General features: G+C 43.4%; 1 protein-coding gene across 1 annotated transcript; it reads left to right on the top strand.

Moving 5' to 3' along the window:
* Positions 1-93190: 93190 nt before the first annotated feature.
* On the top strand, positions 93191-123076 carry BNC1 (basonuclin zinc finger protein 1). Its single transcript, XM_065872379.1, has 5 exons — positions 93191-93268; positions 112915-113014; positions 114078-114313; positions 116316-118162; positions 122392-123076. Exons 1-5 carry the CDS (start codon positions 93191-93193, stop codon positions 123074-123076), a joined length of 2946 nt encoding a protein of 981 aa, XP_065728451.1.
* Positions 123077-144179: the final 21103 nt, after the last annotated feature.

The following is a 144179-nucleotide window of genomic DNA, read 5'->3' as shown; positions in this document are numbered from 1 at the left end:
TCCTGGGGTTATTAGAGGCCTCAGCAGTCACAGTAGGGGAGGTGTCAAGAAAACTTCTGTAAACTCTGGACTTCCTAAGTCCACACTTGCAAACAGGTACCAGAGTTGGGGAGCTCGGGAGTCTCCAGAAGATTCCTCTGAGATGGGAGTGCTTCTGCGGCAAGCTGAGGAGAGGGGTTGGCAAGCCTTTATCAGGCCGCAGCCAGTGAGCCCCTTGGTTCTGTCTAAGAGGGCACAGCGTAGAGGAGATGCTCAGAACCCCTGGGATGCCGGCTTCAGTAGACGCCTTTCATCGTCCCCCAATCATGCCTCCCTGCCTGACAGTCCCCGGAGGCTTTCCTTCATGCAGCCTCAGACTGGTGGGTGCTGAGACGTTTACAGAGTTATTGACAGGTTGCCCCTGACACCCTAGGTAGAGGCCAGGACCCTTACTCCTGAAAGTGCATTTTCAGCTAAACCTCAGCCTCACCCCTCATCTTCCTCCTTATCTGGAATTTAGTGGCTTAGCACACTTCTAAGGTCTCAGAAGTGCCAGCCATTATTGCTGTTAGGTATCTGCCCTTGCAGTTGTACCAATACAAAGCCTTTAAAGAATCCACTTCCACGTTGATGGTTTTTCCCACACATGTGGCTTTGACACCTGTCAATCATCTTCCACTCTCCTCACTCTCTCCCATAGACAGTAAATCACCAAAATGCAGCCTTGCAAAGGGGCCCAAAGACAATGGTGTGAACCAGCCTCTCTCAAGGTTTCAGAGCTATTCCTACCCCCTGGCCAACCGATACCTCTGTCTCTACCTGGTGACTCTGATGAAGGAGAAGTGCAACGTGTCCCTCTATGGCACCTCAACCTGGAGCTCTGTGCCTGTTCCCTTCTCATAAGGTCTATTCGGAGGCCATGACTTGTTCTCCTCCCCTGGCAGCTGCCATGCCCACAAGACTGCCTGCCTTTCCTGCCAGCCCCCTCTCTGCTACAGGACCAGCTGAGCGATAAGAACTCTGAGGACCAGCTGACAAATGTGGGGAGGCAGGACCCGGTGAAGAGGGAAGGCTCTTTCTACACCTTCAGTTCCCTTGAGTGACCATGTGATGCCTTTGGTTAACGGGCAGGGAGGACACACTGCAGAGCAGAGAGGTTGCATCCCCAGCCAAAATGTAACTGTAACTAATGTGAACTCTGGAACACTGGCCAGATAGCCTCTCCCAACTACCCACATCAATGGAGGCCTACAGAGGCATGGATGATCCAGAATTGTGGATAATGGATAGAATTTCTGTGTGGTGGTAAGGTATGTTGCTGCTATGTTTGAAATTGTGTGTACCCTGGAAATTAGCTTCAGACATCACATTGGAGCTGAGTTTTGAAGTCTCCCTGTTTCCCATTCAGATCCTCCATTACTTCCCAGGCTAGGCAATGGAAGAAGGGAGTGGGCACTGATTCTTGTGTTGGAAGATGTCTCCACCTGTATCTAGTTAGAGAAGTTGATTTAGTACTACAAAGCCTTAAACGGAGAAAATACTCTCCATACATGTCCTACAGGTGGGTTGTGGGGGGGTAGTTGATAAATAATATTCCTTTTTTTTTTCTTTCCTAAATATGGAACCAATTGATAAATATAAGACATGTGAAGCAGATGGATAGAGATTTTAAGCCATCAGTTTTATTGTTAACAAGCTGATGAGAGAATGTGTCTTTACATTCATGGCCAAAAGGGCTTGCCAACACTCGCAGTACATACGCCCCCTCCATATCACCCCTGGACAGACCTTGGGAGCCCAGGCAGGGAAAATTCAGGTCAGTAACGGACACATCCTCCCCGAGGATGGCAGCCTGGTACCTGTCCCAGGTGAGAGGGAAGGAGAGTAACAGGCTGTTGATAGATCAGCTCCTCTAAATGGGGAAATGTAAACCAGGGTATGTCAGCTCCTTTCTAATCAGATAACTCACTGCAGTCCCATGAAGAGAGTCAGGAGACTAGAGGTGAGGAGTGTCCCTCACTGATGTAAGTCCCTGCACCTGAAAACATGTGAAAGCCAGGTTTGCCCTGTAAACTGATATCCCTCCTCCCACAGAGAATCATTATGGCTCTTCCAATAAGAGCTGTTAACATGGTGAAAGTCGGGAGAGTCTGTAGTCGAATGCTATCATCTGGCATCCTATATGGGCACAACAAGCCACAGGCAGAAGAGCTGCAGTTACTCACGGCACTACTGGATGGAGAGCTCGCCTCTTTCCTTTCATACCTTTCAGGTCCAAGGTCTTTACTCAGGGACCATGGTCTGGGGCAGCTATGGGTTGAACCTGGGTGGGGATCCTAGAGAAGGCCTGTGTCTATGAGTGTCTGCCTCGCAACCTCTCACAACATTTCACGAAACATGCAGAGAACCGTTTGACATGCACCGCCTTCTGCCTGGATCCTGCCTGTCCCTGCCCCTTGCATAATTTACTCCTCTGCATCCTATGGTCTGAGCTGATTAGCTCACTGGTCACTTTCTCAGGAAGGCTCTCTCCTAACACCCTCACCCCCACTCCTCAAGTCTTTACTGTCTACTCTCAAAGAACTATGTTCCTTTCCTTTGGAGCATTTATTTGGGACGTGCTTTTGTGTTTGTTGGTGTGATTCTTTGGTCAATTTCTGTCAGCCCCAATAGACTATCAGCTTCGGGAGGATGGAGACTGTGTCTGGTTTTGCCTCCTCCTGTATCCTTAGCACAGTGGCTGGTACATAGAAGGAGTTCAAATATTTGTGGAAGAGTCGAATAAATGAAGAAGTGGATGATTTTACTACCACACCGGAGAACAAAGATTAAAACCAAGGTAATCCACTCTCCCCGTCTGTTAACACATGCCAAGACTGAAAGGAATCACATGGAGAAGCCATTAAGAACTTGAGCTCTCAAGGCGCTACTAGGAGTCTAATCCCACTTTTCAGTCATCACTAGTAGTGTGACCTTAAGCAAATTACATAACTTGGCTTCGGTTTCTTTTCCTGTTATCAGAGGATAATAAGAGGGCCCACGTTATAAAGTTGTTGTGAGGATGAAAGCACATGTAAAGTGGCTAAAACTGTGCCCAGCACTCAGTATATACTGGCGATGATTATTCCTCAAGGAGGGAAGGTTGGTGGGTGGGTTGAAGTTGAGAAAGATCCAATAGAACATATGTTCTCTTCAGATAGAAGGTGAGGTTATCTGCTGGTGATGGGGTAAAGGATGAAGCAGATGCAGGTTTGAAATGGCTATTACAAGACTGGGAAAGGGAGGTGATTGCAAGGCAAAGTTGAGGGCCCAGCTAAGGCAGAAAACTGTGAATTTAGAGCAGCACCAACCAGCGGAATTGAATAATTTCCCAAGCAGCTCTCAGCAGCCAGAGAGGAGGAGCAGGAAGAGGGGAGGGTTGGAATGATCCAGAATTAAAAGCAGGGCAGGGCTTCCCTGGTGGCACAGTGGTTGAGAGTCCGCCTGCCGATGCAGGGGACACGGGTTCGTGCCCCGGTCCGGGAAGATCCCACATGCCGCGGAGCGGCTGGGCCCGTGAGCCATGGCCGCTGAGCCTGCGCGTCCGGAGCCTGCACGTCCGGAGCCTGTGCTCCGCAACGGGAGAGGCCACAACAGTGAGAGGCCCGCGTACCGCAGCAGGGCAGAGGCAGGATATTAGCAAGGAACAGGACCTGCTACATGCAAGAATTTATGATAAAGGTGACATTTCAAATAAGAGAGTGAAAAATTATTCAATAAACAATAGTGGGACTATTGGGTAACTCTTTTGGGAAAAGACAAAATCAGATTGTTGCCTAATATAACATATCAAAATAAACTATAAATAGTTAGAGTTGAAGGTGGAAGGAAGTAAGGAAAGAAGGAAGAAAACAAAGTAAACTATAGGTGACAGTTTATACAACCTTGGCAAGGGGAAGGCTTTTCCAAACCCAACAACCAAATCAGAAGTCATAAATTAAAAGATTAATATGACTAGAGAAAATGTAAAGCCTCTATGCCAGAAAATTAATTCTTAGAGTTCAAACTGGGGAAAATATTTGCAATGTAATGAGCAAAAAAGTATTTGCGATTCAGTCAATATTATGACATAGTGTGAGTGTGTCTTGTGTTTGGTAATTGTAATCATTGTTGCTTTTGTTGTGGTCATCCATTTACAATGCTTGGTGTCAGTTGATTTATCTCTTGTAAAAATAAAATACAGTGTGTGTTTGTGAAAAAAAAAAAGTATTTGCGATTCAATATATAAAAGTATCCTTTCCAATCCATAAGAGATGAAGGCAGTAACAGAAAAACAAAGGACTTGCATAGACATTCACCAAAGGAGAAATGCAAATGGTTAATAAACATATGAAAAATCAAGGAAGTATTCATCAAAGCAATCATATGTTAGATCTTTAGGGACAAGATAGCATGTGCAATCGATCATGTTAATTGGCCAAAATTTTTTGAAAAAAAATAAGTTAGGTTTTTACCTATGTTAGATAGGCTAAATGCAAGAGGAATTAAAGATTTAAATGTAGTGAAAAAATTTAAAAATGAATGGGAAAAGAAAATTATATATTTATACGCTTGATAAGGAGAAAACCTTTCTTGATGTAATACCAAAGCTGACAATTTTGACTTAAGTAAACATTTAAAACTCCTAAAAAGAAAGCTTAAAACTAAAGGACAAACAGGAATGAAGTCTTCATAACATGAGAAGCAAGGGGCTAATAATATTATATCAAGAGCTCTTGAAAATTAATGAGAAAAAGCCGAACATACCAAGTAGAAAACACCAATACCGAATTTGGGTGAGGTTGTGGGGCAACAGGCATTCTCATGCTTTGTAGGTGTGAGTGTAAATTGAAACGACCTTCTGGAAGGCAGTTTGCCAATGTGTATCAAAGCCTTAAAAATGTGCACACTATTTGACCAACCACTACCTTCCTAGGAATTTATCCTAAGAAACTCATTATGTATGTGTACATAGTTTTGTTTATAGTGCCATTCATCACAGCTTTCTTTTATGGCTAACAGTTGTAAGCCACCTTAATGTCCAATAGAAGAACTGATTAAATAATTTTGGGCAGAACCTACAGATGTGAAGAGATGCATGATATACTTTTAAGCGGATAAAGTAAATTACACACAACTATGTATAAAATAGATAACTAATGAGAGCCTACTGTATAACACAAGGAGCTCTACTCAGTGCTCTGTGGTGCCCTAAATGGGCAGGAAATCTAAAAAAGAGGCAATACATGTATCTGTATGGCTGAATCACTTTGCTGTACAGCAGAAACTAACACAACATTGTAAAGCAACTATACTCCAATAAAAATTAATGAAAAAATAAAAATAAATTACAAACAATATGTGTAATATATAGAGTCATCACCTCTGAGGATAAGCTTACAAGTCATTTTTATTTTCCCTTGGTGGCTTCTCTATATTGTCCAAATGTTCTTCTTAACCAAATACTGATTTGTAATCAGAAGACAGTAAATGTTACTTTATTGGGGGACAAGTGAGAAATAAGGGGGATAAAATATCATATTCTTAAATATTCCAGCTCCCTCAGATCTCTCAACCCTGTGGATACAAATGGGGACACATCATCAAAAATCCTCCCAGTTTCAGCGTCTCCTGACCCATCTCGAGCCATCTTCCTGGCTCCCTCAAAGCCTCGGCATGTTATTTCTTAGAGGAGGAGGAGGAAGAGTATCACAGGTGCTCTCCATCTTGAGCTCCATCCCCTCCTTCAGGTGCGCTGCTGTGAAGCCACTTGAGGGCGCCTGGGACTGTGACAGTGTGACCAAAGGGACCTTCCCAGGCAGGATGCATGCCCCAGGACACGATCTCCTGGAATTCCAAATAGCAAGCCAGAGTGCGGCCCAGGGTGCCTGGAATCCTCACACGCCAAGCCCCTGCCAGGGTAAGGAGAAGTCCTCCTCTCCCATTCTGGTCCCATTTTGAACTTGGGCCCCATTATCCCCCAGAATCCCTCCACTACCCCCACCCCTACCCCGCCTCTCGAAAACACTCCCTCTGCTCCTGCCTTCAGCCCTTCCCTTAATGAACCTCGCACAGAGTCCTGATCCAGTCCCATCAGAGCCTGCTGTTTCTGAGACACCTTGTCCTCCCTCCCTCCTCCCTTACCAGAAATGATAGGGCAAATAAACCCTAGGAAAAGTCACACGATTCTCCCAGCTTTAACAGCGGACAGAGGTTTACTGTGTTCCTGCCATGTGCAGAGCGTGTTGAAAATGAGTGTGAGCACACACCCAGGTTCTTCCATCCCCTGGCTTGCATCCTAGCAGGGAGGGGTTTGTGGCACCATCATCTGACTAGGGAGAGATAGATTTTGTGGTGAATACCCACTTTCTTAGCCTAAGATTCACCTGATAATTGCATCTTCGAATGCTGTCGGGCTTTGGCTATGTGCAGTCTCCTCACTTCAAGGAAGCTGTGCACTCCTCCGTGTGGCCCCCAGGGTACCTTGTTGCTAACAGGTCTGAGTTTCCCCAGAGATCCCTGCACCAACTCTGCCAAGCACTGGAAAGGTGAAACCAAGATGGGACCCAGTACTCAGGAAAGCTGCCTTGTCTGCTGCAGAGAACACCTACCACCGAACACGCTCGCCCACACGGCTTCGCTTTCTGCCATGGATGGTGAAACCTGTCCCATGTCTGCGGTGGGGATGAAGCCTGAAGGGCGGGGCCTGGCACTGCCTGGTAATGAATGCCGGAGGTATTTGGTGAGTCTGGGAGCCCATGGATGGGTGGAGGGTGGGGACAGTCTCCGGTCGGTATTTAAGTGACAGGAAATTCCTATTGGTAGGATGACCTCATGCTGACGGTGCTGGGGAGCGCCTGCCCCAGGCACAGTCTGGGAAAGGCAGCGTCCTGTCCCGGGATGCCACTGCCAGAGGGGTCCTCAGAGGAGGGCACAGGGAGCGCCTTCAGAGTCAGAGGCTTAAGCCATTTGCACATTCCAGAGCCTGGATACAGCACAGTCAGGTCCTGCTAGCCCAACTCCTTGCTGTATCCCCTCGTGTTGGGTTTTTTGGGCCCTCCCACGGGTGCCTAGGAAAACCCCGACACCACACCGCAGCAGGGAGAAGATTGCACCTGAGGTGGCTCTAATTAGACCAGCGGGCAGGGCACGCGCCTATCAAGTGACAGCTGGAGGACCCTGGGCACGTGTCCGTAACCAAGACTAACTCAACCCTCGCCCAGGACCGGTCATTTCTTATAACTCTGGAATCAGCGATCAGGACACACCCAGCGTACAAACTTCCCTTTGGAGACAAGATGGGCCAGAGGGAGAAGGAGTGGATAGCGGCTGGGACCAGGGCCGAGGGCAGGGTTGCACACTTTGGGCAAGTGACTCAGCCTGGGATGCACCACCAGTAGCAGAATCCAGGGCTCGGGGCTTTGAAATTGTCCTGGGGAGGCCAGGGGCTGCTGCGAGAGGCAGTAGCATCTCCAGCTTGCCCTCCAGGCCGCAGGTGGCATGGGTAGTGTGTGATCCTCAGTGCTCAAGGGCAGAGGTTCCACTGCAGTGAGCCTCTCCCTCCCCCCACCTCCAGCAGAGCAGACAAGGCCCCCGGGCACCAGGCAGCATGGGTGCGCTGGGTGGTGTGGAGGAGCAAAGAGCCGTCCTTTCTCTCTTTAAGCTTAAGGGGTCATAGGGACTTCCCTGGTGGTCCCGTGATAAAGAATCCATCTTGCAATGCAGGAGACACTGGTTGGATCCCTGGTCGGAGAACTAAGATCCCACAAGCCGCGGGGCAACTAATCCCGGGCGCCTCAAGGAGAGAGCCTGCACACCCTGGAGCCCGCGCTGCAACTAGAGAGCAGCCCATGCGCTGCAACAAAAGATCCCGCATGCCGCCACTAAGACCCGGCACAGCCAGAAAAAGAAAAAAAAAAAGAAATAAATTAAATAAATTTTTTTTTAAAGGTAATGAACTTCAAAAAAAAAAAAGTGGGGGGAGCGGGGGTCATATACGTTGTGTGGGCTTCATTCCTTGTCTGTGATCTCTCCTGATGTGTGGTGTGAATGAACCCGTAGTCAGACTGGAGACCGATGAATAGATTGATGGAATGACTGTAGTAGCTGCCTCTAGACCAGGTCTGGAGGGGTCCAGAAGCAGCCTCCCACCTCATCCAGTCCTTGACCCAGAGGTCAAGAGCAATTTCGCACCCCCCAGCATGGGGTGAGGAGGGGATGGGTGAGCTCCAGAACCTGAGGTGCTCTTCTTCACCCAGAAGAGGGGAAGTGAAGGCCACCTAGCACAGTAGGAAAGGTAGTAAAAGCGCTCTTGCTTGCCCTCCCAAGGAACTCAGCTCAGAACTTAACAGCCACAGAAAAATGGGAAATGGAGCATTACGTGTCCCAGACTATGGAAGGAGCCCTGTGGAGGACGACGTTTCAGCAGAGGCTTTGGCGGGAGGGGACTTTCAAGCCTTCAGACTGTTCAGTACCCGCTCTTATTTATGGTTCTTGAGCTGTTTAGCCTGAGTGATAAGCATAGGAGATATAACTCTTAGAAGATACAAGAACATTTGACAAGGAACACCTATTAAGTGCCCCAGCCTTGAGGAAAAAGAGGGAAAGAAACGGGGACTGGAAACCTGGGCAAAGTGCCTGGAGAAAGCACTTGCCTGCACCCCTAGAATGTCAGCTTCCCAAGGGCGGGGATTATTTTTTGTCTGCTTTGCTCACCACTGTGTCTCCAGCAACTAAAATAGTGCCTGACACATAGAAGACACACAATAGATATCTGTTGAATGAATAATGCAAGGGGGTAAACCCCAAACCTGCCACTGCTCACCTCATAGCAGAGTAACCACTTTGCTAGGAACCAGTCCCTGGTTCAGCCCTGCTCTCTGCTGGGTGTCAATCCTCATTCCCTCAGTCAATAAAACTCTACTGGTGACTTCCATGCAACAGGAATGGCAGGTGTTGGGGAAGACATTGTGAATCAGATAGAATCTCTCCCCTCTGGGCACTCCCAGTCGGGGGTGGGGGGAAACAGACAGGAGACGGATGTCATCAGCAGGTGGCTGTGTGGGGAGAGGACGTGTGTGCATCACAGGGCGGACACAAGTGACAGGGCTGGGTGAGCCCAAGAAGACTGCACCCAGTGCTTGGGAGTAGGACTTTGAGTTCCAGGCAGATCCAGGCTTGAATCCCAGCTCCACCCTGGTCTAACACTGGGCAAGTTACTTAACCTAAGTTTTCATTTCTTATCTACCAAATGGACATGATTTCCGCCTCATAGTTTTGTGTGAGGATGGAAATTGAAATAGTTCCTGTTAACTGCTCAGCCCAGGGCCAGATTCTTCATACATGCTACTGATGGTATTATTATTATTCTTAAGGTATTTAAGAGGAGGTGACATTTGAGCTGGGGCTTAAAGGAGGACAAGAAAAAAAAAAGAGTAGCTCTAGATGAGAATGAGTGAAGTTATGGTAACTGAGTTTGTCTCTAGAGGGTAGGAGAGCCAGGAGAACTGCATTCATGGCCTCTGCCCTAGGAAGGAAACAGAAAATATCTGATGAGAAGAGTAGGATGGGGTTTGAGTGGGAAGTGGGAGACATTTGGAATAGCTGCCTCTGGGATGGGAGAGGAACCTAACAGGGAAAAGTATAAGAGTTGATGGGATCTGTCAAAAAATCCAGTTATAAGGCTGAAAATCTAATATTTTAATGGGTCAATCAACAATGTTCTGGCCAGGAGTGAGAACCAAGGAAGCAAATAATGGGGCTGGACTGAAATTGGAGCTGGTCAGGAGGTGCTGGAGAAGGGGACAGGACTACGAGACAGAGAGAACTCCTGAGTGTGTTGTTTAAAGAGACTGACCAGTGATTCCAGGACAAGGCACAGAGCCTACCATGTAGAATTCATCCCATAAATATCCACTGAATTCATGAAGGAAGGAAGGAATACATGAAACGAACCTATGTTCTAGTTTAGCAAAGAAAACAATTGAAGACAGATGTAGGAGCCTCTGGTCATTGCCTTCTAAACCTATTTAACTACTGATAAAAGGACCTACTATATCCTTGACCTCAGGGCAAGCATCATGGCTGGCCTACACTGTTTAGAGTAATCCTGTTCTCCTTTGTTTTGGCCAATGAGATATACAGGAACTCTGGACCACAGCCCTTCACAGTCAAAAGACATGGCTTTTTGTCTTTGCCCCTTTCTATCCTGGGCCACTGGTGACAAAATATGACATCTGGAGCTGCAGCAGCCCTGCTGCAACCCCAGGGAGATAATCAATGGACAAAAAGCCAACACACTGAGGATGGGAGAGTACAAAAACAGGCAGAGGCCGGGTCTTCGATGGACTGGCTGAGCTGCCGTGCCAGACCTGTGCCAGTCCTGGAACCACTTAACTCCAGACTTCTTGTTAAGTGAACAGTAAATGCCACTGTGGATTAAGCCATTTGTGGTTTACTCTTTCTTTCAGCTGAACACATCCTAACTGACACAATGGGTAGATCTACCATTTGCACAATTCACATTGTGGTCCGTGTGGAAGGAATTCTACAGAGTGGCCTCTTGTCAATTGCAGAGGACTGGTAGCCTGGGAAAGGGGTCTGAAGGTCTTGAGGACTTTGCAAAGTGGGTTTATAGGATGTGAAAAGACAAAAAGGCAACACTTCAAGCTCCTAGATTCCCAGGATGCTCTTCCCAGGGGACTTTTACCACCTCCACTCCTGTGTTTCCATCCCTCACTGACCACCTACAGGTTCTAAACCTCAGCCAGCAGGAATTCAGGAAGCCAATCCTCCCAGCCCCCACCCCTGATCCCTTTGCCTAGAGCCTGGGGTCTTCACTGGTGCTTCTCTTGGAGTATCCATCCCTTGGCTTTGGGGAGGCACCCCTTTGACATCCTCTTCCACATGGAGAAGGGGAGGTATAGCCCCGTGCATAATGAACTCCCCTTAAGGCCAGCAACCTTCTTGTGGATTCTCCTCTTGTGAGGTAGGGGAGTAGGTGGGTCTATGGAAGCAAGATTTGTCCTTGCACCTCCCAGCAAGCTTTGCAGATAGTGGCCACTCCTGCTGGAAGACCCCTGGATTCTCACAAGATTTAGTAGCTTACTGACTTAACTGCAATTCCAAGCCAACAGGAAAATCCCTCTCTCATCCTGTTACTGCCTTGATTATTCATCCTCTATCCCTGTGGGTATATATTCAAATTCACACTGGCTACATGTTCGGCCTTTTCTCCCTGCTAGACTGGAAACCTTGCAAGTTGGAGATGCAACTATACTACAAGTACCTGGAGCCAAATTTATCTTCTATATACATTTGCCTTGGGTCCCTTAATCCTACTTTAGAAAATTGATGCCCTGCTGATTACTTTGGCCCAACTTCTGAACTACTGCTGACTGTGTGTGTGTAGGATGGAAAAGTACTTTTTGATTGTCTTAACTTTATGAAGGACTAAACTCTCCAGAGACCTAGACCAGCCCAGCTGAATAATGTGGTTCCAGTAGAAGCAACTGAAATCCTAACCACAGAGTAATTCTCCTAAGAGCTCCCGGATCTCACTCATTCCTTTCCTGTAGCATGTAGAAAGCTACTTTGTTGGCACAGACTGGCTGACCATTGCATCATCAAGACCCAGCACAGTGACGGGCAGCCACTAGGTCCTCAATAAATACTTAAAGAATGTATGAATATTGATATCAAGCTTATTTATCTGGGTCAGGTTTTGTGGTTAAAATATTAAAATTCCTTGCTTTTCCTAGAGAATATATTAATGACAGTTAATAGTGTTATGGATAGTGCAAGCTTTGACTAAGATAAAAATTAATTATTTAAGTCCATATAAAGAACTACAAGCAAGTCAAGTGGAGCAGGAACTGAAATGCATCTTAAGGACACTTAAGATGGAGGTCAGTGGCGACCTGGGGGAGGGCAGTTTCAACAGATTGGTGAGAGGAAAGGTGAGATCGCTGAGGTCTGAGGGATGAATGAGGAAACAGAAACAGAGAGAATACAGGATAGACATTTCTTTGAAGAAGCTTTGTCGTGAAGAGAGAAAGAGAAGAAGATTTCTTAAAAGTGCATCCAGGGCTTCCCTGGTGGCGCAGTGGTTGAGAATCTGCCTGCCAATGCAGGGGACACGGGTTCGAGCCTTGGTCTGGGAAGATCCCACATGCCGCGGAGCAACTAGGCCTGTGAGCCACAACTACTGAGCCTGCGCATCTGGAGCCTGTGCTCCGCAACAAGAGAGGAAGCGAGAGTGAAAGGCCCGTGCACCGCGATGAAGAGTGGCCCCCGCTTGCCACAACTAGAGAAAGCCCTTGCATAGAAACGAAGACCCAACACAGCAAAAAAAAAAAAAAAAAAAAGTGCATCCAGCATTTTTCTACTACCCACTTTCCCCTCTGCCCCCCTCTCTGGTACCTGAAACAACAGAAATAAAATCAGCTTATCAAAGTACACCCTGAGCCAAGCTCCTCACATGAACCTCATGTCTAGAGCTTCAAGGGCTAGATGTTTGGCTAGGAGTCATGACTCTAGAACTACTGTGAGAAAGAGGGTGTCTTGGGTGCCTGCTTCAGAGGTGTCTTATTACACATTGTCTGGGCTATTCCTGAGAAACCCCTTCATTGCTTGAAAAAAAGCCTATGGAGTTTCTATAAAATTCATAAACTTACTCTGTTTTTCATTTTAAAATCCAGAGGGATTCCATATGGGAAGGAACAGTTTGGGGATTCCTTCCCAATTGGCCACAGGTGTGCCCTAGTTCCTACCACCCGCCCTGCCCCCATCTCCCCAGCAACATGAGTAGAGACATGGGGGAGGATTCTCTCTGGCCTCCCAGCCATCAGTGTGCTGAATATTCTGAGTGTGTCTGCACTTCTGGCTGAAAAGAGGCTGCCAGGTGGGCAGGGATGCCAGGAGTCTGGGCTCTGGTCCTGGGGCAGCAGCATGCCTGCCAGGTGGAAACTTAGCATCTCCTAAGACCAAATACACAGGTACCTCCCAGAAGAAGGGGACGTGAGCACACTTTTGATCCCTCTAAGCCACACCTTCACTGGATTTTTGTATGGCTGTGGGCCGTGCAGTTCTGCTTTAATTCCACAATGAACCAGGCTGAGGGTAGCCCAGATCAGCTGTGTTGACCTGAAGACTTTTTCCCTCCACTTGTTTCACTTCTGTCCTTCAAGCTAAAGTTTCCTGGTCTTTGGATCAATGGCTACCTGTCAGAAGTATGTCTGGCAGTGAAAGCCACTCATAACATCTCCAATTAGAAGTATATATTTTTAAAGTCTTTAGTTGGTTAAACACTAATATGGAAGAGACACAAAGAACACACTGCTAAGTGGACCCTCACTACTGGATATGTGAGATTTAATAGATTCATCATTTAAATCATTAAGTGCTCACCAAAATATGCCAAGTAGTGACAATTATCTTAGCCAGTCACTTTTCCTAATTCTTCCTGTCTGAAACCTTCCTGGAACAGCCCAGCTCTGAGCCTACAGAGTCCTCTGCTGTGACTTCATCCTTGTGCTGAGAGATGGTGTAATAAAGTGGTCTTAAGATGCAAGTAGACCTGGGCTGAATCCAAGCTCTGACACCCCAGAGTAGGTGTCCTTGGAAATCACTCCCCTCTCTGAGGTACAGTTACCTCACAAGGGCAATGGAGATGACAGCATCTAGCTCGAGGCGTCAGCTAGATGAAGTGAGATACCATCCACCAGGCACCTACCACAGTGCCTAGCATTTCAACAAGGGTGTTAAGTGGATGCGATTTCTCTCTAAGATGGAAGGGGCTCAGTCGGAGCTGCTGGACCACACACGAGGCAGGCTCAGGCGCACTTCTGCATTTGTGAGGCAGAGACAGCAGAATGGTACCACATAGGGCAGACGCATGGTTCTTGGAGGTAAGCAGCCAGCAGCTCCTCTCTGCTGGATCTCTGTGTGGTTTGCAAAGGGGTGAGACAGACAGTGAAGCTCTGTAGGGGGAGAGTAGCAAGTGCTGTGCCTTTAGCCACTGAAGAAACTACACCTCAATTAGAAAGAACTGTCTGGAATGTAAAAAGGTCAGGAACTTTGGAGGGAAGGCAGTCATGTCATTTTGGAATTTATGCAATTGAAGCAAGGGCAGAATGGGTGGGGTAACGAGGCTTTGGAGACAGACAGAACTAGGCTGGCATCCCAGCATGACCACTTATCAGCAGAAAGCCATGGCAGGCCAGTTCCCTCATAGGGGAGGGTGGATAGTAAGACCCATCTTACAGAATCACTGTGAGATAGTGCAGATGGACACCTCACTCAGAACACCCATCGTGATCAGACAACATTAGGTCATGAATCTCTTAGGTCAGGAAAGCAAATGCCAAACACTTTGGAGAGAACATGGCTTAAACCATGGTTTTTACCTAAAATGAGCTATTTCTTCAAAAAAGGAAATCTTGAACATTTTGAAAAATCCACATGAATACAAAATGGGGAGCTACACGGGAAGTTCACTCATTAGCTCAGTTGTTGAAAGCCCATGTACCTTAGATGGGAGGAGGTCACCTATCCAGGGAAAAATTGAATAGCCTTCATTTCTGCTTCTTTACCACCACCCCCATCTTCAAGGCAAACTCACCCCCACCCTGCTTCTCCATCCAACTGCCATTCCATCTCTTCTTATCTTGCTCAGTGATGCTTATTCAGCATCTACACTTGCTGTCTACACATCCCACCACTTAGCTCCTCCTCAATCACCTATGATTGGCCACCCCCACTCCAACGAGACCGCCCTTGCCAGCATCACACAGGGACCCTCTAATTGCTTCATTCAGCAACCTCCTCATAATTCTTACCTTCCCTGGCCTGGGTACCATTTCCATTCAGTTTAGAAAACATTTATTTATACCTGCTCTATTTGGGCACAAAAAATCCTATAGCAGCCATGAATGCTAGTCAACCACTTCCTCTTAAAATTCTCTCTCTCGCTTTTTTTTTTTTTTTTTTTTTGGCTTTTATAATACTTTTCTTTCTTCCTCCTGTATTGTTTGCTGGCTCATCTTCTCCAGTCACTGTTTTCTGACCCGTACTTGGAAAGACACTGATGAAAGAAACTGAAGATGACACAATCAGATGGAAAGATTTGGATTGGAAGAATTAATATTGTTAAAATGATCATACTACCCAAGACAATCTACAGAGTCATTGCAATCTCTATCAAAATGCCAATGGCATTTTTCACAGAACTAGAACAAATATTTTTAAATTTATATAGAAACACAAAAGACCCCAAAGAGCCAAAGCAATCTTGAGAAAAACAGAGCTGGAGGAATCATACGTCCTGACTTCAGACTATACTACAAAGCTATAGTAATCTAAACAGTATGGTACTGGCACAAAAACAGACACAAATGTCAATGAAAGAGAATAGAGAGCCCAGAAATAAACCCACGCATTTATGGTCAATTAAGCCACGACAAAGGAGGCAAGAATATACAATGGAGAGAACACAGTATCTTCAATAAGTGGTGTTGGGAAAACTGGACAGTTACATGTAAAAGAATGAAATTAGAACATTCTCTAACACCATATACAAGAATAAACTCAAAATGGATTAAAGACCTAAATGTAGGACTTGAAACCATAAAACTCCTAGAGGAAAACACAGGCAGAACATTCTTTGATATAAATCATAGCAATATTTTTTTATCTGTCTCCTAGAGTAAAGGGAATAAAGGCAAAAATAAACAAATGGGACCTAATTAAATGTAAAAGCTTTTGCACAGCAAAGGAAATCATCAACAAAGCAAAAAGACAACCTACTAAATGGGAGAAAATATTTGCAAGTGATATGACCTATAAAGGGTTAATATCCAACATGTATAAATGGCTCATACAACTCAACACCAAAAAAATAAACAACCCAATTTTTTAAATAGGCAGAAGAACTGAATAGACATTTTTCCAAAGAGGAAATGCACATGGCCAACAGGCACATGAAAAAGTTGCTCAATATTGTTAATCATCAGGGAAATGCAAATCAAAACCACAATGAGCTACCACCTTACACCTGTCAGAATGGCCATCATCAAAAAGAACACAAATAACAAATGTTGGCGAGGATGCAGAGGAAAAGGAACCCTCGTACCCTGTTGGTAGGAAAATGTAAATTGGTGCAGCCACTGTGGAAAACAGTATGAAGGTTTCTCAAAAAACTAAAAATAGAACTACAATATGACCCAGCAATTCCACTCCTCGGTATACATCCAAAAAAACCCAAAAACACTAATTCAAAAAGATACGTGTACCCCAGTGTTCATATCAGCATTATACAATTGCCAATATATGGAAGTAACCTAAGTGTCCATCAACAGATGAATGGATAAAGAAGATGTGGTACATATATACACAATGGAATACTACTCAGCCAAAAAAAGAATGAAATTTTGCCATTTGCAACAATATGGATGGACTTCAAGGGCATTATGTTAAATGAAATAAATCAGACAAAAGACAAATACTGTATGATATCACTTATATGTGGAATCTAAAAAATACAACAAACTAGTGAATATAACAAAAAAAGAAGTAGACTCACAGATATGGAAAACAAACTAGTGGTTACCAGTGGGGAGAAGGAAGTGGGGGAGGGGCAATATAGCGGTGGGAGAGTAAGAGGTACAAACTATTAGGTATAAAATAAGCTACAAGAATATATTGTACAACATAGGGAATATAGCGAATATTTTATAGTAACTATAAATGGAGTATAACCTTTAAAAATTGTGAATCACTATATTGTACTATATTGTAACTTATATAATACTGTACATCAACTATACTCTCATTTTAAATTTTTTTTAAATAATAAATAAATGGGGTTCCTTCTTGACTCCCTTCTCATTGCAATTGACAGGCTCTTTCCCAGAGATCTAATGATCAAATCCAGCTCCAATCTCTCTTCTCAGCTATTAATCCTCTTTTCCTGCTTCCAACTGACATTTTCAATGGAGAGTTACAGGAACCTCAGATCCCACCTGTGCAAAGCAGACCTGTTTCATATGGCCTGGGAGCTCCCCCCGCCCACACTGGACCAGCACCATCAAGCTGCTCCCAGCCTCCCCATCCTTCTTTCTGTCCCTCCTTATCAGCTCCCTCCTGCCCAGGGCTTTCACCTCCTGGCCTCACTGTCTGGAACATGTTTCCTCCCTCTTAATCTGGTCCCTACTGTCCAATCTCTCAGGCCCCCAAATCATCTATTACATTGTTAGAAAGGCAGATTTCTTGCAACCCACCTCGGATATCCCGAATCAGAATCTTGGGGGAAATGTCCTGGAATTGTACATTTTTATGAAGCTCCCAAGTGTTTATGATGCACTCTCAAGTTGAGAGTCAAGTTGAGAAGGGCCAAAAGAAGAGAGGATATATTCTAGACACATTAAAAGCGATAGTTGGCAGGATTTAATGATCGCCTGGATACGGAATGTGAGGGAGAAGGAAGAAAGAAGAACCCTTTGGAATTTGAAACCAGGAGAATGAAGTACCAGTAAGTGAACTATAGGAGCCCTGAACTGATTTTTGTGGGTAAGGTATTTCATTCCACTGTTACAGCTTCAGTTTAACATGCTAAGGAGACCCCAACAGGAAATGAATAAATGCATTGCTGAGGTCTTTTCTGAAATTCATTATTTGCTTAAATTCAAAACTAGCTTTTATTCTTTTCCTCTACCTAATGTTGAAACCCAAGTTGGAAACCCAAATGAAGGGATAATACAAATGATTTTGAAGTAGATGGGTCTGTGTCAGTGTTGACTAATGAAAGGGAAAAGTATTTGGAGTTAAATTAAAGCATGAGCTGAAAAAGAAGCTGCTTAATTAGAGAAGGAGATGTGCTGATACATTTGAGCTCTATTTTCTAAAACAATTATCCTAATTTATGTTTTTGAATTGCAAAGGAAATAGTTACTCCTGAACTCCCACCTTCCACTTGCCAAAAATATTTAAGCCTTCTTGGAGACTCTTTTGAAAATGGTCTCTTTTATTGGCACAGTTGTTTATTTGTATTTTAAAATACAATTACAATGTATTCAGTTCTCTACAGAATCGATGCTGTGATCATTGAAATTCAAGATTAAGTTAATGAGAGAAAAAGTGTTTCCTAATTGTTCAAACTGTAAAGTTAATTCACTGAAATTCATATTAGTTGTCTTAACATGGCCTAGCAATGTAGAAAATTATAACTCAATCCAAGTTTTGCAGTTCCTAAAGAGAATTAAGGATGAACAAATAGTAACTAAACCGCTGACAATTATAGATAATTCTATTGTACATAAGGAGCCAATGTAGAGTGTTTTATATTAACAATTGTATTTCAGGACCCATACTTTTATAGATATGAAAGTATTTAAATTTGCTGTCACATTCCTTTATGGCCTTAAATCAGCAAAGCCCCAGCTTCTGCCATGACTGGAACCAAATGTTATTTTCTAAAGAAAAGAGCTGCGGGATCAGGGAAGTGTCAGGCAATTCATCAGTAGGAAGGAGGACAAGATGCCAAGACAAGCCCTTGATGCGTTAGGGCATATTAGATACTTAACCCATTCCATAAAATAGAAAGGCTTTTTTTTTTTTTTTTTAAATGGAGAAAACATCTCTGAAGTCAGGCTTTCTTCTCAGTATAAAGAGCATTTGGGGTCCTAAATTATAATTTAACAGCTAGAGATAGAATGACCTTTAGAGCTAGTGATCTAATGCAGCACCTTCCTTTGCAGATGACAGTGTGGGATGGGGAGCCCTGAAACCTGGTCAATGGCAGAGCTAGGAGCACTTCCCAGGCTCCCAGGTCCCTCCCTGAGGTGAGGCCACCACCTGGAGCCTTCCACATCTGTGCATACTTTTAAACTAAACAAAGGCACTGTTTCTAATTCACCAGGTTTCTAATGGACACCATCATAATTGACTTTACCATGTGCCCAAATCCTGGAATAAAATATAGATGGGACATTACCCTCAATCTAAAATTAATGTTTTTACTATGGAGAACAGTATGAAGGTTCCTTACAAAAGTAAAAATAGAGCTACCATATAATACATGCACCCCAGTGTTCATTGCAGCACTGTTTACAATAGCCAAGACATGGAAGCAACCTAAATGTCCATTGACAGAGGAATGGATAAGGAAGATGTGGTACATATATACAATGGAATATTACTCAGCCATAAAAAAGAATGAATTAATGCTATTTGCAGCAACATGGATGGACCTAGAGATTGCCATACTGAGTGAAGTAAGTCAGACAGAGAAACAGAAATATCGCTTATATGATATATCACTTATATGTGGACTCTAAAAAGAAATGATACAAGTGAACTTATTTACAAAACAGAAACAGACTCACAGACTTAGAGAATGAACTTATGGTTACCGGGGGGATGAGCGGGGGAGAGGGATAGTTAGGGAGTTTGGGATTGACATGTACACACTGCTATATTTAAAATGGATAACCAACAACGACCTACTGTATAGCACAGGAAACTCTGCTCGATATTCTGTAACAACCTAAATGGGAAAAGAATTTGAAAAACAATAGATACAGGTACATGTATAATTGAATCACTTTGCTATACACCTGAAACTAACACAACACTGTTAATCAACTATACTCCAATATAAAATAAAAAGTTTTTTTAAAATAAAATAAAATTAATGTTTTTAAGTTAAAACAATTATCTCAGTATGCAGCAAGTTTCATCTGGAAAATTTCTGTTGTGTATGTGGGTGTGGGTATATGGTGTCGTCATAACAGAGGTTTTGTTCAATTCAGTAAAGAAATATGAAGGACCTGCTGGGTGTAGGTCCCATTTGAGAGATAATGGAAGAAGGCAGCAGAATGTTATGGAACCAGCCTTCAAGGAGCACAACGTCTAACCAGAAGACAGACAACCAAATACATAACACAGTGGGTTAAGTATAGGATAGAGGGGATGGTGTGCTGGAGCCAGCTGGCAAGAGCCTTCTTGTTAGCAAGTACGCATCTTGTCCCAGCTCAGCTTTCAGCATCTTCACATTGATAGCCTGAAACTGACCAATGCTATAAAATCAGGGTTCTGGAGAGCCCATGGTTAAACACTTATCACTGCGACACTGGATAGAAGGTATCACAGAAAAGATATGTTTTGGAGGATGAATAGGAATTTGAGGGAGATCCTTGGGTAAAAGAGGGTCAGGGGGAAGAAAAAAGTATTCCAGCCAGAAGAAATACATATATAGGGGCATCGCTTGTTTAGGAAATATTGATAAAAGTGGGTCAGTGGCTCTCAAACTTTAATGTGCACCAGTTTCACCTGTAGAGCATGTTCAAACAACTTGTTGCTGGGCTATGACCCCAGAATTTCTGATTTAATAAACCTGAGGTAAGGCCCAAAGATTTGCATTTCTAACCAGTTCTCAGGCAATGTTAATGCTGCTGGTCCAGAACAGAGGCAGATGATGGAACACCCCGCGCACGCAAAAAAAACTTGGATTTTTCTCTAGTTCTTCACCTGTCAAAGTGTGATCTGGGGGCAGCAGCATCAGCATTACCTGCGAGCTTGTTCTAAAAGCAGATTCTCAGGCCACCATTTCAGACCTGTTGAACCACAATCTTCAGTATAACAAAATCATATGTGATTCATATGCATATAAATTCGATAAGCACTGCTCTACATAGCCCACTGCTTCTCAATCCTGGCCCTAAATTGAATCACTTGGGGAGCTTTCCAAAAATACTTATGTCCAGGGCTTCCCTGGTGGCGCAGTGGTTGAGAGTCCGCCTGCCGATGCAGGGGACACGGGTTCGTGTCCCGGTCCGGGAAGATCCCACATGCCGTGGAGCGGCTGGGCCCGTGAGCCATGGCCACTGAGCCTGCACGTCCGGAGCCTGTGCTCCGCAACGGGAGAGGCCACAACAGTGAGAGGCCCGCGTACTGCAAAAAAAAACAAACAAAAAAAACAAACAAAAAAATACTTATGCCCAGGCCCTACCTCCAGAGACTTTGATCTAATTGATTTAGGATCTGGTCTGGGCACGGGTATAAAAGCTCCCTAGGGTATTCTAATGTGCAGCCATGGCTGTGAACCAATGCTCTAGCCATAACCCTCAGGTGGGAGAAGGGTTCCTTGTCAGGGCAGCTGTTGTGAATATTCCATGATGAAAGTTTGAAAGAGCAGCCAAAAGGTGCAAAGTCATCACTAACTGCTGAGAATGTAACTGGGGAAGGGACAGACAGGTTACCCTCTTTCATGCCTCTCCCTACTCGCCCCACAAACCTCAGTCTCTTTTTCACTCCTCTCTTCCTTTTGTTTAGCTTTGACCTATTCTGTCTTCCTTCCTCTTTCTTACTCCCTTAACAATATATAATATTAATTAACATTAAAAAATGAGCATATAATTTCAGTATGCAAAGTGCTTTAACATATATAATCTCATTAGATGATATGAAAAGGAGAGTGTTTTAAAACCGTAGTCTTTATCTAATAAGGTTACCTGGCCTTGATCTGTTGTTTAAATAACAGGTGAATTGAATGGTTTGGATTTTACTCTCTCTAAAATGAATACCAACTATGAATTGAAATGCTTTGTATTTGCATATGGCCCTTGACTGACACACCCCCCCCCCACACACACACACCTTAGAACTTGACCCTAAACAGGGAAGTGAGTTTCTCACCTTATTGCATGGGACACATCTATGCAGCATGTATTCTGAGAGCACACTTAGCATGTACATATTAGATTCTGTAGTCTTCTCGGACAGTTTGGCCATTCCAAACGTCTTTGCCATCTAATAAAAGCCATTAGCTCTGAACTTCAAAAGCATTAGGCTAAGTGAAAGAAGCCAGACATAAAAGACCACCTATTGTAAAATTCTATTTGTATGAAATGCCTAGAAAAGGCAAATCTATAGAGACAGAAGGTAAATTAGCAGTTACCAGGGGGCTGGCAGGGGTGGGCGCAGAAGTAACTGCAAAAGAGCATTGAGGGGTTTTTTTGGGGGGAGGGGGTGGCAATAGAAATGTTCTAAAATTAGATCACGGCTACAGTTGCACAATTCTATAAATATACCCAAAACTACTGAACTGTCCTGGCAAAATGGATGAATGCCACGATATGTAAATTATACTTCAATAAAGCTACTTTAAAAAATAACAACAACAAAACATTAGCATTAAGTATTTCTCCACCTTAAAATAAGTTTTCCCACCCTCATCCTCCTCTAATACTATTCAGTGAAGAGGAGGGAGCAAAACGGTTTTAATGCAGACTAACTGATTTAAGAAAAAATATATATTTACATTGCCCACTGTTTGATAGCATTTTTATTTGCCTCAAAGTACTGTTAGGCTTGGCAGGGCAAGGAAAGGAGGGAAAAGACAAAAAGGAGGATAGTTTTAAAAGAAAAGAAATAAAAGCTATGTTACGTTGTTAAAAATAGCTGTCTGGGAAGCTTCTGGCCGGCAGGGGAAAGCAGAGCTGTGGGAAAGGGTTAACCCCGCGGGCGCCGACATCTGGCAGGAGTGAGGGCGTTGGCAGAGCCTGGTCCGCCCGTACCAGTCTGTACAGGGGAGCTGTCCCGCCCGCTGATTTATCATCCCCTAATGTCACGGGGATGGGATGTTGAAATTGCGGCTAGAATGTGAAATACGAAAAACATGAAGATTATGATTTAGCGTCTGGGGAAGATCAGCGTTAGCCTTTGGAGAACAGCTCGTAAATGGGAGACATCCTTGGCAATCGTCTGTGGTTTTCAAGACTCCAACTCTCAAGGAAAGCAAGCTCAGGAATTGGGCCGCCGGAGTGTGTTTCTGTTAGAGCAGACAGAGGCAGAGATGGAATTAAGAACAAAGCCACTTCTGTGCCGACATGGAGATGGTGCCGGTGCTCACCAGGAGAACCAAAGTAAATTTTAATTAAACAGAGACCTGATGTTGAAGGATAAATAAGACAATGTGGGGTGTAAACAGCTTAAATCGGTGATTTGAATGACACCTGCGGGTGTCTAGACATGAGGTGCATCCTGATAATTTGTAGTCTCAGAAAAGATACAGATGAGTAGGACGATATCCCCAAATTTTGCTCATTAAAAGTAATAATAGCTTGAATTTTTAGGAGGTGCTAAATAAGAGAACTGAGTAGGGAAATGATGTTAACAGCTATCCATGGAGGAAAGGGTAAGTTAGCAAAAGAAATACAAAACCACATGTGTGTAAATCTTGTATCAAAGATATGGAGAAACACTACTTTCTGTGATTTCTTTTTCCCCGACTAGATTTTAGATACTGTGTTGGAGCTTTTTTGCATTTCCACATGTCAGCACGACCCCGTTTACAGGGGAAAATGCAGTTTCCACATTGTTTGTTGTTATAGAAATGAGCGTTGACAAGCGTTCCCTCAATGCTTACCGTGTGTTTTAATTACTTCCTGTCATATCGAATGCATCCACAATATGGATTTTAAGAATTCGCCTCAAGACAATGGGTGTGCTACACTGAAAGTTAAACAGGAGAGTCTGACTACTAAGTCTTGAATATTCATTCATTTGTTCATTCATTTATTCATTCATCCAGAAAAAGCACAGCTACAGGCACTATACAAAATGGCAAGTTGGACCCTGCCTTCATAAAGCACCCAGTCTGCCCAGTGCAATCACATGGAAAACTCTGTGTGTATTGGGGGCGGGGCGGGGGTTGTACTGAATCCATTTTGCAATAATAGATAGAAAAAATAAATAATGATTTAGAGGGGTGGGATAGGGAGGGTGGGAGACAGGGAGACGCAAGAGGGAAGAGATATGGGGATATATATATATATGTATAGCTGATTCACTTTGTTATAAAGCAGAAACTAACACACCATTGTAAAGCAATTATACTCCAATAAAGATGTTTTAAAAAATAAATAAGGATTTAAGGAGTTCTTTTTCTGTCTGGCAATATTGGGACATAGCCCAGAAATCAGTACTTCAGATAAATGAGGATAATCTCTCTTCAGAACCAATTAAAAATTATAAAAGAATTTTTGCTAGGAATCACCCTAAAATATAGAGCTCTCTCCCCTGCCTGCCTTGATCTCATTTGGTCATGCTGACCCTAAATTACAGTTACCTTGGCACAGAGAGGCAGGAGCCTGGGAGTTTCTTCTTTGTTTGTTAATTTCATATCACAGTTTTACTTTTTTATTCCTGTGTGACTTGGGGCAGGCTTGTTAATTGTGCTTCCTCCTCTGTAAAAGGAGGGGTGGATGTCACTAGATGTTCTTTTTTTTTCTTAAGGAATTTATTTATTTAATTGTTGCACCATGCACGGCATGCAGGATCTTAGTTCCCCAACCAGGGATCGAACCCGTGCCCTCTGCAGTAGAACCGCAGAGTCTTAACCACTGGACCACCAGGGAAGTCCTTTTTTTAAAAAAAAAAAAAACATGAGTTTTTGCTTTTTTTTTAAGAATTTATTTAATTGGCTGCACTGTGCATGGCATGTGGGATCTTAGTCTCCCAACCAGGGATCGAACCTACGCCCCCTGCATTGGAAACACGGAGTCTTAACCACTGGACTGCCAGGGAAGTCCTGAGGTTGCTTTAAATCTTACCTCTAGATGAATGGAGTATAACTGTACATTCACACACCTACCAATTGTGCTACTATTTCTAAGGCAGAGTGAAATTTCCTCTAGCATGCCTTCCCAAATTTCTAGAACACTGGCACAAAATACATTGTACTCTGCATCAATACAAGTTCATTTTATTCTTAAAACTGGTATCAAGGCATTCAGCAAACATTTACTGAGAAGGTACCTGTTCTGTTCCAGGCCCTAAGCGGGTTGCTGGAAATAGAGTGGAAAAGCCTGTCCCCACCAGGGTTAGTCCCTCCAGTACAGGAAGCTTGGCCAGGAGAATGTCAGAAGTTCAGGCCCTGAACAGCCTGCCGGCCTCATGACACTCCTCCTGGATCTGTATGTTTTGCCCTAGATAAAGAGCTAAAAACACAGATGAAATCCCACCATTCTTTCTATGAAAAAGAAAGAAAACAGGGTTGATATTGCTCCTGTTCATACCCTCTCGAGATATTTTACAAAGGGTTGCTATTATTTTTCTATTGTAAATGCAATCCATGTTTCTTATAGAAAGCTGGAAAAATACAACAAAGTAGAAAAAAGGAAAACCAATCAGCATTCGTTGCCCCACTTTAGAGTCAACCACTGGCAACGTTTTGGCCTATTTCCTTAAGGTTTACAGTCAACAAATAGTTATTGAGACCCTATGCCAGGCACTGTGCTGAGTGCTAGGAATGGGAAAAGCGTGACCCGTTCACCCTCACAGAACTCACAGCCTAGGGAGAGAGACCCTGGAAGTGTGATGACCCGGAAGTACACACTGGAGGGACTTGACCTCAGGGCACTTCCTCAGACTCTGGGTGTAGGAAAAGGTTTCCAAAGGAAGAGATATTTGAGACCTGAAGAATCAAGAGGCGTCATCCAGGAGAGGGGAGAGGTGGCAATGGGAGGAAGGCATGAGTGAAATGTGGGGTTTAGGATGGTTGGAAGGCAGGGGGCAGGGGCCTCCAGGAGGAGGGGTGATAAGAGATGCTTCTGGGGAGGGAAGCCAGGCCCTGCCAGGCAGGGTGTTTTTATCAACCCAGTTGTTATTTTTCTGTAGCTACAAGATAGGGTCCTGCTTCTCTTTTTGTTCTTATTTTTAGACTTAATGCTATAGCATAATCATGTTTCACATTATTATAAACCATTTTTTAACTCAGTTTTTTTGGGGTTTTGTTTGTTTGTTTGTTTAGTATTCAGAGAGCTGTGCAACCACAATCAATTTTATTTTCTAGTTTTATTTTTCGGCCGTGCTGTGCGGCATGTGGGATCTTAGTTCCCCGACCAGGGACTGAACCCGTGCCCCCTGCAGTGGGAGCATGGAGTCTTAACCACTGGACAGCCAGGGAAGTCCCTATTATAAACTATTTTAATGGATACATAATATTTCCCCAATGGATGAGGCATCATTTACCTAATTATTTTTTTTAAAGAAAGCTTGTTTTTCTTTGCTTCACATTCCACTCCCTTTGTAGCTCTCCAAGGTCTCCAGATAATGACAAATTGGAAAATTCTAAGCAGGATAAATGTGCTAATGTTTTTTTTACTCCAAATCAGAATTTGAACCATCAGCCAGAACCCACCACCTGCATGACTCCTGGCAGCAGCTGTTTAGAGTCCCTTCCAGAAGTGAAATCAACATAGCTTTCATTCCCTCCTCTCAACAGCCCACTCCCACATCCAAAGAAAGATCAACTCACAGAATCCGTTTCTAGGTAGCACCGAGTCCCACCTTCCTCCCACCCCTGGGCTCTGAGCATTCCCACCTCCCTTCCCCTCCTCTGACGAAATCAAAGATTGAAATCAGTTGACAAAACATCCACCTTTTATTACAGCAAAAGCTTTAGAAGAAAAAAAAAATCTCAGTCAAAAATAATGTACGAGGGACTTCCCTGGTGGCTCAGTGGTTGGGAGTCCACCTTCCAATGCAGGGGACGCAGGTTTGATGCCCGGTGGGGGAACTAGATCCCACGTGCATGCCGCAATTAAGAGTTCTCATGCCACAGCTAAGGAGCCCACCTGCCGCAACTAAGACCTGGTGCAACGAAAAATAAATAAATTAAATTTTTTTAAAATGTGTACACCTTAAAAAAAAATAATGTATGAAAAAACTCACTCCTTCATCTCTCTTAACCCTAAAGATGCCACAAGCACTCATTCATACATCTATTCATTCATTTATTCAACAATTGCTTGTTTATTGTTTCGCTGCCCTCTGAGTATAGAGGTTGAAACCTATGTGGCCACTGCCGTGCAGACCTTACAGTTAAAGAAGAGTCTGACGTTCAACAAATAAATATCAAGAAGCATTTTATGACCTACAGTGGTAGGTGCTATGAAGGAAAACATATGTGAAGGAAAAAGCATGGCAAGTTTTAGGAAATGGAAGGAGGCAATGTGGCCAGAGCATGGTGAGAGGGTGGGGGGAGGTGGTTAGATGAACAAAAGAGATTTTCTCCTTTTTTCCTCTTTCTCCCTAACCACAACCATAGAACGTCTTATGCGAGATGGAGCGTTTCTACCCTTTTGGAAACCAGCGGGCTTGTCTTCAGACAGGGTGGGCTTGGCATTGGGGTAGCGAAACAAGACATGTAGCCTTCAATTCATTCCATTTCTTATTTCCTTTGGTTTTTGAGGCCCTGAGGGTCAGTAACCTGGTTATGACAGCAGCCCTCAGGACAGTTAAAATACTAACACCACACATGAATGAAGTTCTGTTTATGTACCTGCCATTTATGTACAGCTCATTGATTTTCCTTCTGTTGATTGTTCTAAAAAGGTATCTTAAGATAGAATATTTTCATGAGCCCAGATGTTAATATTAATGCTATATCCAACAGCCACAGATTCTCAGAGAAGTAAGCTTGCCTTTAGACTGTATTATTGATTTACTCTGCCTAACTGAATCAGTTGGAACACTTTGGGTTACAAGTGATAGAAAACCCAACTCAAGTTGGCTTAAGCAAAAAGGGAATTTATTGGCTTATGTTACTGGAGAGTCCTGGCGTAGGGCTAAGTGTCAGGCACAACTTACAACTTAATGCAGGGGCCAACCGATATTATTAGTACTCAGCACAGCTCTGTTCTTCCAGTGTGTTGATTTTGTTCTCAGACAGTATCTCCCCTCGGGGTCAGAAGGCGGCCACTGCAGCTCATCTTGAAAGCCCACCACGAAAAGGGAGCTGAAGACCATCAGGGCCCACCTTGGGAGCTGGGAGCCGGGAGGGAGGCCCAACCAAAACACAAAGGCTCAGAGTAGGGGAGGCATGGGCCCCACAGAAAGAAGCAAAATACTGGAATTTTTTTAATAGGAGAAAGGTAAATAGATCTAAGAGTCTCACCCCCAAAAAAATCACTATCAAAAACCTAACTTTTGATAGAACCCATTTATGCTATTTGGTAGAAGAAAATCTCACAGAATAGCAGAGCTGGAAAGCAAACAAAGGAGTCATCTGGTTTGATCCTCTTTCTTTTGGCAGGATCAAATCCAGATCTTTCCAGGCGGATGAAAATGTGTAAATGTTTCCAATGAAAGAACCAAGTCTTGAGCCTGGGCATCTCATGATTCTCAACTCTAACACCACCCCCTCTTACCCCTTCTTCTCTCCATGCCTTCAACAGATGAAGAAGTGGATTCTATTCTCATTTTCTCCAGTATAAATTCTGCTCTTTACTGCTTCTAAGGCTTCAAATTCCACCACAACATGTCAGATTCACATCATTTTATCATTATGTCATCCGGCTTCCTTCCTATTTTTTTCTTTCATCTTAATTCAGGTTCTGTATCTGGAAAGCATTCCTGAATTTTATAGAGAGGATAAAGCGGATGCCACGTAAAATGTATTTTTTGCAGTAAATATTTTTCAGAAATGTGATTTTGCTCTCCTACCTTGTATAAGTTCCTAAACCTCTCTGAGCCTCCGTTTCCATATCTATAAAATGGGGATAATAATAACAATAAGCTTCATAGGTTTTTTTTGGTGAGGATTAAAGCACTTAGAAGTCTGTATCTGGCATTTAGTAACTGTTCAGCAAATGTTAGCTGCTGCTACTATCATTATATCATTATCATTATTTTATAGAGTCTTCTCCTCTTTGGGTATTTCATCCTTGTACAACCAGGCTTTTCTTCAGATCTGTTTCCTCATTCCCCACAAAACAAAAATCCAAACTGGACGCTCACTGTGTCTTGACCCTCTCTCCGGCCCAGCTTGACTTTAAGTTGCCATTTGATTTGGTTTTCCGTTCGATCTCAAAACTGGGAAGAGTTCAGTGGGCCAGGGACCTAAGTATATGGAGAAAAAGCGGGGATCCTTGCACCTGGATTCTCCACACAGGGCCCTGGTCTTGGTGCATAAACAGCTCTCCTCTCCTGCCAACACTGTGAGCCTCTCCTTGGACCCCAACCCTGGGCCTCGGCCAGCAGCTCCTACAACACCTCTGTGCCACCAGGGGCCTGAGGCTCAAGGAAGCCGCCCTTGCAGGAAAACTGCCTTACTGCCTTTGCTCCAGATCTGCCTGCTGTGCCTCCAGGGGCTGCTGGCTGGACATTTGCTGTTTCGACAGTATATACTATCCCCCTCATCTCCCCCGACTCTCCCAAGCCTCCAACTTAGTGCTGCTTCTAAGCCTCAGGCCCCAGCCCCGGGTCTCCTCTCCTTCCCTCCAACTTTCACCCCTTCAAACTAGAAGAGGTTCATGACGTCCAGGATCTGCTCTACTCCTCCCATGAGGTTTTGCTACTTTCTCAGGAATCTGAGTTACCGCTTTCTTTCATTCTGTACCACTTACTCTCAATCAGACAGAAATTCCTTAAAGTTTTCTGACATTTGCTTGGCACCCTTACCCAGCTTCTAGCATGAATGCAGACTTCCCCCATTTTTATGGGTCTTCTATAACTTAATTTAGAGTTGTAAAGAAGGGCCCTGTTACCCTAAAGACTGAGTGTCCCATTTTTTTTCTTGTTCAACCTTTCTTCAGTGAAGAATTTCAACTTTGAAACACAACTCCTTTTCCTGTTTGTAGTTGTGAGAGAGGGCAATATTGAACTTTTTTTTTTTTTTTTTTTTGCAAAATGTTCAAATTGGAGCCTCAGTCAAATCCTGTTCTGACCACACCCAGGGGAAATGGAGAAGCTGTAATGAACAGAACTGTCCCAGGGAAAAGAACACAGGAGGATGAAATGGGAATGGTTTCTCCTGGGTGATGCAGGGTCCGAGTAAGTCAGGGCTTCTGAAGGAGGCTGCCTTCAAGGGCTCTGACTTGCCTGCCCTGTGGGCCAAAGCCTACTTTAGCCGCAAGTTTACTATGCAGAGACAGAAAAGGAAATACATCAACAGAGATAATGTCATGTGTATGGCCACTGCCAAGAATGAGAGCCAGAATCTCTCTCTGGTCGGGCTTCTCCTCGGCCTTTCCTTGTCACAAGGGTGGAGCCCAGCCAGGTGAACCAACCTGACCACCGCCCTGTGTGTGAGCCCGTGGCTGGCTTGTGGAAGCATGTCCTTGCAGGGCTCCTATGGTTCCTCCTCAGCCTGAATGAGGACGCCCACTGTCATCAAGCCAGGTTTGCAGGCAAAGTTCCTGTCCCAGGCAGACACACAACTTGTAGCTTCCTTGGGAGGGTGGAGGGTGTGGGAAGTGACTCTTTCCAAACATTTTCATCTTATTTTCTCCTATGTCCATCCAGGCAACCTGCATTGCATATGTTCTTTGAGGTCAAGAGGCTGGCAGGAAAAGGTTCTATGGGGGCTACACGAGTAGGATGGAACCACAGAGCATCACTTAGGGCTCATCACTTTGGCTTAGACTCAAGGCTGACTAGGACTGCTGACTATACCTTGCTTACTGTCAGGTAGGTAATGGAGGGGAGGGATGTTGGCTGAGGACTGTTGTTTTGTTTGGCCGCACCACACAGCATGTGGGATTTTAGTTCCCCGACCAGGGATTGAACCCATGCCCCCTGCAGTGGAAGTGCAGAGTCTTAACCGCCGGACTGCCAGGGAAGTCCCACCTGAGGACTTTTGATGTGCGGGAAACTTCCAAAGGACAAGGTTGAAGCCAACTAGCTGGGTGGCTCCAGGTGATTTTCTTTCACTCTCCCAGTCACAGTCTCAAGAGTAAAATGGGGACTGGACAAGACAATTTCTACAGCCCTTTATGGCTCTGACATTCTGAGACAGTACAGTGAAAATAAACTCTGCCAATTACCTAAAAGTCTCTGTTCTCAGAGGAAATGGGGAAAGCTGGAACCTTTGGAAGTCCTCTTTCTCCTGCTAGGGTCATAGCACAGTGCCTGGAAGTGATATAAATCTCTTCTCGCATCTGTGGGGGCCCTGATGGAGTGAGCACCTTGCTTATGGTGCTAGGCACGGCCGTAAGGCTTGACATCGGCATGGAGTCCTGGGTGCCCATTGCCTTGTACTGACAGGAAAGCCGAGGCTTACTTCAATCCAGGGACCATTCCTCACCTGCCACTATGTGTGAGGTACCATACGGAGGGCACTGAGAAGTAGAAAATACATTCTCCACCCTCAAGGAGATTTCTAGTTAATCTGAGCTTCTTTAGTTACTCAACACTCCTCCTTTTCCTTGTTTACTTCCAGGTATTTGCATGATGTGCCCTCAGCCTAAAACACTCTCTCTTTATCCCTCTGTTGCCAGGCCTGCTGTCTGTAGCAATGCAGGTTGCATACTGCATAGTTCTAGATCTATGTATGCAGATGTAAATGGTGCCTTCAGAAATGTGCAGTGCGTAGCCTGTACAACTGTACCGCATGGCTTTGACTGCCTTCTCCACCCCGTTTCTCCTATCTGGGGGTAGCTCATAGTCATCTCAGTTTTCAGCTTAGTCATTATGTTTCCTTCTTTCTTTCTGTCCTTCCTCCTTTCCTCTTTCCCTCCATCCCCTTCTCCCTGTCTCTCATAATTACTGAGCATCTACTATATGTCAGGACCTGTGCTAGGAGCTGGGTATATAGTTGTAACAAAACAGATAGGGTCCCTATTAAGCTAACATTCTTGTGAAGTAGTTATATTTTTCTTCCTCCAGGAAGTCTTCCCTGACTGCACCCATGATTGCCTCGGGTGCCTACTGACTGATGAATGGCTCTGACTTGGGAACCTTTTGCTCTAGAACACAGTGCCTCTGGTATGGAGAGAATCTGAGAAGGACAAGTGGGGTTGAAGAGACTAACCTGAAGCCCTGAACCCAACTGGGCTGGAGCTCCATCCCTTCCAGATTCCTGTCCTTGGGAGCACCCTGGGGCATCCGTGAAGCTCAATAGTGAAGCAGCAATTAATATGAGGCCAAGAGCATGGCTTTTCCCTGCCAGAGAGGCCACAAAGTTCCAGAACATCTCAGGAAGAAATGAAGCACCACTCAGGCCGGCCTCTCGGGGCTGCAAAACAATCCTTAATGAATCCTCTGCAGGAGAGGGTGAAATCACCTGCAAGGAGGCAGCTCAGCCTCAGGTGTTCTCCAGGAGGCTTAAAATAGCGGAGCTCCCTCCACAAATACCTTCCAACACTGTTTAGGATGGTGAGTGCCAGGAAACTAATGAATCTGAGCTTAGTGAATTAGTTGTTGATGAAATAATGTGAAAAGTGTGCTTACTGTTCATCAGTCTCTACAGAAATTAATTAGCCCTGCTTGGCAGCAAGCAGGATCAAATTTTCAACTTAATTCATGAATTTGGCCAAATTGTCTACGGGAAGCCTTGCATGGAGGACCTTCCATGGCTGCTTCATGTCCAGACAGGCCTTGCCTTTCATAGAAGACATGATTGCTTTAAGAGAGTCCCAACAAGAGGAGAGAGTGGTGGAGGAGGAAAGAGGTTTGATTGTGAAGCTCCAATCAGACCCACGCCTCTCCAGGCTTCCTGTCTCAGCCCTCCCCGGTGAATCCTTCATCTGAGGAAGGTCTGTTAGCTGAATTGAGGGGAGATGATTCAGAGCAACAGGGTTAACCGGCAGGCACGGTCTGACTTCACATTTAATTATTCTGTTCTCTGTGTGCTAACTCAAATTGCAGGATGATATGAAAGAAAAATAAACCTAATGAGAAGTGTATTTTTTTTTGGACTATTTTTAAATAGGGAGCAGAGAACTTCTCGGGCCTGGCGAGACCAATCTGAGGAACTGGCTGGCACGAGGCATGAATGAGCGCCTGGATGCCCAGTACTTGGGCACAGAACTGCTGGCTATTGAGGGTTCGGTCTGCTTTTGTCACCATGGGAGTCAGGCTCTCTCACTGCAGCCACTGCGAACAGGAATCCCTACCAGGCTTTCCCCGCTGAGCAGCAGAATCTGATGTAAACCTCTAAGCAGAGTGACTTGAGTGTCACCAGTCTCTGAAACATTTGAGAGAGAAGCGAGTGATTGAGCATCTATGTGTGTACATGCTTCTTTCTGTTGCTAAAACACCAGTTTTCTCATGGAAAAGCCTGTGAACCACTGAGTTAAAACAGAAGCAGACGGTGCTTTGTGACCACCTAGAGGGGTGGGATAGGGAGGGTGGGAGGGAGGCTCAAGCGGGAGGGGATATGGGGATATATGTATGCATAGAGCTGACTCACTTTGCTATACAGCAGAGACTAACACAACATTGTAAAGCAATTATACTCCAATAAAGATGTTTAAAAAAAAACAGGAGCAGAGGGTAAGAGGATGTGTTCCAATCTAACTGAACACTTCTGGCCAGTCTCAGGAGTCAGGAGAGGACAAGAGCCCCCAGGGTCATTTCTACTACTTATACTTACTCAGTAATTCAAGCGATAACTAAGCAGGACTATTCTAGGCATTGGGGATACAGCAGGGAACCAGGTAGTCAACGCCATGCTCCCATGAAGCTTATTTTCTATTATGAGCACAGACACAAGCTATCAGCATCTGGTTTCTGATTCTGCTAAAACTTAGACTTGTTAACATTTTATGATGGACCACTTTACTGAACTCTGAGTTCTATATTAGTTTCTGTTTTTAAAACAAAATGCACATTGCCTAGTAGACACGTACATTGTCACCTCCCTTGCATGCATGGCTGTTTAAATTCTTACCTGTACTAATGCCCTCAAATTTAGTCCAAAAAGGTTGTGATCTTCTAAAGACAGCCAGAATCAGCAACCGTTTTAGGACACAGTAAGCCAGGGGAGGAAGTCTGTTTGCCCGTGACATTGGCTGTTTGGAGGTGACCTTGGGTCCCTGAGAGGCACACCCTTGTAGGTTTATCAGGCCGCATGGAAGGACTCACTCGTGCACCAGATCCGCCACTATGGTCAGGAAGAGCATCTTAGAGGGAGAATGTTGGAGCCCAAGCAAGCGCCTACCTCCTCCCTGTAGGCATTTGCAGCTGCAACCCTTCCCTTTATGAATTTGTGATGTTCTTACCAGCTCACTCCGCGACCTCAGGTTGTGTCTGCCCTTTGTTTACCTCTGTTCTCAAACTGCCAGATATATAATTCCATGATTCCCTCAGGTTGCTTCTTGGGAGAAGGTAGATTGCATAAACAAAGGTGTGTGTGGGGACAGCTCTAGCCCGAGAGCTAGGCAAAGCAGTCGGATGTGCTGGAAAACCAAGGCATGGTCTTCCTTCAGCCCAGCTCCCCTGCTAAACTGACAGTCACCGTTCCATAACAAATGTCCTTTGCTTTCTTCTCCTCAAGTCACCTGAACCACTATTCCCCCATCTTCTCAGACTGAATGCCTTTCAGGCCCCGCTCACACGCTAGCCCAGCTCTTGAGGGCTGCCCGATGGTGTTCTCTGGAAGTAATTTCTTCCTCTTTTCTGGCCTCTCACTGCTCTTGAAATGCAGCCATTTGTGTATTATCTTGCCTGCACATTTCAAAGTCCTCAAAGGAAGACCCCGTGCATTCTTAACCAAATTGTCCCCTACAGTCTTCACACTGAAGAGGGACTCGGTATGTGTTTGTTTCTGTGTCTATTCCACCCTGGGAACATTTGAGGACAAATTACTGTTTACAGAAAATGGTGAGATTTAATGAAAGAGGTCTTAATGTTAAGTCCAACTGTGCTGAACATCCAAAATTTTTTCTTTGCTGAAAGCAAATAAGGCGAGTGATCCTCCTTGGCGTCCTACCACCCAGAAATGTGACTTAGTAAGATCTCTCAATCTTCCCTCTCTTTCATTCTTTCTGCAGTTTATGTATTACTCTGCCATAGATAACACAGACAAGGGGGTTGGCATTGAGATCCAGAAGACCAGGGTTCAAATCCCAGCTGTGCCTCTTACTGGCTGAGGGATCCTGCACAAGCCATTTAATCCGCCTGAGCTTCATTTTGTTCCGCTGTGAACTGGAAATAATAATATCTGTGTTGCCTACCTCCAGTGTGGATGTGAAAGTTAAATGAGATAGTATAGGTGCCAGTGCTTTAAAATGGTTTACCCCAGTGCGTTCACCGTGTGAAAATCATCAAGCCGCACAGATAGAACATGTGTGTATCTATCATACTCCAGTAAAAGTTCTTTATAAGGTAACACTTTGTACAGACATTTCCAATTGTTTATATACTGTGTACTGAGGAAAAAGATGAAAGGAGGATTTAAAGTTGGCTGTAAGTCACTAACAGTCTTGAATCGATGTTGAGTTTGTAAGGGAACTCGCCATTTGGGTTCACTGAGACAACTTCACATTTTGTTAGTCATTATGTCATAATTCTCAGCGTTTTAGTTTTACCATAGTCAAATACAATAGAACCATCTTTTGGCAGTCTGGAGACTTGCATTTGAAGTAAAATTTAGGAGCTCTCTATGGAAAACTATATGATATAGAGAAGGATGAGTTCTCTCATTCATGTACATTTTATCTTTAAAATAATAACTGGGATATATGAACTATTATAATTGCTTGGTTTTTTGTTTGCTTGTTTGTTTGTTTGCTTACCACTTTATACTCAGTGCCTTGAAGAGTGTCCCCATTTACTTAAGAACTAAGGAGTTCGTGGGACACAGGACTTCTGGTGCTAAAACCAACAACGTCCAGGACAAACTGAGATGGTTGGTCACCCTACTGGCACATGGAAGATGCTCAGATGTTGGTGGAAGGAAAGAAGACAGGCAAGAAATTCAGGAAGAGTGCAGCATTAGTGGTGAGCATCGCTGCCTTCCAGGAAATTCAGGAATAAATTTTGGTACCACAAAACTCTCCTTTCCTTTAAGTTTTCTGAAAAGGTACCTTACGTGTGCATATTGTAAATGTTTTAACATTCATATTTAAAAGCCACTATTCTGCACTTTAAACACCATTATGGGATAAAACGGCCTTCTACAAAATGGTTAATGTTTGGAATTGCATTGCTCAGACCACAGGCAGATGTAAAGATGTGGAAGCTACAACTTTAGACACTATTGTCCTCATTCTTTCCTCCTGACTGCAGGATTTCATTCTAAAAAAGAACCATGGAAATGTTATTGTAGTCTTTATCACTGGACAATTAAATTCAAAATGCAGGATTAAGAGTGGGTGCTGTTTTCCTGGCCAAAGGCTTATAGGGCTGGAAGAGACCTCAGCAATCCCTCCAACCCCTTCTATTACCAATGGGAAAAGTCAGGCCAGAAAAAAGTTGGCAGCAGAGCCAGTCGAGGATGATCCTCCTGATTACCTGTGCATCCCACTTCCCCACGTTGCCTTTTCCTTTTACTTTGCTGCTCTTGGCCTCCTTGTCTTCATCTTATGGCATTTTTAATCAAATTATAAAATCAGATTTGAGGATTTCCTGTGCTTCCAGGACATGTGCACCTACCTCCAGTCTAAACCTGGTTGCTCTTATCTGACTCTGCCTCCCAAAGATTTCCAAAAAATTAGATACTGTATAGGTCTAATGAGGGTGACTAAGAATAATCAATATAAAAGCATTTTAGCCACTAATCTCCAATGAGCAGATATGGCATTATGTATTCTAATTTGGGGGTAAACACTGAAGAATGAGACCCTACAAACTGGCTGTCCTCTGACCCTGTGACTTTGACATGACTGTGGAAAGAGAAGCAAATTGAAGTGAAGTGAATATACAGGACAAGGGATGAGAACAGAGCAGAGAAGCCTGTGCTTTGTATAAGAGACCAGAAAGGTTAACACAGCAAACCTTAACTAGTCTCACCAAGATAAAAAGATAGTAAATGCAAAATAACGACATGAGTGATGAAACAGAGGACACCACTATATGGACTGAATGTTTGTGGCCCTTAAAAGTCCTATGTTGAAGCCCTAAACCCTAGTGTACTGGTATTTGGAGGTAGGACGTTTAGGAGGTAATTAGGTTTAGATGAAGTCATGAGGGTGGGACCCCTCGATGGGATTAGTTTTCTTAATAAGAAGAGGAAGAGATACCCCAGAGCTCACTTTCTCTCTGCCATGTAAGGTCTCAACAAGAAGGTGGCTGTCTGCAAGCCAGAAAGAGGGCCCTCACCAGAAGCCAAATCCTGCCAGACCTTCAACCTCCAGAAGTCCAAATCTCAGTCTTCAGACTCCAGAACTGTGAGAAAATTAATTCCTATTGTTTAAGCCACCCAGTCTATGGTATTTTGTTATGACAGCCCAAGCAGGCTAAAGCAACTACATTCACAAGTCTCCTAACAGCCTGGCCTCTCAGCTCCTTAATCACTTGTTTCCTGTAATGTTGACCTCCATCCTACCTAAACCATGTACTCCCTGGACCAGGGACTCTCAACCTTGACTGCATATCAGACTCACCCAGGAAGCCTGGACTTCACCATAGCCCATTAGAATTAGAATATTTCTCAAGCTGGGACCTGTTATTTAAAAGTTCCCTGGGTGATTCCAATGTGCAGCCACAATCAAAATCCACTAAACTAAACACATTCAAGCACATTCAAATCAATAAAAAGAAAACCTCAGAAAATGGGGAAAGCATAAAAACAAGCAGTTTACAGAAGAAATATAAATAGCTAATAAATATGTGGGGAAATGGTTAACTTGCTAATGATCAGGGAAATGTAAACATTTTTTTAAAAGATTGCTCTTGGGACTTCCCTGGTGGCAAAGTGGTTAAGAATCCACCTGCCAATGCAGGAGACACAGGTTCAATCCCTGGTCCAGGAAGATCCCACATGCCATGGAGCAACTAAGCCTGTGCACCACGACTGCAGAAGCCTGAGTACTCTAGGGCCTGGGTGCCGCAACTACTGAGCCCATGTGCTGCAACTACTGAAGCCTGTGCACCTAGAGCCCATGCTCTGCAACAAGAAAAGCCACCGCAATGAGAAGCCTGTGCACTGCAACAAAGAGTAGCACACGCTCGCCACAACAAGATAAAGCCCACATGCCACAACGAAGACCCAACACAGCCAAAAAAAATTTTTTTAATTAAAAAAAAATTTTTAAGTCTTTTAAAAAATTAAAAGATTGCTCTTTTGGCAAAAATCACAAAGACTGATAATATCCAACGTTAGTAAAAGCAAAGGGCATATTCTCAGAAAATCTTCTAACATATCCTTAGATCCAGAAATTTCATTTCTGGTTATCTCTCCTATGAAAACAACCACATAAGTACATAAGTATCTACACAAGCGTACATAAAGCCAGTCTTTATAGCGCTATTTGTAATAGTGTAGAAATCCAATAATTATAGAATAGTTCGATAATTGGAGTACATCCTTACACGAAAAATTATTCAGCTACCAAAAGAATGGGGTAGAAGTATAAGTATTGACATGGAAGGATATGAATCTATACACACATACATGTTATCAATCATATGGGGGAAATAAAGCAAATTTCAGAATAATATGTTTGGTATAATCTCACACTTGTTAAAAAAATTATCACTACACATAGAGATACATACACATTTATACATACATAGAAGACTGTCTTAAAGATCTTTCAACAGTAACTACCCTTAGGGGATTGGAAAGGAGTAAGGGGACTTTTGCATTTTACTTTATATTTGCGGCTATTTTTACAATAAACACGTATGAACTATTTTTGTAATATAAATAGTCTGATATGAGCTCAAATGGAAGCTTTATAATGAAAAGTTTCCTGTGCCAGAAGGTTAGGGCCATTTCAGGGCCATGTCTTTATCATCATTTACACTTAAAAATCTTTCAGGGAATCCCACAGCTAGGGGAAAGGGGCTGGGTTTTCAAGTTCTTTTTTAGAATCATTCTCCTCAGTTTTAGGAAAGACTGCTATGCCAGTGATTCATTGCTGGTACAGAAATACACAACCTGGCTATTTTGCCATCAATGTTTCAGTTATGTGGATGTGAGGAGAGTCTTCCATTGTTAAAGGATGAGGATGAAAATGAGACTGTAAATGTGGTCAGCAGCTGGAAAAAAAGCATATGAATATCACAGAGCTGGAGATCTGTGGTCAAAGCAAATCCAGTGTCAGAAAAGATAAAGAAAATACAGAGATGATGCTGGGTAGTAAATAGGTTTCATCTCACAAACACACACAATTTATTGATTGTGATGTTTGGGAGTCAGGTCGTGAAGCCCCTGAGGCTATATTGTGGCTCAACTGGAAAGTCCTCAAGATCAGTTGGTGATGTCTGCCATGGACCCAGGAGGGGAGAATGGAGACACAGGTAGTGCAGTAATAACAGGAAAGAAGCACGAATTAAGAAATGCAGTGTTGATTTAACTTTTGCAACCTAGGGTTCATAACTATAATTAACAGAACTGAACGATTTCTACATGATCCGCACCATCTAGCATAATGGTGTAGACATGCAGATATTTGAGCTCTTGAAACAGCCATGTGCATCTTGAAGACACTGATCCGTGTTAAAATTCAATTTCAGTTCTCTCCATAAAGGGTTATTTGGAAGTTCTCATTAACTGGCTGATGAACACATTCATGGCTCTCTGTGCCACCTTAAGCAATAAATATTTATTTTTACTGAGTCCAAACTACAAAAGAAAGTAGATGATAGAAATAGTTTTCTCCAGAGAGGAGGGGATGGCGGTCTGGAATAGGGATGGAAAGTTCCCTTCAAAAACATTCTCCATAAGCTCTGCACCAGTTAGACTGATCTGGATGAAAATTCAGAAGTCCTTAGACACAGTCAAACCTCATTCCAGACAATCCTTTGCTGATGTCAGTATCTAGAGAAGAGGCATTTTGACTGGGCAAAGAGGTAAGAAAGGATTCAGCCTATCACTTGGCAACCTCTGCCACCTCTTTTCTCTATTCCCTGCACTTGAAGCATGCCTTGCTTGCTGTTTCTTGACCCTGATGGATGTTCCTTGGTGCATTCACAGGCTCCCACATCTTGGCATGTGCTTTTCCTTCTGCCTAGAATTCTTTCTGTTCTTTCTCTATTGACAACTTCTACTCACTCAACTTCTCAGCAAAGCCTTCCCTGATTCCCTCAAGTATGAAGGACCCGTTAGGAAGAACATTTATCTTGTTTTCCCCTAACAACTTTTCCCACTGTTTCCCAGATCCTTCCTTTTCCTTTCTTTCCTTTAATCACTGAGACTCTAGCATTTATTTATTTATTCATTCATTCATTCATTTATTTGGCTGCGCCAGGTCCTAGGTGCGGCACGCAGGATCTTTTGTTGCAGCATGCAGGCTTTCTAGTTGCCGCACGCGGGCTTAGTTGCCCCGCGGGATGTGGGATCTTAGTTCCCCAACCAGGGATCAAACCCACGTCCCCTGCACCGGAAGGTGGATTCTTAACCACTGGACCACCAGGGAAGTCCTTCCAGATCCTTTCTTGATGCCTCTGTTTCAACCCTCATCACGGTTGGATTAACACGAGTAGCTATGTGCAAGGAACACTTATCACCCTCTGGAGAGGGCAAGCCTCTCGATGGCAAGAACATGTCTCCATCCTTGTATGCTTCCTGCGCCTGCCTCCTCCTTATTATATACTAAGTGTATGTTAGTGCAATAACCATAGACTTTCCTGATATGTGGGAACTCAAAAATATATCCTCAGCAAATGCAAGGGGCCTGCTACGGTTGGATTTCTCCGTAATCAAAGAAATTACAAGGGAAACATTTGATAGATTTAACTGTGTGAAAAAATAATAATAAAAGCTTAGAAAATAAAACAGCATGGATTTTAAAAGAAAGCCATTTTAAAGTACATATGATACACTCAATTTAAAAAATAAAGACTTCTGTCAAATAAGTAGATATATAGCCAATTTGCATGGGAAATAAACGCTTTGAAAAAGTAAGTAAGGTAACTCAGCATAAGCACGTAGCTATTAAAATCAGGACTGCAATGACTGATAGAATGTCTTTATGAAGTAATGTTGAGTGAAAAAATTACATATACATATATAGTTTATGACATCATAGGTAGAATTTATGCACAAAGAACATATCATAAGGGTACCTCCCCTAGAATAAGCATTTTTAAAATGGTGTGTTGGAAGAATGAGATTGTGGATAATTAATTCCTTTTCTTTATTACTGTTGGTTGTATAATAAATAAAATTGGGGAGGAGGGACACAAAGTGAACAATCTCACTGAACATATTATCAGTTAACCATGCCTGTGGTTTAGGCTCTTAATTGAATGATATTAAGAAGGCACTTCTTTCTGCCTGGGGTCAGTTTCCTCTTAATTTTTTTGAATTTTATGTCCGCATATATATTTTTATGTATTTATTTATTTGGTTGCGCCGGCTCCTTAGTTGTGGCATGAAAACTCTTAGTTGTGGCATGCATGTGGGATCTAGTTCCCTGACCAGGGATGGAACCCGGGCCCCCCGCATTGGGAGCACTCCAGTCTTAACCACTGCGTCACCAGGGAAGTCCCTCGCATATATTTTTAAGAGATAAAAATTCTCTGAAAAAGGATTTCTACTTCCAGCAATGGCAGACTAGCTTGTTGCCAGCTGACCTTCCTGTCAAAATCAAGTAGAAAAACTAGATAAATACGAAGGGAAATAAACTGTATTTGAAGCCATCTGAGATCTATGCAGGCAGCCGACCTGAGGGGGCCAAGATCCTAGAGAGCAGGGAAGCACAGAGAGGTGAGTCTGCTGGAGGCACCACTTTTCTCCTGAGGGCATTTGTCAATTATAAGGCAGCAGCTGAGACAGTGGGATCCCAGCAGAAAGCTGTGGAGGGGCAGCTGAGAAGCCAAACAGAGCTTTCAGCAGTCTCAAAAGGCTATGGTGAAACGAACAGTTGGGGACCACCTGAGGTAAACACCCCAGGCTTTCATTTGGAGCCCCTGTGGCTCTAGGAATTAAGGGAAAACCAGAGAGAGACTAGCACTCACAAGACTAAAGCCCAGCTTTGCCTCATGGTAAGGGATATTAACATGCTTCTCCCAGTAGTAACTGATAGAAAAATTGGACAAAAGATAAGCAATGATGTGGAAAGATCTTAATAAAGTTGATACGATTACAAGCACACACACACTTTACCTAATAAATGCACTACTCTTTTTAAGTGTACATGGGAACATCTACCAAAATTGACCATATGATGCTGGGTCAAAAATTATGTCTCAAAAAATTTCAAAGTTTTGAAATTACACAGCATATGTTCCAAGATCACAGTACAATTACCTACACATCAATAACAAAATATAACTTTTAAAAACCCCAAATGTTTGGAAATTAAGTAATATACCTCTAAATAATCCACGGGTCAAAGAGGAAACCATAATGAAAATTGTAAAATATTTTGAATTAAATGATAATAAATATATGATATGACAATGTGTGGGATACAGCTAACACTAGGCTTAGAAGAAAATTTATGGCTTCAATATATATGTTAGAAAAGCAGAAGGTCAATTACCTGAGTGTTTATCTTGGGAAGTTGGGAAAACCCAAATAAAGGAGAAGAAAGGAAATAATAAAGGTAAGAGCAGAAATTAATGAAGTAACGAGCAAAAGGACAGTTGAATGGATCAACAAAGCCAAAAGCTGAGTCTATATAAAGAACAATAAATTGATAATCCCTTGGCAATACTAATCAAGAAGAAAAGAGAAAAAGCATAAATAACCAATAACAGGAATGAAAAAGGATACATCACTACAGTTCTCACAGGCATGAAACTTCTCAACAAGGGAATCTCTCAATCTAAATATATAAAATAATAATGCTAAATTTCAAAACATTTTATAATAGCAATTTTAAAATGGTAGAATTACTTGCAGATTCTACCAGCTTTCTTTCCTATTTTAAGATGGGACCCTGTATAAATAAATTTTCATGATCTCATTAACCCTGGCTTGATAAAATACTCAGTACAACTCTCACAAGCATAGAATGTCTGGTAAACTTGGAATTTCAGCAGTTCGATATTAGGAAAGATAGAAAATCTCCAGAATTATACAATTTAGAAGCTTGAGATGCTCAAGACAGTCTCTTACCTAGACCTCACCTTTAAGGTGAAATATACATGAAAATATTTGAGAAGAGAAGGTAGAACCCCAAACTTCCTCAATCACCAATTAAACTGTCAGTATAGCCTCATATGTATTTCGGGTGATAGCCTAAATGGCATTAAATCTTTACGCTGCTACATGACTTTGAACACCTCTGCAATTAGAACACAAAAGGAAACACAATGTTTAGATTTATAACCATTTTAAGAGCACTCATCATGGTTATGTTCCCAAGTTTTTATTAACCACCTTGTGATTATGAATTACAACCTATTACCATGCTGTGAATCTAAATGTTTACCTTGCTGCGACAGCAAAGCCCTTTAGATCAGTAACCATCTCTCGAATGTTTTTAAAAACTCGCCTTTTGTGTGAAAATGGCTGGACTAGCTCCCTTCTCACTTTGTGTTTTCCAGACCAGGGGCCTTGTTCTGACGAAAACAATAAACAGATAAAATAGGTGATGGGTATGGCAAGTTCAGGTCAAGAGCACTAGATTGAGAACCCAGGAACCAGGTTGTCATTCTAATATGTAATTAATTTAGTTCTAAATGTAATGAACTGTGTGACTCTGGGTATGTCCCTTCCCCTAATGGGCCTCAGTTTCCCCATCTGAGAACTGATGTTGATGGTCCGGCTGATCTCTGAGGGAGGGGTCTACTTGGGCTAAGCAGTAGAAGCACACCGTCCGTTTACGGAGAAAGCAGCAGAGACTCATCCCCTAGGGCTGCCCCAGGGAAAATGGGCTCCCCTTGTTGGTCCTGGACTTAGGGGGACAGATTGGAGAATATGAAAACAAGGCTCCTCTTCTTTGTGTTTAAACATCCTGCTGTGCAGGAATACCATCAAGTAACTCTAAAGCACCTCTCCCTTCCCCTCTCCTCCCCTCTCCCCCTGCCACCAGCCATTTATCTACTTGAGAATGCTAAGTCCAAGAGGTGAGGAGGGTGCCAGCTTGCCCTATAGTCTAAGAGGCATCTGTGCAAGTCGAGGTACTCCAGAGAAATAGAACCAACAGGATGTGTATGTATACATATAGAGAGAGATTTATTTTAAGGAACTGGCTCACAAAATTATAGAGACTGGCAAATCCAAAATCTTCAGGGTGGGCCAAGCAAGCTAGAGACTCAGGGAAGAGCTGATGGTACAGCTCAAGTCCAAAGTTCTTCTGCTGGCAGAATTCCTTCTTGATCAGTGTAGGTCAGACTTTGTTCTAATAAGGCCTTCAGCTGATTGGATGAGGCCCACACACAGTATGGAGGGCAATCTGATTTACTCAAAGTCCACTGATTTAACTGTGAATCTCATACAAAAGCTCCCTCACAGAAACATCCAGAACAATGTTTGACCAAATACCTGGGCACTGTGGCCCAGCCTAACTGATACATGAAGTTAACCATCACAAGTCGATCCCTTGTCGACTCAGCACCCACACACATCTCCTTAAACGATAGTTAATCTCAGAACAAAGACAATAATAAGACCATACGTCCACCTAACATGATATCACTATCCTGTGAACAGCTGAAAACACACTAACCCTTTTCCCAGAAGAGGATGCAAACTCCTTGAATAATATTTACTCTTCTCCTTAATATCTCGTATCTCAAATACTGTGATGTAAAGTTAACCATACCTAACTTACACCATGTTATATATCATTTATATCTCAACAGATCTGGGGAAAAAATTTTAAAACAGCCCTTAAATACTATGATATAAAGTCAATACATCCATCTTATGTTACATGATACACACACACACATACATATATTCATAATAAAATAAGGGAGAAATACTCATTTCTGTACCTGGTTACCTGCTCATAGCTAGTTTTTATAACTACATTCTCCACTATGCATTCCATATGCCCTTTGCTTTTAGCAAACACCTCAGCTGATCATGATTCTTTACCTGGTGGGTAAAGAACCCTGAAGGGTCTGAGCCATTAGTAGTCCTACTTGGATTAGGTTTTCCATTGATCTTAATCACAGGGCATGGTAACACTAATAGATGCTCTAAGACATCTCCTATATTCCAAACACTCTCTCCCTTACACCCATTGTGGAGTAGTTGTCCAATTTCCGTAGTTGTCCAATTTCCCTTTGATAGTCAGAATCAATCACCCCACCCAACTCAGTAACTCCCTTCTTCGCTTGTTGACTTAAAGCCATAAGGAGCCCAAATTGGATGGGTGGCACTCATAATTTCCAGTCCAATGGAATCATCATGTCTCCTGGTGGAAGAATTCTTCCCTTTTAGAACAAAGACCTCTAGGCCAGCAGAGCACAGTATCGTGGAGACAGGAAGCAAAAATCTTGCTAGTGGGTCACTAGGGGTAATAATGGTTCCTCTCCCATTTCCACCCCTGGATTCCTTGACCCACGAATCCTGGCTATCGAGAAACAGTACCACATATCAGATGTTTATTCAGAGCATATACGGCCTCCTGGAGAACCCTGTCCCAACCCTGCAAGGTATCGCCGTCTAGCTGGTGCTATAACTTAGTTTGCAAAAAGCCGTTCCACCATGCTATCAAGCCAACTGCTTCAGGATGGTGGGGAACATGATAAGATCAGCAAATCCCATGATCAAGAGCCCACTCTTACACCTCATTTGCTATCAAGTGAGTTCCTTGATCAGAAACAATACTGTGTGAGATACCATGACAGTGGATAAGGCATCCTAAAAGTCCATGGATGATAGTTTTGACAGAAGCACTGCATATAGGGAAGGCAAATCCATATCCAGAGTGAGTGTCTGTTCCAGTGAGAACAAAATGCTACTGCCTACAAGACAATATCCAAACACACAAGGCCACCCCAATTCCAGCCCCTGCTTACTTCTCCAGCCTCATCTGTCATCACTGCACCCCCCCAAATTCCCTGATGGAGCCCCCAGAGACACTTCTTCTTTCCCAACTTTGCCATGATCTTTAATAACTCTGCATCTTCACCCACCCATTCATTGACTCATTTGTTCATAGATTCATTGAGTCATTAAGTATCCATTGGTGAGCAGGTCAACAAGGTCTTTGCAGATATGTGTTAAATAAGTTAATGCTCTAATGAGATGGCTGGTATGATAGGGAATGTAGTCAGTGCTAGGACAGGAGAAAAAAGTGCCTAATCCACAGGGTAGATGAAGACACCCTGAGGACGAGACATTTCAATTGAGACCTGAAGAATGCATAGGCATCAGCCTGGTGAAAGAAGTCAGAAGGGTGTTCTGCCAGAGGGGGCAGAATATGTGAAATCCTGGCAGTGAGAGTTGCTGTGACAGAGCAACGGGAGGAGGGGGAGGGGGAGGAGGAGGGGAATGGAACTGGGAGACACCCAGAGGCTGATGCAATATTCTGAGCAAGAGATGATGAAGGCTTGAGATACATGGATGGATTTTAGAGATATCTAGTAGAAGAAACAGAACTTGGTGAATGATTGGCAGTGGAGAGTTGAGAGAATGCAAGAATATTTCCAGGTTTCTGGCATAGGCAACTAGGAAGAGAGTATCACTAGCTACTGAGATGTTCACTATTTATCCCCAGACCCTGGGAAATATTTGTTGACTAAATCAATGAGTCAATGGAAGAATGAGAATAGTTGGGAAGGAAGATGAGATGATGCCTTTGGTTCTGGATATGGTGGTTGTAAGGCACCTGTGGGATATCTGAGTGGAGATGTCCAGGAGGTCATATTGCATATGCAGGTCTGAGCTCTAGAGAGAAGTCTGGGCAGAGGCTTTGCACGTGCTATTCTGTCTGTAAAGTGGGAATAACAGTGTCTCCTCTGCCTCTGATCCCCACAAGAATCAAATGAGGGAAGAGGGCTTCCCTGGTGGCTCAGTGGTTGAGAGTCCACCTGCCGATGCAAGGGACACAGGTTCGTGCCCCGGTCCGGGAAGATCCCACATGCCGCGGAGCGGCTGGGCCCGTGAGCCATGGCTGCTGAGCCTGCACATCCATAACCTGTGCTCCGCAACGGGAGAGGCCACAACAGTGAGAGGCCCGTGTACCGCAAAAAAAAAAAAAAAAATGAGGGAAGAAGTGGTGCTTGGAAGAAATCATATGCTGGAAGAAACGGTTTAGACTTGAAATCAGACAGACCAGGTTTTAATCTGTGCTTGTCTCTTTATAAGCTGTGTGTCCTTGGGTAAGTCACTTAATATCTCTGAGCCTTGAGTTTTCATCCACAAAATGGAGTTGATACCACCCCTCCCTTCAGGTTACCTTGAAGCTTAGCTCGGCTAAGGATATGGAGCTCCCTTTATACCTGGTGCTGTGAAAGGGCTCAGTATGGCAGCCATCCCTGCTATTGTCTTTTACATTGTGTTCGTAATGCCCTTAGTCCTTGTCATTTCTTTTTTTTTTTAATTTAATTTATTTTATTTTATTGGCTGCGCCATGTGGCATGTGGGATCTTAGCTCCCTGACCGGAGATCAAACCCAGGCCCCCTGCAGTGGAAGCGTGCAGTCTTACCCACTGGACCACCAGGGAAGTCCCTAGTCCTTGTCATTTCTAATTACTTTGAGGAGGTGTGACTTTGAGTCCCTCTTTCCTCCACCCACTCAAAAGGTCAGATGTGCACCTCTGTCTCATGGGTCTTCCCACCTTTCTCCCTCACAACATAGTTCTATACCGTGGCTTCTCCATATAACTAGACCAAAAACATAGTAAAAGTCCGTGTCAGTTTCATGTAGAATGTCAGCTTCCTGTGGCCGGCTCCACAGAACCAAAGGCATTCCAAGCTCAGGTTCTAAAGCCAGTAAGAACTACTTTCAAACACCCACCTTGCAGCTGGGTAACCTTGGGCACCTTGTTTAACCTCTCTGAACCTCTGGTTTCCTTATCTGTATAATTAGAATAATATTAGTGCCTGCCTCACAGACTTGCATGAAGGAGCAAAGAAGGCTGTGGGAAAGCAGTTTATCAAGGAATCTCAGTGCACTGGGGTGAATGAATAAGATTGATTTATTTATTGAAAACTTGCCATTATTAGTCATGGTCTGTCAAACTCTCTTTTCCTATTGGATAATAGCACCCTTGATGATATTTCATTCTGGTTCTAATATAACTTCTTGGCTACTTTTTGTTCATCCATTTTTCTGTTATTGTTGCTTTGAAAACAGTCTTGTTTCATTTCTTAAGATTTAGTTTTGTTCAATGAAAGATGACGGATTCTGGATCCAGCTGCCTTGGTTGTAATCCCAACTCTACAATTACTAGCTGGGAACTTTGGGCAAGTTACTAAACCTCTCTGTGCCCCCATTTTCCTCATCTGTAAAATGGGAATAATGATAGTACCTACCTCATAGGATTGTTGCCACGGTTAAATGAAATCAAAGCCCTAGAAGAGTGCCAGGCACACGAAGTGTGTAAGTTTTGCTATTATTATACCCAACTCAAAGACCCTTCCCTTCTCTTCTCCAGGCAAGGCTAGATCTGTGGCTTTGTCTGAGTTCTGTGGTCTCTCTCATCAGCCTTCCCTCTCCATCTTTCCAAAATGAGACCAACATTGGGGCCTGGAGGAATAAGTAAAAGATAGCTATTGTCCCACTTGCCCCAGCCAGGGAGACGTTCTTTCCTACACAGCAGTAATACACTACACATGGGCTTGATGCCAGCAGGTGGTGCATTCAATAGGCCTGCAAAGGAGGGCTCACCCCCGGGCACCTCCCAGAGCCATTGATGATCCCTTTAGACTCTTGGCCTGTATATTCCTGCCCCAGTTCACAGCATCCTGTGACATACTTCTGACGTCCCATTCAGGAGGGGTCACTGGCTCCCAAACTCACCTACCCTCAGCCCCCAACTATTAAACCCACGGACCTGTGCAGAATCGATTTTATGTTCCACCTGGGACTGAAACTCCAAGGCCAGAGGCCAAGGAATGGGGAGGTAAGTCCTTCCCCCTCTCTACCCATAGCCCCCACCATGCAGCTCACCCCACGGGCCCTCTCCCACACCTGGGCACTGCTGTATCAGGCTGTGTCAAGGGCTCATTGGTTCCTGACTGAGCCAGGACTCCATCAAACCCACATCCCACCAATTTGACAAGGGTTTCCCCTGAGGCATCCCTCCCTTGGCTTCAAAGAGAGAAATAGCCCTTTCCAGTCCCCTGACAGGCTAAGTCTGTCCTCCTCCAGGCCTCCTCTTCTAGCCAGTGTTGAGAGGCTGGGGCTGGTAGGGTGATGCCCACACTTTCTGCAGAGGTGGTTTCCCCAGCATCCCTATGCCACAGTTCCCCAACCCCAGAGTGCAGGCTCCTTGATGCCTTTGTTTCCTAGCCATAGGCTTTGGTTACCAATTCAGGCGCATGAGAATCACACCATCCTGTGAATTTTTTTTTTTTTAAAGAGAATTTGCACACTGCTCTCAAAATATATTTGAAAGAGTAAATGAAAAACAGGCATACTACCAACCAATATTAAAAATATAATAATCAAGTTATAAACTAAGTGACAATAACTAATGCAATAATAAAAATATGAAATTATTATAAATAATATTTAAGGGACTTCCCTGGTGGTCCAGTGGTTAAGAATCTGCCTTCCAACGCAGGGGACGCGGGTTTGATCCCTAGTCAGGGAACTAAGATCCCACACGCCGCGGGGCAACTAAGCCCGAGCACTCTGGAGCCCGTGCTCCACAACTAGAGAGAAGCCGGTGCGCCACAACAGAGATCCCGCGTGCCGCAACTGAGACCTGACGCAACCAAATAAATAAATTAATATTTTTAAAAATAATAATAATAATATTTAAATTAAAGCCTTTTTATAATTAAATCTGAATGAGCCATATGAAACTGCTGCTTTTGGTAGGTCAAGAGCAGTCATGTGTTGGTAATTTCACGTGGATCAACCTAATGCTTAACTCTTTCTGTGGGCCAGGTATTGTTTCCAAAGCTTTAACAAATAACCAGTTAATTCTAATGACGATCTTACGAGCAAAGAATTATTATCAAGGCCATGTTACAGCTGAGGAACCTGAGGCACAATTTCTTACTCAAGAAACCTGCCAAGGTCACACAGCTGGTAAGTGCCATAGCCTGAGTTTAAACCCAAGAAGGCTGACTCCGGATAGCATGCCCTTAACCACCACCCTGCTCTTCAGAAGCAGTGATCTGATAAACAATAGCTTCCAATGTAGGCCTTTGCCATTTTTATTCCAAAATCAGGGATGGATTATGGACCCGAACCCTGGCAGGCAGAGACCGTGAGCTCAGCAGGAAACAACACCCTCGCGCAAAAGGAACAAGGCACAGTTCTCCCTGAGCAAACATAGTTAAGCAGACATGGCACCATGTCTTTTCCTCCCAGCACATCTTTTCTACCTATCTCCTCCTGGTCTGTCTTCCCATCAGGAAAATGGGCACATGCAATGTGCACCCATGGCAATAGATGCAAGCACTAATTAGCGCCTGAAATGTGTGTCAAGATCCCCTGCTAGTAGTATAATAAGGGCAAAGTATTCTCACATAAATTCCAGTTTTGCATCCTGTGGCTCGTTCCTCTCTGGGCAGGAGGTGGTGCCCCGTCTTGTTGAGATCTGATTTCTAAATGCAACCATGTGTTTTCTTTCATCCAAATGACTGTGCTCATCTCAGGAGCAGCCTTTAATTTTCTTCTTGGAACCAAGGACCATCCTTACTTACAGCAACAAAAGGTCCCTAGGACGGTGAGGTAAGATTTGAATTAAGATACCTTGGCATATTCCACTCCACAGCAATTAACAGGCAACAGGTTTTTAGCAGCACCCACTCTCTTAAGAGCAGTTACTCTTTGCCTCAAGAATCCCTGTGTATCATGTTATCAACTTGTCCTGATTAAGCAGCCCCCAGAGGCTGGCTTTCTGCAAAGTGGGAAACCAGGTCGACGTCATAGTGAGGACCTCTGTCCTCTGAGGGTCCAGCCTGATGGAGAAGCTATGTGGTAATCAGGTCTTGATCTGCATCACTGACATCAAATATGGCCCAGGCTGCATGATTCAGAAGGGGCTGGCTATCCAGTTGGCCCATTATCCAGTTTATTCCTTACTCTCACCTGCCTTTTGGCCACCATTGTTCATTAGCATCTCTCCCAGGAGAAAAGAGAAAAGGAAAGAAGAGCCAACTTTTGCTTGTCCGTTTGGCTCCTTGTCAACAACTCTGGTAAGTGTGTAATCTGATGGAACCGTGGTCCAAGATGAGAATTTGGATTCTTTCCCTCTCTTTACCCCTTGCCAGGCATGTGAACTCCTGTTAAGGCTTCAAGTCCCAGCCTTCCTGAAGGCCCCCAGGCAAAGTCAGAAGTTAGTCACTCCCTCCCTAGCTCCTGGAGCCCCTCTCCAGGGCTAGAGAACCCTCCTAACATTGTGCGGTAATGATCAGGGCCCTCATCCGGCTGCCATTGGCCAGGGAGTTCCTCGAGGGTGGAGTGCGCTCTTTCATCAGCTTAAGTCCCACAGGTTCCGGGCCCAGCACTTGGCACAGGACAGGGGTGTAAGAAGTGTATGTTGAATGAACAAATAAACCCAAGAAGACCTTCTTTACTCTTTCCTCTCAAAATCGAGAGTTAATGATGGTTTTTTTTTTTGTTTGGGGGTGTTTCTAGATTTTGATTGGGGGGGAGGGGTGCCCGTTTGTTATTTTTAAGAAAACAACATCCCAGCATTTCTAGAGAGGGGAAGGCCTTTTTTTTTTAATACTCTATTTTTTTAAACTAATTTATTTATTTTTGGCTGTGTTGGGTCTTCGTTGCTGGGCGCAGGCTTTCTCTAATTGCGACGAGTGGGGGCTGCTCTTCATTGTGGTGTGCAGGCTTCTCATTGCAGTGGCTTCTCTTGTGGAGCATGCGCTCTAGGCACGTGAGCTTCAGTAGTTGTGGCACATGGGCTCAGCAGTTGTGGCACGTGGGCTCAGTAGTTGTGGCGCACGGGCTCTAGAGCGTAGGTCAGTAGTTTCGGCACACGGGCTTAGTTGCTCTGCAGCATGTGGGATCTTCCCAGACCAGTGCTCGAACCCATGTTCCCTGCATTGGCAGGCAGATTCTTAACCACTGCACCACCAGGGAAGTTCCGAGAAGGCCTTTTTAACAGACTGTTTCACATCACTCATTCAGCAAATATTTGTTGACTATCCCTGATGTACCAAATGCTATTTTATATTTTAGATCCTGGAGAAACAAAACAGACAAAGCCCCTGCCCTTGGGACACTTACATTCTAGTGATGGCATTCTTTCTCGGGTACTATATTGACTCTCTTCTCTAATTTCCTACCTTATATTCACCTCTCTAGTCCTTTTCCCTGAAGACAATGAACCATCTCAACAGTTTTCACCAAGTAGGCAAAACTACGCAAGGTACAATTACAAAATAAACACTTAGGTAAAATGGCAGGCACCCCTTTTTGCCCTCTTAGTGGCCCTCAAAATCCATGCTGCTAAGTAAGAAGCTTTTTAGGAGACCAGGTGTCAGAGGCAGGAGGCAGGAGGCAGGAGGCAATTTCACAGCACAGAGGCAAGTGGCAGGACAGTGTAGCCTTCCCCAAGGCCAGCCACCTCCTTTGACACAATGGCAGCCAAAGACTCCTGGGCCACCCCAGGAAGGACTGTTCCCCAGGAAGGATGCCTGTTCTGAGCAGGGAGGGAGAAGAGGAGAATAAACCACCTCTGGTTCTGCCTGAGTCAGGTATTTAAGGGTAAGAACATTTAGCTTATCTAAAATTCTGTGAATTCCCACAGCCTCAGGCAGACCCATGTTCCAACGTAAGCACAAAAACAAATTCTAAAGCCAAGTAAATGACTGGTGATGGTGGTGATGAGCCACAGGTATGTATTATCAGGACTACTGCTTTTCCCTGAGGAGTCTCTCTGTGAGGGTAGGGGATCCACCCCTCAACTGTAAGGTTCAGACCTTTCTTTTTTTAATAAATTTATTTATTTATTTATTTATTTTTTGCGGTACGCGGGCCTCTCACTGCCGTGGCCTCTCCCGTTGCGGAGCACGGGCTCTGGACGCGCAGGCTCTGCGGCCATGGCTCATGGGCCCAGCCGCTCCGCGGCACGTGGGATCTTCCCGGACCGGGGCACGAACCCGTGTCCCCTGCAGCGGCAGGCAGATTCTCAACCACTGCGCCACCAGGGAAGCCCTATTTTTTTAACTTATTTTTATTTTTGGCTGTGTTGGGTCTTTGTTGCTGCATGGGCTTTCTCTAGTTGTGGCAAGCAGGGGCTACTCTTTGTTGTGGTGCGCGGGCTTCTCATTGCGGTGGCTTCTCTTGTTGCGGAGCACAGGTTCTAGGCGTTCAGGCTTCAGTAGTTGCAGCACGCGGGCTCAGTAGTTGTGGCTCGCAGGCTTAGTTGCTCCACGGCATGTGGGATCTTCCTGGACCAGGGCTAGACCCCGTGTCCCCTGCACTGGCAGAGGGATTCTTAACCACTGTGCCATCAGGGAAGCCCCCAGCCCATGTTTGAGCAACAGCTTTTAGAGCTTGGTACATAAATGGTGACTAGCAGATGGATCTGTTCGCACAGTCCCAGCGTGTACTGCCGACACCTAAAGGGAAAGAGATACGTCGTGGCTGAGGACGTTCCTCTGGTCTTGCCATTCTGACGATCGGCTTTAAAACAACCAGAGCTGTGATTTAAAAATCCCCAGGCAGTCCAGTAAGTTGACTCTGCACTTCCACTGCAGGGGGCGCGGGTTTGACCCCTGTTCGGGGAACTAAAATCCTGCATGCCGCGTGCTGCGGACAAAAAAATAAATACATAAAATTAAAAGGAAGATCTTTGTGTGGACAAAAAGGCAATAGCTTTTCTTTTTTTGGATGAGTTGAAGTGATGATTGAAGTCGTTTTGGCTTTCCTCGTGTCTGGGTGGAAAGAGAACACATGTGTGACTCTGCCCAAAATGACAGCCTGCCTACAGGCTCTATCAACGGCCGGGGAACAGAGTCCTCATGCGGCATCAGTGAGTTCCATAGAGGCTGGGAGGTATGCAGGTAAAAGCGTGGGTCTGGGGTGGGGGGCACAGCTCTCCAAGGCCTGTTTCTGAGCAATTGGTGGGAACCACTGTTGAGAAATATTTCTATTTCTGCCCAACTATATTCGCCCAGGAGAACTACATACCATGACTTCTGTCTCAGAGCAATATTTGCTGCTATTAGCCACGCAAGGGATTGTGTGCACATACGGGCTTCCTGATGAGGTCTTTTGGCTTCGTCTGGGGGGGTCTCTGTCCTTGTCTCGAGTCTGTCTCCGCCTGAATGACACTGTATGTGGGGGCCTGTTTCCTCTCAAACCCATAGACATGTGCGCGTTTGGCTGTGAGTGAGTATGCAGGCACATTTACCCCTCTTTACAGACCAGGAAGGGCTCTTGAAAGTCTGTCTCAGAGACTTTAGAAAATGTGGGCAAATTCCACACTCAGGGCATTCTACAGAGGGGACGGGCAGGTGGCAGCCTTGAAGGCTTGCTGGTGGGGAGGGGCTCCTACAGGCACCCCGGGCCCCAGGAAAGCCAGACCTGGAGAGACAACCCGGGGACTAGACAGTTTTCCCAAAACAGACTGCCTTGCAGTTGCATTCAACATTATTCAAAGTGACTCGGAGCTAAAGCTCTGCACTTGGGCAACAGAGGGCTGCTTGTCCACTGGGCAAGGTCTCTGACACACTGCTAGGTGCAGGAAAGGGCATTTCTGCCACTCTGTGCTGTACAGGTGCAGATGTTCCAGGCAGGCAGCCTCGGAATCAAGCTGACACGCATCCCACAGCATGACAACCACGGCGCGAGGTTCTCAGGAAGGGGTGAGTGTGTGCATTAGGTCACTGAGCTCTGTTACCATTTAACCAGCCTCAGCCTGCGTCGTGGTGACACACATCTGCTGACTGGACGGATCAGTGCATCGCGCTGTAGGCTGACTGGTGGGCCATGCTTGAAAGACTCCTGGCATGTGCCCCTGCCTGCATTTTTCACTCTTGACTGAAAGCATATGCTCCGCACAATCAGGACAGTGTTAGCATGTGGGTCCGGGGCGGCTTCCTACACATCTGGCTGAGGCTGGCTGAATCACTTCCCCCGGGAGGGTGGCTTTCAGCCCTGTGACATCTGGAGAGTGGCAGGAAGTGTCTGGATTCATCCCAGAATGATTTTTATCTCCACATGCTTTTCCAATTTCATCAGGGCCTCTGTGCCACATTACGAATGACATGTGCCATAGGCAAGAATGACAGATAGAGAAAAATCATCTTTGACCCTTAAAAGTTGGTCATGTTTTATGAGGAAAGAGCTTGGGCACAAAAGGTATTACAGTGAGAGCCCAGAGATGGCTTGAAATATATGTCACTTACGTTTTAGGTTTGGAAATGAAAGCATCCTTCCCAAACGACTAGTTTATCAAAGCAATGAAAACAGCATTTAAATTTTTCATTTTTCTTTTTTTATTGAGGCATGACTTACATAGAAAAATGCACAAATATCTTCAAATCTTAAGTGTACACCTTTGATGACTTTTAAATTTTTATACATATACATACTCACGCAGCCACCACCCAGACCAAGGTTTAGAACATTCCCAACTCCCCAGAAGGCTCCCTTGTACCCTTCCCTGTCGATGGCCCACCCATGAATGTCCCCACTGTTCTGGTCTCTATCACTGTAGAGTAGTGAAAAGGGCATTTTTATTTTGGGCTCTTACAGGTTAATAAATATCTCACTATACACAAACAATAGAAATTTTGTAAATTGCCACAAACTTGCATAGAGGACCCAAGGTCAAGGTTTAGATAAAATGCTTTTGTAGCACCCATATGTTACAGCATGTAGGGGTCTTCCTATACCTGATATTTCACAACTGGGGAAGAACATATTCCCAGAGGAAAACTCCTTATCTTTACTGGGGAGAATTCTGGATTTGTTCTTGTTCCTGAAGCCTATCCGTATCTTGCAGCTGAGTTCACGCATTTGCAAATGTACAACCACATGCTTTCCGGTTCTCCCCTGTTTGAAGGACATCCAGGCCCCAGGCCGAGAGCGCGGGCTCTCAGACCTCGCTCTGCCTCTCCCCCGGTCTTACACCCATCCAGGAATGAGGCCCTCGTTGCAGCTTGCTCCTTTCCAGAGAAAACACTTAGTCAGACCCAAAGCTAGTCGCTGCAGGCCCCACACTGTCCTCAGGAAATACCAAGAGAAAAGGCTTCCGGAGAGAAGATTAAACCCTCTGAGTATTCCAATATCCCATTTCTAAATTCTGCAGCCATTGTCCTTGGACTGAGTGGACATACCTGCCCACTTTGCCCGACAAGTTGCCCTCTCTTGGAAATAGCCATGGCTGCAAGCACCTGACCTCAGGTAGACTGGCCTCAGCAACATGGATGCACCTTTTCTGGAGGGTTAGACTCTTTGCCACTCTACTTTTTTTTTTTTTTTTTGCAGTACGTGGGCCTCTCACTGTTGTGGCCTCTCCCGTTGCGGAGCACAGGCTCCGGAAGCGCAGGCTCAGCGGCCATGGCTCACAGGCCCAGCCACTCCGTGGCATGTGGCATCTTCCCAGACCGGGGCACGAACCCGTGTCCCCTGCATCGGCAGGCGGACTCTCAACCACTGCGCCACCAGGGAAGCCCGCCACTCTACTTTTATTTTTAGATTTGAAGACAAGCACTTGGAAGGATTTTCGTTTAAGTTTGGGGCGGGGGGGGGGGCGGTTGCTGTGCTAGCCACAGGAAAGTGGCAGTGCTAATGGAAGAAGCCTAGAAAAGGAGTCCGGAACCAGGGGTACCTTCTGCCCAGGTACAACCCTGACCCGCGATGGGACCTGGACAGGCCACAGCCTCTCTGCCCCCAGCTCCCCATCTGTATGATGCAGGCCATTGTACAAAGAGACTAATCCGAGCTGTCTTGCCTAGGGTACGGATGGGGGAGACCTGCTGGGAACGTGGCGTCTAACGGTGTGGGTTTTTGTCTAAGTCTTAAGCTGTCCTTCAGCTTCTCTAACTGTAAGATGAGGGGTTGAACTCCCTCACACTCCCACAAGGGCCTGTGTGTTCAACCATGCTGATGACAAGGAGGTTTCTCAGTTGCCTGAGAGAACACATTCCTTCCACAGGAGCTCCAAGCAAAGGGTGTGTCTAATGGGTCACCCTTCCTGCACCTACAGGAAGACTTGGGCAAGGTGGGACTCTGTAGGTAGCTTCGAAGACCCCCAGGTAAGAGGGAGAGAACGTGCTTTTCCATGCATGAGGAGGGTGGACTTTTCCTTCTTGGTGGCCAAGTTCACTGTCCATGCAGACCCACTGCCAGCAGAGTGACTTTCCACAGACTTGTCCTGTTTTGAGAGCTGGTCCTTGGCAGGACTAGAACACATCCCTGGGAGAGAACACTCGTGGGTTTTCTTTGTTGCCGCATCGTGGGGCCCTCACTGTCAGACCAGGGCAGCCCTTGCAGACACTCCAATCGACACAACAGTCTCTGGTCTGTGGGTGGAGTCCACCTTGTCCAGAAATCTGCTAAGAAGGTTCTTTTTCAGGACTTTAAAGGCAGGATGAATTACTGCATTTGGCCTTTTTTATCTATTGGGCTGGTCTCATCCAGGTACCTCCTACTACTAAGAATGGAGTTCATCTTGTAAAATGTGCCAGATTCAGCTTCCAGAATAATTAACCATATATGTGTGTATGTGTTGCTGTAATGCAAATACCCTACAACATCAGGGGTTCTGTTGTTCGCATCCACTTCTGCACCACAGAGGCCCTCAGCCATATGTGAGAAAGAAAACTCTCTCACATGCTATTTGAAATATCTTCTTCTTCTGTCATTGTCTTGGATTTACCTCACCCACAGGACCCTTTCTGGGTCCTATGCCATGCCATATTCAACACGGATTGTATGGGAAGGTCTCCTTTCTTGCTGTTCATTGTTTTCAAATCAATAGGGATGGGCTCTCTCTCTCTTACCCACCGTTACTCAGAGTTTACACGGTAAGCACATCTTTATCAACATAATTCATATAGCTCTGAGTAGACCTGTTCCTACCGGCTACTACACAGACCTGTGCTCATGCTATGAGCTCTGGCACATATAATACAAAATGCCCCCTGCATGGCTCTATCAGTGTTACATCTTTGGACCATGCACTTCTTGCCCATAAACTCTTTCTCCACCCAGCAGTCTGCATCTCTGATCATCACTGTGGCCATGAGGGAACTTTTACAACATCTGGCTGTTTTTTTTTTTTTTTTTTTTTGGTGAAGGGAACTATTTCCAGGCTGAGAACAACTTAAAAATGTCTCCCCCACCGTGCAGATATCATCAACTTTACCAAGCTTCCTGTGGCAAGCTTTCCCAGGAATTTGCTACTTAACCATTTCATACCACTCCATGTGGGCCGCAGTAAGATCACTGGGAACTGGTTTGTCTCAGGACATCCCTCATTCACATGAACCCTCAGTGGTTGCGGGACAGTGACTTACGCACACAATTGATGTTCAGTGGATGAGTGAATGAGCTTGGCATCTTTTAACTTAAATCAAATCTCCAATGCAGACCTACTAATCTTTAATAAAATAAGCTTTGGTTCAAAAGAAGTCTGTGTCTGAAGTGAAGGATTTTTACTGCAGAAAAAAGTTGCCATCCTCTTTAACAATAGGGATGTCAATGCAGGAAGCTCTGGAATGAAGATATGTTCTTCCCACCTCTGAGATTCTTCAAATCTTTTTTTTTTTGCCATTCTGAGAGGCATGTGGGATCCTAGTTCCCCGACCAGGGATCGAACCTGTGTCCCCTGCAGTGGTAGCGCAGGATACTAACCACTGGACCACCAGGGAAGTCTCTCAAATCATTTTTTATGAGGTGGGTTACCTATAAATAATGCCAATTTCTGTTACTTTTCTCCTCCTATTTCCTCCTCCTGAAACATCCTTTTTTTTTTTTTTTACTCTATCCCCAACTCTGAGTGTCTGATTATGTCTATTATCCAAGATCCACCCTCCAGGAAGCCCTCCTTGATCCCTCCAGACTCACTTTATTAAGGGATCTCTTTGGCTCTTACAGAGTTCTACTCTGATCCCAGCCCCGTGGATCTTTGCCCAGTCCCCTTACTTGATGCTACGTGGAAAACTCCTGGAGAATAGGACCAGGCTCTCCCCCAACAGCATCGCACATGGTAGGCAGTTGGTGAATATGCAGGAATGAATGGTTCCAATGGGAGTCCCTTTGTGCTGTTCATTTGTAGAAGTGATTCAGATTAGCTTTGGGGAACAGAGATTTCAATTATTACAATCTTCTGTTTCCTCTTTTCCACGTTTGAAAGTCAAGCGGTGGAAAGTAACTCCCATATTCGATTATTAATCTTTAGATACACATATCATAAAATTTATCTTTACATGTTCATAGCTGGACTTTTTGTTATAGTCAAAAACTGGAAACCATCCAAATGCCCATCACTAATAGAATGGATAATAAATTGTGGAATTTCACACACAGGACAATCATAATGAGCAATCTACGACTGTGTGCAACAATTTGGATGCATCGCATAACACTGAGTAAAAAAGCCAGACACAAAAGAGTGTAATTCCATTTACGTACAACAACAGGCAAACTAATCTTTGCTGTTAGAGATAGTAACTGCCCTTGGAGGAGTAATGACTGGAAAGGAGCTCGAGGGAGGTTCTACGATGCTGATAGTGAACTGTTTCTTGATTTGGGTACGACTGCACACGTTTTCAGCTTGTGACCATCTACTGAGTATTACATCTATCATACAGGTGTCTGTCTCTAAGCAGATCTCTGCCACATGCACTGTTTTTGGAGAGATGTTAGCCTGGATCCCTCTTTCCAGATAGATGTCAAAAATCAAAAGGTATCAGGAATCGAGCTCTACCAGAATAACAGTTTGTCTTTGTAACAGTTATCAACTGCTGTATAAAAAATTACCTTCCCCCCCAAAACACAGTGGTTTAAAAGAGCAAACATTTATTATCTCATAGCTTGTGAGGGTCAGGAACTCGGGAGCACGTTAGCTGGGTAGATCTGGCCTAGAATCTCACATGAGGTTTCAACTGAGATGTTGGCAGGACCTGCAGGCATTTGAAGGCTTAACCAGATCCTATAGGATCCAATTCCAACATGACTCATTCACATGGTCGTTGGCAGGAGGCCTCAGTCCCTTGCCACGTGGATCTCTCCATAGGGCTGCTTGAGGGTCCTCACAACATGGCAGCTGGCCTCCTCCAGAGCGAGTGAGAAGCAGTGTGAGGAAGAGCCATGATGTCTTTTATCACTTATCCTCAGAAGTCACATAACATCTTTCACACCACACTGTATTCATTAGAAAAAAGTCACCAAGTCCAGGGGCTTCCCTGGTGGCACAGTGATTAAGAATCCACCTGCCAATGCAGGGGACACAGGTTCAAGCCCTGGTCCGGGAAGATCCCACATGCCACAGAGCAGCTAAGCCCATGTGCCACAGCTACTGAGCCTGTGCTCTAGAGCCCGTGAGCCACAACTACTGAACCCCCGTGCCACAACTACTGAAGCCCGCGCACCTAGAGTCCGTGTTCCTCAACAAGAGAAGCCACCACAATGAGAAGCCTGTGCACCGCAACGAAGAGGAGCCCTGCTTGCCACAACTAGAGAAAGTCTGCATGAAGCAATGAAAACCCAACTCAGCCAAAAATAAATAAATTAAATTAATTATTTTTTTTTTTAAAAGTCACCAAGTTCAGCCTACACACAGGGGAAGAGAATTAAGGTTCACCTCTGGAAGGGAAAAATATTTTTAAATTGTGGACATATTTTTGAAACCACCAAAGTCCACACACTGACCAAAATTTACATTCTTCCCATATGCAAAAGACACCCCCTTCCAAGGCCACCAAAAGTCTCATCCCATTTGAGGGTCAGCTCAAAGCCCAGCATCCCATCATTAAAATCAAGTCCAGGTGCGGATGAAACTCCTCAGGTATATATAGCTCCTTAAGTACAGCTCCTTGAGTAAAGTTCCTCTCGATCTGAACTAAATATACAAGTTATCTGCCCCACCCAGAGAAACACACACTCAACATAAGATGATGTAACAGGCATAAGATAACTGCTATTAATGCTTCTGTTCAAAAAGGCTTAAAACAGGAGGCACAACGAAGTCACTAGTAAGTAGCAGTTCTGAAATTCAGCTGGGCAAATTTTGGAAGTTCCTTGATTAGGATTCAGTCCTGTTTCTGCTCAGAAGTGATTCTCATGGCTGTTGGCTCCACCTTCTGTGTTTTCCTTCCTTTTCCATGAAAGGTGACATATGTTTGTAGCTGCGTAGTTTTCTCAGTTTGCTTCTCGATAGAATTCTGGGAGTCCAAAGGCCTCTATTCATTTTGTACTGTCTCTGTCCCTCTCTGTGCAAATGTAATTTTTTTTTAACCAAACTGCCATGGAGGCAATACCATGGCTCCGGATCCTGAGATACAAGAGCCTCTCTCCTGAGACACAGGCCCTGAAGAGAATGTGCCACTATATTTCAAACTGGTGTCTGGCCACCATACCCCAACACACCCTCTCTCAACTTGTCACTAACATACCCATGAAAACAGGGGGAAAAAGTTTTTTTCAATTCACATTGCTGAAAACTGACACCCCCTCCGCCCCCACCAAAAAACAAAGAAAAGAAAATATTGGGAGGAACTGATAGTAAGACAAACAAAGCAGAAATTTTATATACTTACTTTAGTTTTCAGCTCATGGAATGATCTGGCTTCACTTCTCAAAACAGAGATCAACAGAAAAAAAGGAAGATATCTGTACCTTCCTTATCATGACCAGAAACCCAGGCAGCCCACCTCCTGGGCACTGCACTACAAGAGCCCTTCTGCCTGCCCTGCCCCACACCACCCAGTATAATCATGTCTACAGACCCACACAGAGAAGAGCAACCTTGGCAGAAAGAGGTCAGGCAAATGGTGACACACACTGTGTATCTCAAGATGCGGTCTCCACAAGTGAGGCAGTGGAGACAAAAGGATCCAGGTAGCAGTGCATGCTGGGAATTGTAGTTTTTATGCTTTACAGTACTTCAGAGCCCAAGAACAGGGAAGTTATCATGAGCCCTAAAACCAACTAAAACAAGAAATTTCTAAATTAAGTAAAAGTGAATACAAATGTGAACATCTTTTTCTTGAAGAGAATTAACATTTTGAAAAATAATAATAATAATCTGGATCTAAAACCCCAACTGAGTTTATAAATGAAAGAAACAGAAGAGAGGAAGACTGAAATACCAGTTAACTATTGACCCTAACAATGAAAGAAGCATAAGTAAAACTTTAGGAAGACTTTAACAACTTACAAAAATTAAAAACTGAGTACGTGTTCCAAAACACTAGACTTCCACCAGCAGAATTAATATACCTAGAAAAACCAAGAAAATGTTAAAGAAGAGTAATAAGGTATGCCAGTGATTCTTAAACAAGTATGCATCAGAATCACCTGGAAAGCTTGCTAAAACATGGAGGGCTAAACCCCACCCCAGGGGTTGTAATTCAGTAGATCTGGGTGAGAGCTGAAAATTGGCATTCCAAACAAGTTCCCAGGTGACACTGAAGGTTGACCACACTTTAAGAACCACTGAAAATGTATCATAAAATTACAACAATTCATGAATGTATAAACAAAATGCATATCCATACAATGGAAACTATAAAAAGGATTAAAATATTGATTTGTCCTACAACACTGATGAAGCTTGAAAACATTATGCTAAGTGAAAGAAGCCAGACACAAAAGGCCATGTAGTGTATGATTTCATTTATATGAAACATCTAGAACATGCAAATCCATAGAGACAGAAAGCAGATTAGTGGTTTTCAGGGACTGGAATAAGGGGGGAAATGAGGAGTGATGCTAATGGGTATGGGATTTCTTTGGGGGGTGATGAAATTGTTTAGGAATTAGATAGTGGTGATAGTTGTACAACCTTAAGAATATACTGAAAACTACTGCATTTTACATTTTAAAATGGTGAATTCTTGCCATCTGTGATGTGAATGGACCTAGAGGGTATTATGCTAAGAGAAATAAGTCAGAGAAAGATAAATACCACTGATTTCACTTATATATCGAATCTAAAAAACAAAAGAACAAACATACAAAACAGAAACGGACTTACAGATACAGGAGACAAACTAGTAGTTACTAGAGGGGAGGGGGAAGGGGATAGGCAAAATAGGTGAAGGGGATTAAGAGGTACTAACTTCCAGTTATAAAATTAAAAAGTTGTGACGATGTAATGTACAGCACAGCAAATATAATCAATAATATTGTAATAACTCTTTACAGTGACAGATGGTAACTAAATTCAAAGTGGTGATCATTTTGTAATATATAAAAATATCAGATCACTATGTTGTACACCTGAAACTAATATAATACTGTAAGTAAACTATACTTTATATATGTGCGTGTGTGTGTGTTAAACTAAGATATATTTTGCCTGCTAAACTGGCAAAGAATAAAAAAATAATTTTTCATAGGTTAGAGTCCAGACTTCTGGGAGGGGGGACGATCTGACAATGTACATCTCAGACCTTTAAAGTTTGAGACTCTGCAATATCACTTATATGAATTTATACTAAAGAAATAGTTAAGAGTGTGTCCAAACAACTATCCACCAGGTGGTTGATCAGCAACCTTAAGATTTTGGAAATCAGAAAGGAGCTATGTGTTAAATAATAAAGGTTATGTTGAAATATGGTCCATCTAGCAAATGAAATACTATTCAGCCATTAAAAATGATGTTGTAGGGAATTCCCTGGTGGCGCAGTGGTTAAGAATCCACCTGCCAATGCAGGGGACACAGGTTTCAGCCCTGGTCCGGGAAGATCCCACATGCCATGGAGCAACTAAGCCTGTGCGCCACAATTACTGAGCCTGTGATCTAGAGCCCACGAGCCACAGCTACTGAAGCCCTCGCGCCTAGAGCCCGTGTTCCACAACAAGAGAAGCCACCGCAATGAGAAGCCTGCGCACCACAACGAAGAGTAGCCCCTGCTTGCTGCAACTAGAGAAAGCCCGCGCGCAGCAACTAAGACCAAACACAGCCCAAAAAATAAATAAATAAATTTATTTTTTAAAATATAATGTTGTAGAATTAATATTTATTGCCATGGAAAGATGTCCATAATAAACTGTCAAGTGGAAAATACAGGTTACCAAATAGCATATACAGCAAAAACCAACTTTTGTTTTAAAAGCTGTGCATGTGATATAAAAGATCCAGAAAGCTGTATACGCAGCATTACAGAGGGTGTCTCTGGGTGAGGAGAATACCATGGATTCTTCTTCTTTTAAGCTATTTTTTCTGCAAGTACTATATAGTGCTTTTGTAATAAGGAAACAATTACTTTTCACTTTTTAAAGGCATGTAATGTAAAACTGAGGGGGACACTCCGTTGTCTGAGATGACACTCTCATATGCATAGGAAATGGAAACCAAGAGCAATGCGTAAACTGCAGAGTAAAATATGGATGGCCTTGGAGGTCCGACTCTTTCAGCTGTATTCCCACCATAGTATCCTTTCCATTGTATTTCTACAATATTCTTTCCCCTGTATTCCTACAATAATATTCTTTATGCTGTTTTCCTACCATAACAGCACATGATTCTGCTAAGCAAAGGGGTCTGCTCTTGGGGACTTCCCTGGTGGTCCAGTGGTAAAGAATCCGCCTTCCAATGCAGGGGACACAGGTTCGATCCCTGGTCGGGAAACTACGATCCCACTTTCCATAGGGCAACTAAGCCCGTGCACCACAACCAGAGAGCCAGCATGCCACAAGGAAGATCCCATGTGCTGCAACTAAGACCCAACACAGCCAAAAATAAAATAAAATAAGTCATAAAAAGGGCTCTGCTCTTGAAAAAATTTGGCAACTTCAAGGAAACGATGCTTCTTGAAGAGTATCGTGTGTTCTTAGAGGAATTTTTATTTCCCTAAATATCTTATCTCGGAATTCAGAGACCCCCCAAATCACTGAGCAAAGGAGGATGTAATGACATCAAATTAGAGCAGCTTAATGGACTCGTCTCCACTAACGATAATAACTAACATTTATTCAACACTTACTACTTGCCAGGCTCCATTCCAAGCATTTCCCACGCACTCATTTAATTCTCACCGCAACGCTATACACTAGGTACTACTATTAACCCCACCTTAGAATGGGAAACCGAGGCACAGAGAGGTTAGGTAACTCGCCTAAGCTCACAAGACTCAAATCTAAGCATTCTGGCTGTAGTCTTGTCAGACTTTTTAGGGTCTCTTTAACAATAAATCTATACTTCTGGGTCCAAAAAACATCTTGCCATTGTCATTTGGGAAAGCTTTCTTACCCTGTCACTGGGCTATCATTACTCTTTCTGAGAGAGTCAGGGTGGTCCTAGAGAAATGTCCTGTATCATCTATATCCATTTGCTCCTTCCTGATCCTAAAGATGTGGGGTTCCTTGGATCCCCTGGATCTCCTTTCCTGTTCCCCAACCCCACTGTCCCATGGGTTCACATCCAGAGAGCAAGACAGGGGTGAGCCACCACTGGGGCTTTTGGCATGATGGAGCCTCATGGCACTGTATCCTCGGGGGATTCAGAGTTTGCAGATCAAGTCCCAGTCTCTCCCACCAGATGCTATGCACTGGGCACATCCAGAGCCAGAACCTGTTCGAAACCCCAAGGTGTGGGCAAGAGTCTGAATTTTCAGTTTTTTTCTGAAGTTTCAGGAAATTATTTTATTGAGTGACAAATGGGGCAGGGAGCACAGGAGGAGTCCACCTTCGGTGCAGGGATAAGGGGTGCCTTGTCCACAGAGAATTTAAAAACAATAACAGAACTAACTAAAAGTCGATCTGCTTTCTATTATCTCCATCGCCAACAATTCTAAACAATGTCAGTGATAAAAGACTCCAACCTGGTGGACTGGACCACTCCCCCCGACCCCACCCACAAGCCTTGGTACACCATGGCTTTGATTCCTAGCTTTTCTGATGTTCTACTGTTTTATTTGTGAGGCTGACCATCAACCTCCCATACCCTCTCTCTTCACTGGGGTCCTTGGTACCCCAAGTAATGGGTGAGGAGAATGAGAGGCTTTATTTGGGAGGGAGGGAACAAGATGGCCTTTAAAGGCTGTGTCTGTCCGCTTCTTCTCCCCATGAAGGTGTCTGGGAAAGAGGAGTTGCGAAACCAGGCATGGGGCCCAACTCTGGCTTTTCCCCTGAGGGCAGACGTTGTCCCCAAACTTAGAGTCAGGCTCATGCTGGGAAAGGGAGTGTCTTTGAGACCCAGCCCTGATGTCCCAGCTTCTCTTAGACGTTCCCTGTGCCCCAAGGCAGAGTTAGTCACTTCCTTCTTGTGCTCCCACAGCACGTCCTACACCCCTTTGTTGGAGCGCTGGGGCACACTGGAGCACTCATAGATCACTCCACTCTCCAGGCAGCTCCCTGAGGGCAGGAACTTACTTGTTCATCTTTGTTCCCCAGTTCTGACGTAGCGACTGACACAGAGCAGATGCTCAAAAATGTCCAGTGGAACTGAAAATTGAATCACACCCTGTCCTCATTTTGCCCCATGAAACTTGTGTGCTATGGGTCCATGAGAAATATGGTCTGGGGTGAGGCATCGTTCATTCCTTCATTCATTCATTCCACATACACTTGTGTATTCTTTTTTTTTGCTTGTTTATTTTTATGTCATCATCATTATGCTTAGGTGTTGTTTGTTTTTCTTTACCGTCATTGATCTGAGTAATTTCATTTGTTAAAGACATTAATTTCCTAAGCTGATAGAGGAACAGCAATTCAATACAAAGCGGGGATGTTTCTGGAACGAAATTCGAACATTGCAGATGGGAAGCTGATGCTGTTCATTCACCCTGTGGTGACAATGGGGACCTGCAGAAGGAGTGGAAGAGGAAGTGGAGGTTGGGTCATCCTCCCTGGGGGGCAAATCTGATGAGAATTACAGTGCCCTAGCCATCCCACCCAAGGCCTACCTGGGGATAAGGACTGTGAGGCCTCAGTGCAGTAAGGGAATTACTTACTAATAACGGGTGGGGATGAGCTGGGAGGAAAACGTGACAGGACTCGTTCAGTCTTGTATAGGCCACACCCAGTTTAGTCACAACTTCTGAACCCAAAGAATGTTAAAGGGACACAGTGGAGGTTGTACCTGGGGTTTAAAATTTTTTAATGTCCACCTGCTCAATCCTCTACCAGGAAACGCCCCACACTGCAAGGATGGTCTTGAGAGAAGGATCTGTCCTGAAGAACATCTAATCTTTTGACTGAAAAAAACAAGTGGCTGATCTGATCTACTTCCTCCCCTTTAAGCAGAAGAATGTGTACACTCACTTCAATGAGAGCCATGTCAGCAGCAATCACTGTGAAAAAAACCTTCTGCCAAGATGAAATTCAACCTTCGTGGGCATATGCTGAGGTGGCACTTTTAAAATATATTTTCTAAGCACCTGAAAATGTAAAAGCATGTAAAATAAATAAAAGCCAATTAACACTTGCATCTGGGGAGATGCTGCTTGGGGAAAAGAGAATGGAATGTAGGGGAAATCCTTGGGAAGCACGCAGCTGATAGCTTCAGCAGCACTTCCTGAGGCCTGGCTTTGACCTATTCTGAGAACCTTCCGTGGCCTCTCAGGCAATATTAGCACAGGCAGGGTTTGCAAACCAAAGTCCCATGGGTCAAATCCAGCTCGCAGATGTGTTTCATTTGTCTTGAACAGTGTATTCATTTTTTAAAAGTTGAAATCTGTAAATAGGATGTGTGCTTTCTAGTTTACCACAGTCCTCACCACTCCCAATTGTCTTACATTGTCTTGTCCATATCCAAGCCTCTGTGGGCACCTAGATCTGTGACCCCTATGCCCTAGACTCTGGTTCTCAAACTTGGCTACCCACTGGAATAATCCAAGGGAGCTTTATAAAATACCCATGTCTGGGTCCTACCCTCAAAGATTCTGATTTAATTCACTTGGGGTACAGCCTGGGCAGTAGCTTTAAAAGCTCCCCAGGTGACTCTAATATGCAGCAAAATTTGAGAACCAATGCCCTTAAGAAAGCAAACTGGCTGGAGAGCTCTCACCCCAGGATGTTTCCCACCAGGCACTGCTTATCTCCAAATTAACTGGTTCCTTTTACCTAAGGCTGGGCTACCTGGCCAGTAGAAGCACTTCCTCACCTAGACCCTTGCATTTAACCTTCTCTGAAGGGGCTCCAGGCCAAACTCCTCAAAAGATCCCTGATGACTTGGGAGATAATGATCCCTTTTGAAATAAGGAGTTAGGGCCATTTTTCTAGAGCTTTTAATAGTTGGTGATTTAGCCACAGGCACATACAGAATCAGCCAACTTCTGTTTTTATTTTTTTTATTTTGGCCGCTCCAGGCAGCTTGTGGAATCTCAGTTTCCTGACCAGGGACTGAACCTGGGCCACGGCAGTATAGAATCAGCCGACTTCTATTAGGCATGAGGGACTTTCTCACTTGATTCCTCATCTTAGATTTACAACAACATCACAAAGAAGGTATTACTCTCCCATTTTATAGGTGGGCAAACTGTGATACCTAGCTCTAGGGCCATAAAAGCCCCATTTTGTAATTCAGGCCACAGTTGAATTTATGTCAATAAACATTCAGTGCCTGTTATGCCGCCTGCAGAGGGCTATCTTCCAGAACAGCCCTAATGACTGTTAACAGCCAGCATTTGCTCTGATTGGTCAGTGTCTGTGCCACATTGGTTGGTAAACATTTGAACTTAGAGTCAATGGACTTGTATTAGGCACCAAGCACTTTGTCATATCACACCTGTTGCTGGATCCACAACAAAGGTGATTAAAATATGGTCCCAGTGCTTAAAGGCTCAAGCCTCAAGGAAGAAGTAGACACTGTGAAATACTTATAATAGGATCTACTGCACGATAGAAGAAGGTGTAAACTGAGTGCTGTGAAAGCACCAAGAGGGAAGCAACTATCTCTGTTTGGAAACACCAAGGAAGGCTCCACAGAGCAAAAGATAGTTAGACCTGTATATTGAAGGATGAGTAGGAGTTTCCCAGGCAGAGAGGGGATTAAGGGTGGAGGTACTTGCCGAGCAAAGGCATGGAGGTGCCCCACGCACACCATGTTTGGAAAACTTGGCTTTGAGTCAGGAAAAGAATTTCAGGTTCCCCTGCAAGTTAGTTTATCCTGCTTATCCATAAACCTAATGGTTCTGGATGTCCTTAATTATTTTTTCAGTATTTTGGCCCATCAAGGTGAGTTGCAGATGAGTTTCCCAGCTGCAAAGACAGAGCTCACTGGTGTAACATCCTTCATCTGTTACCTAGCACCTTTCCCTTTTCAAATAGCATTCCAGAAATCTGAACGTGACCCTTAGCTCCAGCACAAAATAATCTCTTTTTCTCTCTTACAGTCACGGGCACACAAGCATTGCTAATTACCTTATGTTAGCTAATTCCAACAGCAGCGTTATTTTAAAAATCACAGGAAAAGAGAGAAATCAGAGAAAAGGAGCACACAATGTAAACACATACTTTGGAATATTTGCTTAAAATCATCTTGGGACAGTTAGAACCTAAATCATCCCACTGATTACTACACATTAGTGTCTATAATTCCTCTTAGCCATGTCTTTTATTTTATTTTTTATTATTTTTAAATTTTTGGCTGCGTTGGGTCCTCGTTGCATGTGCGCGGGCCTTTCTCCGGCCGCGGCGAGCGGGAGCCCCTCCTCACTGCAGCGCGCGGGCCTCCGGTTGTGGAGCACAGGCTCCAGACGCACGGGCATCAGTAGCCGTGGCGCACAGGCTCAGCACTTGTGGCACACGGGCCCAGTCGCTCTTCGGCATGTGGGATCCCCCCGGAGCAGGGCTTGAACCCGTGTCCCCTGCATTGGCAGACGGACTCGCAACCACTGCGCCACCAGGGAAGCCCTAGCCATGTCTTTTAAAATCCACACTTCGTCCCTTAACTCTGGATGACTCTCGATGCTGTTCAATTCAGAAATTATGGATTTTTAATATTCAAACGTGAGTTATCTAGAGGTTTATTTGATCTAATTATGGTTCCACCTTCCAAAGTGAATGTGTCATCAGGAGTACTGTCCAAGATCAGCCAAAATGTCTGTGCATGAGCCTGAATTCTCCTTTTCATGTGCATGTGTTTTAGCCCAGAGCAATGTACAGGACTTTGATATCTTCAATATTTTCAAGCTGGAAGATCTGTGCAAGATTAATTACAAACTTAGGGGCCTAATGTAGCTCAGCCCTTCATTATCATTAATGAAGCTTTTTCGTCTGTACCAAGAAGAGAGCTCTAATTGGGTTTATTTCTTAGAGTAGAAATACAAGTATCCCTCAGAAGTTTACTTTGCCAACCTATTTTGTCAAGTAAACCTGCTAATTCATGCAAACTGGAGGATCCACTGAGAATAAATAAATTTCATGACAGTAGCTGGTTGGGGGAAGCCCCAGTGAAAATCCACTACATCACAACATACATTTCGTTCATTAATCTGTAAGTAGAACCTGGCCTTAATTATTCATGATAATAGCCCTTAATATGCTAGTTCACTGCAGTGTATTTGGTATCAGTAATGGAGGTCTCTATCCTTTAAGAACTTATTACAACTCTCTGCTATTAAATCTTCACTGAGAGGTAGGGTAAGAGCCTGACCAGGGTTTTCATGGGAATGTCATGTTCGAAGCATAATAATCAGGCTTTGCTGTTCTGAAAAGACTTTCATCCTAAGGATCTCAAAGTGTTTTATGAGCCTTCATTAGTGCCAGGAATACCCCGAAGGCACCAGGGTTTTACTATCTTTGTTTTTTATAGGTGAAGAAACAAGACACAGGCTGGTGAAGTGACTTGCCCAAGGTCACAAAACAAATCAGCAGGACATCTTGGAGGGCACAGGCAGGTTTAGGCAGTGACTGTTTTTCTTCAGCCTTGCAAGAAACCAGTTGTGCGACTTTTGAGCTAGAGGGTCATGGCCATGACTTTAAATGTTTGGGTGGCCCCCATCCACTCCAGCACATACAAGGCACAGAAGAGGACCTCAGTGCCTGCTGAAGGGAGGAATGAATGATAGCCTTACTGGTGCTTTCAATTCAAAAATTCCTTATTAGCTACTCAAACTCTTTTATATACAATTTCTCTCCCACTTTGTACAGCATGTGGAAGAGTCCTGTGAAGTATGCTAAATATGCTGCTATCTCTTTTACAGTTGCGCTATGAAGAATTAAGTGTTTGTAGGTTTTTGTTCTTAGGAAGAGAGATTTCCATCTCCCATATTACAGGATTTTAATAAAGGTCCTTTGCTCAAGTTAGCTTCTGCTGTTATATTGGAGAGTTCTAGATAATTAAGTGGTAGGTTCTCCTCATAAATCCAGCTATTTTTTTCTAAACTCTCAGGCTTCAAGAAAACCAAGAGAGAGCTTTTAAAAAATTATTTTTTATTGCAAGTGACATCTATAATATGGGTCCCACTTTGAGGTTGGTGGGGGAGATCTTTTTTGTTTGTTTTGCTTTAAATGTGTGTATTTGATCCCAGCTCAGATTTACATTTAAAACATTTTAAAAGTGTACGCACTCCCAATTGTGTGGAATGTCAGGAAACGAGTTCATTCAGCGAGGAATGAGCTTTCAGCTCTGTCCTTTGTGACAGATTCCAGAGCGTCTCTACCTTAAGGCAGGCGGGTCACCAGGCCGCTTCTGTGACCCCCCCTAACCTGTACCAGGCTGCCGGCAAGCACTCCTGTCAGCTCTGTTTACTCTGGCAAGACTGATGGCATCCAGGTGGATTTCCCAACCCCCACGCCTCCTCACTCTACGCCCCCACTTCCCCCGCTCAGGCCCACGAAGATGGTTGCATTTGCCAGTTGAATAGCTAGGCAGGGAGTTGCTGTGCAAAACTGCAGTCTGTGAAAGCGGCTTTTCTCCTGAGTTAAACCAGGGCCTCCGCCTGATTCCTCCGCCCTCCCCACCACCAGCCCCGGCCCCAAACTCTGTCCTCTGGGTTTTAGGAAAATGTGCCTTTTGCTTGTTACTGCCCCTGCCTCTCCCTGGATAAAGTCACTTGCCTGGGAGGGCTGCACTGTTAGGTAGATAATCCTGTTAAGCATCTGGAGGGCCTGGTCAGGGGATGTTCAGCTCAAGAATGTCAGGAGTAGATAGAATGGTGCTGGAGGTGGGCTCCCAGCTCAGGGCTGAGGGTAAACAGGCTGCTTCCCTGCTGGACATCAGCCTCCAGTCTGCCAGCTCCCACTGGCTGGTGATAAGCTGCTGACCCTAAGGACTAACTGCTATGATGGCTATTACGTACCAACAAGTGTTGTTTGGGCCCCTTGGATGTGGCGCTAAACACTAGGGACTTACTGTGAGTAAGACTCCATTCCCAGGTACTGTGTGCAGAGGTGGGGGAGAGGAGGGGTGAAGTTAAAGGACAAGAAAGCAAATGCTAAATAACATGTTACAGAATCCAGAAAGAGAATGATCCCTGGGGAGTGGAAGCATTTGAGATGGTGCTTGAAGGAACAAAATGTACCAGGACATGGAGGAGAAAAGGGAGGGTGTTCCTGACAGGAGAAATGTCCTAAGCAAAGGTGCTCAGGCAGGAACTACTAAGCTGCATTCGGGGAACAATAACAGAGGAACATGGCTGGTGCCAGAGTTCACACTGGAAAGTAATGGAAAAGCAAGGCTGCAGAGCCAGGGCGAGGCCGCATGAAGAGGGCCTTGAGTGCCAGGCAGAGGGATTATTCAGCAGGCAAAAAGGAAAAAGTTCTGGAAGGATTACCCAGGAAGGTAGGAGGTGACATGATGCAGGTGGTGTTCTAGAAAAATTAATCTGGCACCAGTGTGCAGGTGGAAAGAGACTGAAAGCAGGAAGCCAGTTGACTGTAGTAACCCACACACCATTTGATAAGGGCTGGGAGGTGGCTGCTTAACCTATTCACAGTCTAGAGCCTTCTTCAACCCCCACCCTCCACACCCTTCCACGGTTAACTTCATTCATCCCTTAGGTCTTGGCTGAAAGGCCACTTCCTCCAGGAAGACTTCCCTGACCAACTTCCGATTAGGCAGAGTACCCCTGCTATATGTTCCCATAGAAGCCCACTTGCTTTGTTATAATTACCTCACTGTGTTGTATGTGTGTGTGTGTTAGAAAAAATATATGTAACATAAAATTTGCCATCTTAACCATTTCTAAGTATACAGTACAGTAGTGTTAAGTATGTTCACATTTTCATGCAACTATCACCACCATTCATCTCCAGAACTCTTTTATCTTGCAAAACTGGAACTCTGTACCCATGAAACAACGCCCCATTTCCTTCTCCCCTATCCCCTAGCAACCATCATCCTACTTTCTGTCTCTATGAATTGATCCCTCTTAGGTACCTCATATAACAAGTGGAATCATACAGTATTTGTCTTTTTGTGACTGGCTATTTCACTTAGCATAACGTCCTCAAGGTTCATGCATGTGGTAGCACGTGGCAGAATTTCCATCCTTTTTAAGGTGAAATATATTCCATGGTATACATATCATATTTTGTTTATCTATTCATCTGTTGATGTACATCTGCAGACTTTTTAAAAAATACAATGAACTCTGAACAGAACAGAACAGAATAAAAATAGCAGAGTGTACTCTGGTAACAGGGGTAAGTATTGAGAGGGAGAGTCGCTTATCAGAACTCCAATATAATGAGATGAGCAATACAGGAAATAAAATTTATATAATGTGCCCAGAATTTAGTAATATGAAACAAATCCCTTTTTTTTTTTTTTTTTTTTTTTTGTGGTATGTGGGCCTCTCACTGTTGTGGCCTCTCCCGCTGCGGAGCACAGGCTCTGGACGTGCAGGCCCAGCGGCCACGGCTCACGGGCCCAGCCGCTCCGCGGCATGTGGGATCCTCCCGGACCGGTGCACAAACCCGTGTCCCCTGCATCGGTAGGTGGATTCTCAACCACTGTGCCACCAGGGAAGCCCCCCCTTCTTGATCTTGTGCATAGTACAAGCGTTAAGGTGGGTGTTGCTGACTTTACGTACTGACTCTTCTCACATTAAACCACCACAGTGAGTGAATGAGGAGTGATAAACTGCTAGTTCTCCAGGCCACATTTCCCCAGGCATTCTTCACTCTGTGGCAGTATCTGTCTCAGAATACACATAGGCTGGCTGAGTAGGACCAGTCCTCTTGGCTGCATGATCCTAGAGGCTCTCATACAACCAGACTGTAATCCTCTGTCCACTGGCCACCGGAGTCTGGATTTATCTCCTAGTATGAGCTTTAGAGCCCTTTCCCTCCCAATACCCTTCAGTTCTTTGCTCCCAGAAACTCATGTTAAACCCTAGACAGTTATTCCTTTAGAGCAGGTCAATAGGGGTTTAAGGCAGCTGTCTGAAAAGTTTATATCTTGTAGCTACAGGTACACAAGTGTGGGGGAGGACACATATCGCACAGACACACACTCACCCTGGGGCCGAGAAAGCAGAAAAGAGAGGCTGCAAGTATTCCTTGGTGACTATGGGATAGAAAGAAGACAATATGGGTAAGCAACACCTCAAATCCTTTCCCCAGTCATTGGCAGGGACACCACTCTCTGCCCTTCATGTTATCACTTCGTTCTGGCCATTACACAGACGTTTGGTGGACACAGCATGATGTAAGTCTGCACCGCAGTGCAGAGCCTCTGTGGGGAGGGCCTCTGCTGACCTATGTCTAGTGCATTTGATTGCCCCCAGGCCCCGGGACTGCACTGGGCCAGGAGCAAAGTCATCAATAAACATCTCTGCCTGAGAGAACCAACCAAATCTGTATAAACAAGAACTGTGAGCTGGAGATAACTTTGTGCATACCGCCTGATTTTCAATACAGGTAATAAAATAGAAATTCAAAATTAAAGAATCATATCTAACGCTTGCTTGCTGTAAGTGAACTATAAAATTGTTCTTGGAAATCAGAACACCTATTGAAATGTAGAGACACTGAAGACATGAAACTGATACTGAACTTCTAATATAGATTATACATTTGGAAGCAGGACAGTCAAAATTGAGTTAAGTTTACACTTTAAGCCCCTCTCCAACTCTAACCACATGACAATGATAGATAAAATGTAAAAACAGAATACTAAAAATGTATAATCATGCTCAAAAAGAAAATAAGCACTTCCACGGACTATATATTTATCAGAAATACAAGCTTACAAGTAGTAAGCAGTGGTACTTTTGGTGGGTTCACGAGTACCCCGCAAGAGATGGGCAACCAAAGCCAGGATCACTGCAGAACCACACAGATCCAAACACTGAGCAATGACATGGCTTTTCTCAGGTCCTGGATGCTAGGTGGAGCTTCTCTCACCTCCATAAGTATGTGGCTTTTTTAAGAGGTAGCAAGCAGTCTTAGTCTACTTTTTTTTTCAGGCTTCTTTAATGGGTAAGAGAGTCCCACCTTAATCTCAGTTTTATACAGTGATACCGTATCTGGTCCCCATGCTTTTTAAATGAAGAGTGAGTAGATGAATTCAATCCAGATGAAATGACAATAAAAGAGCTACCTGAAAATGATTTTAAGATGACTGTTTCAGGGTCTTCAAAGAGCTAAATGAATAACAACCATAAAAGAATAAAAGAAAAGAACAAAAAGTTATGAAACAAAATAGGCAGAAATGAAACACGAACAGGGGAATATGATAAAGAACTTATAATAAATCTTAGAATTGAAAAATATATTTATTAATGTAAAATATATTCTTCTATATTGAACACAAAAAGAAAAGTAGAATGTTGAGAGATAATACCAGGAAATTTACCCAAATTGAGCATAGAAAGATAAAGATAAATAACAAAGAGCAGTTCAGAAGAGAGGTTCCAGCATATGTTTAACAGGAGTCTGGAGTAAGAGAATAGAAAAAATGAGGAGAGCAATAGTTGAAGAAATGCTGGCTGAGAATTTTTCCTTAGATTGAAATGTACACCAAATATTGAGCAGGATAACTTAAAATAAATCATTCCTAGGCACATCTTTATGAAACTGAAAAAAAATCAGGGATAAAAAGAAAAAAATTATAGCTGTGTAAGAGGCAAGACAGATTTCCTGCAACAGAATTATGTTAGATCAACAGTGAACCACTCATCAACAGTATCAGAAGCCAGAAGACTTCTAATGGAATAAACAACCATCCGTTCAGAATTCTTCACACAGCTATACTACCATTTATGAGTCAGAGCAAAATAAAGGCTTTTTCAGATTTACAAAGTCTAAGGGTATGTGCCATTCACAATCCTCACTGGAAAGACTACCAAAGGACTTACTTCAGCAAGAAGAAGAGTGAACCCAAAGGGAGGCAAGGCGGTATGAACAAAGAAACAGAGCCCAAAATAGGGAAAAATGTACTGGTAGATTAACTGTTGACTGTAAGTTTGGGCCAGAAGTTACCTGAAGATGCATAAGATAAAGAGGAAATGTTGAAACATGAGCCAAAACAAAGAAATAATTCACCAGTATTAATAAGAAAGCAATTGGTCTGCCCTAGATTCTCTTTGTTCAGCCATTCAGCAGAGGAGGAATGAGTAACCTGCATCTATTGATTGCCTTATACTCCAATCTTATTCCAAGAAAGGTTTAGGTTAGCTAACCTTCAGCTATTCCTGGTCTATCCTTCATTTTCAGATCCAGGAACTTCCTAAGGGAGTCATTGGCAGCCTTTTGATTGAACCTTTGGCACTAGTCCCAGGGAGGGCTCTCCATGTTAAAATGAATCATGGGATGTGGGTTTTTAAGCAATCCAGTCCCTCAAGTCTCCAAACATAGTAAAGACTTTTAGAAAAACTCAAACTCAAAGGAAGAAGAAACATGGGACCTATGAAAAAATTCTGTAGCACTAAAGAATATGTAAGACCCCAAGGGAAACCCTTCCTCCTCAAGTAGGTAAACTTGAAGATAAAGCTGCTTTATATTTCCAATGATGTAAAAGAATTCATTACATCAGTCAACGAACAGGTCAGCATAAAAAGAATGCAACAAAATTATACCCGTAACAGCTGAAATTCGGTCTTCATTAAAAGTAATAAAAGCAGAATGAAAACTAGAGAGAATCTATTCATTCAAATAGATGATAATGTCAAGAATGATATACCAAATACAGAATAAATCAATATAAAATATTTTAAATGAAACAAAAAAAGACAAGAGATATTAAAAACAGAACACAGATCTGATAGCCAAACTATGAAAAAAACGTTCCTGATAAAGAATGAACAGCTGGTTAAGAATTGATTATCAAAGCTCAATTTGGATATACCAAAGCAGAATCTGGAGGGAAAAAAACCTGACATTGGAAATCAAGAGGACTCCCTGGATTATCCCAGATAAGATCAATAAAAAGGAAACAATATTAACACGCATCCTCATGTATTCTTAAACCTCAAAAGAAAGAATATACTATTATCTGATAATCAGTAATCAGGTCTTTGTGAAATCTCCTACCCTGCAATGTGAGCTGGACCTAGGGACACTCTTCTAACAAAGTAGAGAGGAAGTAATGGGATGCCACTTCCAAGATTAGGTTACAAAAAGATTCTGGCTTCCACCCTGCTCACCATTTCTTGTTCTCTCTTGCTTGCTCTACCATGTTGTTGTAAGCGGCCCTATAGAAAGACCCATGCAGCGAGAAACTGATAACTCTGGCAAACAGCCAGCCAGGATCTGGCGCCTGCCAAAAGTCACATGAGTGAGCTTGGAAGTTGATCTTTTGAGGCCTGCCAACAGCCACATGGGTGAGTGAGAAGCAAATGCTCTCCCAGCTAAGCCTTGGGATGACTGCAGCCGCAGCCAACACCTTGACTGCAGTCTTATTAGAGACCCTGGGCCAGAGGTCCTAGCTGAGCCGTGTCCTATGTCCTATGAGACAATAAATGTCTGTTATTTTAAGCCACTAAATTTTAGAACAATTTGTTACACGGCAATATATAACTATCATACCTATTGTCTGATTATATTTTATTTTTTTTTAATTTATTTATTTATTTTTGGCTACGCTGGGTCTTCGTTGCTGCACGTGAACTTTCTCTAGTTGCAGCGAGCAGGGGATACTCTTCATCGCGGTGCACAGGCTTCTCATTGCGGCAGCTTCTCTTGTTGTGGAGCACGGACTCTAAGTACGTGGGCTTCAGTAGTTGTAGCACACGGGCTCAGTAGCTGTGGCACACGGGCTTAGTTGCTCCACGGCATGTGGGATCTTCCCAGACCAGGGATCGAACCTGTGTCCCCTGTATTGGCAGGCAGATTCTTAACCACTGCGCCACCAGGGAAGTCCTGTATTGTCTGATTATATTTTAGATTTTAGAAGAATGGGAAGAGGAAGAGAAAGAAGAGGGAAGTGCAGGAGGGCATAATATTTCTTTTCTCCATCAAAGGGAGTCAAAAGATACCAGCTTTGATTAAGTACAGAACAAAAAATTTATTAAATGTTTCAAGAAAATTATTACTAGGATTAACAATATGGTGATTGGCTTCCAAATAGCCAAAAGTAAACAGAACATATTTTGTGTGTTGAAGTAGCATGAAAATAGCAAAGAAACACTGAGAAAGCGTGAAAGGAAATCTCTTAAGTCAGAGCAAGTATAGCAATTAGACCAGGTACCATTTTGGAGAACAAGGAATCTCAGGCTGGTTTAAAAAAGAGAATCTAACAATATTTACTTATTTGGTAAACAAATATATCTATTGAGCCCCTACTGGGATACCTGATGAACAAGCCTGATTCAATCTGACATTAAATACAAACAAGCAATTATAACACAGGATAGTAAATGCAACAATGAGGGAAGTACAGGACATAAGAAAAGTTGACTGATGTAACCTTTTCTACCTTAGTATTTTTAACCCCTTTTATTTTAGACAATCCACATATCAGCACCACTCTCCAAACAGCCTTTCAAGATTCCCAAGCCCTAACCCTAAAGCACACACAGACAAATAGAAATTACATTCGCTATAATCTCTGATCATAGTGTAGTAAAGTGATAAAGCGTAAAGTTTAAGACCAAAAAAGAAGGCATTAATAAACTGGAAAGCCTTACATAACATCTGGCTCAAAGAAAAATACGAATAGTACAATAAGAGATGATCCAGAAAAGAATAATTATGGATATATTATATAAGAAAATATAGCAAATGTGGTTAATGATATATTCAGAGTTGAATTTGTAGCATGAAATTTTTTTTTAAAGAATTTAGCATTCAACTTAAAGTTCTAGATATAGAACGCTAAAGGAATCCTAAGAAAAATTAGATCAAGAAGATAATAAAAATAAAACAAGGTGACTTGTTGAAGGAACTAATAAAATAGACAATATAGTGTCAAATCTGATTAAGAGAGAAAAGGAAACAAAAGTAGAATTGAGAAAATTGACATAACAATAGCTATATTTTTAATTATTATATCATTGCACACAATTATGTTATTTAATTTAAAAATAGCAACTAGATGGATATTTCTCCCTAAAAATAAATAAAATAATTGAAAGCAGAAGAAACAGAAAACTTGAAAAGAGTAATAAAGGAAAATGAATATAAAAAAAAACTATTAAAAATACCTCTCTACCCCTACCAGCAGATTTCAGGAATAAGGGAATACAGAGGTGAATGCTGTCAAATCTTAGAGGAACATAATTTCCATGTTATGTAGCACTGGGAAAAATGGGAAGCTACCAACTGATGTTACAAAATAAACATGTCTATGGACTCCAAACTTCTTTGACTTACATACACACAATTACAGGCCAATTTCCCTTACAAATAGAGATATGAAAACCTAAAATGGAATGGAACTCCAAAGGACATTAACTCTACCATTCAGTCCCTCTACAATCATTCACTGAACACCTATTACTGGGCAAAGATGATACACCAAGCATTATGCTAAACCCTGGGAGATACTAAATCAGTAAGATATGGTCCTTGTCATCAAGGAGCAAAGAGTCTAATTGTGTGTGTGGTGGGGGGGGTGGATATAAAAACAATTAAAATGTGTTAAATGCAAAGGAAATCTATTCTCAGAGTACAGCATGGAATAGGGACATCTAGCCCAGCATGGAAAAGGAAAACAGAGGGCTATCAGTAAAGACTTCTTGGAGGACAGTGAGCTTAAACCAAGCCTAAAGGAAGAGTAGGAATTAGCCAACAGGGAGGTGGGGGGAGCAGTGTTCCACCTCAGCCAGTGGGGTTACTCCAGGCAAAAGAGATAGGAGTGGAGGCATGGAGACAAGCTTGCTAATGAAAAACGACTATGCACCACGATGGTCTACAGGCCTAAGACAGTGCAGATGGTTTTCATACTGTATGTGTAGGGTCTAAACCAAAGGAGGCAGAGTGTGAAGTATAAACAACAGGAGGCTGAAGACAGAGACTGAGGAACATGAAAAATGCAGGTGGAGAAAAAGAAGCCCATGAAGGACGTGGAAAACATCTGGTGAGAGAGGAATGAGGAGAACCAGGAGCATGAGATGCCATGGAACTCAGGGAAACTGTGGTCCACAGAGACTAATACAGCAGAGAGTGGTGTGGACAGCTGAAGAATGCCCATCAGATGAGAAATTGAGGAAGCGAGCAGCAAGTGTAGCCTACTTTGAAAAGCTTGGACAAGAAGAAGAGAAAGAGTGGAGAAGGTGTGAGATCAAGGGAATGTTCTTTTTTTTGTTTCTCAGGGTTGTTTCAGATATCTACTGCTGCACACCAAACCACTCTAAAGGTTATGACTTAAAACAAGGATTTATTATTTCTCAGGATTCTATCAATTGATGCAGTAGCTCTTCTGCTGGTCTCTCCTTCGGTCACCCTTGGGCTATATTCAACGGGTGGGTCATGTGCTTGGGCTAGTTGGGACACTAGGCTTCTCTCTCCACATGGTCTCAGATCCTCTCTCCCAAACTGGTCAGTCACTCTACAGGGCCTCTTCCATGTGGCCATTCTCTCCAGCAAGACAGTCTGGACTTCCTTACAACATGGTGGCTGGGCTCCAAAACGGAATACAGCAAGTCCCCTACATACAAGCCTTTAAGTTGTGAACTTTCAAAGATGGGAACGTGCGTTCGCAGGTCCAATCACGTAAGTTAGTTCACGTGTCTGTCATACATTGTCACGTGCATGCATCCTCTACAAGTGGTGGCGCATTTGTGTACTGTACAGTACTGTATAGAATGCAGTAGTACAGTATCTTTATTTCAAGCCCAGGACGTCTGGAAGCAAGTGTAAAAGCAGCAGTGATATAGATGGTACTGCTAAGAAGTGCCATCTGTTGTACTGTACTTTTCAAGGTACTGTACTGTAAGATTAAAAATGTTTTCGTGGGCTTCCCTGGTGGCGCAGTGGTTGAGAGTCCACCTGCCGATGCAGGGGACACAGGTTCGTGTCCCGGTCCGGGAAGATCCCACATGCCGTGGAGCAGCTGGGCCCGCGAGCCATGGCCGCTGAGCCTGCCCGTCCGGAGCCTGTGCTCCGCAACGGGGGAGGCCACAACAGTGAGAGGCCCGCGTATCGCAAAAAAAAAAAAAAAAATGTTTTCGTTATTTTTTGTTTGTTTTTATGTATTATTTGTGTGAAAAGTATTCTAAACCTATTACAGTACAGTACTATATAGCCGATTGTGTTAGTTGGGTACCTAGGCTAACTTTGTTGGACTTAATGAACAAATTGGGCTTACAAACGCGCTCTCAGAACAGAACTCAGTCGTATGTAGGGGACTTATTGTAATCTAAGAGAGATAAGCTCAGCGTTGCCAAGCCTCTACTTGCATCACACCTGCTAATGACCTTTTAGCCAAAGCAAACTACATGGTCAAGCCTAGAGTCCACGTGGGAGGGGACTACAAGAGGCTGTGAATACCGGGAGACTTGGAAGGATGAATCTATCGATATAACAGTTCATTGTAATCGTGTTTCTTTTCCCCTTAAAATGGGAGAGAGTTTAAAATGTTTATAGGCTGGGCCCAAAAGAACTAACTGAAAGGGAGACATTGAAGATACAATAAAGAGAGATTATCACTAATAGAACCCCAGAGGGTGCACTTGGTGGGGGAAGGAAGAGGAACAGCATCCTCTGAGACTGGAGGAGGTGAGATTTAAAACAGGTGTTTAGGACTTCCCTGGCACTCCAGTGGTTAGGATGCCACACTTCCACTGCAGGGAGCATGGGTTCCATCCCTGGTTGGAGAACTAAGATCTTGCATGCTGCATGGTGCAGCCAAAAAAAGAGAGAGAGAGAGAAGAAACAATTAAAAATTAAAAAATAAAATAAAACAGGTGTTTAAATATATTTTGGTTAAATCACTGAGGGGAAAAAAAAGGGGAGTTGTCCATGGAAATGGGGCACTGGGGTAGAGACTTGGTATCTGTGGTAACACCAACCCCACCATCATTTTGCTTCTCCATCAGTGCTCAGTCTGCATGTTGAAGCTGAGGAGGCTGATTATAGTATTGATCCAGGGGGTTTTTTTTAAAGAGGAATTTTATTTTATTTTATTTTTGGCCGCGCCGTGCAGCATGTGGGACCTTAGCTCCCTGACCAGGGATGGAACCCATGCACCCTGCAGTGGAAGCTCCGAGTCTTAACCACTGGACCACCAGAGAAGTCCCCTGACTCAGGTTTAGAATTTGGTTGTTGGATGCTGCAAAAGGATAGTGGTGCCATGAAATTATGGATTACCGGAGAGGGTAATTTGAATAATAGAAATGGGGTTTTTACTCCACAGGTAAGAGACAGAGGCCAGGAAGAGACTGATAGAGGAAATAGAAGAGTCAGGAAACTAGAGGTCTTTATAAGTTCAAAATACACTGAAGTGTGAACAAAGTTGTGAGAAAGGGAAGAAAAGTTGAAGGCCGAGGAGGTCCAAGAATCGTAGGGTCAGATTACTGGGTAGGCAGGCCACATGAACACTGAAATCCAGGAATGAATGAAGGTCCAGTTGGGGTGGAAAGTTCTAAGCCAATCCCCAGGGTAAGCAGTGAACGATGGGAAGTGACCAGGAGGTGACAGTTCTGCTGAGGGGCTGCTCACAAGGACAGAGACTGGGTCTGTTGTGTTCTCAGGCACCAGTACAGTGTCTGACACATAGAAGGCTCTCAGTATCAATAATTACTGTGCAATAAACAAATGACTTTAATCTACGTTCTTCACTTAACAGCTGAGAAAACTGAGGCTCCCAAAGCTATACAGCTAGTGTTCAGCTAGCCAGTGCTTCCCACCTCCTTACAAAACCACACTAAATATGGATTTCCTTCTCAACCTTCCCAGAGGCAGCTCATGATTTTATTACTTTATTATCCCAAAACTACTGAAGTGGCATTTGTCATCCCTTGGGTGCTGGGATGGAATATCTTAAAGTTGAATGACTAAAGGGAGTGGCTAAAAACCTTCCCTGAGGCCTAGAGGGACTCACTTATTAGAAATACAACACATGCATTTTCAAGGCACATTCCAGGAAGCTGGTCCTGTAACCATATCCTCGCCAGTTTGCCAACATTTCATTGTTCTGTCTTCTTCAGGTGCTGTGGTCCCATCTTCTCTGCTAAGATTCAGAAAATCAGGAAGTGACACACACGCACCATAGCTGTCCACCCACAGTCACCATAGATTTTCCCATAGACTCTACAGGCTTAAAGAAATTAATTAGCCTTCAGCTGAGTAGGTCTGGGCTGTTAAAGCCTTCCCAACTCTTATCTTTAAAGAAAAATGAAAACATCTCCCCCAAAGGCTATTGTCCATTATGGAATCCAACTGAAGAAGAAGGAGGGTGGTGACATGCTCCTCTTTCCCACTGGACCAAAATTTCAAAGCTTCAAATGTGTGGTTAATCTAACCAAAGATAAAGATTTGCAGGTGTTTTTTGCATAAAAGCAAGAAGGGCAGATGTATCTGAAACGTGTTTCTAACCAAATGGGACATCTGCGATCCATTAGGGGTGTCCTGAAGAGAGAAAGTGAGAGGAGAGGTTCAGGCAGAAAGCCTGCTTTGCAGAAACACAAGCATGAGGACGTGTGCGGACCCTTCTGTCAGGATCTGAGCACGCCGAGGTTCTAAAACAGGTTACCTTTACAGGGGTAAATTTACATCTCTACCCAGTGAACCAGTTCCTCTTTTTCCTTTCCTTCCATCACGTTATCTCTGAAATGTCAGTGCCTTCTCTTTACTCAAGTACACCTACATGTTTTAGTATTTAAGATTTGGCAGCCACCTCAGATAAAGAGAACATTCCCCTCTTGGAGCGTGTGGACCTTCCTTTCCCAGCACCCACGAGAGCAATCGGTGTCTTGACTCGGCTTTTTACACTCCCACAGAACAAAGCAAAATTGTCACCACGGCATTACTTGCAGGTTACTCACTGGCTGTTATGTGCTCTGTTTCAGACTTCCAAGAAAACCACTAACTTTTATTAGAAGGTGTGTAACAAAGGCTGTTGCAAAATACCCACAGCTGTGAAAATGATTCTGAGGTGTGTGAATCCCAGAATGGACGTTATGAAGGTCAGTAGATTTTAATATATAGGATCTATGCCCAAAGCTTGATTTTGGTCTCCCTTTGAAGTCTTAGATTGAGCTTCAGTGACTGGGTCCAAATTGAGCATAACATGTAACTGGCATGCTCCTTACATGAGTTCCTTCATAAGCATACAGGTCTATTTTCCGGTATAATGTCTCTTACTTACTGACTCACCTTTTGATAAACCATTAGTACCGGGGCATTTTGTTAATTACTAAACTCCTGGTAACAGACAAAACTGGCCTGTTAAAACTTGTGTTGTAACTTGAGGATTTAAAGCCACACCTCTGGGAAACGTCGGTATCAAAACTGATTTGGTGTCAGACACAAGGTGTTAGAAGCCACAGTTGAACAAAGTGGATTCCCAAGTGCAGTTGGCAATTACATTTTTAGAAGACTTCAATTATGCCATTTACAAGAAGGTACTTTTAAGAAGCTACAAGTCAGGAGTATGTTTTTAAATCTCTTCATATATACATTTATAGGTAAGCCCATATTTAAGAAGCACCGACTGCATACAGAAGAACACTGTTCTAGAACAGTAAAAGTCAACAGTCCCTACCCTCTGAATCTCAAAAGCCAAGAAGAAAAGTCTCTTCAAAAATTAAAGTATTAAAAAAAAAAAAAATTAAAGTATGTGGGGACTTCTCTGGTGGTCCAGTGGCTAAGACTCTGCGCTCCCAATGCAGGGGGCCAGGGTTGGATCCCTGGTCAGGGAACTAGGTCCCACATGCATGTCTAACAGTTCGCATGTCACAACTAAAGATTCCTCATGCTGCAACAAAGAGCCTGCGTGCCACAACTGAGGCCTGGCACAGCCAAAATAAATAAATCAATAAATAAAATTTTAAATTAAAAAAATAACTAAAGTATGTGGTCAGCGCATTTCTGGAAAATATTTTACTTAAGATCAAGGAGATAATCATGACTACAGCATCAATGTGCTTTAATTAGAAGGATCTCCTCACTTGCCCAGGGTCTGTGGATTGAGGGCCTGTGTTCAGAGATTCTCTCCTAATAGTCTATCACCAAGGTCATCTAAGAGCGAAAGAATGAACAAAGACTGTTATCAACATAGGGCACTTGGTATTTCATTTATCCTTTATCCCAGAATAATCTTCCAGTAAAACTGAATGTAATACCGCGGAGCAACTGGGTCCGTGTGCCACAACTACTGAAGCCCATGCGCCTAGAGCCTGTGCTCCGCAACAAGAGAAACCACTGCAATGAGAAGCCCTCGCACCGCCACGAAGAGTAGCCCCCGTTCGCCACAACTAGAGAAAGTCCGTGCACAGCAACAAAGACCCAACACAGCCAAAAATAAATTAAATAAATAAATTTATTTTTAAAAAATCTGTATCAGTTGAGAAGCTTTCCATTGAAAATAAGGGGGAAAAAAATCTCAAATTGGCTTAAATGATAAAAGTGATTTAATTGTTCACAAATCTAAGAAGGCTGAAGGCTTCACGCATGGTTTGATCAAAGCTTCAGCTGAATTTCCTTACAATTCTCTCAACTCTACTCAAGCTGCAGGTAACATCGGGTATTACACGTCTCCTTCTTCATGCCTATGGGGAAAGAACTTGGCTTCCCATGACCATCAAACAAAATCCTGAGCTTTGCGCTCATTGGACTACCCTGGAACCAATCCCTGGGACTAGGAAAAACCCTGTGATTGGGTCACCTGAACCAATTACCTGTGGGATTGGGGTTGGGTACCCACCCAGAAGAAATGGCTGCGACATGCTTTAGAAGGAATGAAATGGAGGTTGAGGAGGCAATCACAGCATAGTATGTGCTGCAATCCTTTTTCATGCCTAGACTCTGGATTACTAATTAATTTTTATTCAGTATCAGAAATGAGGGCTGTAAAGAGGAATCTATTTCCTCTAAATTTGATAAATCAAATTTAAAGATGGTTTTACTTTTTCAAAATCATAAAATGCATAACTCTAAGTTTGTTTTTTCATAGCTCTCTTTTCCCTTAAGAATACACTGAAACTCCCAAAGAAATATTTTAGAAGTTTGCTATCAGTAGTAATTGAGAATGATTTAAAGTCCATCCTATAGTCCATCTTCCCTTACCCTTTCTTCCCAATTTCCAAAAGCAATATGACCTAGCTTGGAATTCTCCGTTATAGTAACCCAAATATTTTCTCCTTCAACTTGAATAATAGGTTGTTAAATTTTCAGAAGATGCCCTGTTCCAAGGTATAATGAACCTTAAAAGTTTTCTTCTGACACATGTTCACCCGCCTCCCAAAACTGTCCTGTCCTGATAAAATCCACTCCAAATTCATCGACTCAATATGCAAAGTGCCAGTCTAAGGGATTTTCAACAACTAAGTATCTCTTCTACACTTTACATAGAAATAGAGCTCCTTGAGTTCAGACTTGCTATTGTAGTACTAAATAAAGTGTCCAGGGAGGAGTCCACCTGTGATATTTTCTTTCCACTGCCTTGGTAAAGAGAGGATGAGCTGTTTGGAAGGCAGGCCACAGCCTTCTTATGATTGTCATTGATTGTTTAAAGGCCATGGAGGACAGAATAAATGAGAAGCTAACTTCACGCATCCCAGACATATCAAAACAATGGTAGCCCAACTTGCAATGTTTTCTCCAAGCATTACACTTGAAAGAACCATCATAAGCCTTCAATCTGTCCGCGTCAGAAATGAATATTCTTTCCTGATTGCAGAGGGTGCCACGGATGCTCACAAACTGCATCACTGTCAGACGCACTCAGGGAAGCAGTTTAGAATCAGGCCTGGGTTTGTTTGCAGGTTGGAATTTACAACAGTATTTATCACTCTTCCTTACTGACATCCCCCTCCTTGAGATTTGGCAGTCCTGGCTACCAAAACCCCAAATGCAAGACACAGTGCATTCCCCTTGGTGTAGCAGGACCTTCAGGGCATTTTGGTCCCCGCAATCCCTGACCTTGGGTGAGAGGTGGAGAAACAGGAACAGTTTTCTGCCACCAAAACCCTGTGCCACCTCTGGAATGGCCTCATCTCCTTCCTCGCAATAGGGAGCAGCCCAGGGGCTAGAGGGAAGAAGTTGCGACACCTGGGCCAGGCCTGTGGCAAGCCAGCCTGTCCCCCAGCAGGCAGCTGGGGAAGGGGGGGGCGTGCAGCTTGGCCTCAATGCGGCTTAGTCAGGCTCCAATGCTGAGCTGAGCAGATGTGCCCAGACCTGCCAGGTGTCTGTGTCTGGGCTGGGAGGGGACGGAGCAAATGTGACTCTTGTCTTCCAGTGTTTCCCGGCACTGTCCTCAGAGGAATGTGGAAGACTCCAAGTGAGGCCACCTCAGAAGACTTTCGACAGAGCCACAGCTCTCTGCCCATGCTGCCATGTCAAAAGCCTTTCCCTGTCCTGCCCCTTTGGCCCTCAACATAGTCCTCCTGCCAACTGCCCCAGGGCTAGCTCCTCCTCCAGGCCACTGGTAAGCTCAGGAGGGAGACAGCTACCCACCTGCCCTGCTGTAATACACTGTTCCCATCAGTGGTGCCCAAACCTCCATAGGTAAAGGTGGGGTTTCTTTTTCCCTTTTTAACACGATGATCCCATGATTAAAAATACCCTTTTTTTAATTAAAAACAATTTTTTTTCAAGTTCATTTGTCCCCACTGGGGAAAATTTTTCTTGTGAGAATTAGTTTCCCAACGAGAGGCTATTCTGAACTTCACAGAACTATTAACAACTAGATGGAGACTTATCAGGATATAAATATTATAGATGTTTACCAGCCCATTAGTGGGTTCTGAATCCAACACACAAAGGTTGTTACTCGTCTCTGTGTGGCTTCTGAGAATTCCATTTAACGGTTAGGCGGGCTGTGAGCCATTCGCCACCAGGAGTCATATTCACTCTACAAATGTTTACTGCATACCTACTATATACTACAAGCCCAGGCCTCAAGAAGACATCCCTGTATACAGCAGAGGGTGCAAATGAACAGCACATAGGCCAGATTCAGCCCAAAAACGTATTTTGTTTGACTCACACCGTATTTATCAAAAATTTGAATTAGTTGCCAACTTTTAAATATCAGAATATTTCCAGCTTCTCTTGCAAACTCGGGAAATCTGGCAAAAGTGAGCCCACATTCCCAGCTGATGACAAGCAGAACAACAACTGATCACTTCACACATGCACTGGCTCTCGGTTCACACAACCCCCACCTGCCCTGCTTCCCCTGACGCAACCTGTCCCACCCCTCAGTATACACCAGTGGTTCTCAGGATGGGCAATCTCAGCACACCCACCTCAGGAAAGGCCTCACTCAGGAAGACAGCAACCCAACCAAGTCTCTCATTTAAGAAGAGCTGCTTTATGCCTCCATAAGAACAGGTCACAGGGATTTTCTTATTTTGTGCCTTTTCGACTTTTACCCTTTTTAATAAAGGTCTTTTTAATCCCTGGTATCAGTGAAGACATTCCGTTTTTCGTGCTTGCTACAACAAAAAATTGGACACAAAAGAAAAATGGCAAGGTGGAAGCACAGAAGCACATAGAAGCAAAAAGGGAAGACTGTGAGAACAGGGTAGGTCCTCAGGATGCCCCACTTGCCAGATGAAGAAGTTGAGGCCTAGAGACAGGAAAGTCATGCCCAGGTCCCATTACTGACCAGTAGGAGAAGAGAAGCGTGATCTGGACGATCTTTACCCAGCCGGTGCCACATTCTTTTCTATATTCAAGGATGGTTTCTCCGTCCCAGGTTCTGCTTACATGTTTCCAAGGAGTGGCAGAGAAGCCCATCAAATCTGGGAATAAATACGAGGACTGATTTCAGGAGTCACATTTATCAGGTATAGGATTCTAAATGAACCTGCAGAAGATTAATTCGCAATTTTCATCTAGTCCTACTGATTCCATATATGGGGGTCCAAACTGTCATATTTGAAGAAATGTGTATGTGGATCCCAGTGGTGCATCTTGGGAGAGGTGGCCTATTTTCACCTTTTCAAATTGTGTATTGCCAAAAATCCTCCTTGTCTGTAACCAGAAAGAGTTAAACAGGTTGATCGTGATATTTGTTGCTAGTGAAAAGTTTTACTAAAATATAATTCAGTTGCCACACACACAAAGATACTGACAAAAACCATCAATCAGACAGAACAGATTAAAGGTATTTAAGTGGGCCATTGTCTGGGTCTTAGACATTTCAGTGTATTTATAATAAGCATATACGGCCATTCAATAATACTACAACCAAGGACTCCTCTGGTAACAAATTTAAATTAATTACAAAATCAGTTTTATGTGCAGGACAAAGGAAGGAGAACAGCGTTTGCAGAACAGAAACTATCTATTTAGCTCTACCAATCCAGCCAGAAACAGGGCTTCATACCCGCTTTTAAAGATGAGGACAGTATGAGGCCTAGAAAGCTGACTTTCTCAGCTTCCAGTTGCGCGAACCAGCTACACCCAAGCCATTCTAACTTCAAAACCTGAACTTTGTCTGCTGCAGCAACTCATAACAGAAGCCACTAAGATGAGTAATGACCAAAGAAGTTAAGACAAGGACACATCACAACCAGGCTAGAGAATGTAATAAGCACAATTAGAGAGGCAGATACAAGTGCTTGGGGGTCAGAAGAGGACAAAAGCACACAGAGTGGAGGGCTGGTGGATCAGGGAGGGCTTCTGAGAAGCAGTGACATTTGAGAAAGGTCTTGAAGGATGCACTGTGTTTACAACAAGCAGAGAAGAGCAGCAAGGAGAAAGGTCGAAATGCTGGGCGTGGGAAGGAGGAGGACACAAACGGAAGGTAAGCAGTTTAGGTTTGGAATTCACAAAGCGAAGCTTCATAATAAAGTCAGCCATGTGAGAAAATGAATCTTGCCACCACCTGTAAGGCAGGGAGGGCAGAGTCCATCACATGAGGCCAGGCAACCTCATACCTGCAAGGAAGGGCACCACACTGCAGACCCAGGACATGGCCAGAACGTCAGCTATGTGTGTCCAGCCTGCAGGGCACAGGCAGCTCTCACAGGGGCTCTGTGGACCCCATGAAGCCCAGATACTTTCTTCCACAAGCACCATGGTCACTCCTTTCCCTCCTCTTCCATTCAGAGACCTGCGCTATTCAGAGCTAGGACCAGTACCCTCCGTCTGAATGAGTGCAACTCGCTTCTTTTCCCCTTTCATCTCACATCTTTTTCCACAATGTGCAAGGGTTTTGTTTCCCTCCAAGGACCTCCACTAGCAGCAAGGTAGGTGGGTTAACTTGGGGGAGAAGGAAGTAGGATTCCCCCAAATCCAGCCTTCAGAGAATCCTTTTAGGGACCTGAAAAGGGAGAGGCCTGACTCTCCTCAGGTTCTGTGTCTGCCCCAGGGCGGGGCAGAAGAAAAGCTGGGTCCTGCTTCAGCAGCTGTGGGCCATCTCTGTCAGCCCCTAGGGGTAAAGCATCCCCTGTCCCCAGGACAGGAAACCGGTTCTCCCGGCAGCCCCCTCCCCATCTGCTCATGGCGGCCAAGCTCCTGTTTGGTTTTCCAAGACATTTAATTTCATTTCGTCCTTACTACCCAATAAGAGAGGTGAAAACTTAATCCCATTTTACAACGGAAGCAATTGAGGCTCAGGGAGCAAAGACTTGTCCCAGGAAAGTGGTAAAGCTGAGACTATAACTCCTTAGACCACAGAAGGGAAGCGGGGATGCCTGTTGGAGTTCGTAATAAAACTTCCTGGCGCCCCCCTTTCTCCACATCCTGGGACACGTCCCCAAACTTCCTCTGGAAATAAAGTTTCTGGGTGACGAGGGTGGCACAGCCCTCTTCTTGGCCGCGGTGGGACCCGAGGGCGCCCCGGAGCAAGCAGGGCGGCAGAATCATCCCCCGACATGGGAGCCAGAGAACTTCAGAGCATTTCGCCCTTCCCCGGGACAGGCAAACACCAACACGTCTGTGTCTTTACCGACAAGTGCCTTCAAGCCCGGCGGGGGCAGACACCTCCTCTCCGGCCGCCGGCTAGGTCTCCGCTGTCTGCGGGGGCCACGGCCTCGCATCAGCTGCATCGATTTAGCGCGTTAGTGGGCCGCGGGAGCAGGAGGCGGCTTCCCGTGCTGCGCAGCAGCGCCCGAGCCTCGGGCGACTCGGCAGCCCAGGAGGAGGGGAAGGGGAGAGGAGGAGGGGCGCCCCCCCACGGGGCGCAGGGGGCGGGCGTGCGGGCACACGCGGTGCGCGGCGCTCCGGAGGGCGGGGGCGGCCACCGCGCCGCGCGGCCTGGGAGCACTGGGAGCCGCCCACTTCGCCGCGGCGGGCCCCGACGGCCGGAGCTTGGATGCGGCGGCGCCCGCCGAGCCGAGGCGGACGCGGGGCGGCCCGAGCCGGGGACACGCGCCGGTAGCCCCGGCACTGCAGCGGCCGCAGAATGGCCGAGGTAAGCGTGGCGCCCTCCCCGGGCGCGGGGCCCCCTCAGCGCGCAGGGCGGGGCGGCCGGGGACGCCGCTCGGACCCCGGGCAGGTCGGTACTCGGGGGTGCGCCAGGGGCCATCTCCCCGAGGGCCACCTGCGCGGCGGCGGCACAGTCCTTCCCCGAGGCAGGGTGTGAGGGAGCGTCTCTGCGGCGGGGAGGGCCCGTGGGGGCGCCCGGACCCGTCGCCGCCCGACGTCCCGGAGCCGCCCGACGCGCTCTGGGTGAGCGACCGGGGTTGGCGGGCGGGGGCGGGACCCCGGCGTCCCCGAGGCAGCCCCGGCGCGTCGAAAGTGCGGGGTCGGGAGAGACTGGGCGGCCGCCTTCCGCACTTCTTCCCGCCCCCTCAGCACCTCGGCTTTCGGTCCAAGGACATTGGGACTGTTTCAACCGCTTTTACCTCAGAATTAATTAAACAGCTGATTTTTAAAGTGGCCTTTTTTTTTTACCTGGATTTTGTTTCCGGAGAATTAAACGTACGGTAGCCTTCGGTCACTCGGAGAACTGCGGAGCCGGGTGAGGGACAGTGACGGGGCCTCCTGTCCGGGGCGGGGGGGGAGGGGTTGTCTACAAATCTTTTGTACAAAACTGCAAATGAAAACGCAGACAGGTCGGCTCAGGAAGCTTCCGGGACAGGATAGATTCGAGGGTGCAAGGTCAGGTTTTTATAAAGGTTACAGCTGACCTGCCGGGTGCGCGGAACAGTTCAGCGCTAGGTGTTTCCCCCCTGGTTCAGGCAGCCCCAGAAATCGGGGTCAGGCTCGAGGGTTTCCACGTCCAAGCCAGACACAGTGGGCTCTGGCTACTTGGGGACGGGCAGCCTGCAGGTGACAGGACTGGACCGGGCTTCGGAGCCGGCGGCAGTACCCCCGCCGCACTCGGCATCGCCTGCAAGCGCCGGGGCAGCCGGTCCCGCGTCGCGGGTGTTGAACCTCGGCCGCACTCGGCTTCCCGGCCCCGGGGGCGCCGCGCTCGCTCGCCACCGAGTGCCCAGGCGGGTCCCCGCTGCCGACCGGGCGGTGGGGCAGGGGACCGGGGGTGGGGGGTGCCCGAGGGCGGAGGAGGAGGCCGCGAAGTGGTCCCCGCTGCCCCTCAGGTGCTGCTGGCCAGACCCCGAGCCCCACCGGCCGCCTGGTTTTGCATCACCTCCTAAGGATTTGTCAGCCAGATGTGACAAGATTGTCGAGCAGAGAATGAAGGAGGAGATCTGATATTAATCAGTGCATAGCTTGGAGCCAAACTTTCTCAAATGCGGTGTAGAAACATGTTCTTCTCATTTAAGGCATCTCTTTGTGGCTGCGGGGCTGCCACCGGTCTGACTTTGACAGTTAAATGGAATGCCAACTAGCAGCCTTAATTGTATGAGTAAAGTTGTGTGTATTGTTGGGGGGAGGATCAGACACTCTAAGGTTCAGTAATGTCCCCTAGTTTTATGGCCATGCTCACCGCAGTCCTCTGAAGACAGGGCATTTAAATCGGGCCAGACGCGCCTGGTTGCAGCCAGGCCTCTGCTGTTAACACTTAAGGGGCCTAAAAGAGGCCCCACTGGTGTCCTGGGAATCCCTGTCAGTGTGTGTGTGTGTGTGTGTGTGTGTGTGTGTGTGTGTGTGTCCCATAGAGCAGATCTAGCAAGAATTTTTTTAAAATATATTCTTCTCATCAAAGCAACAAAGATTTTGGTTGGACAGTAAGTGAATTGAAAAACAGCATTTAACAGATCTTTTTTTTTTCTGGTGTCCTTTTATTCCTTGCTGTTTTAATTTGATATTGGATTTCATGGGATCTTTTCATAAGATTTCTTAGATTGCTTTTTGCAAATACGTGCTTACGTGTTAAAACTTTTGTTCAGTGATAAATATACTGGCTCCTCAGCTGTCCCCAAATCTGTTGATATATATTACTAAAATTTCATTAAAATTGAATACGTCAAAATAAAAATTTTGTGCATGATGTAAAAGAGCATTACTCCAAATGTTACAGATTGTCCAGGATTTGATTTTTGCTTTAAATAGGTGTGAAAAGATAGCCACAACTTTTGCTAAAATAAATTTTGATAAATAGCTTTTTGTCATACTTAAAAGAATAAGATGTGAGTCATTATTTGATTTCTCATCTAATAAGTTTGCTAACTTTAATTTCCCCAAGAAAGTGTTACTATTTCAACTCAACTGTGGTTGAACATGTTCTGTTATAGAAGAGGTGGTGAGATCTTAGAACAAGTACTGCTCATACTCTGGGAACTCAAATATGTTCAGACATCTGCATAATTTAATTTGGAATATCACCTGTACCCAGAGTTCCTATTCCCTTCAGAATAGTAAGGATTTAGCAATGTGCCCCTTCTTCAGTCAGACAGAGAGAGTGGTTAGTTTGAAGTGGTTATTTGGCTGTTGACATCTACTGGGATGTGGAACGATGATCTGTTTGCTCTGGTTATAATTCACACTAGAAATGTTAACAAAAATGGAGTAATTGCAGTGGAAGCATAAAGTTTACATAGAGGGTTATCTTTATTTTATTTTAATTTTTATGCCTCTCCCATGTATCAGTTAGGCCTGCGTCCCAAGCCCATGCCCATATTCTGTACCTCAGAAGCATCAGCTTGGAAAGAAGGACGAACCAACCCATTGGGTGAGAAAAGCCATATCGGTTTCCCTGTGGAACAAGTAATAATTGTCCTTTAAGCATACACTTATTATTTCTGAATGCCTGTGGACAAATATAAATGGGAAAACATTTTAAACGTTTAGTTTGTCAGTAAAATTAAACCACAGCATATGGGGTGAGGGGCATAAGTGTCTTCTAGCTTTTGTGTATGGCTTTAGAAGTTGTTTTGACAGTAGCCATTAAAGAGTTGCCCTGAAGGTTCCACAAGGTAAATTACTTGCAGGAGGAGCATGCTTTACCCCAGGGTGAATTTTCACCTCTACAGACGTCATTTAGAATGAGTTACTTTTGTCAGAAACAGTTCTGTTTAAAAAGAACTAGAAATATCTTAGCTAAGGTGAAATCTCAGTGCTAGAGTCAATAAGTTTTCTAACTTACTTTATTCTGAGTATTCTGTAGATTTTTAAATTTTATTTATTTAGGTATTTTATTTTTGATGACTTATCTGAGAGATATTAAAACTAACTGATTCTGCACAGAAGGGGCATCTGGAAAGGGTTGTTTTTTTGGTCTTTTTTTCCCTTTTAAATCAGTTTCCACCTGAAAACCTTATTTCCTCTTATCTTGTCATTCTTTGAAGCCCTTTTTCCTAATTCTGGAAATTCCACGATTCGGGTGCAGCCCCATTTCTCTACTCAGACACATGCCTATTTTATCCAAAAAGGGTGGGTCTAAACAGTGCAGACCTGCTTCACTCAGGGTCCAACTTGGGGCCTTCTCAAACTTCGCACAAATAAGCAAACCAGCTATCGCTGTTCCCGTCCACACATGGACTCATTATTATAAACCAGCCTAACATATCACAGGAGGACGCTGCCTTGGGGGTTGATAATTTCACTCAGCTAATGTGAGAGAAAAGAAAGATGGACAAATAAAATGTTGTGAAGGCCAGGTCCAAACAACCTATGTGGAGGGAAATGGTTGTCTCAGGTAAAGTTAATTCAGGCTGCTAACTTCTTTCATAGAGTTATATATTAGTTTGTATCCTCTTACACATTATTTGTATGAGCCTTCAGTACATGCTAGCAAACATCAAAATTATTTTCCAGGTCTACATCAGCTTCCAGAAGCATTGTCCTTGCTCTGTAGCCCTCTGATTATTTCTTTCGTTATTCATTATGAGGATAAAATTTTTATACAGACAGCTCTGTTTCACGATACACCATGCTGAATGTTAAGACAGTGATCAGGATGTCATAAGTAAGTCTGATCTTTTCTTTTCAAAAATTTCAATTGGAAAATCTAGGGGTTTTTTTACACTTCATTTTTAAAATCTAGTTCTCACTAAGTTCCTAGAAGAAATATTTGCACAATTTTACTTAGCGATGTTCATAATGTCATCGTTATTTTACATCAGCAGCAATGGTGAAGTTACATTGTTTGTATAGTTGAAATTATCCTGAAGTGTAAATGTCTTTTTTTGTTTTGGTTTTTATTTTTTTCCTTAGACTGACTGTTGTATCCAGAAGTTCCCTACGTGTATAGTTAATGTCCTTTTGTTTTTTGTTGTCAAAGTTTTCTGAAGATTACAACTGAGGTCTCTGAAACTTAGGTTATAAAGGCAAAAAATGTCTCCGTATCATTTATATACCTGTATAGTTTTTTTTGTTGTTGTTAGTTTTTTTAAGAAGAAATATTTGGTTTGGTTTCTAAGGTAAGATTCGCAGATTTTCCTACTTTTTATATTTTCTGTTTTTAGAACTAATAATTTTAAGGAAAAAGGCACAGCTGTTAAATTATTTTGGCACAGAGTTTATACTTTGATTTATAGAGATCAAAAGAACAAGTATTTTCCCCATCTCCCTCTTTGAACTAAGCAGCAAGAGAAAACACCACAAGTGCCTCATGCATACTTTCTACTAACAGGTAGACTTGGCCCAACATCTGTTCCCTGAGTTCTACCTCCCACCTGCCATTTCTCTGCCAGACCCTTCTCCACCCTCTCAGTCTTCTTTGACCGGCCTCTTTTCATCCCCATCCTTGCAGCAAGAAACCAGATTCTGTCAGTTCTCCTTCAGTGTCATTTTTATGTTGCAAATGCTACCTGCCTGGTTTCTGAGCCTTCCCAGGGTCCCCTCTTTCAACCATGCTCATGATAAATGGTGTCTTCCCATTGTTCAGAACGCTGATGGTTCCATGAACCCAAGAGAGAGACTCATGGCTGCCCATCTGGACAGCACCCCCCGCTTTTTGCCTTTCTCGGTCGGCTCTTGTTGCCCATGACAGAAATCTGTGCTCTGTGGCCCAGCCTCCTGGGCTTGACAGACATGTACAGGGTGAGCCTTCTTTACGCCTAGGACTGTGGCATTTCCTGCATGCACTGCTGAGAGCATGCCTGCTGCCTCCTGCAGAAAGCCTCCTCTGGGCTCTCTGCATAACACTGCTCTCTCCCTCTACACCATCTTACTCAAAACTAAAATTTGGGGGAGAGGTGGAGTCCTGATTTTTTTTTTTTTTCACTTTTTTTTTTTTTTTTTTTTTTGCGGTACGTGGGCCTCTCACTGTTGTGGCCTCTCCCGTTGCGGAGCACAGGCTCCAGACGCGCAGGCTCAGTGGCCATGGCTCACAGGCCCAGCTGCTCCACGGCATGTGGGATCTTCCCGGACCGGGGCATGAACCCATGTCCCACTGCGCCACCAGGGAAGCCCCTTTTTTTTTTCACTTTTTATTATAGAGTATTTCAAGCAAAATTGGACTAGTTTAATGAAGCTTGGTGATACATGCTTGGGCATTCAGCAGTGATCAACTTTGGGCCAATCCTGTTTCGTCTGTTTTCCCTACCCATTCTCCTCACCGTCACCAACACTAAATTCCTTTGAAGCAAATCCTGAGCATTCATTCATAAATACTTTAATATGTAGCTCTGAAATAAAAGGCTCTTTTGTTAAGAAAAGCAGTATACCATATAGCATCTAAAAATTAACAATAACTATGCATGTCATTAAATTTCTAAAGTGTTCAAATTCCCCTGATTGTCCCTTTAAGTTTATATTATCATTGGTTTGTTCAAATCGGTATTCAAATAGGGTCCATAAATTGTGTCTATTAATCTATAGGTTTACATTTTACTTTTTTCCTTGCAATTTATCTGTTGAAAAATCTGGGTCATTTGTCTTGTGGAGTACTCCCCAGCCTGGATTTTGGTGATTGTTTCCTTGTGATATCATTTAAGCATTCCTCTATCCCCTATACCAAAAGGCTTGATCTAATTCAGATTTGAACTTTTTGGGCAAGAACACCCCATATGTAGTAGTGTGTATCCTCCAATGCAGGCGCAGGTGACCTAGTTGTTGTCTTTTTCATTAAGAGTTGCAGAATGCTGATATTCTAATTCTTCATTTATTTATTTACTGGAATACTATAAAGAGAATCTTTGCCTCATCAGTGATTTGGTTGCCCTGAACTACAATTTGTATGAAAAAGGATACATGCTTAATTCTTTCCCTTTGTTTAACATCTTTTGGTTCCATAGCATCCTCTAAAGGGGGCCAGTGAGTTTTGCATTTGTTTTTAACTGCCTTATGAATTGCTAGATTTTAATATAGTAAATGACTCGCACTAATTTTTAGCAAATCATATTTTCTGTTCAGCAATTCTTTTTTTAATGAAATTTTTAAAGTGTGTATTTTGTTGTATGACTATGATACAATACAGCAATTTTTTAAAATGTATTTATATATTTATTTTTGGCTGTGTTGGGTCTTCGTTGCAGTGTGTGGGCTTCTTATTGCAGTGGCTTCTCTTATTGCGGAGCATAGGCTCTAGGCGCGTGGGCTTCAGTAGTTGTGGCACGTGGGCTCAGTACTTGTGGCACATGGGCTTAGTTGCCCCGTGTCATGTGAGATCTTCCCAGACCAAGGCTGGAACCCGTGTCCCCTGCATTGGCAGGCAGATTTTTTTTCTTTATTTTTTTAATTTATTTTTTTATACAGCAGGTTCTTATTAGTCATCCATTTTATACACATCAGTGTATATATGTCAATCCCAAACTCTCAATTCACCCCACCACCACCACCACCCCCTGACGCTGTCCCCCCTTGGTGTCCATACGTTTGTTCTCTACATCTGTGTCTCAACTTCTGCCCTGCAAACCAGTTCATCTGTACCATTTTTCTAGGTTCCACATATATGCGTTAATATACAATATTTGTTTTTCTCTTTCTGACTTACTTCACTCTGTATGACAGACTCTAGATCCATCCATGTCTCTACAAATGACCCAATTTCATTCCTTTTTATGGCTGAGTAATATTCCATTGTGTGTGTGTGTGTGTGTGTGTGTGTGTGTGTGTATAAAATATATATATATATATATATATATATATATATACCACATTTTCTTTATCCATTCATCTGTCGATGGGCATTTAGGTTGTTTCCATGACCTGCCTATTGTAAACAGTGTTGCAATGAACATTGGGGTGCATGTGTCTTTTTGAATTATGGTTTTCTCTAGGTATATGCCCAGTAGTGGGATTGCTGGGTCATATGGTAATTGTATTTTTAGTTTTTTAAGGAACCTCCATGCTGTTCTCCATAGTGGCTGTATCAATTTGCATTCCCACGAACAGTGCAAGTGGGTTCCCTTTTCTCCACACCCTCTCCAGCATTTGTTGTTTGTAGATTTTCTGATGATGCCCATTCTAACTGGTGTGAGGTGATACCTCATTGTAGTTTTGATTTGCATTTCTCTAATAATTAGTGATGTTGAGCAGCTTTTCATGTGCTTCTTGGCCATCTGTATGTCTTCTTTGGAGAAATGTCTATTTAGGTCTTCTGCCCATTTTTTGATTGGGTTGTTTGTTTTTTTAATATTGAGCTACATGAGCTGTTTATGTATTATGGAGGTTAATCCTTTGTCCACTGATTCGTTTGCAAATATTTTCTTCCATTCTGAGGGTTGTCTTTTCATCTTGTTTATGGTTTCCTTTGCTGTGCAAAAGCTTTTAAGTTTCATTAGGCCCCATTTGTTTATTTTGGTTTTTATTTCCATTACTCTAGGAGGTGGATCAAAAAAGATCTTGCTGTGATTTATGTCAATTGTGTTCTTCCTATGTTTTCCTCTAAGAGTTTTATAGTGTCCAGTCTTACATTTAGATCTCTAATCCATTTTGAGCTTATTTTTGTGTATGGTGTTAGGGAGTGTTCTAATTTCATTCTTTTACATGTAGCTGTCCAGTTTTCCCAGCACCACTTATTGAAGAGACTGTCTTTTCTCCATTGTATATCCTTGCCTCCTTTGTCATAGATTAGTTGACCGTAGGTGCGTGGGTTTATCTCTGGGCTTTCTATCTTGTTCCATTGATCTATGTTTCTGTTTTTGTGCCAGTACTATATTGTCTCGATTACTGTAGCTTTATAGTATAATCTGAAGTCAGGGAGTCTGATTCCTCCGGCTCCATTTTTTTCCCTCAAGACTGCTTTGGCTATTCAGGGACTTTTGTGTCTCCATACACATTTTAAGATTTTTTGTTCTAGTTCTGTAAAAAATGCCATTGGTAATTTGTTAGGGATTGCATTGAATCTGTAGATTGCTTTGGGTAGTATAGTCGTTTTCACAATATTGATTCTTCCAATCCAAGAGCATGTTATATCTCTCCATCTGTTTTTGTGTCATCTTTGATTTCTTTCATCAGTGTCTTATGGTTTTCTGAGTACAGGTCTTTTACCTCCTTAGGTAGGTTTGTTCCTAGGTATTTTATTCTTTTTGTTGCAATGGTGAATCGGACTGTTTCCTTAATTTCTCTTTCTGATCTTTCATTGTTAGTGTATAAGAACGCAAGAGATTTCTGTGCATTAATTTTGTATCCTGCAACTTTACCCAATTCATTGATTAGCTCTAGTAGTCTCCTGGTGGCATCTTTAGGATTCTCTATGTATAGTATCATGTCAGCTGCAGACAGTGACAGTTTTACTTCTTCTTTTCCAATTTGTATTCCTTGTATTTATTTTTCTTCTCTGATTACCATGGCTAGGGCTTCCATGCTAGGGCAAGAGTGGACATCCTTGTCTTGTTCCTGATCTTAGAGAAAATGCTTTCAGTTTTCCACCATTGAGAATGATGTTTGCTGTGGGTTGGGTGTATATGGCCTTTATTATGTTGAGGTAGGTTCCCTCTCTGCACACTTTCTGGAGACTTTTTATCATAAATGGGTGTTGAATTTTGTCAGAAGCTTTTTCTGCATCGATTGAGATGATCATATGGTTTTTATTCTTCACTTTGTTAATATGGTGTATCACATTGATTGATTTGTGTATATTGAAGAATCCTTGCATCCCTGGGATAAATCCCACTTGGTCATGGTGTATGATCCTTTTAATATGTTGTTGGATTCTGTTTGCTAGTATTTTGTTGAGGATTTTTGCATCTATATTAATCAGTGATATTGGTCTGTAATTTTCTTTTTTTGTAGTATCTTTGTGTAGTTTTGGTATCAGGGTGATGGTGGCCTCATAGAATGAGTTTGGGAGTGTTCCTTCCTCTGCAATTTTTGGGAAGAGTTTGAGAAGGATGGGTGTTAGCTCTTCTCTAAATGTTTGATAGAATTCACCTGTGAAGCCTGGACTTTTGTTTGTTGGAAGATTTTTAATCACAGTTTCAATTTCATTACTTGTGATTGGTCTGTTCATATTTTCTGTTTCTTCCTGGTTCAGTCTTGGAAGGTTATACCTTTCTAAGAATTTGTCTGTTTCTTCCGGGTTGTGCATTTTATTGGCATAGAGTTGCTTGTAGTAGTCTCTTAGGATGCTTTGTATTTCTGCGGTATCTGTTGTAACTTCTCCTTTTTCATTTCTAATTTTATTGATTTGAGTCCTCTCCCTCTTTTTCTTGATGAGTCTGGCTAATGGTTTATCAATTTTGTTTATCTTCTCAAAGAACCAGCTCTTAGTTTTATTGATCCTTGCTATTGTTTTCTTTGTTTATATTTCATTTATTTCTGTTCTCATCTTTATGATTTATTTCTTTCCACTAACTTTGGGTTTTGTTTCTTCTTTCTCTAGTTTCTTTAGGTGTAAGCTTAGATTGTTTATTTGAGATTTTTCTTGTTTCTTGAAGTAGGCTTGTATAGCTATAAACTTCCCTCTTAGAACCGTTTTTGCTGCATCGCATAGGTTTTGGATCATTGTATTTTCATTGTCCTTTGTCTCTAGGTATTTTTTGATTTCCTCTTTGATTTCTTCAGTGACCTTTTGGTTATTTAGTAACGTATTGTTTAACTTCCATGTGTTTTGTGTTTTTTACGTTTTTTTCCCTGTAATTGATTTCTAATCTCATAGTGTTGTGGTCAGAAATGATGCTTGATATGATGTCAATTTTCTTAAATTTACTGAGGCTTGATTTGTGACCCAAGATGTGATCTATCCTGGAGAATGTTCCATGCATACTTGAGAAGAAAGCGTAATCTGCTGCTTTTGGATGGAATGTCCTATAAATATCAATTAAATCTATCTGGTCTATTGTGTCATTTAAAGCTTGTATTTCCTTATTAATTTTCATTTTGGATGATCTGTCCATTGGTGTAAGTGAGGTGTTAACGTCCCCCACTATTACTGTGTTGCTGTCGATTTCCTCTTTTAGAGCTGTTAGCAGTTGCCTTATGTATTGAGGTGCTCCTATGTTGGATGCATATATATTTCTAATTGTTATATATTCTTCTTGGATTGATCCCTTGATCATTATGTAGTCTTCTTTGTCTCTTGTAACATTCTTTATTTTAAAGTCTGTTTTATCTGATATGAGTATTGCTACTCCAGCTTTCTTTTGATTTCCATTTGCATGGAATATCTTTTTCCTTCCCCTCACTTTCAGTCTGTATGTGTCCCTAGGTCTGAAGTAGGTCTCTTGTAGCATATATATGGGTCTTGTTTTTGTATCCATTCAGCAAGGGCAGGCAGATTCTTAACCACTGCGCCACCAGGGAAGTCCTTGTTCAGCAATTCTTGGCGAATCAAGGTGTCTGACTTTTTTTCCCCAATGAAGCCATGTGCTCCCCTAGAGCGGACACTGGGAGTTCCTCATCTTCGTGTCTCCCTGAGGCTCCCCACTGTTACTTGTACATGGTAGATGCTTTAAAAAAAAACAACGACCCCCACAAAAAAACAATTTGTTACGTCTTCCCTGGTGGCGCAGTGGTTGAGAGTCCGCCTGCCGATGCAGGGGACACGGGTTCGTGCCCTGGTGCGGGAAGATCCCACATGCCGCGGAGTGGCTGGGCCCGTGAGCCATGGCTGCTGAGCCTGCGCGTCCAGAGCATGTGCTCCGCAGCGGGAGAGGCCACAACAGTGAGAGGCCTGTGAACCGCAAAAAAAAAAAAAAAAATTGGTTTCATTTTGTCAAACTACTAATGGAAGGTGAAGGCATGATGAACATCTGGTCCATGTGTAATTCTCCAGGTGGACATCAGTCCAGTGCTGCCAGCAGCAGATAAGCTACCTCACACAAAAGGACCTCATGGGTTTTCTTCTCCCTTCATCCCAGTTGTCCTGGGACACCTGGAAAATGATGTTACTATTTTCAGAATCCTAGTTGTACCTCTGTGGTTTTGCATATGTTAGAAAAACAATGAAAAACTTAATGAAAAGTGTAAGAAGTTAGAGCAAAATGAGAGGAGGGAAGGTAGGGAGCACAAAACAAGAAAAAAAGCCAGTTCTGGTAAGAGAAGTTAGAAGTATAAAATGTGTGTTAAGAGGCAGAGTAGCTCCAAAGAGCAATGGGATAGAGACCTCCCATCCTTGAATCAAGCATTTTCCCAAACCAGGAAGTCTAACTCTGCAGCCACAGAGAGAATGGGAATACAATTTCACTGGAGATGAAAAGAAAGTAAGTTCTGTCCCCACAAGCTAAGGGTGGTCCAGCCGCTTTAGAAGATGTTTTTTATTATATAGATGGGCAGTTTTTGATATGCACTGTAGATTTCCAGGACTCAAACATATGAAAAGCCATTGTCTATATTCAACATTTAAAAATACAACTTGGAAAAACCCGCATCATTTTTATTCTAAAGCTTGGTGACTTTTAAAAAGTGATTTGTGATTTAGCTGACTGGGTCCCTTGATTTCAAATTGGGAAATTATGATTCTCAGAACTGAGAATCTGACACAGCCTTAGAATCTCATATTTAAGAGAGGACCATAGACTCTAAACTTGGCCTCAGTGATCTTTACTAGTTAGCAGTTTTTCACATGATTTTTATGTGTCACTCTCCACAGTCGGTAGGAAGGTCAATGTGTAAATTAGGAACAGCATTTGGCTGCTAGTAAAAGAGCTCCTTAATAATGGTTGCCATCCTTTCTGCTCAGCCATCCTTAGGGCGTGACTTTGAGGTTGACCTCAAGTTTGCATCCATGAGGTCCAGCCATCATGTTCTTGTTCCAAGAAGGAGGAAGGAGGAAAGGCAAAGAATTCCCCCAGCTGAGTCAGGTCTCATTTATTTTTATTTTTTTTAACATCTTTATTGGAGTATAATTTCTTTACAAATAGTATGTTAGTTTCTGCTTTATAACAAAGTGAATCAGTTATACATATACATATATCCCCATATCTCCTCCCTCTTGCGTCTCCCTCCCACCCCTCTAGGTGGTCACAAAGCACCGAGCTGATCTCCCTGTGCTATGCGGCCGCTTCCCACTAGCTATCTCTTTTACACTTGGTAGTGTGTATATGTCCATGCCACTCTCTCACTTCGTCCCAGCTCACCCTTCCCCCTCCCCATGTCCTCAAGTCCATTCTCTACGTCTGCGTCTTTATTCCTGTCCTGACCCTAGGTTCTTCATAACCTTTTTTTTTTTTTAGATTCCATGTATATGTGTTAGCTTACGGTATTTGTTTTTCTCTTTCTGACTTACTTCAGTCTGTATGAGAGACTCCATGTCCATCCACCTCACTACAAATAACTCAATTTCGTTTCTTTTTATGGCTGAGTAATATTCCATTGTATATATGTGCCACATCTTCTTTATCCATTCATTTGTCGATGGACACTTAGGTTGCTTCCGTGTCCTGGCTATTGTAAATAGAGCTGCAATGAACATTGTGGTACATGACTGTTTTTGAATTATGGTTTTCTCAGAGTATATGCCCAGTAGTGGGATTGGTGGGTCATATGGTAGTTCTATTTTTAGTTTTTTGAGGAACCTCCATACTGTTCTCCATAGTGTCAGCTCCCATTTGTAAGGAGCTTTCTGTAAAGCTCCACCCAGCCACTTCTGCTTGCACACATTGGTCAATCCTTAGTCACCTGGCCACCAAAGGAAACGTGGAAATTAAGGTTCCTTTACTAAGGCAGATCAGGCAAAGGATATTGGATGGGTGTTTGTGATTAGTAAGCATGGTGCGGCTTTCTCATTGTTTCATTCATTATTCTCTTAATACCAGTGGAAAGCTTACCAAGTATCAGGCCCAGTGCTAGCCACTAGGTATTGGTTTGGAGTTTCACTTTTGTTGCCTCTTTAGGGAATGATTCATTATAGAACAAGTTTTTGGAGGCCTTTATCATAGGTATTTTTGGTAGCTCTGTCTGTGCAGAGTCAGATCACTAGAGCCCAGAGGATCTAAGATCTTGCTTGTTGTAGACCTGGTAGCAACAACAGTTTCACTGTGGTAATTGGTCTTTTCAACTCTCCATCTGTATATCCTCATTAATATGACTAATAGGCCTCTGAGATAGGCAGGAACAGATATCCAGCCCATTTTATAGTCAAAGACTCCAAGGCATGGAGCTGAAGGTTATATGGCTTAACAAAAAGTAAGACATAGACTGAGGACATAGATTGTACTACCTCTCAGTGAAAGATGCTCAGTGTGATGAGGGGGAAGGAGTTTAGGTTCCCCAGCTCTGCCTCCAGAGGTGTCATTTTAACAGGCAAATCATATTAGTTTCATACTTTTTTCAAAGGCTCACTGTTAGACTTAGGACAAAACCATACTCCTTGGCCTGCCCCACAAGATCCTATGCACAGTGGTCTCTGTCACCTTTCTGACCCTCATTTTCTACCATTAACCTTACTAACTCCACTCCAGCTACCCTGGCCCCCTTTCTGTTCCCTGAGCACTTTCAGCCTCTTTTATGCCTCAGAGCCTTTGCACTTGCTCTGCCCGAAACACTCCTTCAATCTCCAGTTCTTCACTGGCTCCTTGCCATGCCTTAGGACTTAGTTCAAGTGTCACCTCCTCAAAAGCCTTTGATGATGACCCTGTCTAAAAGGCACTTACCAATACTCCTGCTTCTCCATGCCACCCAGTAAAATTGCTAGCCGAGCTTTCTGCTTATTTCTTCAATAGCGCTTACCTTATTCTGAAAAGGTATTGTTTGTTTGTTTACTTGTTTATTCTGTCTCTCTCTTGTAGAATATAAGCTCCTTGAGGGAAGGGACCTCATCATTCTCATTCAACACTTTAGCCCCCAGAGTTTAGAATGCCTGGCTCATAAACACTCAGTAAATATTTATTCAGTGAATGGGGTTTCTTTACCATATGGAACTTTAATATCCTTATAGTTTCTGTCGAGATTAAATGAAACCATAGATATAAGTGCAGTTAGTACCAGGTACTGATAATTCAAGATATAATCTATGCTCAATATCCAGATTTGAGACCACCCTCAAGTAGCCTATAAGTTCCTAGCTTCCTCATCTATACAACGGGGTGGTGGTAAGAAATGAGATAACACATAGGTACTGCTTACTGCAGTGCCTCACACGTAATAAATAAGCAATCAGTATCATAAACTATGTAACCTTGGGCAAATTACAATCTTCCGTAAGTTCGTTTCCTGAGAATAATTCCCTCCTCACGGTGATGTAGTGAGGATTGAATGTGATCACCTATTACATACGAATGCCACCATGTGGAAGGGCAGACGCTGGAAGAATAGCTAGTCTCGCCTTTGGACTCAGAACTACCCAGTAGAATTTTGTGTGATGATGGAAGTGTTCTCCTCTCTGCTGTCCTGTACAATAGCCACTAGCCACATGTGGCTCCCAAGCACTTGAAATATGACTAAGTGACCAAAGAACTGAATTTTATTTTATTTTAATTAAGTAGCCACATGTGGCTAGTGGCTACTGTTGGACAAGGCAGACTAAGTATCTTAACCCTACAAAGTTGTCTGGCTGGTATGCAGTTCAGTCTTGTTCCTGAGCCAGATCGCAAATGACTTCCCTCAAAGGGGTCAATACCATGAATCTGGAAATCCCAAAAGTCCTCTATGATTTTTCTCCTCCCCACTTCCATCTGGTCCCCCAAGAGTATCCCCCTGAATTTATCTTCAGTGATATGAAAATGTTTGCATGTACTAGAGATGAAAACAGCTTTGAAGTGCACAGTTTTTACTCTCAAGCTCAATAATTCAAATCCCATCAAAGGCCTGCACTGTCTAGCAGTGGATGTCTGTGCATCTACCCCACTGTGTGCCTGCACTGGCCACTGCTAGGAGTTCAAGTCAGCATCTACTGACAAAAGGCCCATGGCAGCATCTCCCCAAGCTGAAGGTAGAGGGTATCTGGGAGAGGAAGTGGGACCCTCAAATCTACCTAAAATCTAGGTCATGACTTTCCATCCCCAAACTGAAAAAAACCAAATCATCCATCCTATACTGGGTGTATTAGTAATTTTGGGGTGAATGAATGAGCAAATGATAGTTACAAAAAGGCAAACCAGAATTTTGAATGTTGATTTGTAGCACATCAAAGTGATTAATAACAACTCGGAAATAGTCTGATTAAAATGAGTGCGTAAAAAGCAATAATCATGTCTTGATGAGTTCGGAATGTTGTAAACATCTATCTGTCTTATGTTTCTGAAGAATGGAACAAGTATCAGGATTCTGAAAGAAAGGATGTAAGTTTTAAGAGTTTTCCATTATTGATTTACATGAGTACTTTTTGTCCTGTAATTAGAATTTTTGATTTGATTTCATCTTAGAAGTTTTAATTTGTAGATAATGGTGCTATAATTTTACTACATCGTGGGATTCTGAGATGGGTGGAAAAAACCCAAGGGCTTTAATATTGGAAGTTTTCTTAGACACTGTAATTAGCATTTTTAGTTCATAAATAATTCTTCTGAGATTTATTTCCATAGATGTTTAATGAGCTTTATTAAAGCCTTATTCAAACAGGTTCATATAGAACCACATGAATGTTTCTTATAAAGCAGCATTCATACATTGGAATTACAGATAAAACTGCTTAAAATTCAGTCCCCAAACTAGAAGCTGCTATAACTGTGAATAGTCAGGTTAGATCAGGGAGTGTCAACTGGGGGCAGTTTTGCCCCTAGGGGCATTTGACAATGTCTGGAAACATTTTGGTTTTCACAACTGGGGAAGGGAGGTGTTACTGTGGCACCTGGTGGGTAGAAACCAGGGATGCTGCTCGACATCCTACAATGCACAGGACAGCGCCCACCACAAATAATTATCCAGCTCAAAATGTCTATAATGCTGACGTTGAGAAACCCTGAGTTGGTGTCAAGAGATGCAGAAAAAAATGAGTTTCAACCTTAGGCTATGAAATGTGCTTGGAATTGTTCCCTCTGTAGTTTCACTGTGCTGGGCCTGAGATAGTGTCACTCAGAGTTTCCTGGGGGCTTCCCATGAGTCAGCCTTCTGAGCAGACTCTTTAGGGAGTGAAGGAAGTATGTGCTCAAGGACATCTTTCTCTAATTCAGGCAGGTCCTATTTTCCAAGTAAATAAAATGTGAATTCACTTTATATAGTTCCAATACCTTGTTTTTAAAGAATGAATAGCATCTTGAGGGACATAATCCAAAATAAGAACTTTTCTTCTTTTAAAAATTTCCATTAAAACAGTCATATTTGTAGAATGTAGGTGGTGAAATATTTCAGAGGTTTAGTACTAAGTGTGCCGGTAGCTATTGAGAGTATAGATGATTGGTTTGCCTGTGAGCTGACATTCAGGGAGTCGCAGGGAAGTTTAGAAGCTGGACAACATAAGAATGCTGCAAACTGAGGTAATGACACTCTTAAATTTTGACAGTGTGTAGCAGAAACTAAACCATTACTCATTTTTATCCTTTAACTTCCAGTCAAGATAACTATATAATTATGTGTGCAGGTATATAGATGTGTGTGTTTGTATATTTATCAATAATACATTTGTATATGTGTACACAAGTAGAAACTCTATAACCAAAAAGTAAAATAATTTCTGTCATTAGAGCAATATTTCTTGATCTTATTTTTCATTATTCACCCCCCCACACTCATCTAAGGAGACTTTAGAAATTTTTTTCTAATTGTGCCTACCACAATGAAATTTTAGTTTCACACCATATACTATATATCTGTTTATGTATGTATATGTGTGCTCTATACATAAAAAGAATGGAATAGCTTTCACCCTTTGGGGATGGTATACCCCAGATGAGAATGTATGCATTATTAGAGTGAGAGACTGTTCTGACCATCTGGAGTTCTTTATGTTATATTCTATGACTTTACAAAGAGCAAAACCCTTTTACCCGTATTTCCTGTTTTTTGATAGCCTGTTGAAGGGATTAGGTAACACTGTTGCTGTCTGCTGTACACCTCAGTTATAAACAGCCCTATTCCTTCACCTGAAAATCTCTGTCTAGTTGTTCTGTTCAGGCCCATTGTAATCCAAAAGAAATTGTAGATAACGGTCAAATCATGTAAAGTTTAACTTGTATTTAAGGTAGGTCACTGGTTTTTTAAAAGACTTTATTTTTTTAGAATACTTTTAGATCCATAGAAAAATTGAAAGGAAAGTACAAGGATTTCCCATATATCCCCTACCTCCACGTAGGCATAGCCTCCCCTATTTTCAACATCCCTCACCGGAGGGTACATTTGTTACAATTGATGAACCAACATTTGACACATCATAATCACCCAAAATCCATGGTTTAACCTTAGAGTTCACTCTTGGTGTTGTACACCCTATGGGTTTGGAAAAATGTACAATGACAAGTATCTATCATTATAGTATCATACAGAGTATTTTCACTGCCCTAAAAATCCTCTGTGTTCTTCCTGTTCATTCCCCAACCCCTGCCAACCCCCTGGCAACCACTGGTCTTTTTACTGTCTCCATAGTTTTCCCTTTTCCAGAATGTTTTAAAGTTGGAATCATGCAGTATGTAGCCTTTTCAGATTGGCTTCTTTCACTTAATAATATGCATTTACATTTCCTCCATGTCTTTTCATGGCTTTATAGCTCATGTCTTTTTTGTGCTGAATAATATTCTGTTGTTTGGGTGTACCACAGTTCATCTATTTGCCAACTAAAGGACATCTTGTCTACTTCCAAGTCTTGGAAATTATGAATAAAGCTGCTATAAACATCCATGTGCAGGTTTTGTGTGGGCATAAGTTTTCAGCTTCTTTGGGTAAATACCAAAGAGTGCAGTTACTGGATTGTACGGTAAGAGTGTGCTTAGTTTTATAAAAAAACCACCAAACCGTCTTCCAAAGTAGCTTTATTACTATTTTGCGTTCTCATCAGCAATGAATGAGATTTCTGTTGCTCCACATCCTCACAATCATTTGATGCTGTCAGTGTTCTGGATTTTGGCCATTCTAATAGGAGTATAGTGGACTGATTTTTTAAAATAATATTTTTATCAAAATATAATTCAATAAAATTCACCCTTATAAAGTATACAACTGAGTGGTTTCACTGTATTCATTGAGTTGTGCAACCATCACTACTGCCTGATTTTAGAACATTTTCATCACCTCAGAAAGAAACTCTGGGGCTCCCCTGGTGGCGCAGTGGTTGAGAGTCCGCCTGCTGATGCAGGGGACACAGGTTCGTGCCCCGGTCCGGGAGGATCCCACATGCCGCGGAGCGGCTGGGCCCGTGAGCCATGGCCGCTGAGCCTGCGCGTCCGGAGCTTGTGCTCCTCAACGGGAGAGGCCACAACAGTGAGAGGCCCGCGTACTGCAAAAAAAAAAAAAAAGAAAAGAAAAGAAACTCTGGTCAAAATTTAAACTATCTGTGTTTCAAAGGGTACTGTGAAGAAAGTGAAAGGATAAGCCAAGGATTGGAGAAAATATTTGCAAATCGTATATCTGGTAAGGGACTTTTACCTAGAGTATATAAAGAACTCTTATGACTCAATGCTAAAAAGACACCCCAATTTAAAAATGGGCAAAAGATCTGTACAGACATACAGATGGCCATCAAGCACATGAAAAGATGCTGAACACCATTAGCCGTCAGGGAAATGCAAATCAAAACCACAATGAGATACCACTTATGCCTGGTAGGATAACTACAGTAGAAAAGGCAAACAGTAACTAGTGTTGGTGGGGATGTGGAGAAATCAGAGCCCTCATAGACTGCTGGTAGGAATATAAACTTTAAAAAACAGTTTGGGATTTTTCTCAAAAAGTTAAACATAGAGTTACTATATGATCCAGCAGTTCTACTCCTAGGAGTATATCCCACGCACTGCAACGAAGAGTAGCCCCCGCTGGCCGCAACTAGAGAAAGCCCACCCACAGACACAAAGACCCAACGCGGCCAAAAATTAATTAATTAATTATTTTTAAAAGATGAAAACAAAAAAGATAACCCTTTACCCCCACTACCACCCATTAGCAGTCACTCCTCATCCCTACCTGCTCCCCACGACCCCGGTAACCACTAGTCTGCTTTGTGCCTCTCTGGATTGGCCTGTTCTTGACAGTTCACATAAATGGAATCATTCCACCTGTGAGTTTTTGTACTTGGCTTCTTTCATTAGCATAATATTTTCAGAGTTCACCCATGTTTTAGCAGGTATCAGTACTTCATTCTTATTGCCTAGTGATATCCCATTGTATGGACATACCACATTTTGTTTATCCATTCATCAGCTGATCAATATTGAGGTTGTTTCCACTTCGGGGCTAATATAAATAATGCTGATTTTAAAGTTTGGGTACAAGTTTTGCGTGGATGTATGTCTTCAGTTCTCTTGAGCTTATACCTAGGAGTGGAATTGCTTGGTTGTATAGTAACTGTGTTTGTGAGGATCAGCCAGACTGTTTTCCAAAGTGGCTGCACCATTTTACAATCCCACCAGCAACTGATTTTTGAGTGAGGACTAGTTATATACTCCTTAAAGTGTCCTAGGCCAGATTCTCCTCTTCCCTGTCCCCACCCAAGGCCACATAGTCCCTTAATTGTCACATGGAGGGTTTAAACCCATAGTCATAGGGCTCTTTCATCCCCTCCAAACACAGAGACACTCCCCAGTGTCAAAGCTCTCTTGAATCATACAGATTCCACACAGCAGTGCTTCCCAGGAATCTCACTGACAGAGCTCCTGTGAGAACTTTTTCTCTTTAATAATAGATTACGTTCCTCAGACCTCTATCCCCTTTTGAGAAATTCATCTTAAAAATGCACGTGAAGTGGCCTTCCCTGGTGGCGCAGTGGTTGAGAGTCCACCTGCTGATGCTGGGGACACGGGTTCGTGCCCCGGTCCGGGAGGATCCCACATGCCGCGGAGCGGCTGGGCCCGTGAGCCATGGCTACTGAGCCTGTGCGTCCGGAGCCTGTGCTCCGCAACGGGAGAGGCCACAACAGTGAGAGGCCCGCGTACCGCAAAAAAAAAAAAAATACACACGAAGCTTTGTTCTTAATACTAGAACTTTGTTGTCACGTACATCTCCAGTTTCAATTTCAGTTGTGTGTTTGCACACTCCACACCCCCACACCACACCTGACATTTCGACTGCACCTGGGCGTCGACGCAGGGCTTGTCCAGCCTGTGTGCGTCTGTCGGTCACACAGTCCAGTGAGCGGGGTCAGGGAATCATCGTCAGTGTGGTCAGCCATTGCATGTCCTCAAATCTATCTTGATATTCAGCCTCTGCCTCATTTTGGGGGGTAACGAATTACACATGTGTGTTACTCTCAGTTCTGATTGCTCTCCTATTTACTTGTGTCAGGGTAGCCCTTGTATACCTTTCAGGGTTGCTGTTCTGGTCAACTTAGAGATTCAGTGAGAATGTGACTCTTCTTCACCCTTTCTGTGTCCTTAATAACAAGCAAGATGTTTCCTTCCCACCTGTAATCCTTTCTTATAAAGAGTTCTGGGATTTTAGCCCATTCTCGCATGCAGAATATCTTTGTAGCATGTTCACCGTCTCCAGGTCTGGGGCCAGCTTCCCCGCTTTCCAGGATACACTATACAGGTCTGGGCCTGGCACAGAGTGGGCACACATCACTCAAAGAACGTTGCTCAGTGGAGGAGTGTGTTTTGTTATGTAAATGTGATGTGTGTTCCACACCTCACTAACATGCCAGGTATCCCTGTGTTCTCTTCTGCAGGCCATCGGCTGTACTCTGAACTGTAGTTGCCAAAGCTTCAAACCAGGGAAAATAAACCACCGTCAGTGTGAGCAGTGCAGACATGGATGGGTGGCCCACGGTAACATTATTTTGCCCCCTCTCTTGGCCTTTAGTGTACCCTTTAAATAACTTACAGTTATTCAGGAACAGATTTAATATCTAAGAATGACAGCTAACATTTGTAAGTTACTGCTATGTGCCAGGTAACAGCCTAAGAGCTTTATATATGTTATCTCTTTGAATCTTAACAACTCTATATGATAAGTGTTTATCAACCCCCTTCTAAAGATGTAGAAAATGGTGCTTCAGGGCTGTCATTCTGCAACAATAGAAATGTTCTGTGCTGCCTAATATAGTAAGTAGCCTCTAACGCAGCGTTGCTAGATGGAAAAACAATGCTCAGTTGAATCTGAATTTCAGTTAAACTATACATAATTTTTTAGCCTAAGTATATCCCAATGAATATTTTTGGTTTAAGTGTATACCACTTATTCATTTTTTATCTGAAATGTATATTCAAGTTTAATTTTTATTTGTTTATTTGCTATACCTGACAGCCCTACACTAGCCACATGTGGCTGCAAGCACTTGAAATGTGACTAGCGCAACTGGTGAACTGAATTTTTAGTTTTATTTAATGTTAATTAATTTAAATCTAAATTTGAATAGCCATATGTGACTGATGACTGTTGCATTGGACAGCATGGAGTTCAGTGGCTTAACTTGCCCAGCCCAACAACTAGATAGTGGCAGACCAGGGCTCAAACCCAGATCTGTTGGATTTCCAAGTCCAGGTTCTTCCCCAGACCCCATGCTTCCTGGTTTTCCATCCTCTTGATTATGCACCTGCCGCCTTCATTTTTACCTGTTTTCCGTGCACGGTCCCTACTTGCGGCTGTTTTACTCCTTAGGTATGCCACAGGAAAGGGAGAAAAGAAGCCTCTCAGGCTAGTCTATTTTATTTTAGAAGTTCCTGAGAATAACTTGGAGCCAGATAGCTATTAAGATTATTAATTGTTTGCATATTTGTGGTTTTTCTACTGGAACAAATAACTGAGAGTTAGCGCTAACCTACTTCTGTGCAGTGTTTCTCTTAAAAGTAGAATCTTGAAAAACGATATTTCTTCAATTCACTTTTTCAGCTCTAAGTAAGCTAAGGATTCCCCCCGTGTATCCAGCAAGCCAGGTGGAGATTGTTCAGTCCAACGTGGTGTTTGCTATCAGCAGCCTCATGCTGTATGGGACCCAGGCCATCCCTGTTCGCCTGAAAATCCTACTGGACCGGCTCTTCAGTGTGTTGAAGCAAGATGAGGTTCTCCAGATCCTCCATGCCTTGGACTGGACCCTCCAGGATTACATCCGTGGATACGTGCTGCAGGTATGGGGACCATGGGCACTGTTCTCCTAGAATGTCTTCCGAAGCTCGTGTCCATGGAACTGATGTAACCCAGTTGCCTACAGTGAGTGCTACAGCCATTGGTAGTCATCCTTCCCTTTCATAGTTATTTCTAATGTCTTAAGCCCTACCTCATGTTCTGGGTGAAATCCAGTGCCTTTCCTCAAGGTATCTGTAAGACTTGAGGATGCGGGAGCATTACATATTCTCTGATTTAGGTTTCACTCAGCCAGCTCTTCCACAGTCAGCCATTTGCCCCATCCTTGGTGCTGCCTCCGTTTCTTTTATTATCCTCAACCTATTTACTGACACAAGACATCATGTTTCAGATTTTACTGAGAGTGTGGGGTTGAGGAAGGGAACTTACATTGCAGAACGGCACAGCAAACAGTTACAGTTTCATGCCACACCTTCCTGTTCTTTAAAGCCCTCTGCCATCCATCCTACTGCTAATTTTCCTACCCAGGCTCCATCACCTTGTGATATTTCTGTGTGCATGCTCTGGCTCATTCTCTCTCTGCCTCCCCAGTTCCTTTTGGCCTCCTCGCATTTTCTCTACGTCTCTCCATCATTCCATGCCTTTCGTCCCTTCTCTCATCTCTTTCCTTTGCAGAGTAGTTGTACCTCTTTTTCTGTACCATACTGTGGGGGGTAGGCCTTATGCTTCCTATCCAGAGAGGCTATCAAGGTGTTTCAACAGCAAAGAACATATTCCCTGGTGTGAATTCTGTCATTTCTCTGACATATGAAACAGCTACAGCATTTTCTTTCTTGTCACTACGCTAGAAAATGTCAGCTAACTTTGATAAAAATTTCAACGAAATGGGCGGATGAATGTTATTTCCAAGACTAACATACACTTCAGTCTAACTTAGCTGGGCCATAACCCTGAAACAAACACTAATAACAACCATTTATTGACTTAGACCCTCTTCCAGTAATCTCACAAGGTAGGTAGATTATCCCCATTTTCCAGTTGGAAAACCAGAGACTGAGTGCTTCTAAATCTTGCTGAAGTCACTCAGCTTGTATGCAGCAGACTGAGAATTTGAACCCACTTCTTTTGAACTCTGACAATGCCTCCAGTCTTCCTCTGGAAACATGTTTGCTCACCTCGAGTGCAGGACCCCCAGCAGGCTAGAAACCACCTTTTATGTAGAGCAGCATTATGATCTTACATTATGACATAGATCAATATTTAATGATCCTAATAATCTTGCTTTCTAGTGTTAGGATTAAAAATATGGAATCAATTACCTTGAACCTCTAGTGCATGAAAAATTTATGATGTTACATTCCTCATCATCTTCAGAACTCTTACATGCACTGTGAAAAATCTCAGTAGGCCATCAAATACATGTTCTGTGATAAAATATTTATTGTAGTTTTGGGAAAAGTTAGGCCTTGCTAGAGTTTGAAAGATCTCCAACACTCCAGTGTAATTACAGCTCTGCTTTGTGAACATAGGCAATAGATCAATACAGGTTCATTTGTTTTTCAATGTTAGTTGCTTGGGAAAGATTATTAAACTTGCAGCGAATAAATACTTGAACTATATCTAGGCCTGATTGCCTCATCTATACTCTTTAGATAAAGAAGTTACTATTGTTCAAATGATACATATTTTAATTTTAGTGGAGGAAAATTATGCCTGATGCAAGACAACCAATTCGTTTGAAATAAGATGGAAAATAATCACCAAACTTCCCTTAGGCTTGAGTGATATCATTTTATTTCTCTCTTCTGGACCACTGCTTACCTTTGTGCAGTTTATGTTCTGGACAGAGTTTCTGTCCTAGGACAGTGGGGTGAGCGAGGGCTGAACTCATCAAGCCTTGTGCTCACAGGGGTGTCTTTTTCTAATACGTACGAAAGTGCCCTGTGGTGCTGGTGGAGGCCCTGGCCACATACGTGGTTCCTTTCTTAGAGAAAAGGGTAAGGAATCGTAAATTAATTGCCCTTTTTAATTCTGGTTTGGGTTTAGGATGCATCAGGAAAGGTGTTGGATCACTGGAGCATCATGACCAGTGAGGAAGAGGTGGCCACCTTGCAGCAGTTCCTTCGTTTTGGAGAGACCAAGTCTATCGTTGAGCTCATGGTAATTCAAGAGAAGGAAGAGCAGTCCATCATCATCCCGCCCTCCACGGCGAACGTAGATATCAGGGCTTTCATCGAGAGCTGCAGCCACCGGAGTGGCAGCCTCCCCCCTCCTGTAGACAAAGGAAACCCCGGCAGTATACACCCCTTTGAGAACCTCATAAACAACATGACCTTCATGCTGCCCTTTCAGTTCTTCAACCCCGTGCCTCCCGCACTGATAGGGTCAGTGCCCGAACCATATGTGCTGGAGCAGGGTCAGGACCAAAGTCAGGACCCCAAACAGGAAATCCACGGACCCTTCCCCAACAGCAGCTTCTTAACTTCCAGTTCCACCCCATTTCAGGTTGAAAAAGAGCAGTGTCTAAACTGTCCAGGTCCTGTTACTAAAAAGGAAGACAGTGCCCATTTAAGTGACTCCAGCTCATACAACATCATCACAAAGCTCGAAAGGACACAGTTGTCCCCAGAGGGCAAAGTGAAGTCTGAGAGGAACAGCCTCGGCACAAAGAAGGGCCGGGTGTTCTGTACAGCGTGTGAGAAGACCTTCTACGACAAAGGCACCCTCAAGATCCACTACAATGCTGTCCACCTGAAGATCAAGCATAAGTGCACCATCGAAGGCTGTAACATGGTGTTCAGCTCCCTGAGGAGCCGGAACCGCCACAGCGCCAACCCCAACCCCCGGCTGCACATGCCAATGAACAGAAACAACAGGGACAAAGACCTGAGGAACAGCCTGAACCTGGCTGCCTCTGAGAGCTATAAGCGCCCCGGTTTCAGGGTGACTTCTCCAGACTGTCGACCTTTCCCTGGCTACACTGGTTCAGGGGAGGATTCCCGGAGCCAGCCAGCCTTCCCAAGCATCGGCCAAAACGGAGTGCTTTTTCCCAACCTGAAGACGGTCCAGCCGGTCCTTCCTTTCTACCGCAGTCCGGCCACCCCGGCTGAGCTAGCAAACACACCTGGGATGCTACCTTCCCTCCCTCTGCTGTCCTCTTCAATCCCGGAACAACTGGTTTCCAACGAAATGCCATTCGATGCCCTGCCCAAGAAGAAATCACGCAAGTCCAGTATGCCCATCAAAATAGAGAAGGAGGCTGTGGAGATAGTGGATGAGAAGAGGCACACGCTCAGCTCAGATGAAGACATGCCCCTGCAGGTGGTCAGTGAAGACGAGCTGGAGGCCTGCAGCCCCCGGTCAGACAGAGCCCCATTGGGAAGCTTAGGGAAGCCTGGTCCTGAAGGAGAGAGGCCCTGCCATCTCAAACCGGCGATCGAGTCCAGCGGAGCCCTCCGCCAAACCCCCGAGCAGGCCACATACAACTCGGAGAGGGAGACTGAGCAGAAGTCAGTGCTGACCGTGGTGCCACGGGAAGGGGAGGATGGTGGCCGTGAACCTCACCTCACCCCCGGGGTGGAGCCCTGTGTCCCTTTTCCTGACTACGTCAAACTGCAGCAGCGCCTGCTGGCTGGGGGCCTCCTCAGTGCTTTGTCCAGCCGGGGGATGGCTTTTCCTTGTTTTGAAGATTCCAAAGAGCTGGAGCACTCAGGTCAGCACACATTAGCGAGGCCGAAGGAGGAAAATCGCTTCCAGTGTGACATCTGCAAGAAGACTTTTAAAAACGCTTGCGGTGTGAAGATGCATCACAAGAACCTGCATGCCAAAGAAACACACACGTGCACGATGGAGGGCTGTAAGGCCACGTTCCCCTCCCGCAGGAGCAGAGACAGGTAAGACGTCTGGTGGCAATCATTTCTTCCAAGGCAGGGGTTCTTAAACTTTAGCATGCATCTGAGTCACCTGGAGGGTTGTTAAAACAGACTTCTGAGCCCTCCCCCTAGAATTTCTGCTTCACTTGGTCTGGGATGAGATGTGAGAGTTTGCATTGCTGAGTTCCCAGGGGACACTGATGCTATTCCAGGGACCACAGATTGAGAAACGGTGTTCTATAGCTCCAGATTCCTGGATTTTCAATTCCAGAATGTAAACTCATTTAGCCACAAAACCTGACCTGAAATGATGTGAGGCTATTTTAGTCTTTTTAAATCTCCCTTTGTGTGGATTTTTTTACTGTATATTCCGTACAGAAATGTTAATGGATTTATTATGGGGGCATTGCCATGACATGACAGTATATGCATCATTCTGCCTTTTTAAAGCCTGAGAAATTCTGGATTCAGAAACATCTGGCCCCAAGGGCTTGGGATAAGGCGTCATGAACTAGTTCACACAATAGAGGGGGAGGAAGCGGGGGAGCTTTTAAAGTTAGGATTGTAGCTCCCCAAAACTTGTCTGATTTTCATTTCACACTATGAAGTCCACAGAATGAAACGTTTTCTCCGATTTCTATTTAACCACTATTTTTGAAAGGAAGAATGACTGCCTGATTGAAGATTTTTGAAATACTAAGCTATCAAAGAGTAAAGGCAATTCACAGGTTATTTCAGTGTCTGTGATGTATGGTTCAAAGATGAGAAGTCTTTCAGTGCCGGGTTTTCATGACCCCACCACACAGAGTCAGACTGTTTGTACAGAGTGCCCGGGTATAGAGTATCTCTCATCGCTCTGGGGACACAGCACTGGCGTTACTATCTTACTTGTGCTTTTCTTAATGAACTTGAGTCGCATAACCACTCTTCAGGTCGCCTTCCTCCCCAGCCTGTAAAGGGAAGAGGAAGCTTACCAAAAGATGACCCTAGGAGGCTTTAAGGAGAGAACCAGCTCACTGATGAAATGTAGCATTGTGGATGCTAAATGGTTCACAGAATATCAAAATGTTACCTTCTCTCAAACAAGCTTGACTTCGAGCAGCTCAACACCACCATTGCCTCAGTCCAAGTTGTAGCACCTAATTTATTAAGAGGGTGAAAATGTATAGACTCCCACACACATTCCTGGACAGGGCTCCTAAGAACACACACATTGTCTTGAGCAGAGAGGGTACGGCAGGGGTGATATTAGTTAAAATTCCTGTTTCTGTTGCTGGATGTTGCACCAAACCACCAAGATACCCAAATTAGTGAGCCAGTGCCCCTCCTCCACCCTCCAAGAAGGGTGTTCGATCGTGAATAAGCTGTCGTTATAAAGAAGAGATAGTCATATCGGTCAGGTTATCCTTGATATTTATGATACTGTTCTGACCTACATTGTCTACTAAATTAGAAGACATATTGAATTTAAGATACTATTTATATTTATTTTTCATATATTTAACATTTTCTTATTTTGGAACCTATTTGTGATGCAAACCTCCTGCCCCACCACAGGAAAACATCTTTCGTTCTAAATGTAAACCACTAATTCTAGTAGTCTAGAACTTGGACTGCATTTTCCCTAGAATCTGTGATTAAAATGATACTATTTTAAACAGGACGTTGTGAGCAGTCCCGGGCCCACCACCATTTTTCTGAGTCAGAGATGAGAATTGCATGGCTGTAATGATAACTGATGTCCTCTCTTCAAGCCACTGCTACTGCCAACAGCAGTTCCTAGGACCCATCACAAAGGGACGAGGACAGCACTGTGGATACTTATCCAACAAATAGTTAATAACCTTCTGTGTTAGGTGCTCTAGACACAGTCCCTGCCCACGAAGGCCAGTGGGGAAGACAGAGCAGTAAGCAGGTGATTACAGCTGAAGGTGGTGGCTGCTAGAAGCGGGGGTGTTCTGTTACGGGCACATGGGAGGGCGCCTAACCAAACTCTCTGAGAAGTTAGGGATGGTTTCCCAGAGGAGTTCTGTCTAATCCAGCAGCTTGCAGAAGTTTTGGTCTCACAGCCCCTTTACAAATTCTTAAAACCTCAAGACCCTCAAGAACTTTTGTCTATTTGGGTTTATATCTATCAATATTTACTGTATTAGAAATTAAAATTGAAAAAATACGTATCACATCACTTAAAAAACCTATTATGCGTTACCATTACATTTTTATGAAAAATAACTACATTTTCTGGATCAAAAACTTAGTGAGAAGTGGCTTTGTTTTACATTTTGCAAACATCTTTAATGTCTGGTCTGGTAGAAGACGACTGGGTTCTCATACCAGCTTCTGCATTCAATCTGTTGCAATATCACAGGTCACGTAGCCTCTGGAAAACTCCACTCTACACTAGTGACAGAATGAGCCTGAAAAGGGAAAACAATGTCTTAGTATCATCATGAAAGGAGTCTGACTTGAGGGACATCCTGAAAGGATCTCAGGGACCACTAGGGGTACCCAGACTGCAATTTGAAAACCACTGGTCTCAGCTAATCTAAATAGTCACAAACGGGAGGGAAGAGTTGGAGGGGGGAGGTGTAGAGGTTGAAGGGAAGAAATGCAGACCTGGGCAGTAGGCACAGCATTAGTCCTGGAAACAGAAAGCCTGGCACGTGGTCCACAGGGTTTTTGAAGCTGTGGTACTCACTGGTCTCAGGGGACGTGGCACCTTGGGAAGTGCATCTAACCCTCTGAGGATGGTTAAGGAGGAGAGAGGGCTTCCCACATGTTAGCTCTTGGTGTTCATGGGATCCTCAGGAGTTGAGCAAAGGGCCCAGAGGTTTGCTTTGTTGCATCAGGGACCTTTCTGTGCAAGGTGTTCCAGTAAATGTGTTTGTCAGACCTTTTTTTTGACCACTTGTGTATACTGGAACCTGTATGTCAATCTAATGTCTGGTTTTCTGCCGAGACATACCTGCCCCTTCAACCCAGGGTGCTGACATAATCACAGGGCAGAGTTGCAGTTGAGAAGAGCTGCTTGCAAAGTGGGTGATCTGGGAGTATAATTCTGATTATGTCCCAAGAAAAGAATGTATAAGAGGATTAAAAAGAAGTTCAGAAGTAAATTTGATACATTTTATGAGTAACACCCCTTCCATATGTCCTTGGAGATTTAGAAGAGAAAATTTGATTCCTTGTCATTTAGGTGAGGGTGTTTTTCCCAGTTTGACCCTGGCATGCATTCTGATCTGTGTTGGAGGAGGTATTTTCCCTGTTTGGAATAATTCTCCAATCACCTTTAAGATTGTACCCTCTGGTAAGGGGTGTTTTTGCTCGTCAATAGTTAGGGGATCTCCGAGCAAGGCCGACATTGATTGACAAGTTACATCCAAATGATATGTTATGAGTAAAAGGCATGTGTCCTAATGAATACTTATTATCTGCCCTTTAGGAGTAATCATTGGGTAGATGGTTGGCAGTGTGCTCACGGTGCTGCATTTGCAGGATTTCTGCCTGGTATATAGTGAAATGTTGCAGATCTGAACTAAATTTAGCACACATACACTCATGCACACACATACAATTTCTAGCCAGTCAGATTATCACACCTGTAGAACTTGCGTGGGGGTGAGCATGCAAATACTCTAGACCACCATGCAAGCCACATAGGAAATTTAAAATTTTCTGGTAGCCACATTGAAAAAGTAAAAAGAAACAAGTGAAGTAAGTGTTAGTAACATATTTTATTTCACTCAGCCTATCCAAAATATTATCATTTTAGTATATGTCATAGCCACCTTTCAGGTGCTCATACACTTATGAGCAGCTGTCATACTGGACAGTGCAGCTCTAGAAGATAAAATGTCCTGGTTTCATTGAAATAAAGTCCTCTGCTTAGTTCCTTATTGTCTGTGACCAGTTTTCTTCTGGGATCTCCTGGTTCCAGTGTCCCAGTTGAACTGGCCTAACTGAAGTAGTCTAGCCATTCTCTAAAGATGAGGTACCAGAACTTACGTGTCAATCAGATCATGGAAACTGAAGAGAACTACATATTCCGTTGACCTTTCTGGTCAAATGCTAACTTGTGACAAGTGGTGAACGGCAGTGAGCAGTGTCCACCACACACACACTGTATCACTTCTCGCATGCCACAAGCTTTCCTGGTATCTGCCTAGTGTCTCTACGCAGAATGAAGGCTGTCTTTAACACAACAGAAACAACAGCCCAACCCGTTGCTAACCGTCTTTTCACTCTTGTAGACACAGTTCAAACCTAAACCTCCACCAAAAAGTGTTGACTCAAGAAGTGTTGGAGAGCGGTGAAGACCATTTCCATGCAGCTTACTTGTTGAAAGATATGGCTAAGGAGGCCTGTCAGGATGTGGCTTTCACACAGCAAGCCTCCCCGACATCTGTCATCTTCAAGGGAACGAGTCGGATGGGCAGCCTGGTTTACCCAGTAGCCCAAGTCCACAGCGCCAGCCTGGAGAGCTACACCTCCGGTCCACCAAGCGAGGGCACCATCCTGGATTTGAGTACTACCTCGAGCATGAAATCGGAGAGTAGCAGCCATTCCTCCTGGGACTCAGACGGGGCAAGCGAGGAAGGCACCGTGCTCATGGAGGACAGCGATGGCAACTGTGAAGGGGCGAGCCTGGTCCCCGGGGAGGATGACTATCCCATCTGCGTCCTGATGGAGAAGGCCGACCAGAGCCTTGCCAGCCTGCCGTCTGGGCTGCCCATAACATGTCACCTCTGCCAAAAGACGTACAGTAATAAAGGGACCTTCAGGGCTCACTACAAAACTGTGCACCTCCGCCAGCTCCACAAGTGCAAAGTCCCGGGCTGCAACACCATGTTCTCGTCTGTTCGAAGTCGAAACAGACACAGCCAGAATCCCAACCTGCACAAAAGCCTAGCCTCCTCTCCAACTCACCTCCAGTAACAAGGTAGTGGACCACGTTTGCTCAGATAAGCATTTGTCGTAATTCAGGAATAAGGTAGTCCAAAGAAAAGCTTCTAACTCTGTTTAGTTACCATTTGGGGCAAGCGAGGCGAAGAATATTTGAGTTGACTTCATAGTCTTCGACAGCAGGATGAGCAGAAGACAAGCCTCGTGAGAAGTTGCCATTCGGGTGGCGTTTCCTATTATTTTTCTTAGCCCAGGAGGTTTACCACTGACATAACAAAAACTTGCAGAAACGTGGTTTTCCCCAGATTTGTTTACACATTCCCTGGGAGAGCTCCAGGTCTGCAAGTTGACAGCAGGGTCCCAGGACCTGGGGGCAGCTTGAAGTGAGGCTTGTAGTATTAAGGGTCAGTCGAGTGTCCTGGGACACAGACTGTCACCACGGGTGACACCAGGAGCCACTCCCAAAGATCACATTTTTGAGTCCCTGCTTTAATGAGTCTGAAATCCAAACTGGAGTTTGGGAAAATGACTGTTTGAGACTATCCCTCCATTTAGATTGGAGAATTGCCTTTTTTCCCCCTGAAGATCTCATGTGTTACTCCAGGGAGTTCTGAAAGGAAGCACGTTGGCCTCTAATACGTAGGAACACAAATGTTACCCGGGATCTTAGTTCTCGCTCTGTAACACGCGTTAAGAAGCTAGGGGGAAATACTTCATGCACTTAAAAATAGCGGTCTTCAATTTAATTTAAAATGTTTGCTAATATTTAATTTGTGTTTATGTTCTGTGAGTGTTTGTGGTGAGTGCAGACATGTCACAGTGTGACCTCTGGGTCTCTGCTCAAAAGCAGAACAAGTGACAACCTAAACTGCAAAACCACTGCCCATTTTTGTTTGGTGACCTTCAGCGTCTGTTCATTTAGATCCCCTGTGGAACAAACGCAGGCATGATTCTGGCAGGACCATTTGTATATATTCAGCCAGAGTGTTTAGAGAATGTGGTCCTGATGGTGGTTGTGCATTTTCATTATCACTGGATCCCTCAGTCTTCACCCTTTTATAAACGTGTAAGATTAGGATGAACTTTTGAATTTACATGGTAGAAAGAAAAGTAGGACATTATTGCCATACTGTATGTCTTAATATTTAACTTATTCTGAAATATATTCTGTACCATTATACACATTTGCTGTTGTAGAAAAGAAGCATAATAGGTCCTGTGACAGGAGACCCTGTCCTGAAATTCGGCATTTACAATACCCTAAAAGTCCATGGGTGGGAAAAAGAAATTGATTTTGTATTAAAACTTCAAGTTAATCACCTTTTTAAACTCATGGTTGGTTTGAGTAATGAAAAGCATCCTTAAAGAGAATTGGGGCTTTATAAGAGATACTATATTCCTCTGACCCAAAGGTGAAAAAAGCCAATAACCTGTTACTGATTATTTCAACATTTTTTTAAATAAATGTGACAACTTAAAATTTGTCTCTGCTTAAAGTGAGATGTATCTTTCAACTGTTTTGTTACCCAGCTGTTTAATATTCCGTTGTCCCCAAAGTGGAAAAATTTGTATACAAATGAGTTTTCTATGATTTAATAAAAATATATGACACACTTTTTGTTTAAAAAGGCAAACCTTTGTCAAAGCAGTTTTGTCATACATAGTGCATGTTGTGTGAGTGCATGTGATCATCTCACACACACACATACACACACACACACACACACACACACTTACGAATTTTACAGATCTAACCACTCAGGGAAGGTCTGGTGGACAGGAATCAGTAACTACTGCCCCATCCTAACAGGAACTGCAGCAGTTCATGAGTTGCAAAGAAATCAAGTGGTTACTTCACTGGGAGGAGGGGCTAGGTATCACTTATCAAGGAAAATACAGGGATTTTTAAAAATCTATGCTATCAAAAAAAAAAAAAATCTATGCTATCAAAGATAAGTCTTATGGCCAATGCTCAAAATGGAATGTAATGAAAGATTTAAGCCTCTTCTTTCTTTCTTAAATACGCAGGGTTTTTTTAAATTTTTATTGGAGTATAGTTGCTCTACAATGCTGTATTAGTTTCTGCTGTACAGCAAAGTGAGTCAGCTATACGTATGCATATATCCCCTCTTTTTTGGATTTCCTTCCCATTTAGGTCACCACAGAGCATTGAGTAGAGTTGCTTGTGCTAGACAGTAGGTACTCATTAGTTACCTATTTTATACATTAAAGTAAGTTTTTATTACTTATCTTTTAACAACTTTGCCTCTTTCTTCTACCCTTCCAACATATAGATAAAAGCACAATCCCACCTACCCATCCAGCCCCCCTCTCAGGTGATGTCAGTGTCCCTGCTTCTTATTTCAGTGGGAGAATAGGAGTCATCAGAGGGGAACTTTCTTAGCTACTGGCATCTGCACTGCTCCTGCCCGGCTCTGGGGCATGTCATCTCTTGCCTGGATGACTGCTGTAACCTCCTCACTGGTCTGCTGCATCCATTCTCATCTCCCACAGTATCCAGAATGTCCTTCTAAGTTACAGATCCAGTCCTGTAGGGCCCCAGCTTGAAACCCTCCAAGGTTTCCCTTTAGCAGTTAGTGTAAAATCCAGAGACCCTCCCAAGGCCTACAAGGCCCTAAAACATTTTCCTGCCCCTGCCGCTTCTCCATTCTCTTTTCATTACAGTCTTTGTCAGCCGTCTCTCCCTCCCTCTCACCATAGCAGCTGTTCCAAACCTCCAGTTTGCAAGGTCCCACCCCGTGGACTGGTCATATTCACAGAGCTGACCTCACTTCCTGCTCTCTGAGAATTAGAGAGTGGGAACCCCTTCAGCTTCTCCCCCGGTGCCCACCAGCCCCCATCCATTTGTCTGTATTCATATCCATCCTCATGTGGTCACATCTGCCTGGACCTCCTGAGAATCTATCTTGTGCCTGGCAGACAGTCAACAGTGAGCTGCAGGCTTCTGTGAGAAGGTGACCAGGATCCCCCCTGCACTCCCACCGCCCATTTTGCCCTCACACGCAGAACCGTCACAGCCTCCTTAGGTTCATCACCTCCCACTGAGGGATCCGAGTCTCCCTAACTCAACCTTTCTGATTTTATCCATGTGTGCCTGGGTGGCTATGTTAGTCTGGGTCCTCTAAGAAGCAGATGCCAGTAGGACTAAATGTACAAGGATGGTATTAAGAGGCACTCTTGAGAGAAAATAGGGAGTTGGGGAAAGCGGGAGGAGCCGGCAGATGCAATGCAGGGCTGACCCCAAGTAAAGAAAGGAAGGAGGGAAGATTGGGTGAAAGTATCTTGAGACCGCCATGTACCTGAGGAAGGTTCAGCACGGCCTTTGGGGAGTCCCTGTGTCCAGATGAACCATCTGAGCAGTCAGCCCCCATCTCCTGGGAGTGGGTTCCCTGGGAATCATTTCCCTGCCATGCTCCGTCTTGGCTGCGAGCAACCCATGGGAAGTGTGGCCACTGCAAACGTGGCAGTGGACGTAGAGCATGATAGCTGTAGCAGTTGGCCAAATCTTACCTTTCTAAAGCCCCTGGGTCCTGTTCAAGGTGCATTCAAACCTATATTTTTTCTCTAGACTCAAAAGATGTGTTCGTTTTCTTTTTGAAGACTGATGCTCTCACCTCATCCCTCCGGCTGCCTCAAGGTTGTCGTTCCATCACTTTTCTCCTCTCCCGTTCATTATCAAATTTGTCTTTCTAATGGTTCCATCTCTCTAGCCTGTGACATTTGCAAATCGCTCTCATCTCAACGATTAAAAGAAAGAAAAAAGAAGCTCTCTGTCCCCCCTCCCCCGATCCCTTCTGGTGACTCTTCTTTCCTCCTTGTGCACCCAATTTCCTTAGAATAGTAGACTTTGCTTCTGTCCTATGGCTGCACTAATCTTGCTCCCAGATGGCCATATCCAAAGGACACGTTTGGTTCTTTGGTGAACACTGGTCCCTCCCTGGCCTTTTTCTCTCCTCATGCTCGTGCTCTTGGTTGTCATTCATCCTCGTGACTTGCAACCCCAGCAGGATCCCTCCAGAGCTGCCCTCTTGACTGTTGGTTATCATGGAATAACCCACAGCATCTCCAGTTCAACTTGTCCTCAGCTCAGTTTGTCATTTCCCCACCAATCAAACATTTTTCTCCTTCTGTTTCCTCGGATTGAGGGAGTGGTGCCATCACCTGGCCAACCCAAGCTAAGACACTGGGGGCGGTACTGAGCATGGTTAAGAGCATAGCCAGTACTGAGTATGGTTAAGAGCATAGCTCTTTAGGTCTGACTGCCCTTGGCTGTTCCACATACTAACCTGGTGACCTTGGCCAAGTAACAGCTTCCCTGGGTCTCAGTTTGCTCATCTGTATCATGAGTATAAAAATACACTCATGAGCTTCGATAGTTCATGATGAGACTCAAATGACGTGGTGTATATGAAACACATAGCACAGTGCCTGGCACGTACACCCTCAGCAAACATTAGCCGTAAGCATCGTCTTTGTCACCATCATCATCCCTATCCTAGACTTCTCCTTTCATCTCACTCCCAACAACAGCACTCAGTCACCAAATCCAAATGGCTCTACCTGCGCAAACGCTCTCACATCCTTCCCCTCTTTCCTGCTCACCATCGATGTCAGTTCATCAAGGCAACCCTCCGCGCCGTTCTCTGAGAGTACTTCAGCAGCCTCCTATTTTTATTTCTCTCTCAAATCCAACCTCCAGACAGCAGCCCAAGGTCTGACGGTGCCACCCGCTCCAGGGACTTGCCGTCCAGCCAGGCCTCAGCCAGGCTGACCCCCTGCAGTGGCCCCACAATCCTGGGGCTAGTCAGGCCCCGAAGGCCCTGCATATGCTGCTTGCTCTGCAGGAATCGCCTTTCCAGTCTCTGACCCACTCACCCTTGGTCCTCCTTTGAGACCCAGCTCAGGTGTCATCACTTCCTGAAAGCCCCTGGTGACCTCGCTGTCTCTCCCTCTCAGTGTTGAGTGAAATGAGCCAGTTCTTGGCACCCATGTGCTGTCAGGTTTACCCACAGACTTGCCCTCCCCCACCCCAGCCCCTCCTTTGGCAGGTCTACTGTCAGCATTCACCCCTCACCAAGGGGCTTTACTTGTGACCTCTGGCTGTCAGTCAACAGAGAACCCTCTACCGTGTGCCAAGCATGCTGAGCGCACAGTGGTAAATGTAATAGACATGGTCCCTGCTCTTGTGGAGTTTAAAGCCCAGCAAGGAGGACTGATAATGAAACAAAAAATTTAAAAATGACACAAGCTGAATTTCCAGAAGAGAGGTCTCTCTATCTTCAACCTCTCTCACTAGCATCCCTTCCTGCAAGGCCCACCCAACTGAGGGCATGGGGTCATGACCTCCCCGTGACCTCCCCTCCTCAAGGTTGGGCACTCTGTCTCCACGCCCAGGTGTGTGGCTGCTTAAATGTAACTTAACTGTCACTTGCCTGCAGGTCCCCAAACCTTCAGCCTTGTGGGTCATCCTTCTGTTTATATTCACATTAAATAATGCCCACACTTTAAGAGGACTCATCTCAGCAATCACTTTCTCCATCAGCCTTTGAACATTAAAAACACACAAGCCTCCCAGATTCTGGGAGCAAACTTTCAAATCAATACAACTTCAACTGACAGATGAAAACTAGCTTCTTTGCCCTTAATCCTAGGGATCTGATAATATTCACTCCTCCAATCAAGCTTTCAAAAACCCTTTTCTCCCTCCTCTAGCAGAGGGTCAAAGACCATGGGGGCATAAATATGGCCTATCTTAAGGTTTATTCTGAATAAGCTAATCCACTCACATCCAGATTTTCCCTGATTTCTTAGACTCTACCTCTATTAGGAAATTGTATAGGTCACTGGTTTTTTTTTCCTTTTTTAATTGAGATAAAATTCACATAACCTAAAATTTACCATTTTAACTATTTTAAAGTATACAATTCAGCAGCATTTAGTACATGTACAGTGTTGTGCAACCACGACCTCTATCTAGTTCGAAAACATTTTCATAACCCCAAAATACAACCCTGTACCCATTAACAATCACTCTCCATTCCCCCTTCACACCGGCCCCTGGAAACCACCAATCTACTTTCTACCTCTATGGATTTGCTTATTCTGGGTATATCATATAAATGGAATCATAAAATATATAGTCTTTTGTATCTGGCTTCTTTCAGTTAATGTATTGTTTTCAAAGTTCATCCATGTTGTAACATATCATTCCTTCCTATGGCTAAATAATATTCCATTGTATGGCTATACCACAACTATTTTAATTTGTTTTGCCACTTAGTGGACATTTGGATTGTTTCCGCTTTTTGGCTATTTTGAATAATGCTGCTCTGAACATTCATATACAAATTTTTGTGTAGACATATGTTTTCAATTCACTTGGGTATGTACCTAGGAGTGGAATTGTTGGGTCATATGTTTAGCTTTCTGAGGAACTGCGAGACTGTTTTCTAAGGTCACTGATTCTTAAATGTAGTTGCACATTGGAGTCACCTGGGCATCTTTTAAAAGTACCACTTCCTAGGTCCCATCCTCCGAGGTTCTGATGTAATCAACCTGCTTTGTGGCCTTTGCAGGGAGAGTTTCAGAGCTCCCCAGATGCTTCTCCTCAGCCCTGGTTGAGAACTTCCAGTATACAGACAAAGAGGACTCAGAGATGATGTCATTAATCAGTAACTCCTGAATCTGCCGTCAGAAGTCAGTGTTTTCAGACCTGCTTGATGGTGAGAATTTTCTGAGGCACTTACTAAAAATACAGATTCATAGGCCCCTCCTCTGGAGATGGCTTAGGGAGTGGGCCTCAGGGGGATCCTGGGAATCTGAAGTTTTGATGCACATTTCAGGTCTGCCTTATGATCTGGCAGGTTTTGGAAACAATATCATAGTGTAGGCCTCAGCCAGCCACATCACCATCACCTGGAGCTTGTAAGAAACGCAAATTCTCATACAGCTAAATCAGAAGCTGCCTTTTAGCAATTCCACGGTGATTATAAGCACATTCGTATCTTTCTTTTTTTAAAAGATTTTTTGATGTGGACCATTTTTTAAGTCTTTATTGAATTTGTTACAATATTGCTTCTGTTTTATGCTTTGGTTTCTTTGGCCATGAGGCATGTGGGATCTTAGCTCCCCGACCAAGGATCGAACCCTCACCCCCTGCATTGGAAGGTGAAGTCTCAACCACTGGACCCCCAGGGAAGTCCCAAGCACATTCGTATCTTAAAAGCACACTTAGACTCCTAAATCTCAAGCTGTTATCGTCCCTGGACAAGTGGTTCTCAAAGTGGACCTGCATTACATCATCTTAAAGGCTCATTGAAGCACAGGTGGCTCTCGGAGCTTCTCATTTAGTAGGTCGAGGCATGGCCAGAGAATCTACACTTGTAACAGGTGATGCTGATGCACTTGGACTGGGGACCACACTTTGAGAATCCCCGGTCTAAAGTCCAGACCAGGGTTTCTCAATCTCGGCACTGTTGACATATGGGGCCAGATAATTCTTTATTATCTGTAAGGGGCTACCCTGTGCATTGTAGGATGTTCAGCTGCTTCTCTGGCTTCTACCCACGAGATGCCAGTAGCACCCCCAAAATTGTGACAGCTAAAAATATCTCCAAGCATTGCCAAATATCCCCTAGTGGGGATGGGTAACAAAATAGCCCCCAGTTGAGAACCACTGGTCAAGACCGTTCCTAAAAGGGAGGGTCTGTCACTCATCCCATTCCTGGGAGAGGGGAGTTGTCCCCTGGCTCAGGCAACCTCTCTCAGCCTCTTCTCCCACCCCCTCAGATCCTGGGGGGCATCTACAAAGGAGCCTGAGACGCCCTGGGGCAACATCTTTCACCCAGGATTTACTCACAGGGAAATGAGACCCTGGTCCCAGCTCCCTGGCAATTGTGAGGGCAAAAGAGAAACGTCTGAATCTCTGAACACCAGCTTTATAGTCCTGACAGGTAGCCTAGCCCCTGTCACCCTCCCTCCTCACCCATAACTCCTTCTGTGCAAGGTCTACTTTTGGCTACTCATTAAAACCATATTTTCCAATAAACTTTTTTTTTTTCATTTTTTGGCCACGCCTTGCAGCACGCTGGATCTCAGTTCCCCGACCAGGGATCAAACCCGCGCCCCCTGCATTGGAAGCGCAGAGTCTTAACCACTGGATCACCAGGGAAGTCCCCCAAGAAACTTTAGAAGTGGCTTCAGACAAATTGTATAAAGAACTGAATGCCAATTGGTCACCTGATGCTTTTAAAGCTACATCCTAGAAATCTGTGATTGATTCTTAATTCATCTGTATTGCTATATTTTCTTTATGTTCTTTGCAGAGGGCTGGGAATATTAAGGAAAAAAAACGATTTTTTAAAGGAGGTGCTTGGCTTTCCAATCTTCTTTGACGCTTGGCCACCTTTCAGATTGTTGGTGAATGGTGCCCTCTGCTGGAATGTCTTGGTTATTGCAATTGGCACTGTGTGCTGCTGGAGTCCTGTCTGTCCTGGGAAATAATGTGTTTGGAAATTCCCCTCATGTCCCCCAATGCCAAGGCCGGGTGAAAAGAAGACATGTTTCCTGAATGTTCTTAAGCCCGCTTCGTGGAGTTGAGTGTCTCCACCTAGGGCACTGGTTCAGGGTAAGTTCACACAGGCTCCTTCTGTCACTCCCCAGTTTGGCACTTGCTTTCCTAGAACAGAAGGTGAAACCAGAGCCCTTCCAGCTCTCCAACCTGCCTGCGTGTGGAGGAGTGATGTGGTGGGAAGGACACGTTTAGGGCCCCCAGGCTCCAGGCTTCACCTTCCACCTCTGCACATCCCTAGCTGTGTGGGGCCTTAAACATCTCTAACGCTTGGAGACCTCATTTCTCCATCGACCAAATGGTGGTTTCAGATTGTATTTCATAGTGTTCTAGGAACCTCACAGGGACCTCACAGGCCAAAGGGGGTATGAGGGGCTGCCAAGAGGGCAATGACCAGCACCAGAGGAGTTCATTCCCCTTCTGTCTGGTCTCATATGTTAGGTTTTAATATTTTGTGTTCTGCTAAAATATATATATATATATATATATATAATATATGTATATTTTATATATATGCCACACCTTCTTTTTTTAATATTTATTTATTTATTTGGCTGCACTGGGTCTTAGTTGTGGCACGCGGGATCTTCATTTGTGCATGTGGGACCTAGTTCCCTGACCACTGATTGAACCCGGGCCCCCTGCATTGGGAGCACGAAGTCTTAGCCACTGGACCACCAAGGAAGTCCCAATATGCCACGTCTTCTTTATCCATTCATCTGTCAACAGACACTTAGGTTGTTTCCATGTCTTGGCTACTGTGTATAATTCAACAACAAACATGGGAGTGCAGATATCGCTTCGAGAGTGACTTCATTTCTTTTGGACATACACCCAGAACAGGGCTTGCTAGATCATATGGTAGTTCTAGTTTTCATTTTTTGAAAAACCTTCATACTGTTTTCCATAGTGGCTGTACTAAGTTACATTTGCACCAACAGTGCACAAGGTTTCCCCTTTCTCCACATCCTCACCAACACGTTATCTTTTGGCTTTTTTTTTTTTTAACTGTTTTTTGTTTCCACACACACACACTGTATTTTATTTTTACAAGAGATAAATCAACTGACACCAAGCATTGTAAATGGATGACCACAACAAAAGCAACAATGATTGCAATTACCAAACACGAAACGCACTCATACTATGTCATAATATTGACATTCAGTCCAGGAATCCTCCACGGTAACAGCTCCTTTACTTGCAGTGAAAATTGATTTGTATATTTTTTGCCTCTGAGTCCTTGTGGGATTTATTTTATTTTTTTATTATTATTAATTTTTTTAATTCAAACAAAGTCACAAAAATTATAATCATCCTCATCAGTTCACTCAGTCCCATGTAATTAATTTCTTTTTCATCTTGATCTTTTGTTAGCACTTTTATGAGTTCATCAGTTTTCCATTAGAGTTCTGAAAATGCTTATTCAGTTCAGTAGTATGGTCAGTTACCAGAAACCTGTACTTGTCGGAGTCTTTTCCATGAATTCCTTGAAGATGAAACCCTTTTATAGGAACATTTTTGCAAAAGCAGCAGAGTACACTCAGAACTGTCTGTAAATGACAAAACACTTTAAAATGACCACGGTTAAAGATTTGATGAAAGTTCATAGTAATGCAATTGACAAGGACGTTTAGTTATTTCTGAGATATACATTTTCAAGTAATAACTAGAATTATGACTTATAACATTATACCAGAACATATAAGATTTTTAGAAATTTCATGTAATGTCTGAAACATTTATATTAACATATTTCCATACAAATAACCCAAAGAAAGTTTAGCATTAGTTGTTTTGTTTTTTTTTTTTGCTGTATGCGGGCCTCTCACTGTTGTGGCCTCTCCCGTTGCGGAGCACAGGCTCCCGACGCACAGGCTCAGCGGCCATGGCTCACGGGCCCAGCCGCTCCGCGGCATGTGGGATCTTCCCGGACCGGGTCACGAACCCGTGTCTCCTGCATCGGCAGGCGGACTCTCAACCACTGCGCCACCAGGGAAGCCCTAGTTGTTTTTTTTGTTTTATTATACTGCAGGTTCTTATAAGTCATCAATTTTATACACATCAGTGTATACATGTCAATGCCAATCGCTCAATTCAGCACACCACCATCCCCACCCCACCGCGGTTTTCCTCCGCTTGGTGTCCATACGTTTGTTCTCTACATCTGTGTCTCAACTTCTGCCCTGCAAACCAGTTCATCTGTACCATTTTTCTAGGTTCCACGTACATGCGTTAATATACGGTATTTGTTTTTCTCTTTCTGACTTACTTCGCTCTGTATGACAGTCTCTAGGTCCATCCACGTCTCAACAACTGACTCAGTTTCGTTCCGTTTTATGGCTGAGTAATATTCCATTTTATATATATACCACATCTTCTGTATCCATTCATCTGTCGATGGGCGTTTAGGTTGCTTCCACGACCTGGCTATTATAAATAGTGCTGCAATGAACATTGGGGTGCATGTGTCTTTTTTTTTTTTTTTTTATGTGTCTTTTTGAATTATGGTTTTCTCTGGGTATATGCCCAGTAGTGGGATTACTGGGTCATATGGTAATTCTATTTTTAGTTTTTTAAGGAACCTCCATGCTGTTCTCCATAGTGGCTGTATCAGTTTACATTCCCACCAACAGTGCAAGAGGGTTCCCTTTTCTCCACACCCTCTCCAGCATTTGTTGTTTGTAGATTTTCTGATGATGCCCATTCTAACTGGTGTGAGGTGATACCTCATTGTAGTTTTGATTTGCATTTCTCTAATAATTAGTGATGTTGAGCAGCTTTTCATGTGCTTCTTGGCCATCTGTATGTCTTCTTTGGAGAATGTCTATTTAGGTCTTCTGCCCATTTTTGGATTGGGTTGTTTGTTTCTTTAATATTGAGCTCCATGAGCTGTTTATATATTTTGGAGATTAATCGTTTGTCCATTGATTCGTTTGCAAATATTTTCTCCCATTCTAAGGGTTGTCTTTTCATCTTGTTTATGGTTTCCTTTGCTATGCAAAAGCTCTGAAGTTTCATTAGGTCCCATTTGTTTATTTTTGGTTTTATTTCCATTACTCTAGGAGGTGGATCAAAAAAGATCTTGCTGTGGTTTATGCAAAGAGTGTTCTTCCTATGTTTTCCTCTAAGAGTTTTATAGTGTCCAGTCTTACATTTAGGTCTCAAATCCATCTTGAGTGTATTTATGTGTATGCTGTTAGGGAGTTTTCTAATTTCATTCTTTTACATGTAGCTGTCCAGTTTTCCCAGCACCACTTATTGAAGAGACTGTCTTTTCTCCATTGTATATCCTTGCCCTCTTTGTCATAGATTAGTTGACCATAGGTGCATGGATTTATCTCTGGGCTTTCTGTCTTGTTCCATTGATCTATGTTTCTGTTTTTATGCCAGTACCATATTGTCTTGATTACTGGAGCTTTGTAGTGTAGTCTGAAGTCAGGGAGTCTGATTCCTCCAGCTCCGTTTTTTTCCCTCAAGACTGCTTTGGCTATTTGGGGTCTTTTGTGTCTCCATACAAATTTTAAGATGATTTGTTCTAGTTCCATAAAAAATGTCATTGGTAACTTGATAGGGGCTGCATTGAATCTGTAGATTGCTTTGGGTAGTATTGTCATTTTCACAATATTGATTCTCCCAATCCAAGAACATGGTATATCTCTCCATCTGCTGGTATCATCTTTAATTTCTTTCATCAGTGTCTTACAGTTTTCTGTATACAGATCTTTTGTCTCCCCAGGTAGATTTATTCCTAGGTATTTTATTCTTTTTGTTGCAATGGTAAATGGGAGTGTTTCCATAATTTCTCTTTCAGATTTTTCATCATTAGTGTATAGGAATGCAAGAGATTTCTGTGCATTAATTTTGTATCCTGCAACTTTACCCAATTCATTGATTAGCTCTAGTAGTTTTCTGGTGGCATCTTTAGGATTCTCTATGTATAGTATCATGTCATCTGCAAACAGTGACAGTTTTACTTCTTTTCCAATTTGTATTCCTTTTATTTCTTTTTCTTCTCTGATTGCCGTGGCTAGGACTTCCAAAACTAGGTTGAATAATAGTTGCAAGAGTGGACATCCTTGTCTCGTTCCTGATCTTAGAGGAAATGCTTTCAGTTTTTCACCATTGAGAATGATGTTTGCTGTGGGTTTGTCGTATATGGCCTTTATTATGTTGAGGTAGTTTCCCTCTATACCCACTTTCTGGAGAGTTTTTATCATAAATGGTGTTGAATTTTGTCACAAGCTTTTTCTGCATCGATTGAGATGATCGTATGGTTTTTATTCTTCAAGTTGTTAATATGGTGTATCACATTGATTGATGTGCATATATTGAAGGATCCATGCATCCAGGGATAAATCCCACTTGATCATGGTGTATGATCCTTTTAATGTGTTGTTGCATTCTGTTTGCTAGTATTTTGTTGAGGATTTTTGCATCTATATTCATCAGTGATATTGGTCTGTAATTTTCTTTTTTTGTAGTATCTTTGTCTGGTGGCCTCATAGAATGAGTTTGGGAGTGTTCCTTCCTCTGCAATTTTTTGGAAGAGTTTGAGAAGCATGGGTGTTAGCTCTTCTCTAAATGTTTGATAGAATTCACCTAAGAAGGCATCTGGTCCTGGACTTTTGTTTGTTGGAAGATTTTTAATCACAGTTTCAATTTCATTACTTGTGATTGGTCTGTTCATATTTTCTGTTTCTTCCTGGTTCAGTCTTGGAAGGTTATACCTTTCTAAGAATTTGTCCGTTTCTTCCAGGTTGTCCATTTTATTGGCATAGAGTTGCTTGTAGTAGTCTCTTAGGATGCTTTGTATTTCTGCGGTATCTGTTGTAACTTCTCCTTTTTCATTTCTAATTTTATTGATTTGAGTCCTCTCCCTCTTTTTCTTGATGAGTCTGGCTAATGGTTTATCAATTTTGTTTATCTTCTCAGAGAACCAGCTTTTAGTTTTATTGATCTTTGCTATTGTTTTCTTTGTTTATATTTCATTTATTTCTGCTCTGATCTTTATGATTTCTTTCTTTCTGCTAACTTTGGGGTTTGTTTCTTCTTCTTTCTCTAGTTCCTTTAGGTGTAAGGTTAGATTGTTTACTTGAGATTTTTCTTGTTTCTTAAGGTAGGCTTGTATAGCTATAAACTTCCCTCTTAGAAGTGCTTTTGCTGCATCCCATCAGTTTTGGATCGTCGTGTTTTCATTGTCATTTGTCTCTAGGTATTTTTTGATTTCCTCTTTGATTTCTTCAGTGATCTCTTAGTTTTTTAGTAACGTATTGTTTAGCCTCCATGTGTTTGTGTTTTTTATGGTTTTTTCCCTGTAATTCATTTCTAATCTCATAGCATCGTGATCAGAAAAGATGCTTGATATGATTTCAATCTTCTTAAATTTACTGAGGCTTGATTTGTGACCCAAGATGTGATCTATCCTGGAGAATGTTCCATGCGCACTTGAGAAGAAAGTGTAATCTGCTGTTTTTGGATGGAATGTCCTATAAATATCAATTAAATCTATCTGGTCTATTGTGTCATTTAAAGCTTGTGTTTCCTTATTAATTTTCTGTTTGGATGATCTGTCCATTGTTGTAAGTGAGGTGTTAAAGTCCCCCACTATTATTGTGTTACTGTCGATTTCCTCTTTTATAGCTGTTAGCAGTTGCTTTATGTATTGAGGTGCTTCTATGTTGGGTGCATATATATTTATAATTGTTATATCTTCTTGGATTGATCCCTTGATCTTACGTAGTGTCCTTCCTTGTCTCTTGTAACATTCTTTATTTTAAAGTCTATTTTATCTGATATGAGTATAGCTACTCCAGCTTTCTTTTGATTTCCATTTGCATGGAATATCTTTTTCCTTCCCCTCACTTTCAGTCTGTATGTGTCCCTAGGTCTGAAGTGGGTCTCTTGTAGACAGCATATATATGGGTCTTGTTTTTGTATCCATTCAGCAAGCTTGTGTCTTTTGGTTGGAGCATTTAATCCATTCACGTTTAACATAATTATCGATATGTATGTTCCTATGACCATTTTCTTAATGTTTTGGGTTTGTTTTTGTAGATCCTTTTCTTCTCTTGTGTTTCCAACTTGGAGAAGTTCCTTTAGCATTTGTTGTAGAGCTGGTTTGCTGATGCTGAATTCTCTTAGCTTTTGCTTATCTGTAAAGCTCTTGATTTCTCCATCGAATCTGAATGAGATCCTTGCAGGGTACGGTAATCTTGGTTGTAAGTTCTTCCCTTTCATCACTTTAAGTATATCATGCCACTCCCTTCTGGCTTGTAGAGTTTCTGCTGAGAAATCAGCTGTTAACCTTATGGGTGTTCCCTTTTATGTTATTTTTCTTTTTTCCCTTGCTGCTTTCAATAATTTTTGTTTGTCTTTAATTTTTGCCAGTTTGATTACTATGTGTCTTGGCATGTTTCTCCTTGGGTTTATCCTGTATGGGACTCACTGCGCTTCCTGGACTTGGGTGGCTATTTCCTTTCCCATGTTAGGGAAGTTTTCAACTATAATCTCTTCAAATATTTTCTCTGGTCCTTTCTCTCTCTCTTCTCCTTCTGGGACCTCTATAATGCGAATGTTGTTGTGTTTAATGTTGTCCCAGTGGTCTCTTAGGCTGTCTTCATTTCTTTTCATTCTTTTTTCTTTATTCTGTTCCGCAGCAGTGAATTCCACCATTCTGTCTTCCAGGTCACTTATCCATTCTTCTGCCTCAGTTATTCTGCTATTGATTCCTTCTAGTGTAGTTTTCATTTCAGTTACTGTATTGTTCATCTCTGTTTGTTTGTTCTTTAATTCTTCTAGGTCTTTGTTAAACATCTCTTGCATCTTCTCTATCTTTGCCTCCATTCTTTTTCCGAGGTCCTGGATCATCTTCACTATCATTATTCTGAATTCTTTTTCTGGAAGGTTGCCTATCTCCACTTCATTTAATTGTTTTTCTGGGGTTTTATCTTGTTCCTTCATCTAGTACATAGCCCTCTTCCTTTTCATCGTGTCTATCTTTCTGTGAATGTGGTTTTTGTTCCACAGGCTGCAGAATTGTAGTTCTTCTTGCTTCTGCTGTCTGCCCTCTGGTGGATGAAGCTATCTAAGCGGCTTGTGTAAGTTTCCTGATGGGAGGGACTGGTGGTGGGTAGAGCTGACTGTTGCTCTGGCGAGCAGAGCTCAGTAAAACTTTAATCTGCTTGACTGTTGATGGGTGGGGCTGGGTTCCCTCCCTGTTGATTGTTTTGCCTGAGGCAACCCAGCACTGGAGCCTACCTGGGCTCTTTGGTGGGGCTAATGACAGACTCTGGGAGGGCTCACGCCAAGGAATACTTCCCAGAACTTCTGCTGCCAGTGTCCTTGTCCCCACGGTGAGCCACAGCCCCAATCCCACCCCACCCCCCGCCTCTGCAGGAAACCCTCCAACACAAGCAGGTAAGTCTGGTTCAGTCTCCCCTGGGGTCACTGCTCCTTCCCCTGGGTCCCGATGCGCACACTCGTTTGTGTGTGCCCTCCAAGAGTGGAGTCTCTGTTTCCCCCAGTCCTGTCGAAGTCCTGCAATCTATTCCCATTAGGCTTCAAAGTCTGATTCTCTAGGAATTCCTCCTCCCGTTGCCAGACCCCCAGGTTGGGAAGCCTGACGTGGGGCTCAGAACCTTCACTCCAGTGGGTGGACTTCTGTGGTATAAGTGTTCTCCAGTCTGTGAGTCACCCACCCAGCAGTTATGGGATTTGATTTTACTGTGATTGAGCCCCTCGTACATTCTCATTGTGGCTTCTCCTTTGTCTTTGTTTGTGTGTGGGGTATCTTTTTTGGTGAGTTCCAGTGTCTTCCTGTCGATGATTGTCCAGCAGCTAGTTGTGATTCTGGTGTTCTCGCAAGAGGGAGTGAGAGCATGTCCTTTTACTCTGCCATCTTGGTTCCTCCTCCTCTTTTGGCTTTTTGATAATAGTCATCCTAACATAATCAGAACAGCATGGCTTTTGTTAAAGAAGGGAGTCTCTCTGACCTAAAATCCAAGCCACCAGAGAAGAGACTTGAAGATATAGTAAAGTGGAATCTTTTCTTAAATATCGGGATTTTTCTGAATGCAAAAGTAATACAAACTCATGGGGGGCTGAGGGGAGGTGGATGAAAATACAGAAGACAAAAGTTTAAAAATCCCACCCTGGGCTTCCCTGGTGGCGCAGTGGTTGAGAGTCTGCCTGCCGATGCAGGCGACACGGGTTCGTGCCCCGGTCCGGGAGGATCCCGCATGCCGCGGAGCGGCTGGGCCCGTGGGCCATGGCCCCTGGGCCTGCGCGTTCGGAGCCTGTGCTCCGCAACGGGAGAGGCCACAGCAGTGAGAGGCACACGTACCGCAAAAAAAAAAAAAAAAAAAAATCCCACCCTGCCATCATCCTTCCATCTTTTTCCTTTCTTTTGTTAAAAGAAGAGTCATGTTTGTTTAATTATTTACTATTCTTTTTATCTAAGTAATATTTATTTTGGCTATTGTATTTATATTCTCTTAGATACTATATTTATATTTATATATTTCTAAGAGCTCCACATTCCAAAGGAGTAATTCTTCTTGGGATGTATGGTTTTCAACTGCCTACGTTCCTTTCCTCCTTTGCTTTTGCTGTTTCCATGCACAGAACCTATGCAAGGTTCTTTCTGATGACTTTTCACCTTTCAGTGGGGCTGGTTACTTGCTGAAGAATAGAGTGGGTATGAGTGAGGCTGAGCAGAGGGAGGGAGGAAATGGAGAGAAATGCTCTATCATTTTAGTCTATAAGGAGATGTCTTGTAGCACTTAGGAATGCTTTGAAGCATACAACAGAAAATTCAAAAAATCAGTGTCAGACAGCATTTATTTCAAATAACAAGAAATGTAGGCATAAGTATAGTGGCCCAGCCTGGCCAGGGCCACCATCTCTGCGATTCTCTTGATTTTTCCCTCATTGTCAAGGAACAATGAGGCTTCTCTGACTCCAGTCACCAACCTGAATTGAAGGTAGGAGGAAGGAGTAGAGGATTGGCACTCAATAGGTTTTTCTGTATTATCAAGAAAAGCAGTTTTCCCAGAAGGCCCTAGCAGATTCTACTTCTGTATCATTGACCAGAACCATGTCACATGGCCATATTTAGCAGCCGGGGAAGCAGGGAAAGCAAAGATTTAGTTTTCCTTTGCTCTGTAGTGGAGGTGGCAACAAAGAAAGAGTTTGAAACTGTCTACTGAGTTAGCCAAGTAACAGAAACAGACTCACAGACATAGAAAACAAACTAATGAATACCAAAGGGAAAAGGGGTGGAGGAGGGATAAATTAGGAATTTGGGATTAACAGATACACACTACTATATATAAAATAAATAAGTGAGGACCTACTGTATAGCACAGGGAACTATATTCAATATCTTGTAATAACCTATAATGGAAAAGAATCTGAAAAAGAATATATATATTATAAATAAATAGAATATATATATTCAGTTGTACATATATAACTGAATCACTTTGCTGTACACCTGAAACTAACACAACATTGTAAATCAACTATACTTCAATATAAAGAAACCCAGTGGGGACTTCCCTGGCAGTCCAGTGGTTAAGACTCCATGCTTCCACTGCAGGGAGCACAGGTTCAATCCCTGGTCAGGGAACTAAGATCTCATATGCTGCATGGCACAGCCAAAAAAACAAACAAACAAACCATGGTTTCCACATCTTTCCTTTGTCCCGGGCCTAAGTCTCCTTTCATACTCCATTTTTCAACTGGGTGGTTGGCTCAGAGGTTGAGTCACTACCCCCTGTGCTATGGTCTGGAGATTACTGCCTCTTCTCAGAAGCCATACAAACTAGGTCACCAGCAACAAACTTGGCCTTCCAGTGTCACTTCTCCTTCAGCTCCATTTCCCCTGCCTTTCCAGTGTCCACCTGGCCTGTACAGGAAGTGTCCTTCTTCTTTCATGATTGACACCTGCTTCTGGATCTCACTGCTGCCATCTAGAGTCTCCCAGGTGGACAAGTCACTCCCAAGGGGGTGCACAAGATGATCAAATGGGCTGAAGGAAGAAAATATGGAGCTTCAGTTGGTCTTATTTTTATCTTGACAAAACAAAGAAGTTCATCTTTACTGACCTTGAATATACAGCCAAACAAGGGCACCCTTGTTTGGCTCGTGTGTCAGGTGGACATGTGGTACATATTCGGAAGACTGGAAGCTAAACACATAGAGAAGTTGACAGTGGCTCTCACGCTCCTTCTTTCCCTCTCAGTGTGTTGCAGAGTAATGCAGTTTATGTGTGCCCAGTTTAGAGGATTAGCAACTATACTATCTAATTTTAAAACCTAGCCAATACAAAGTGAAAAAGAAGTTTACAGAGATTCCTGCCAAAACAAAAACAAGACAAAACAAAACAAAAAAACTATGGTGTTATGGAGTGGAAAACTGCACGACCTAAAAGTTGAGAATTATGTTTTATTCAGTGGACTTGCTGAGGACTCAAGCCCGGGAGGCAGCCTTTCAGATCGCTCTGAAGAGGTAAGAGAGGAGCCCAGGATATACAGGAATTTTTACAACCAAAACCAGGTAGTCGGAATATCAAAAGATTACTGTTAATTAAAGAAAAACCAGACATCTCAAGTTACTCAATTTAGCACTTTTCTATGTATGGGAAGATGCAAGAATCTGGGCTCATTGAAATCATTCCTTTGATATGCACCTCAGCTATCTGGGGCCAGAATCCTGTTTTTCTCCAACCTGAATCCCCTCAGGGTGCACTGCTGGGGGTGGCTGCAGTGGCTGCATCCTTTGTTTACTGATATGGCAGGAGATACTCATTGTCCACAGCATGAAGACAATACTAAAGCAAGCACAAACAAAACACTAAGATCAAAATGGCAGGCATAACACCTCTTTTACTATTAGAGATGCACTTTTCATCAGCCACGTTACAGAGTAAAAACTACAACAATCTAATCAGATCTACGGAAAAAAAGACAAATTTTATCCAAAAAAAGTATTTGAAGCATGGATTCTTATATGAGTAAAGATGTGCTGTTAATAAATAAAATTAAAATGATCTGGCTTTGGGCTTCCCTGGTGGCGCAGTGGTTGAGAGTCTGCCTGCCGATGCAGGGGATACAGGTTCGAGCCCCGGTCCGGGAGGATCCCACATGCCGCGGAGCGGCTGGGCCCGTGAGCCATGGCCGCTGAGCCTGTGCGTCCGGAGCCTGTGCTCCACAACGGGAGAGGTCGCAACAGTGAGAGGCCCGCATACAACAACAACAACAACAAAAAAAATGATCTGGCTTTAAATATTGTTTAGTCCATTAAAATCTCATCAGTTTAAATTTTCTCCTTCAATCTGTTTTATCATTTATATAATTCATGAACATACCAATATTTGTATATAAATTACAGGGTTACGTGTTGGGGTGCATCTACTTTATTCTGAGAGTGGTTTACAAAAACTTTATTCTGATAGTGGTTTACAAAAACAGTGTTTACAAAACTGTTTGGAGAAGACTGCCCCTAGCAGTGAACTTTCAGGTCTCTGACCTTCCTCAGATCGGGAAGGTTCTTGGTCATTAACTACACAACTCACTCAAGCTATTGTAACCAGAAAAGGAATTTATCAAAGGACATTAAGTGGCTCACAAAACCTTTAGGGGAGCCAGACAGCAAGTCAGGTTTGGAGGCTACACAACCAGGAGCAATGCTTGTCTAGCCACGCAGTGTGATTCACCCAGCAAAGACCTTTCTTCTTCTACAGTGAAGACCCTATGCCAGCTGGGACCTCGGTCACTGGGTCTGGATGCCCTGAAACTCCACCACACTGCACCCAAGGCCAGACCCCTCCCCAGCCAACCTTCTAGAAAATGGAATCCACAAAGTTCCTGCCTCCTCCTGGCTCTCTTTCACATCAAAGAAAGTCTTATGCCCATTTCAGAGCCTCGATCACATTCTTTTTTGATGGTTGTTTTTGATGAGGTTTGAGGTGGGGAGTAGGAGGAGGAGGAAAAAAAAATGCCTTTACTTTGCCAATTTTAATAGTAATTTTCCAATTTGGGTAATTTAAACATGTAATTTAAAAGAAACATTTTCTTTCTCCTTTCTTGATCAATCTATCCAGAAATCTGTGTTATTTTTTTCCTTCAATTTGTTTATCAGTAACACTAGTTCATTTTTCTACTTACTAATAAACTACTTTTATCCTTATTAATTCCTTACTTCTGCTTTTCTTGTGTTTATTTTCTGTTTTCATAAGTTGAATGCTCAATTCATTTATTCTCACTGTAGTGTAAGAATTTGGTGCTAAGAATTTAACTCTTATGGAGGTTTTAAAATATAATGTTATTATTTTTAAGTAGTATAATTTTAACTTTTATTTCTTCTTTGATCCAAGATATAATAAAATTGTTTTGTTTTCATTTCCAAGTTTCACAAGATTGTTTCTTTGTTTAATCTTAGGTTATTACTTTCTGATTTTATTGCATCATGATAAGATGTAGTGTGACCTGTACATTTTCAGCTTTGAGGAATTAATTGAGGTTTTCTGTGTAGCCCAGTATA

The sequence above is a fragment of the Phocoena phocoena genome, chromosome 2 (genome assembly GCF_963924675.1).
Source record: "Phocoena phocoena chromosome 2, mPhoPho1.1, whole genome shotgun sequence".
Taxonomy (NCBI): domain Eukaryota; kingdom Metazoa; phylum Chordata; class Mammalia; order Artiodactyla; family Phocoenidae; genus Phocoena; species Phocoena phocoena.
The sequence above is the reverse complement of the archived record's forward strand: the minus strand, read 5'-3'. Positions and strand labels throughout refer to the sequence as shown.

Excerpts from the sequence above, each read along its gene's own strand:
- BNC1 (XM_065872379.1), top strand. The coding sequence starts at position 93,191 with ATGCGGTGTAGAAACATGTTCTTCTCATTTAAGGCATCTCTTTGTGGC. Across the intron at positions 113,015-114,077 it reads ACATGGATGGGTGGCCCACG|CTCTAAGTAAGCTAAGGATT; the intron begins GTAACATTATTT and ends TCACTTTTTCAG. Across the intron at positions 114,314-116,315 it reads TCCGTGGATACGTGCTGCAG|GATGCATCAGGAAAGGTGTT; the intron begins GTATGGGGACCA and ends GTTTGGGTTTAG.